This window comes from Pelobates fuscus, chromosome 11 (assembly GCF_036172605.1).
Source record: "Pelobates fuscus isolate aPelFus1 chromosome 11, aPelFus1.pri, whole genome shotgun sequence".
NCBI lineage: Eukaryota > Metazoa > Chordata > Amphibia > Anura > Pelobatidae > Pelobates > Pelobates fuscus.
Genome location: NC_086327.1, coordinates 85,677,605 through 85,806,724, shown reverse-complemented (window position 1 = coordinate 85,806,724; position 129,120 = coordinate 85,677,605). Strand labels below are relative to the sequence as shown.

Sequence of the window (129,120 nt, the reverse complement as noted above, 5' to 3'; positions counted from 1 at the left end):
TGCTGTGCAATTTTGGGCACCTGTTCTAAAGAAAGATATCATGGCACTAGAAAAAGTGCAGAGACAAGCTACAAAATTGTTAAAAGGAATTGAGCATTTTAGTTATGAAGAAAGGTTAGAAAAATTAAATCTCTTTAGTTTGGAAAAACAGCACCTGAGAGGGGATATGATAACATTATACATATATATTCGGGGCCATTACAAACCATTATCTGGAAATCTGTTCATAAACAGGGCTATACATAGGACACGAGGTCACGCATTTAGGCTTGAAGAAAGGAGATTTCATCTAAGGCAAAGAAAAGGTTTTTTTACAGTAAGAGCAATAAGGATATGGAATTCTTTGCCTGAAGAGGTGGTTTTGTCAGAGTCTATACAGATGTTTAAACTGCAATTGGATAAATACTTGCAAAAACATAACATACAGGGATATAATTTCGAATTAGTGGGGTAATAGCTGCTTGATCTAAGGAGAAATCGGACTGCTATTTTGGGGTCAAGAAGGAATTTTTTCCTAGTTTGTTGCAAAATTGGAGGCGCTTCAGACTGGGTTTTTTGCCTTCTTTTGGATCAACAGCAAAAGCATATGTGAGGAAGGCTGAACTTGATGGACGCAAGTCTCTTTTCAGCTATGTAACTAGCAGGCGCACACACACAGAAGCTCCCGCACAAGCACATACACACACACATAGCTCACTCAACAGCAGATGACACACACACAGAAGCTCACTCACTAGCAGGCACACACACTCACAGAAGCTCACTCACTAGCAGGCACACACACAAACTCAAAATAAAAACACTAGGGGTCAGCACTAGTAAACCAAGACAGAACAACATGAGTAAGGCAGCAACCCTTTACAAGGATTCCCTCAAAAACCACTGAAAAGAATCAAAGACAGGTAGCACAAAGGTAGGAATATAGGAATATATGTGTATAGTTCCAAAAGTCTTGTATAAGGTACAATAGGGTCTTTGGAGCCAGAGGATGGTGGTACTTGCACTTCGCCGATGTATATACAGAGAGGGGCGGTAAAGTGAAGAGGTTAATAGTGCATTAAGTCTTAATGGGTACAAATAAGACAGTAAAATAATAGGGTTACACATTTGGTAGAACTTAAGCCAGCTCTGGTGTGTATAACGTACAGCAGTATAATCCCCACTTAAAGGATATGGCGTGAGTGTTCGTGATGATGAAGGTGTCGGTAACCCAAAATGACATAATAAAAGGCAACAATAGTGCTCTCAATAAAATATAAATAGTCAGTAAGATATATTAAAAATTTTACTCACAAAGATAGAGCAGGCCAACTGCTCTATAACAACAGTATCGGTGGTATGATCCCCACCTGGGATTAGTTGTTTTGAACCTCCCAGCTTGTCTGCAGAGCTCTCTTTAAAAAAAAAACACACACACACACACACACACACACAAACTCACTCCCTAGCAGACACCAGGGCCTGGACTGGGGATACAAAGCAGCCCTGGAAAAAAAAAAAATCTATGCCAGCCCCATAAGTCATTGCGCCATATATTGCCGTATGTAATATGTAAGGCAATGTCTTGCCACCCCAGATGGTTGAGTAATCTATATATATATTGTTTTTTCTAATATATAATATTGGTCCTTTCAGAGTAAAACATTTAATTATACATTAAGCATACTCACATGCAGACACAGACAGACAGACAGACAGACAGACAGACAGACAGACAGACAGACAATCTCACTGACACACACAAGCTCATTGATACACAGCCTCATAGACAAACAATGTCACTGATATACATAAGCTCATTGGCATAAAAACACAAACTCACTCACTCACTAGCAGGCACACACACACAGCTTAATGTAGTGGTTCTGGTGTCTATAGTCTGTCCCTGTAGGCTTTTCAATGTAAACACTGACTTTTCCGAGAAATAGCAGTGTTTACATTGCTTCCTAGTGACACCTCTAGTGACAGTCACTCAGACAGTCACTAGAGGTGCTTCCTGTGTCAGTGCTGCACAGTGTGATTGCACAGTGTGCAGCACCTACATTCAGGGCCTTTGCAGCCAATCCTATGGCAGAGCATTGGATTGGCTGAGATCATCAAGCTTGATGATGTCAGCCATAGAGGCAGGGCCAGTCGAGGGGAGACCAGCACGGCGTAAAAAAAAAAAAAAAAAAGTAAAAAACACTTTTTAAATACACACACACACACACACACACCATGACACAGACACACCATGACAGACAGACACACACACACTCACACTGACAGAATGACACATATTACCTGTGGGTGACCGGCTGGGTGTGCTAGTGGCCGCAGGGGGAGCTCTAATGGCCGCAGAGGGAGGTCTGCTGGCGGCAGCAGGGGGAGCTGTTTTGTCTCTGCTCCCCCACCCTCGCGCGCAGCCGGTCTCGGTCTCATTAAGCTGCACGCTGGGTAGCAGAGACAGAACAGCTCCCCCTGCGGCCGCCAGCAGACCTCCCCCTGCAGCCGCCAGCAGACCCAGATCCGGCCCTGGCAGACACACACACACACACACACACAAGCTCACTAACTAGCAGGCACACACACACACACAGAATCTCACTCACTAGCAGGTACACACACACACACAAACTCCCTCACTAGCAGATGCACACACACACATAAGCTCACTCACTAGCAGACACACACACACACACACACAGCTCACTCACTAGCCGATGCAGACACACACGCACACACAAAAGCTCACTCACAAGCAGATGCACACACACACCGAAGCTCACTCACTAGCAGGCACACACACACATACCGAAGCTCACTCACTAGAAGGCACATACACACACAAAAGCTCACGCACTAGCAGATGCACACACACACACACACACACACATAGAAGCTCACTCACTGACTAGCAGATGCAAACACACACACACAGAAGCTCACTCACTAGCACACACACATAGAAGCTCACTCAGTAGTACACACACACAAAGCTTACCTGGCACTGGTAGGAAGGTGTTAATGTCTGGCCTCTTCATTCCAACGAGATCAGCAGCTTCCGTCAGGGGGAGTGGCTTGTGTTCGGGAGGTGGGGCTTAAGTGCAGGGGCTGGGCATGCAGTAGTAATTGCTGTACACTGTGCAGGGAGACTGACAGGTCTCCCTCCGGCCATAAGCAGAGTAATTGCGGCCGCACCAGCCCCTAGCTCCTCCCTCAGTACTACCCTCAGACTGACACAGTCCGAGGGGAGAATCATTTAAATTACATGTGCCTGATGAGTGATGATTAAGACGGTCAGCCCAGCCCCAGGTGCCGCTGCCCACCAGGAAATTTTCTGGTATCTCGTTGGGCCAGTCCGCCCCTGATAATAAGTAAACATAATACTTAAAATACCAGAAAGTGAATGTTCTCCTTTAAAGGGGCTCTATAGGCACCAAGACCACTTTATTTTAGTTAAGTGGTTTTGGGGCCAGGTGCATGTCATTTTAACCCTTCAGCTAAAAACATTGCGGTTTTGCAGGAACGGGAAGACAGCCACTAGAGGTGCGGTGTCAAACTCAGTTATAACTTAAATAACTCATTGAAAACCTATGACTGGCTCCCTGCTGCATTTCACAGTGCATGTGCACTTGCCTCCCAATGCTTCTCTATGGGGAAGCATCGGATCATCAATGCACCGGCACAGAGGCAGATCGGCAGGCTGCATGATATAAGGTTAGTAAAACTTGCCTTTTAAACTCCTGCAAGGGTGGTGGACACCTAGATCGGTAAGGGAACACTATAGCATTCAGAATAAATGCTCTGTATTTTTAAGCTATAGTGTTCCTTTAAATCATTGAAAACTAAAGTCATACATAGTTTAGAGTAAGGGGGATAATTCAGCTTGAAGGGACCCTGAAATAGCAGTTTATGCTCTAACCATAGGCTTATGTAGCAGGTTGAATTTACCCAATGGATTGAATCCTTCCGGTCTTTAATTACAGGCTGCGTTTATTTGAAAATTCATAATAAATAAAGAACATTAATGGGAAAACAAGCTTACAACCTTCACCTTGGTCATTTTAATAATAACGTTTTTGTTTTTTTATCGTCTGTAGATGTTTTTTTTGTCTTGGATTGAATCCAAACTAGAGCATGGAAATTTCCATTCTATAAAATGCTGGATGATTACCCAGGCTAAATAAGTCAGATTTATAACATTGCTCTGATCACTCTGCCGCTGTCAAACAACCAGGAACACAGGAATTTGCATGTTGCATTAGTTAAAATGTAATTTGAATGCCAAAAGCAATAATTAAATAAGACTATTTTTGGAAACAAAGACAAAGAACTGCCAACTATTGCCCACGCATGCACCTTAAGGGCAGGGATAATATCCAAAATACAGAAACAAGAAAAAATTAGCGATAACTTGTGAAGTATGTGAGACATTGTGCAACAGTATCCAAGAACTACAGGATTTGTTGACGACCAGTGACATATAAATCTTCAAATCTACAACTGTAATCACTACTCAATCACTGACTGAAATTGAAAAGACAGGTTTGAAATTATCATTTAGTTGAACAGAGATTAAGTCTATATTTATGAAGAATGTACGCACGTAGGGGACCAAGAAACTGCAGTCAGTTCCCATTTACTAACAAGTGTGAGTGACTTACACAATTTGGTAAATGAATGCATATTCCAGTGGAAATCCTATGCCTTCTCTGACTGTGACTAGAATTCAGAGTGTGCAGAAACTCCAGTGTAGGCTTCTGCGCATTTTCCTTAAAAGCCTACCCAAATCATGATAACCTACAAATACCCTTAACCCCTTAAGGACACATGACGGAAATATTCCGTCATGATTCCCTTTTATTCCAGAAGTCGTGTCCTTAAAGGATTAAAAGACTTATTGACATGGATCAGATGATTGTCCACTATGTTCCCTACTGACTACATTAGATGGTAAGGTTTCTACAATGAAAACATAGTACCAAGGAGTACTGTTGTACCTACACCTGCACACTTCATCAGAAGAAGAGGAGATGGCCTATGTCTAGATCTCTGACATTTCAGATGAGTAGGTAATCAACCACCTCAAACACCATCCATCTCTATGGTCTCATCAAGGAAGATATTGACCCTTTCAGGATGTCTCACATTATACTCACGTGTAAATCTGTGTTTGTCAATTCCTGTGATCCAGATGCTTTCAGCAACCAGTAGATTTTCCTTTGGAGTATCACAGCCCATACGTTTGTGACTGAGGAGCTGTATGTCTTATGGAAACACATCTAAAGATTTATACAGAACCCCTACATATAGAAGGTAAGTCTGAATTCTATGCAAGGGAAAGCATGACACAAAATGTGCTGTAGCTGTATCCAAACCTCCATGTTCCACAGTCCAGATTCTATAGGAGTTTTGTAAAGGTGATGGGTAAAATATTAGATTATCCCATCCACAGAAACAAACTAGGTCATTTCATAAAGAATATTATCTACATAAAATCCTACCTTATGAGTTCTAAGCTTATCCGCAAAGTGTTCTTAGTCCAGTTAATTAGTTATTTAAAGCAGTCAAGTGCATTGGGGCCATTTCAAGGATTTTTCTCTACACAGCTGAAGAGGCATTTTGCTGGCCACAAATTTTGTCAACACCTGTGTCTATTAACCCCCCTTTTGCCCATCTTATCCATCCTTTTGCTCCTTTTGTTTCTATTCCACTTTTTGAAAATTGTATCCCGCTTGTCATTCCTTTTATGTTTTTGTGTCTTTTTTCCCCACTTTTTTGACCTCCTAACACCCTTGTGTCTATTACTCTGTTCTGAATGTCTTTTCCCCCCTTTAATGTATATTGGCTCTTTTGACTCCTGTCTCCACCCCCTCAGATTTTCTTACTCCTCCCTGTTGCGTGTCATTATATATATATATATTTATATATAGTGACAAAAGTACTCCTTACCTTTGGTACCTTGTCCTGGGATTAGGGGGTTACACACAGTCTTTTCAGGCTTCAGAGACACTTCACACGTTGGTTGAGGTAAAATTACTTGCTCGTTTAATATGGTTCTAAAATGTAACAATGTACAATAAGGTACAGCAAAAGTGTAACATAATATAGAAAACAAAATCCTTGCTCTTCTGAGCACTAACTTAACAAAATAATAAAGTAACTGGGTTGGATGGCTTGTCCATTTCCCAACATAAATAAACATACATTTTCACCTTACTGTTTTAGGTTCTTTTTCAGTTCTCTCTTTTCACTCACAGGAATCAAAATACAATCTCTACTCCTCCTTTGGCAAGGGAGTACTTAAAGGACCACTCTAGTGCCAGGAAAACATACTCGTTTTCCTGGCACTAGAGTGCCCTGAGGGTGCCCCCACCCTCAGGGACCCACTCCCGCCGGGCTCTGGGGGGAGGAAGGGGTTAAACTTCCCTCTTTCTCCAGCGCCGGGCGGGGAGCTCTACTCCTCCTCCTCTTCTTCCTCGCGACGTCATCGGCTGAATGCGCATGCGCGGCAGGAGCCGCGCTCGCATTCAGCCGGTCGCATAGGAAAGCATTCATAATGCTTTCCTATGGACGCTTGCGTGCTCTCACTGTGATTTTCACAGTGAGAAGCACGCAAGCGCCTCTAGCGGCTGTCAGTGAGACAGCCACTAGAGGCTCTGGAGGCTGGCTTAACCCTCAGAATAAACATAGCAGTTTCTCTGAAACTGCTATGTTTATAAAAAAAAGGGTAAAAGCTAGCTGGACCTGGCACCCAGACCACTTCATTAAGCTGAAGTGGTCTGGGTGCCTAGAGTGGTCCTTTAATAGCACCTGCAATTAACAATCTTTTTTCAGGTGAGGTAAATCAGAGGGTTGAAATTCTGGTACAGGACTCCTCACCTGAAGTTTCCAAGTAACCTCCAAAATGTGGAGTGGAGCACTGGGCCATCCCACTCTCCAAGTACTCCACCCCAGGGCCTAAACATACAATTTATTTTGCACTTTATAAAAGTGTAATACAACACATTGCCCTGGGGCTAATTACACAAAGTAGGAACCTTGCAGAATCTGAGGAGATATATTGACTCCATCTAGCACAATTCCTTGCTTTTTGGTCAAATAAATATATATATATATATATATATCTATATCTCTCTCTTTTTTAAATGGAAAAACTTTTAATTTTTTTTAATCCTGTAGGAATGGAAAAACTCTCTGACACACACACACACACACACACTCACTGATCCATACTCATTCTCAATGACAAAGTTTTACTAATCTATACACACACACACACACACATATGCACTCACTAGCTCATACATAGGCATATACAAACATACTGGGTCAATTATGCTAATTATGTATACACTGCTGCAGGGTTTGGTTACACAGCCTGGCAGTCTTGTGAACATTAGCACCGGTGTGTGTATTTCTGAGTGTGCAAGTGTATGTGCCTGAATGTGTGTCTGACAGAGTATCCTTGTGTGTGAATGTATGTCTTTATGAGCATGTGTCTGGCACCGTATGTGTGTGGGGTAGCTGCTTGCGTTGTGTTTATGGGGGCTGCCTGTGCATGTGTGTATGATGAATGTCTTCAGTTTGTGACTGTGACAGAGTGAGTAAAGGGGTAACTGTGGAAGGGTGAGAAGGAGTATATAAGACAGGCTTGGAGGAGTGAGTGTGACAGAATGAAGGAGGGTGAGAATGATAGGAGAGCGATTGTGACATGGTTGGAGGAGGGAGTGTGACAGGGCATGGGGAAGTAAGTGTGACAGGCTGCGTGTGGCATAGTTGGGGGGTGTATCACAGGGAATTGCCATGTTTGGAGGAGGCAGTGTAACAGAATGAAAGGAGGTGACTGTGACAGCAGTGGCGTCTCCAGGATTCATACTTTGGGGGGGCACATAAGGGGCCAGGGACAAAAGAAGGGGGGCAGTTATAAAAAAGTGTGTGTGTGTGTGTGTATATATATATATATATATATATATATATATATATATATATATATATATATATATATATATATATATATATATATATATATATGACATTTTGTGCTTTTGTCAGCTCTTTGCTAAGCCGCGCAGGAAACATTAGAGCCCGCGAGCATGCGGGGAGCATGGAGACGGCGTGTGAGGGAGAGGGAGATATTACATACACACAAAGAGAAATAAACCAAGCCTTACAACCATTCCACTACAAGGTTACAGGATGCTGTAAAAGAAACAAATAAAAAAAAAAATTTAATTCAAAACATACAGCAGGAGTCCACATTTCAATGGAAGAAATTTAGATTTATTTTGTGATATGGCATTACATACGTAAATAAAAAAAAGTTGAGAAGCCAAGAGATAAAGGCCAGAAAGGAGTTTGCTGTGTTCCCAGGGACATTCAGATTCAACAAAACCAGCAATCTGGGTGAACAACTATAGATTTATTTAAAAAAAAAAGAAAAAAATCCTTCCATTATTCTGCGGATGAATTCTCATACTATGGATCACCACAGTCTACCTTCTTCACCTCGTACAAACATCTTCATTACACTGAAATAAGGGAAGAAAGATAAAATTTAAGATTTTACACCTTAAATATTCAGATATTGAAAATACTTTTGCTACAAAATAAGTGAATGTCCACTAGTCTAATTTTTTAGTTTGTAAATAAGTTTCTAGTTTTATAGTGTACATCAATCTCCTAAGCCACTGAGCATGCATGACTGAAGCAGCAGTATGTGGGCTCTCTCGAGGAAGAGAAATTCCCCAGCCATTTCCGTGGCAGCTCTACAAATGGGTAGTACTTACAAATGCTCCTACTGGGCACCAGTCACCCCCCATTTAGAAAAGAGACTTTTTGTGACTGTCTGCGAAGGACAGTGTTAATCTTCTTTTCTAGAAATAAATTATCTGTTATAGGACTACAAAGTAAATCCCTATATTTAAAGTCCCTCTACTTTTGAGTGGCAGCAATGGCTATAGTATGTGTCAGCTCAAATACAAAGTATGAAACATAAAAAATAATATGGCTGACCATGTATTTATGGCTCATCCCAGCGGGATTTCAGCCTCTCTCCTCCTGTTAGTGGAGCTGCTATGTGACGCGAGTGTGTGTTAGAGAAAAACAGCCATAACGATAGATAACCACCTAAAGATACCCATCGTGACTGAGAGTCTTCATGGTAGCAAAGATTTGAAAAAAATCTGGTGAGACTAATGCTTTGGTGCCTATTAGAGATGATTTGAGCAGTAGAGAGAAACTGTAGACATCGGCGTATGTGCAGTTGGATTCCTAACTAAGGGTTCAGTATCCATGGAACTTCCATGTATGTGTGTTTGATGCAAACCAGGAGTCTTGTGGTGGGTGCCAGATCTAGAGGTCTGCTTGAGATCTGTGAACTGCTACACTATTTTCTATTGTTGCTCTATACATTTTTCTGGCCTGAGGTTTTCATTTTGCTTGTATCAGTTTGTATCTCAGATCTATATCCTTTCGAGAAGCAGCACTCCCTTATCTGGCTATTAGTCCCAAAAGCAGATGCTGCAACACACTTAGCCACAACATAAACTACTGACAGGTAAAGTGAATAACATTGATTATATCGTTACAATGGCACCTGCCAAGGGGTGGGATATATCAGGCAGCATGCCATTGCCATGTGTTGGAAGCAGGACAAATGGGCAAGTGAAAAATCTGATTGACTTTGACAAGAGCCCAATAGTGATGGCTAGGCAGACTAGGTCAGAGCATCTCCAAAACAGCAAGTCTTTTGGGGTGTTCCCGGTATGCAGGGGTTAGTACATACCAAAAGGAGGTGCAATAAATGACAACCAGTAAGGCAGCATCAGAGCCATGAGCGCCCAAGACTCATTCATTGATGCACGTGGGAAGCAAAAGCTAGCCGGTCTGGTCACACAGAAGAGCTACTGTAGCTTAAATTGCTGAAAAACTTAATGCTAGTCATGATAGAAAGGTGCCAGAACAAACAGTGCATTGCAGTTTGAGCAGTCTGCAGTTATGCAGTCCCATACACAACAGAGTGCCCATGATGACCGCTGTCCACAGATGAAAGTGCTTTCAGTGGGGAGTATCAGAACTAAACAATGAAACAATGGAATATGGTTGCCTTTTCTGATGAATCACGCTTTCTTTTAGGTCAGATGGATGGCCGGGTGCGTGGTTTACCCGCGGAAAAGATGGCAGCAGGATACACTATGGGAAGAAGGAAGGCCAGTGTTATGTTCTGGGCAATGTTCTGCTGGGAAACCTTGTGCCCGGGCATTCATGTGAATGTTACCTTGATATGTACCGCCTAACTAGAAAATGTTGCAGGCCACATACACCCTTCATGACGATGGTGTCCCTTGATGGCTGTGGGCTCTAGTAGCAGGATAATGCACCCTGACACACTGTAAAAATTGTTAAGGAATGATTTAAGGAACATGACAAATTCCCCAGATCTCAACCCGATTGAGCATCTGTGGGATGTCCTGGAATAAATGTGATCCATGTCTCAATGCATCATATCCGTTTTGGCAGCACGAGGGGGACCGGTTTGATATTAGGCCAGTGTTTTCAATGTTATGGCTTAACAGTGTAGTCAGGATGGCAAAATGCACCACACTCCAACGAAGCTTACATCCACAGCCCCATGTCATCAGAAATGTTTTTTCCTGGGCAGGGACCACTTCTAGTGCCACGCTTTTGGCCTTTTGGCCACAGCACAGCCCCAAGAGAGAGTTTTCAGGCTTCTAAATACTCTGCAGTTTTATTGCTGGATATTTAACTTGGAAAGGAGTCAGCTATGGTCATCCATAAATATGATCAGCATTGGACTGGCCAAGATCATCAAGTTTGTAGGACACTATAATTTCCCTTAGAGCACTTAAAAGAGTGCCTTTGTTCCTCAGGCAACTGGGCAGATATAACCCAAGAATATATTCACCAAATAGCTGGCTGGCAGAGAATTTGGAAACTAGAGCCACCCACGACCACAAAAAAAAAAAAAAAAATTGCACCCTTAACAACTCCTTCACTTGCCACAAATCTGCCATTTACACCGTATGTACCAAGCTCAGCCAACAAGAGCTGTTGACATTACTCTGGCACGTAGCCAAATCACTGTTCTCTCATCAGTACATTATTTGAAAAGTAATTTCAGAGGGCCAAGGGTACCATGGACATTTATAAAGTGTACCCAGGGGTACTGCCTGAGCCATGTATTTACGAAGTTATGGCCAATCAGGAAGAGGTGTTGTTGTGAGAAACAGCGGAGTGGCTAAAAGGGGCAAGGTTATGCTGCAAACAAACTATTTTGTTTTTTAAACCAAAACCAAAATGAGTTCAACATGAATAAGGTGAAAAAATGCACTTAAATCAGCACTCAAGACATGCAGGTGCCCTGACAGTCACTTTGATAGCAGTACCCCAGCTGTCAAGACATCCTGTGAAATTAACACCTACCTGTGGGCGTTGGCCTTCTGTGACACCAGCAGTGATACCCAACGTTTTAACAATGGTCTCCAATGGCAAGTGGTCACCAGGTGAATCCTGTATAAAATGTAATAGCACCTTTTCTCCCCCTAAAATACAAAAACAATCAAGATTACACAGATTACATACATAATGTACACTGTTATTTTATGTATAATACATTAGTTATATACAAATATGCCAAAACTCAGATCATTAGTAAAAATTAAACACTCTTCCCCCTTAGGTTTAACCCTTCACTACGGAGTATTATAAGATAGCTAACAAAACCAATACGAATCAGCAATGCTGGGTCTAGAATTATGTTCAGGGATAACAAAAAATGTTTTGTTTTTTTTAAATTTAAAAAAAAAAAAATAGTCCAGGTATTCGTTAATGCTTTACAGGTGTATTGGAGGGGAATATAGTAGCCATATACCGAACCAGTGGCGTATTAGCCCAAGGCAAACTAGTAATTTGCCTTGGGCGGCACTAACAGGGCGGCAAAAAATGCAGCCCTCAGACGCCCACTTGGGCATCCCCGGTGTTTTCCCTGTCATGGGCCGTACGGCTGTGTGAGAATCACAGGTGGCAGGAGCTGTCATCTCCCTGCTCTTCTCCCTTGCGCGCCGTTTGCTTAAGCCGCAGGAGCTGGAATATTACGGCTCCAGTAGACAGACCGGGAGGTGCGAGGGAGCAGAGCAGGGAGATCACAGCTCCCTCGCCGCCTCAGATGACAATATAGCCACCCACCTCACAGCAGTCCCCCTGGGCCCCCAACGACAGGTAGAAAGGCTGGGTTAAAAAAAAAAATAGTATTACAATATTAGTGAGTGTGTGTTTCTGTGAGTGTCCGAGTATATATGTGTGTGCGCATTGGATTGTGCCAAATCAGCGAGATTGTTTGTCATGGAGTCTGTTTGACTATCAGTGTGTCTCTTTCAATGAGTGTGAGTGTGCAATGAATGAGTGTCAGATCAGTGAGTCTGTGTGTTTGTCATTGAATGTGTGTGTGACTGTCAGTGTGCATCTGCCAGTCTGTGTCTGTTGGGGAATGTGTGTGTGTCAAATCAGCGATTTGTGTCAGTCAGTGACGTTTGTCATGGAGTGTGTGTGTATGCCTGTCAGAATGTGTGCTTAAAGGGACACAATAGACACCCAGACCACTTAAGCTCATTGAAGTGGTCTGGGTGCAATGTCCCACTTCCCTTTAACCCTGCAAGTTTAATTATTGCAGTTTCTCAGAAACTGCAATAATTACCTTGACGGGTTAACTCCTTCCAGGTGGTTAGGCAACCACTCTGTGTATGAGGACATCCAGTGCCTGCTAAATCCGCATAGGAAAGAATTGATACAATGCTTTCCTATGGGGAAGCGTAATGCAAGTGCGGAGTAGGAGGCTGACGCAGCGCTGAGTGACATAGTCGCTGGATTCAGGTAAGTGACTGAAGGAGTTTTACCCTTCAGTGCCAAGGTGGGAGAGCAAGAGGGAGGGGGACAGTATAGGGAACTATAGTGCCAGGAAAACTTTCCTGGCACTATAGTATTGCTTTAAAAAGGAGTAGAAAAGGGTAGTGTCTAAAGAGGAAGGGGTGGGGCAAAATTAGATTAGGGGGTGCCCAGGTTTAGTCATACCTAAGGCATCACCAAACCAAAATACACCACTGTACAGAAATGGCTACTATAATGTATCCCTTTTCATGAAGAACGTATTTTGTAATACAAATGAAAAATCTTGTCTGTGTAGATGTAAGATTGAGATAGAAAAGGTAACATACCAGGGCATTCAACAACTAAAACATATCAAACATGCACAACACAATTCATTCTACATAACATTCCTCTTTGTTAAAATGTTGTTCTCAATGAGAAAATGGCATTATTATTTTTATTTTATTTAAAAAAAAAAAAAACAAACACCACACAGCCACATAGATCCCCTCAATAATGTGACTCATGCAAAGTCATGTCTTTTGAAGATTTGTGCTAGAATAGTAGTGTGTTTATAAACAGGACATGATATTGTAGTAAAAAAAAAAAAAAAAAAAAAAAATCAATCAGTTGGGTTACAAAAATCCAAAGAATGGAAAGAATTTGAATTGCATTTTTCTACAACGCCTACAGAAGAAGAAAGAAGCCTTGTGTTCACAAGGACATAAATACAATTCAGAAAACTCAAAGAAGGACTACTAATGAAATGCATATCTATATATATATATATATATATATATATATATATATAAAAAAAAATATAAAAGCTATATTAACAGATAAAGGGCTTTTTCAGTAGTACAATAAGGGGGTACACGCTCAAACTTTTCCTTTCTCCAACATCAATGTACAGGAAAATTGTAGGCACTATAACTGCTTCACTTAATTGCACTGGTTATACTGTCCAGAGCCCCCTGATGCTGACCTTCCATTCAGCATTAAACCATTTTTAATTGTAAACAAGAATCTCCAGCAGTCAATCCCCTCTTTGCTGTTTGGGCTAATGAGGAAACATTATACTGAGCAGCAATGGGTGGCTTTGATTGGCTGAGTGTCAACTGACTGCTTTCAGCCTATCCCAGTGCAGGTAAGAATTGGTATGGCCATAAGGAAGTGTGAAATCTCTGCCTTAGCCATGTCTCTATTGAGGACCCAGATGTGGGCAGCTAGGGACCTTCATTCAGTGCTAAACGGTATGAAAATGGTTTAAACACCTGAATGGAGGGACAGCTCCAGAGAACTCCCAGCACTATAACCAATTCAAGGTGATGAAATTGTTATATTGCCTGCAGTGTCCCTTTTAAAGGGACAGTAAAGGCACCTCGATCACATCATCTCAAGTGGTCGGTGTGTAATGCCCCTGATGTTTTAGTAGATATGGCAATGTTATGATTCCATGGGTAAAACACCTCTAGTGGCCGTCTTCCTGACAGTCACTAGAGGCGCAAATAGTGAAAGACACATGCAACACTCCAAGGTTTTTGATGGTGTGTTTATTAGAGGGTAAGTCTCCTCAGAAATAATTGTGACGTTTCGGCTCTACGGAGCCTTAATCATGCATGTTTAAGGCTCCATAGTGCCGAAATGTCGCACTTATTTGAGAGTAGACTTTCTCGCTAATAAACACACCATCAAAAACCTTGGAGTGTAAACTTAAACACAGTTACCCGGACACCTCAGACACATGCTGGAGATGTACTGCTCACAGAGGCACCATGATACATATCTGGTGGCACTGCCCGTCACTTGGGAGTTTCTGGCCCAGAATCACAAGCCTCATACAACACTGTACCGGAATACGCCTCAATGCCTCGCCAGAAATATTTCTACTCCTCCTGCTACCGCAAACGCCTCACCTGCACCTTCGATACTTAATGTACCACATCATAATTGCTGCTCTTACACTCATCAGCCGCCAATGGAAAAAAACATCCGCTCCGACGATAAATCAATGTATTACAGTGATAAACTCCACCAAAACATATGAAACCCTGGCAAGAAAAGGAAAACAAGGAAACGACTACTGGAAAAGAGCATGGGAACTATGGGACAAAACCCAACCAGACTTCTCCACAATATGAAACTAGCACATACAAGAACCAAGCACAAACTTTCCTTGATTGGAAATTACACCATCATACCCTAGGGAAACACGAAACACACACCCAGCATACAGCCACTCACAAGCACAACACACCACGTAGCCAGCAAAGCACTGTCAAATTCCACTGCTACCCTCCCACCCCCACCCCCCCTTCCTCTCTTGCCTCACCCACATCCCTCCCCCTCTTCCCACCCCACAACAACTGGACTCGCAACGGCATACGATAATAACCGAGGCACAGGCTACCTCCTGGCCCTCCTTAACCAGGACCCACTACCACGTACCATACCCTACCCAAGCCTGACAGACCCACTCGATATGTGGAAACAACATAGCCGACCATTAACATAACCTCTCTACTCCATACAGCTGCTGTATGGCAGACGTTAAACTTAACAAATGACAAGGGTCAATGTTGTCTCACAATATGTCTAACCTTTTCCCTTTCTGCACCCCCCCCCCCCCCATCCACTGTTAAAAAAAAAAAAAAAAAAAAAAAATAATAAAACTTATCAGCCCGTACCTACAAAAGCATCACTCATTAAGTGACATCAAAGGGTTAGAAGAACCAGGCCAAGACCACAATTGTTGAATGGTTTAGCATATAAGTCATAGCCTGCATAGTTATGTTAATGAGATTCCTAATGTATGTCAACTGAACTCACTGTATAATATTGCTCCATAATGTATCAGGCAATGTTTTTTCCCCTTTTCCCTTCTGTACCCCACCCCCCGTCTTTTTTTTCTCCTGAAAAGTGAATAAAAATTGTCAAATTCAAAAAAAAAAAAAAAAACCTTGGAGTGTTGCCTGTGTCTTTCACTATTTGCTAGATTCTACCAGATTGCAGAGTCTGCGGTTTCCGCGGAGCAACTATCAGGTGGATGGTCTGATTACCAAGCGGAACCCGAGTGCGGGGTGAATTGTGTCTGGTCAGCCACTAGAGGTGCTTCCATGTTGAGAACTGAATCGGACAACAACGTTTTGAGCCAGGAACAGTACATTCAGATTACTCTGGTTTCCAAGCACGTCCTGGGTGTTACTTTTGCCCAACATCCATGGGATGTTATGGTTTCAATGCTTTCCTAGGGGAAGAATCATTTGATTGGACAAGAAGCCAGGAAGTTGTTGCAGTAGGAGGAACAGGTGGCAGCGCTGGAAACAAGTAAACCTTTTTTCCATCTCAATAAGTTTGAATTGGCGAGGGAGGACTGCATCAAACTAATGAGGCACTAAAATGTCCTTTTATTCCTCCTCCTTCAGAACAAAATACCAGCATCAAGCTATATGCTAGTCACTTGCCCAAAAGTCAAACAAAAAGAAACCTACAGGTTAAATAAAAAAAATAAAAAAAACGAATAAAAATTTCCATATTGAAAATCATTGCGTGCTCAAATGTTAGAATTATTTTTTTTTTAAGGCTAAGAGTGCCACCTGGTGGCAATAACAACACATTGCACTGTATGTTAAACCAACAGCAATAAAATAAGATTTAATTAAAGGGAATCTCCAGTGCCAGGAAAACACCTTCCTCCGTCGGCCAGTGGGCGAGACTGATCCCGCCCACCGGCCGAGGAGTCCCAATGCGCATGCGCAGCAATGCCGCACCCCATAGGAAAGCATTGAAAATTAATTTCAATGCTTCCCTATGGGGAATAGAGCGACGCTGGAGGTCCTCACACAGCGTGAGGACGTCCAGCGACGCTCTAGCACAGATAATCTGTGCTATGATGCAGAAAGTGACCTCTAGTGGCTGTCTAGTAGACAGCCACTAGGGGAGGACTTAACCCTGCAAGGTAATTATTGCAGTTTATAAAAAAACTGCAATAATTACACTTGCAGGGTTAAGGGTAGTGGGAGTTGGCACCCAGACCACTCCAATGGGCAGAAGTGGTCTGGGTGCCTGGAGTGTCCCTTTAAACCAAGAAGGCAACCTCTGTCAATAAAATGAATTGCTTAAAACTTTGGTCTAACTTGACTACACTAACCTGCAGTGCCAATGCTGGAACAAAGCTCTGTAAACTTAAACTCTTCTTGATAGTAACTTGTTTAACCCCTTAAGGACACATGACATGTCTGACATGTCATGATTCCATTTTATTCCAGAAGTTTGGTCCTTAAAGGGGTTAATCTGCACAAAGTTTCAGACATGGTGGACGGGGCTGTTTCAGCAAAGAAAGGATGTGTTTTGCATCTAATCTAAACCTCAATTTAATTAGAGCTGTTACAAATTAGTTTATCAGCTCAATATACCTTTTATCAGTTTGTTCAATTATTGTAGAAATTATAGAAACCCCCCCCCCCCCCCCCCAAAAAAAAAGAGGGAATACAAATGCAAGTTTACATCCAATAATATGTCATTAGAAAAGAAAGTGTGTATAAGTGTATATGAATGCAAAGAAATTATGTCTAAAATTAAAGTGATAGAGATCTATATCTATGTATCTCTCTCAACAAATTCTTCTTCCCATGGTGATTGAGGTAATAACTAAATTACATATTTAATAGATGTCCATTCACCTTTTATTTCAAATACTGAAGACAGATCTCCATATTCTACAATAAAAATGTCAGATTAAGGGATTCCATTTTATGTATCCAGCACATAATGCTTGATAAATGGCCTCGGATTTTACAACTAAAAGTTGTAGTTAAATAGACATGTGCTATTAGTTTCGGTCCGAGCGCAATTTCGGAAGTGGCGAACCGAATTGCCAAAGTGCCGAATTTCGGAAGTGCCGAAGTGAAAAGTGGCAAAACAGGAGAGGGAGGGGAAATTACGTGACTGATAACAGGAATCTAGAAAATTCGAATTCCTGGCACTGGGAGTCCTATAGATTTACAGGTGGTTGTGGTGGCAGTCCGGGCACCTAACCCTACCCCTGTACCTGTAAGCGGTTGTGGTGGTTAGGTAGCCATACAGATGTGTAAGTGGTTGTGGTGGCAAGAGAGGGATGCTTACATATGTCCAAAGTCCAGAATTTCATAAGTGCCGAATGAGCATCACATGAAACATACACTGTTAACCGTGGGTACATATACAGTGAATGCTATATACCCCTCGTTATGAAGTACCTCGTCTCCTGTTTGGGTAAACTTGCGTGTTTGCGACTCCTTTTTTAAAAAATACAACAACATTTAACATAGTGGAACCATCTGCCATGGACCTTGTCCTCTCGTGGTTGGAGTTGCACAACTGTGGTCACTCTCTCCAGCAATGGTGAAAGAAAAGTAGGAGAAGAGAGAAAAAAAGAAAAGGGGGGAGGGGGGATGGGGGTGGGAGGATATCCCCCTCATGGCTAAGTCCGGAGTATCTTAGGTGGTCCAGTCGGGCTCAGTTTGGGGCTTGGGTGCAGGGGTTGCCCCCTCTCGGCTCGCGTCTTAGTTCCCCCAGTCCCCAGCCTTCCATAGCGCCCAGACTTTCTCGTATGACTTTGTTGTACCTCTAACTAGTGCCGTGAGATGGTCCATGACGTGGGTATCTTTTACTTTGTGTATAACTGCGTTAATCTGAGGGATTTTAGGTTTGAGCCATGCTTGTGCCATGGTGAGCCTGGCTGCCAAGGTGATTTTGTGTAGGAGTTTTTGTTCCCTCCTTGGCCAACCGTCTAACGTTCTGGATAATAGGAACACCCAAGGGTCTATTTTCACCCATCTTTGGAATACCTTATCTAGTAGGCTCCCCACCTCCCTCCAGAAAACCTGTGCTTTCGGGCAGTCCCACCACATGTGTTTGTACGTCCCTTTGTGCCCGCAGCCCCTCCAGAACAAGTCATCTGGGGTTTTGTGCATGTGGTACAGTTTTACCGGGGTGGTATACCATCTAAGCATGGCTTTATATGCCTGTTCTTGCGGTGTGGCGCATATTGAGATGGCTTTGCATCCCAGATTTCCCTCCATTCTGTGCCCTCTAGGACCTCTCCTAGGTCTGATTCCCACTGCGTTGTGTAGTGCAGGTCACCCCAGTCAGTGCTGTTGGAGCTTAGGTGTGCGTATAGGTAGGTGAGGAGTCCCTTCAGGGGGTTTTCCCTGAGACACATTCATTCAAAGCCAGTTAGTGTAGTTTGTGCCAGATTGTGTTGTGCAAAGTCTCTGAATTGGATTAATCTAAAGAAATCTGAGGGTGTTTAGTCGGGTCCTTTCTGTCAGTGCTTCGAATGTCACTACTTTGTTGCCTTCGTACAGGTGGACCGCTCTCTGTAGGCCCGACCCCTCTATGTTTTTGAAGTCTCGGGCTCGCATTCCAGGGGGAATGCTCTGTTCCTCAGAATGGGCATCATTGGGGAGGGTGAAGTTGTCAATTTGTATTTTAGGGCTACAGCGTCCCAGACCCAAAGGGAGTTTAAGATTGCGGGGCACTGAGTGCGTAGGAAGGCCCTGTGATCTCTTGGTAGCCATATATAAAATTGGGGAAGGTCCGCTCCCGTCATGTCGGACTCCAGATTTGTGCTTTGACGTCTGTGTACATGGCCTGGACAGTCGTAATGTAGGTCTCGGGGAACCGGAGGTGTCGTAGGAGTTCGAATAGATATGTCCACCTAACCCTGTCAAACGCCTTTTCGGCATCTAGGGAAAGTATGAGCGTTGGGGTGCAGGAGGCTGCTTGTGTCCATATTAAGTCTATGTTGCGTCTGGTGTTTTCGAACAGCTGTCGTCCGGGGATGAAGCCCACCTGGTCTGCATGGATTAGGTTCGTCAGTTGTGGGGACAGTCTGTCAGCTAGGATCTTTGCTAGTATTTTGACGTCATGGTTTATTGGTGATATGGGTCTGTAGTGTTCTGGGTACATTGTGTCTTTCCCTGGTTTTGGTATTAAGACTATGTGGGCCATGGACATTTCTGGGTCGGGGCATCCCGCACCTATCAAAGTGGTTGAACCACTTTGATAGGTGCGGTACCAGCTCTTTTCGGTATGTTTTGTAGTAGCTACCCTCAAATCCGTCAGGGCCAGGGGCCCTCCATCCTTTGAGGTGGGAGATGGCCTTATCTATTTTGTCGGTTCATTTCTTCACCCAGAGTCTCTATTGCTGTCGGGTTCAGTTTCGGGAGGTCTACTCTGTTGAGGTGGAGCCGTATGGCTTCCATAAAGTCTGGTATGTTGTTGGCGTCTGTGGGGGTATGATTGTACATGGATTTATAAAAGTCGGTGAAGATTTTTGCTATGTCTGCTGGTGTGGTTTTGGTTTGGCCTCTGATCGCAGTGAAGTGTGTTTGTCTGGGTTGTGGGCGTATTGTGCAGGCATTTTGTTTTACTGTTCATAGAATGTTCTCTTGGACCAAGTCATGGCCCTGGCTACGTCGTCTAGTAGTGTCTCCCTGATGCGGCGTCAGGTGGTCTGTAGTGCCAGGAGTCCATCAGGTGTGGGGTTGGATTTGTGTCTCTGTTCAAGCTTATGTAGGTTGAGTAGGAGGGTTTTCTTTTGTGTTTTCTGTTTCTTTTTCTGGGTGGCTTCCCTTATGAGTGCCCCTCGGATGACTGTTTTGTGTGCGGCCCAGATGGTTGTGGGTGTCAGGTCCTGGGTTGTATTAAGTTGAAAGTACTCCTCTATTTATTTACGTATAGTCTCTTTGATGTCTGGTCTTGAAGTAGGGAGGTGTTCAGTTTCCAGGTCCATGGGGTCGTGGTGCAGAGGTTGTCTAATTCTATGCCAATGTCCGCATGGCCTGACCACGTAATGGATCCCACTGAGGATTTAGTGATCTTTTGGATGGCTTGGTCGTTAACTAGGAAGTAGTCGATTCGCAAGTATGAATCGTGTGGTGCAGAGTAGAACGTGTAGTCCATACATACATCTATCCATACATCTATCAGTCCCGTTGTGCGAATGAAGTCACGTGCTAGTCTGTCCTGTTTGCCCCTGCCATGTGAACGTGGTAGGCCCCATATTGACCCCCGCTCTGTTGCCAGGCACGGCGCTGCTTTGAAGTTGCCTCCCATTATGGTCATACCGTGCGGTAGGGCTGTCAGTTTGTCTTCAATGTGTCTCCAAAAGTCTCTGGATGGGTCATTAGGTGCGTATATATTTATTAGATGTATGGTGTGGGCGAACAGTGTTCCGGATATTATCAGGTATCGTCCATCCGGGTCTGGGTTCACCCCCGTGACCCGAAACAGGCAACGCTTGTGTATCAATATAGCTACCCCATTGCGCTTGGATTGAGATCTTCAAACTTTACGTTTAATGAGGTGATGCTTCTGGGCATGGTGGTGTCTGGGGTGGGTGCATTTGGGCTGACTTACGGGAGTAGGTCTCTGCCCCTGTCCTCTCACCAGGCCCCGCGAATTTCCACCGGGGGACGTCTCCTGTCCTCACCCTTGTGGTCCACAGGTCCAAGCCGCTCCGATATCCAAGAGGGGGAGAGGGAAGGAAGAAAAAACAAGGATAAACAGAACATATAAATTGAAACAGAACGTCTGGTCTTTTCTCTTGCCAGACTTGTGTGGAGCGCATGCATCAGCGCTTCCCACCCATCATCAGTGGGTTTGGCGCACGGAAGCATGGACCCTTGTCCGTGCAGACTTGCCTCTAGGCCCGTTCCCTGTGTGTATGAGCACGTCTGTGGGGTCTCCAATGAAACCCGCCTGTGGTGTGAGATCGCCCGTTTTCCCCATTGAATGTGGGTGGTATTTTGTAAGAGTCACCCTGGAGGGTTGAGGTCGGCTTTGTATTATACCATACCTATGGTGTGGACCGTGTCTATTCACTATAACTTTCCTAGGTTTTGGAACAGATCAATAAATCATAGCGATTCCTTATGTTATGGTTTTCTTAGACAATTTAACATTCCTATGTTTAACAGTTCTAAGCGAAATAGCTTTTCTGTGCGTTATGACATATCTAGAGAATTTTGACATTTCTATGCGATTTGGTATTGTTATGTGATACAGCGTGTCTATATGTTATGGCATTTCTAGGCAAGTAATATCTCCATGTTTTTGAGCTTTCTATACGATATAGTACTGCTAGGCAATATGACATTTTTATGCGGATTGGCAGCTTCTATACTTTTCAACATTTCTAAATATTATAGTTTTTCTGTGCCTGATTGCATTTCGTTAACCCCCAACCCCACCAGCGCCACATCCGGGAACGAGACCTCCGTGTTGTTCAACCCGAAGGAGTCTGCAGTTCTGGCCCTCCGACCTCCTGTTATCCCCTTGACCCCCTCCCAATATATCCCTTCCCCACATGCCATATTGGCACCCAGTTCCTCCTGGATGGTGGAAAAACAGTTCATATCTATAGGTCTGGTCGTGTGGTTAACCATTTTTTTTTTTACTTATTTTTCCTCTTTCCTCAGTGGGGGGGAGGGGGAGAGGGGAGAGTCATACTTGCCGGTTTTGACCGGTGGTGTCTGAGCGTCATCCTCCCTGGCAGGCCTCAGGACCTGCAACGGGACCGTGGGGAGGGGGGAGGCCAAGTTTTTAGTGTGTGAGATTCTCTGTGCTGTGGCCGTTGCCGTCACACGCCCACTGTGTACCATTCGTTGGGAAGAAGCTGCAGGTCCATTGGAGTTGCTGTCTGCCACTGGAACCCTGTTGGAGCTTGGACTTCCAGTGCTTGGAGGAAGGCCTCAGCGTCTCCGTCTGGTAGTAGAATCTTTGGTCTGCCATTCTTAAACGCCATGAGCTTGAAGGGGTGTCCCCAGGCATATTTGAAGTTATGTCTTCTCAGGATGTCCATGACTGGACGCCATTCTCTGAGCCTCTGGAGCGTCGCAGGGGAGAGGTCTTGGTATAAAGATATTGTAGCTCCTTTATAAGTAATGGGGCCTTCTCTGCTGCGCTTCATAATTGCTCCCTTGGTCTGGTAATGTTGGAAGCGCATGATGACGTCCAGCGGTTGTTTCGCTTCCAGGTTGCGTATGCCAAGGGCTCGGTGTACGCGGTCCAAGTGCCAGTGGTGCGAGGGGTTGTAGAATCGCCATGACAGTGTCAGTCAGGCTGCCCTCTCCCTCCGGGAGGCCTCTCAGCCTGATATTATTATGGCGGGAGCGGTTGGCTAAGTCCTCTGAGGCGGCCTCTGCCACTGCTAGCCTTGTTGTGAGGCTGTTTACATGTTTGGCTACCTCATTGTGGGCTATAGTCTCCAGCCTTTGTTCTAAGATGGCCGTGCGGTGTCCCAATGCCGCGATCTCCGCCTTCACCGTCGTGGATCTGCTGATCTCCCCAGCCAGGTAAGCTTTTGCCTCCATGAGTTTGGCCAGGATTTGAGAGGTATCTCCCCCCTGATGAGCTAGGGTGTGCTGGTGTCGTTGTGGTTCTCGGGCTGTGCCAGTCACCATCTTGGTGGTCTGGCTGGGCCACGCGGGGGCCGCGAACAGGTCGGTCACGGAGGTTCCCGTGTTGGACGGTTTCTTATGGGGTTTCCTCCGTGTGCGTTTGTCCATGCTACTGCTGGGGGTGCTGTCAAAGGTATTTTCGTGCTCGTTTGGTGGCTTGTGTGCTTTAGGGCCTGTTTTCGGCGGGAGCTCAGCTCACGTGTCCGCTCGGCTTCGCGGTCAGGCCACGCCCCCATATAGTATACTCATGAGGGAGGTTTCACTACATTCTTTATGCCCACACCTGCCAAGCTGTGGGTGGGAGCAGGTCTACTAAGCAGTGAGACTTCCCACACAAGCCTTGATAGAAGTGAGACTTGCCTGTCAGAGTTCTGATTGGTTGGCTTTCAAGCCAACCAGTGTACTCCAACTGAGCATTGCAAAGCCCTTAAAGACTTTTTACACCTTGCAAGCTCATTCTACATGGGCCCTACATAGGTGAAGATACATTCCTTTTACCTGCATCGTGATTTTTTTTTTCTCTGTTGCATTCCTTTAGATTTAAATTTTGAATAGTGTTTGTAATTAATGGACTTTTATTTGTTCTTTTGTGGGGCTTAACAAATAAAAAAGCCTGATGGCATGTTATAAAATGTTATTTTACAGGTATCTGATTTATTGAACTTCCGTTGCGATAATTTGGGTGAGGGTGTAGTCAGTATTTATTTTGTTTAATTTTATTTATTTATTTTTTTATTTTGGGGAGGTGTCTACCTGGAAACAAACTTTGGTGGGTGGACCCAGTTATGCGCAAATTGTTAAAAAACAAACAAAAAAACATAATGCTGGCCATGATAGAAAAGGTGTAAGAACAAACAGTGCATCGCAGTTTGATCGGTCTATGGCTATGCAGCCCCATACACAGCAGAGTGCCCATGATGACCTCTGTCCACTGCCGAAAGTGCCTTCAATGAGGATGTGAGTATCAGAACTGGACCATGGAGCAAGGAAACAAGATTGCCTGGTCTGATGAATCATGCTCTTTTAGGTCGGGTGCATCGTTCAACTGGTAAAGAGATGGCAGCAAGATGCACTATGTCCTGTCATTGATGTGGATGCTACTTTGACATATACCACCTACATAGAGATTGTTGCAGAACACATCCATGGTATTTAAGCTGCTTACAGTGACTCTTAAAGGGATACCACTGTAGACTAGTAGGTTTCCATCCTTTCAACATCACAAAAAGTCAAACAATTAATAAAATCTGCTTGAATACTGATAAAAAGATAGAAGGAAATACTGTAGCAAAAAATAAAGTAGACTAGTGGAAGTATTCATTATTCTTATTAATACTCCAAATAAAATAAGATTCCTTGCAATATTTGTTTATTTTAAAAAACAGAAAAATTCATTCGTAAGTGCCCAAATTTGTTCATAGATTAACTAAATTCCTTTATTTACGAGCAAATTTTGGTTATAAAATGAACGAATAATCAAAATTGATAAGCTCAACAACTGCCAGGAATTGAATATTAAATGGTCAATTCAATATTTGCACAAGTATTTAAGTTGGGGTGGGGGAGAAACCCAATAGAAAAAAAAGTTATCCATCTGGATTTTCTTGCAGGAAAAACCAAATATATATATATATATATATATATATATATATATATATATATATATATATATATATATATATATATATATATATATATTTATTTAAATAAACCACGCCGCAGTGAGGGTTAATATTCAGAACATTCCACAGGAATATGGAATCAGGGTTAAACTGAGATTGCGAGCTCTGTGTTCAATACTGACCTGCAATATATTGGTTGAGGGAAAAGAGGGCAATAAAGAATATCTTCCCCTCGGGTATATAAGGATTCTATACACCTCCAGAGTAATTAGTTAAAGTCCCATCCAACCAAAGCAGCTCTATTAGACCTGCAACCCATGACAGGACAAGTAAAACCCTAAAAAAATATTTGTGGTCCACATATTATACATGTATACCAAATAACCAGTGGAACGGTAAGAAGAAAATATGAGTAATAAGAGCCTATGATTTTTACAATTTAGTCACACAATTGTAAACTCCAAGGAGGTAGAATTTGTACATGTGAGAGCTCTGATCATAGGCTTTGTTAGAGTCATTTCCTTGCGTTTTGTCCCCAGCTGTGGCTTACCCCAGATGAGATGTTAGAATGCAGAGACAAGCATGCTCACAGTTGCATTAGTTTACCTTTGCTCACAATTAGCATCCCACCGCTCTGTAGGAGATCTCCACTAAAATTTCCTTGAACACCGTCAGCATTCGCCTGTAATACATCAAATAAATACTTAAAGGAACACAATAGTCACCATAACAACTTTAGCTTAATTGAATGGTTTTAATGTAAAGATCATGACACTGCAGTCACTGCTTAATGCTCTACCATTTAAGAGTTGAATCACTAGGTTTGTGCAGCCCTAGTTACACCTCCCTGCATGTGACTTACACAGCCTTCCTAAACACTTCCTGTAAAGAGTCACCTAGTATTTACACTTCCTGTATAGCACAGTCTGTTTAATTTTAAATTGCTTATCTCCTGTTTTGTTCATAACTTCATAGACCCTACAGGAGCCTCCTGTAATTAAAGTTGGTAGATTGAGCAAAGCCATATTTGTGCTCTCTGTTTTCCACTGGCACATATCATCCTGAGCTAATCTGCCTACCTGAGGTCACTACATACCTAAACACCTTATTGAAGAAGAGACCAGCAATCCTTAGGCAGGGATTACACCACCCAGGCGCTACATAGTAGAAAAAGCTTTAAATGGTGAGAGCACTCTTAATAAAAATTGCACATTACCCTTATTGCACACTTAGGTATACAAATGCTTTAAAAAATCCTGTGAATTAAAACAGAGAAAACTGCAGCATAGGGTAATAACGTACAAATTTACAGTGTAACTAATTAAATAGCTGGTTACACTCACATGGTCTTGAGCCACTTTATAAAGGATGCAGGAAAATATTGCAAACAATTTATTGGACACACTTTCTAAAGCAGCTTAATAAAAACAAATAAAATACAATTTTGTCTCTAAAGTCCACTTGTGCAAATCAGACTTAACGCGTTTCGGCAAAGCCTTTATCAAAAGTCCTTCGCAAGCTCTACACTCTGTAAGTGGACTTCTTATTCTGAACCATTTTATACAGAATATACAACACTTTATTTTGTTTTATTCTCTCATATATTCAGCTACCACTGAGACTACTTCTACCAAGGTGCTACCCCCTACTTTTACCATAGCCAATTATACAGTGTCTGCAGTTTGAGGTGCAAAAGGGTGAAAATACATTTAAAAAAAAAAAAAAAAAGGGAGAAAGATCTGCTTTGGCTGGTTAGTTTATAAAGAAACATACTGAAAAACAGGATTATTGCTAGATTAACTGGTTTCCATGTATGTTTAGTTTGCATTTTCTGACCTTTGTTACTACATCTCGAACCTTCTTCCCAAGTGCTGCAGGAACTACAGAAAGTGGATTATACCTAGAAAGTCAAAACAATGAATCAAGAAGTAACATTACCATTAAAAATAAATACAAAAAATAAAAAAGATGCAACATATGCATTGTCCAACACATATATATAGTGAGGCATTGAAAGTGGATTGGTTAGTCAGAAAAATATGTGGATGGCAAGTTCATCTTGGAGTACATATTACAATTTAATCTATTTACTGTGCTTTCAATGGACAGCATTAACCTAGATTAGCCAAGGTTTGTGCCTTCCGCTACAAATATGGCAGCCAAGTCCTCTGCATGGGATTTGTGAAGTTTCCTTCTTATGCATCAGCTTTGCTACTCCTATCAATTTCAGCTCCTAAGGTCACCCTGCCAGATAACATCTCTTCCATAATTTATCTGCTTTGGACTGTCACAAGTATCATCATCATCATTATATTGCCAGATATAAGATATTCTGTGGAGCAGGCCCCTAACAGGAGAGCACTGACAGGTCCCCTTGCATTCAATGGAAGCCCTAGAAGGATGTGATGTCAAATCACCTCCTACCAGTGTTTACAAAGTCGTGCCAGAGGACAGCAGGACTTCAGCTAAGTCACCCTCCTGCAGTAAATAGATCGGAAATCAGGTTGGAGTTTAACCCCTTAAGGACCAAACTTCTGGAATAAAAGGGAATCATGACATGTCATGTGTCCTTAAGGGGTTACAACATGGATAATATATATTTTGTGTGTGTATGCGCAAGTATATATTTTTATTCGTGTATGATGACTGCAGTGGCCAAATATTGATATATATTTATTTATTTTTATGAGTAAAGCTGAAAGTAGCCACCAGCTTCCCTCTATCATCTTCAGCTCCTGGTGTTTCCTCTGCCAGGAACGGCACCAAGTTAGTACAACGCAGAGGACAACAAAAGGATCCTGCAAGATCACAGCTTTCTCTATAGATTAACTCTATCTACGCACAAGAAAAAGCCTCTCACATCTGCTGCTAGTGATGACTTTGAATTGAAAGAGGGAAAAAAAAAAAAAAAAAAGAAAAGAGAAAAAAAAAAACAGAGCGGTCTGTAAATTAATTATTCGGTTTTATTTTCGTATTTCTGGTGCTTTAAAATATTCAAGTTTTAATGAAAACCTGTGGGCAGATCCAACTCTTACAGGGTGTTCCCCTTAATTCTTTCACATAGGGGCTCTGATTTCAGAGATTATCTTTGTATTATGGTACAAGATCGAAAAAAAAAAAAAAAAAAAAAAGGAACACACACACACGTCAGGGTGGGGGCCCATCTTTGTTTGCACCACAGTGGGTTCATACTTGTAATAACTTAATGTTCCATATGCAGCTCTCATTCCATCATACACTTGTGCATTTCCAAATTTACGACAGGTTTTGTTTCATTTAGCATCCAAAGTGGTGTTATGCCATATTGTTATTTCGTACAATTCAATATTTATTTACTCGGAAAAAATTACGCATTGAAAAGCTGTAAATCTGTTCTGACAAACTCAGATTCAGAAAGCACAAGATTCCTTCCCTGCACACCAAACAGCTGCTACATTACCAGCTCAAGTCAAAATCCCAGACTCCAATTGGGAAATTTTTAACTAAATTATGTAAAATATTTTCAGATCAGAAAGCCACTTGCATTATAAAACTGAGCTCCTCGATCTAACATCTCAGTGATAATCTCTAGAAGTACTGACCTTTTGAAGCCAAGCTCTCTGTAACTCTGCTTTGCTTCATCAAGATAGATCTCTGAAACAACATGGGAAAATATTTGATTAGTTTTATGTAACAACCAATCTATAACATGCTTACCAATGAGTTATTAATTAACACAGGATTACAACACTTCAAGGTGGCAAAAGGAATGATGAAAGTGTGCTTTTAGCCCGTTCGGTAACTGCAGGTTACACAAAATGCAATAAAACTAGCTCTGTCAAAATGGACTAGCATATTTACCTTCCATAAATTGAGTAAATGATTTATCTACAGGGCAAAAAGCAGATGACCTATGAACCATGACTAATTACATAAAATAAGGGGAAATGATGCTAAGCAATGGCCTGTAATTGCACTGGACTTCTGGATGCACAAACAAGTAGCAGGAAACCATTTACTTGGTACTAAAGAAATACTGTAAGGTGGAACAATAAAATTCACTGCCACGGCAAATGATTACTTGACTCACATATTGGTAAATCAGACATTGCGCTTAGGGGTGAAATTTCAACACTCTACCAGTCACATGTATGTATACAGAAAATAGCGTATACTGCGCCCAAAAATAATACGTACATACACCTCAGGAAGGGAGAGTTGGTAAATAACTCAAAGTAAGAAAACAGAAAAAACAATGATAGTGCAATACAGTATTATAAAGTGCAAAGTCTTTGCTAAATAGCTGTAGGAAAACCACTCACATAGGGTACAGCTATGTAAGAGCTCTGCTTTATTCCGCGTGGACGGTACAATCCCCGTCTAAGGATACAGGATGGTAAAGATGGTACTGATCCTCCAGATGTGAGTGTAAATATAAAAGTGAGAGAGAAAAACACTCTGATAGTGTAGTAAGTACTATAAACTAGGATGATTAAAGAAAGTATTGTACTTACAATTGGAGAGCAAAACCTGCTCTAGTAATCACAGCATGGGTGGCACTATCCCCACCTAAGGATATGGTGGCACCAGGTAGCAAACAGGATGTAGAGTGTAGGGTAAAATAATAATTTTTTTTATATTATTATTTGTGTACGGCACATTATGAGGATGTTAGGCAATGATAATAAAAAGAAGCAGTATTAGTAATAGCAAGTCAGTTGAGGTGTGCCGAAACTGACGTGAGGTTAGGCCTGTAAAAGAGGGCCCACCTAGGAGAAATAATAAATTGAGGGTGCGGTGGGAGGGGTACTTCCGGGATCGTCGCTGACAGGTAGCTGGATTGTAGTGCGTTATATAGGGCAAGTTGTACCTCCCATAATTCCAGGCGACGCATTCTATTTGTGTACGGCACATTACGAGGACGTTAGGCAATGATAATAAAAAGAAGCAGTATTAGTAATAGCAAGTCAGTTGAGGTGTGCCGAAACTGACGTGAGGTTAGGCCTGTAAAAGAGGGCAAAAATGATTAGAAGCGATTTCTGATAATACATATAAGTTTATTTAAATACAAACATTATTTAGACATATTATGGAAAGACGTTCTTATTTCATTTTCAGGGTTAGGAATGTACCTATTGTATGCAGATGATTTCCATCTTCCCATGTTTTTAATGATGTGTGTCAGTACGTGGTTACCTGAGGCAGCTGAAGCTGCACCAATGCGAAAGGAATGACCCGTGAATGCGTGTGGGTTATGTCCAAGCCTGAGTAATAGAGTACGAATGTAATACATAATTTGTTTAGTTGTTAGGGGCTTCCCTTGAATGGCCAACAGTGGACTGGCTGGTTGGAAGTGATTTGGGACATCACTAGCCTATCTGAAAGTGGTACAGGACACCATTTGGTAAAGGTAGGATAGAATTTAATTTCTACCGGAGGACCTGTTTGGCTTGTTTTGGTATGGGAAATGGATAAGATACAGTGGTCTTGTTCTTAGTGTAGATGTTTATTTTGGAGGCAAAGCTTAGAATTGGTTGCTTTTCCAGAACTCTTTAGGACTCAAAAACCCGTAGAAAGCCAAGTAAGCTGTTGATTTTAAAATAAGGTTTGTGGTGTGTTCAAAAAGGGGTTGTGTCGAGAATATCGGAGATACTTTTAAATAGTTTACTGTCTATGGGAAGTCTTTTGATGGGATTGTGTGCTGATAATCTGTGAACACCTCTTAACATGCTTTTAAGTGTGTAAGACGTTGGAAATGGAGTTTTGTTGGGATGGCTGGTTAACACGTAGTGTTGTATGCCTGTTAAGTAGAGTTTGATAGTGTTGTATGCTAATTTAAGGGAAATATGGCAAAAGATGTGAATGCAACAACAGTTTCAACAGAAAACATTTATTATGTGCTAATCACGAACAAAATCTTTAAACAATTTGTAAGCTCTAGAGTAGGCTTTCCTTGTGTTAGTTGACAGGCCTGCCTGAGCGAGAAATCTACTATGCTGTAAAAAGAACTTATATAATAATTAGTTCTGAGAAGCTTTGTGATGCCCTGGGTTGCGGGTTTGCTGTAGGGTGATACTTGAAAAATTCCTGCAAATTTAAGCGTAAAAGAGCATCAGCAGCGTTATTTTGGTTTTTTTAGACCCGAAAAAATGCGCTAGAACAGTTGTGTGTAACTGACCCCAAACGGTGTTTGTATTGTATTCTCTCCGAGCCTGACCTGAGAGGGGTGCTAGTAACTGACAGAACATCTCCTAGTATAGAAGCATTAGACATGCTAAGGAAGTGAAGCAGATGCTTGGTTAGTATAGTTCCATATAGACCTGCAGTGACCCAGCTTACTAGAGTAGTGCCTACAGGCGAAATTGTATTAACTAGCTTATGTTGGTGACAGGTGACGCCCTGACTACTTGCCAAGTGGCTATGAGAGGCTCTACCTATGATTTGGCTCGTGGGGCCTTTGTGCCACTGAGGTGGGTGGCGGGGTGTTGGCCTCTCAGTGACCGTAACAGAATGTAATATCGATTGGCCGTGACGGGTGAGGCCCTAACTATGATTTGAAGCAAGGCTATAACTATGCGTTGGGCCGATTGGGCACGAACCTCTGAACGGAAGGGCTGATTGTATGCCTTGCGGGACCACTTTGACTAATAGGCGGAGAGGCCTACGGGACCATACCTAATTTGGCGAGAGTTTAAACTTACTCCTGATCCCACCTGGTTTTATTCGTTACCGCACCTGCTGATTGTCCTGAGCAACGTATACTGTAGTTAAAAATGAACCTACATGGCCCGTATATGTAGACTAATGTTGAGAAGATTTGACTTGTCCTGGTAGGGTGATAACTAGAACTCTTTAACTGCTGCATTTGCGTTTTAACCAAGAAGGAAGGAAGATCTTATAACTGGAGAAAATAAAACAATTAATTGTCATCTTAATTGTATAGCGTAGCTTAGTTAGCAATAAGTAATGCCCCATAAAGAAGCTGAGCATGATATTACCCATAGTTTAACATGCTTATATACTCAAAAACACACAATTGCTTTAAGGAAAAATACTTTAGTAAATTAATGACCCTGTCATTGTACACGTTAAATTTGTGTATGTATAAGGACAAAAGTACAGGAAAAGAACATAATAATGAAGGATTATATCAGCTCTGTTTAAACGGAATAAACTACTACTGCTATGACAGAGCGAAAACCAGCGTGGTACTACTTGATAGTTTATAAGATACCACAAGAAACATAACGATGAAGGTTCATTTGAAAATAAACGACAGTTTGCATAAAATAAACTAAAAAGATTGTATGAGAGCGTCTCCATTACCGGCTGCTGTAAGCATACAAATGGTTAAATATGACTTTCGGTGAACGGACACTAGACGTTGAAAGAATGTAACTGCCGGTACTCCCTGTAACTAGTAATGTGCGCTGGGGTAACCACATTAGTGCTTAATCAGAAATGTTCATGAAAATGTATAACGACACGCTATAACGGCCAACGATAGACTGGCTGCCCGGCAAATGCTAAAAATGGGAATACGGCAAGCTTAATTGGCACCCTAATCATTACGGCGTTTAGAAGAAGCCAACTATAACTGAGCGCATAATGTAGTATAATAGATAAACTGAGACCTCTTTAAATGAAGTGGCGTATTTAACCAAGAAGGCACTGTTTCAATCAGTGACAGTAATTGTATGAACTTTAACCAGAGGGAAGATAAATTGACATCTAATTTAAAACCAGCCTAGTGTAACTAGGAACATGAGATGCAGGAGCCAGAAGTGGGCGTAAAATAATCTTATTTAACATGCTTACATATACCAAAAACACCTTAGCTATGGTTTAAGAAAGTAATACACCGTGAATGTATGACCTTAATTGCCCTAAAACATCCTGATTAGGATATTGCTGTTCGTTTTTTTAATTTAGACATAAATACAATGGAAAGGCTGATTTTAAAGAAAGACTCATATGTATAGGAATAGTAAGCATAGAAATTTAGGCAAACGGACAACTAAACATTCATAAATGGTACTGTGCTGACGACAGTTAACCGAAAGCCAGACCACACGAATTTGCAGTGGTACATAACAACCGATTAACGTGAGTGTCATAGCATTGAATGAAAGTTTAGACGACGATGTGAATGATGATAAATACAGGGAAACGTGCGAATGACAGAGTATAACTAATGGTGTAGGCCGTACGATTGCTGGCTGTTTAGTCATACTCCCCAGACAGATTAGTGTATATTAAAAGGCGTATACTTATAACTGTACTAAGAAAAAACACAGTAGATGACAATAGTACAAAACCTTATTGACGGCCAAATGAAGAACCTTTGACAATTATATACTATAAGATAATATCAACAGCAGACAGCTGCTGCTGTATAAATGTACATAAGAGCATGGAGAGCGTGTGTGCATGCTTTCATTACCACAATTAAATTTGTCAGGCGGATACAGTTGCCAATAATTGCCACACCATAAAAAAGACTAAATTTAACCAGAACCGTATAAATACCATGAAACTTAACTTTTAATGTATACGGAGTGCAACGAATGTGCCTGAATGTGTTTACTCACCAACGGCTGTCATGTAAAGGAGTAATAATCAAAGGAATTTAAAAGTAATAACCTGTATAACATATTAATAATCAAAGTAAAAGCACGCAATTAAGTTTTAACCATATGAAAGTAACGAACAGAGCAATGAAGGTACCTTTGCAAACAAACGCAAGTTTGCCATACATTTATATGAAAGTTACCAACAATATTGTAAAACCGCAAGGTGGCAATATTAGCCAAAACAATCTATCTGGTATACGAAAAGTGGAACCAAGCCTAAATGAGGGGAATATCATTGCTATGAAGGAATTTGCTGAATGCAGTACGAAATAGGGAGATGTCCACAAAATGGCCCGCGCGTAAGTAGCGGAGTTAATCTAAAGAATCGTATGATCGGCTAAGCGAGGCCAGTAGGTGGCATTTATCAAAGAGGAACCTTTACACGCTGCGTACCCTGTGAGTACGTGGGGGGCTAATATGCTTGTAACGCGTTGCTGGGGACCCCGGAGAGTCGTAAGGTTCCCCAGTTATTGGAACCCATGGCGTGTTTGAAGCACCCGACTATCAACTCACAGTTTACTCGGGGAGATAGCCTTGTAGAGCCGCTAGGCACCCAACACCAGCAGTACCTTGTGCAGTGAACTTCTCATTCTGTATTAACCCTGAAACGAAAACACAATGCACTGCCGGCGGATGGGAAAATGACGTCAGGAACACGTGACCGAAGTAAACCGCATTACTTGCGAGATCGAGCAGGCGGGAACAAAAGATAAGACAGAGTTGAACATAATATAAGCTATATAACGATTAATAGATTAAACTACAGAATTTTAATAGTGACGTGTCTAATACTGGCGTGCGAGTGAAAAGAGGAGCAGGTTAAAATGATAGTCAGTTTATAACCCATGTGATAATTAAATTCAGTTTTGACACAGTGTACAATTTGAAAAGGTACAATGAAAGTTATACAAACATTTAAATGAATGAAACCAATATATATTGACCAAAGCCACAAGGTGGCGATATTTAACCCCACATACTGAGTAAATGACATTCTGACAGTTAAAACCAGCCTATATGCAGGGAAAAGCTATGAAAGAGAATAGCCGACAGCAGCCCCGACTAGGAAGATGTTACCTCGAACAAGGAGCGCACGCAAGTATACAAGCTGGGACGCATTGAAGAAACTGGCCTTAGGGCAACAGAGAGGGTAAATTCGCCCCTGGTAGTACAAATATGTTATCGAAAATCTTTTGTGTCTGCAAAGCTAGGAGTGCTGCAGCGTCTGAATGGTAAAACGAAGCCGGTATGCGGGATGAAAGCAATTATGCACCCTTTATATGCCGTGCCCCCTGTGAGTACGTGGGGGGTCCCTTTGAGCCTAGCACGTTGCCGGGGAGCCTGAGGGACGAAGGGGTTCCCTAACTAATGCTGCTCGTGGCATTGGATGCGCCCGTGCAGTAACTCACTGTTTACCCGTGGGACAGCCTTGTACAGCGGTTAGGCTTCCGTTTACCGTCCCGAACTCGATATGCTGACCCTATCTCGCTTGCCGCCGCGTCTGGATTACGTGAACCGGAAGTAGAACGAAGTACTTCTGGGATCGTCGCTGACAGGTAGCTGGATTGTAGTGCGTTATATAGGGCAAGTTGTACCTCCCACAATTCCAGGCCAAGCCATATAATATATATATATATATATATATATATATATATATATATATATATATATATATATATATATATATAATAAAATTGACTATTTATTATTACAAATATAGCATAAATATATGTAGGTACAAATGTCCCAAAAATTTCCCACTTAACGCGTTTCGCCTCTCACTATATAGATTACAATGCTTGGAACACAACGCACGCCATTTTTGACGATGCGTGCGTTCCAAGCAAAAGACATATGACCGCCGAGATTCGGGCCATGCCGCGTCACTTCCGGGTATGACACGTGCGACCCTCGGTGGAACGCAGATCGCGGCCGGAACTTGCCGACCGTTATTTTTGCCGCATCATTTCCGGTATGCGCTACGGAACCGGAAGGATCACCCACCAGGTAGCGTTCTGCAATCAACTTTCTCATATTTATACAGGACACTGAGGAAACCACCCCACACTTTTGATAAAGCCTCTGGAGAGGCGAAACGCGTTAAGTCAGACATTTTTTGGACATTTGTACCTACATATATTTATATGCTATATTTGTAATAATAAATAGTCAATTTTATTCTACTTATATATTTTTTTTTTATTATTTTACCCTACACTCTACACCCTGTTTGCTACCTGTTGCCACCATATCCTTAGGTGGGGATAGTGCCACCCATGCTGTGATTACTAGAGCAGGTTTTGCTCTCCAATTGTAAGTACAATACTTTCTTTAATCATCCTAGTTTATAGTACTTACTACACTATCAGAGTGTTTTTCTCTCTCACTTTTATATTTACACTCACATCTGGAGGATCAGTACCATCTTTACCATCCTGTATCCTTAGACGGGGATTGTACCGTCCACGCGGAATAAAGCAGAGCTCTTACATAGCTGTACCCTATGTGAGTGGTTTTCCTACAGCTATTTAGCAAAGACTTTGCACTTTATAATACTGTATTGCACTATCATTGTTTTTTCTGTTTTCTTACTTTGAGTTATTTACCAACTCTCCCTTCCTGAGGTGTATGTACGTATTATTTTTGGGCGCAGTATACGCTATATTCTATTTTCTGTTTCACTAATACACAAGGTTTGAAAATCCTTGTATTGTATACAGCAGCCCCCACTGATTTATCACGTTATAGTGAGCGCCTATAAATTTCTGTTTTTACATGTATGTATGTATACAGATGACCATAAACTCTAATCTGACCTCCTGAATCAATGATACTGGGTCAACAAAAATCAGCCAAAGAATATTCTTAAACAATGGTGTTTGATCAAAACCTGCTGTAGTGTAAACATACCAGTCGATGAGACCTCACACTAAATAAAATCAAAGGAAGAAAGGAATGTAAGTCAATAATACATGAAAAATTACAATGGATAAAACCAGTCTAATCAGAGGCAAACACAGATAAGGTGAGTGGTGTCATCTACAGGAATTCACGCTCCTGGATCTACAAACATTACAATAACTGTATATTATGCCAGGATGTGACTGACTAGAATTTCTGTCAAAGTATAGGCTCAACAAGAATAGAAAATTAAAGGGACATTATTGGCATCCATATCACTTCATCTTAAGTAGTCTGGGTGCATAGTTTTAGAGAAACCACAAGGTTTGCATTACAGAGTCAAGATTGTCTATTGGTTGTCTACCAGACAGACACTAGAGGATCTTCCTGCGGTTTCTTGGACTTTGATTCCGTGAAACAAAGCCCGCTCTGTGCATCCAGCATCTTCAAATCCTCCATAGGAAAGCTTGCTGCGCCATTGCAATAAACATATGCATCTCTTTATTGGGTGTATTGGTATTCTACACAGCGCAGTGTTTGTGTCTGTATATGCAGCTGTGGGTTAAGAGAGGGAAAGGGACGGGGCGGAGCCTGACCGCAGACGAAGATGGCCGCACACTAGAGAGTCTCCGAGACGGCAGAAAATATAAAAGCTAATAACAGCGGCGGATCAGCTCACCACCACGCCACAGACCTCGTACCATACCCCCGAACCCCACTACAACTAACCGGGATGGGTGGAGGTAGAAAATCCAAATTGGGCGCGGCCGTGGCCCCGATCTTTAAAGTCAGGGCGGACAAAGATACCACGCAGGCTGCAGAGGAGCAACAGGCCTCGGACTCAGATTCAGACGCCAGCACAACCACCCACAGAAAAGACCCTGCACCCCTAACCAAAAAAGACCTTCAAGAACTCCTGCTAGAAATGAAATCACTGGTAGCATCTGAACTTACCAAACATCTAGCCCCACTTAAAGAGGGCCTGTCGGACCTCGGCAAGCGCACACGCGAGCTAGAAAACAAAATGGACGACATGGCTACCACTACCTCAACCCACGACATGGAGCTGAAAGAAATTAAAGAACAGCTAGCATCTCTTGAAGAAACGCAGGAGGACCTAAATAACAGGTCCAGACGGAACAATATCCGCATCAGGGGACTGCCGGAATCCTCCAACCCGGAGACACTCACCACCATCCTCCATGAAGCGCTCAGCAGCCTGCTTCCAGACGCCCCGCCAGCCGACCTCCTCCTGGACAGGGCCCACAGAGCCCTCCGCCCACCATCCACAAACCCCGCACAACCCCGAGACATCATTATACGCTGCCACTACTTCCACGTCAAGGAAGCAATCATGCGAGCGACAAGAGAGACGCCGTTGCAAATTGAAGGCCACGCGGTCCAATTATACCACGACCTCGCACGAACAACCCTTCGCAAACGGCGCGAACTGCGGCCCCTAACCCAAGCTCTACAAACCAGACGGATTAGATACTCATGGGGCCATCCTTTCAAATTAATGGTACGCCACGATAACCGCACCTATATACTGCGCAAACCATCCGAGGCCCAAGACCTGGCGGAGCAGCTGGGCATCCGAGACGTCAACATGGATGTCACCGCAGCAGATCAGCACCCGGCTCCATCATGGAGACCCGAGCACCAACCACCCCAAAGAAATCGCGACCTTCAACGAAGACAGCACCCGTCCCGGTCCCCATATGTTTAAATGGCCGAGACGTTCGGGCCTGGGAATCACCTAAACCCTGCCCGCACTGCACCCCCCCTAAAGACTTGGGGACCGGGCTGCCCGGGAACTGAACAGGCCTGCACACCTTGCCCGCCCCGTGCTTACAACATTGGACTCGCAACACAAACCCAAAGCAACAGAACAAACGACCAGCCCAACCTGCTGAACAGACACTCGAACTGAGAGCATCCCTACGACCCGACATCCCGGCGCCCAAGACAGCTCAGAGCAAACAACACATCTATCTGACGGCAAGCAAGGCCGTACCACCTGAACTGTTTAAGAGCAACGAAATGGTACTTCACTACAAGAACACTGACACTAGCACTTCTTACGATCGAAAATGCCCACAGCCAAGCAGAGAACGCCGACTCCCACACTGAGAATCTACAATCACCGTGGACTTGTCGTAAGACTTTTGAGAGTTACCCCACTATAGCAACAAAAGCCCTATGGGCAACGCTAGGGGCCCTTGGGATGGGGGGGCTGTCTGGGGCCCTTGCGGCCTTCCCTCTCCACTTATCGGCAGGGCCGGGGGGACGGGAGACCGTGACGGCCCTACTGGGTAAATGCCTGAAAGGGGGTGCGGGGGGGGAAATTTCGGGCAAATGTGTGCAATAGAAATGCTTGGGGCCCTGGCTTGGGGGGGCGGGGGTTGGGGGGGCGGGGGGCCGCGACGGCCACTCAGGAAAACACTGGGGCGGCACCTAGATTGGACTTGACGGGCTTGGGTCAACATAAATGTCGACTAAAGAGAAAGGTTAAAGCAAATATGAGATAAAGGGAGGACCATTGTTGGGCGGGGGAGGGACTGTTGCTGGACCCTCGTGCTCCCCCCCCCCCCCTCATTGAGGTCGGGGGGGGGCGGTGGGAAGCGACAGGCCAGGAAGCGGGAGGGAAGAACGGGAATGTCACGCTGACCTGTAATGCAATGTCATGTACCAACTGCAAACTCCACACAACCAATGAACCTAAACACAATGCCCTCCTGGGTCCCAAAGGCCACAATACCCACATGCAACAGTCCGCGAGGACCCCGCCGTGGAAAACATGCCACCCCCCAGCCTGTGAGGGGCAGGCGCGGGCCCCCCCGCCCCACTGGACGAGCCCATGACAAAGATATCCAGCACGAACTCACACCCGAAAAGCACCCACATTAAGTGGACATAACCCATTGAAATGGCCTGAAGCCCGGCGCGACCCGCCACACCTAACCATGTACATAAGTTACCAGTTCTCACTGTTCCGCTAAAGATACCCTCCCAGGGCCCGAACCGTGGCTGCCCTCTCCACCCACCCTATTACCAAACCAAAAACGAATAGTATGGTGACCAGTTCATCCCACACACTCCTCTTCATCCTAGGTCTGATTCTTAGCGACTCCCGCCAAAACACATCACATACCTGCCTCCCTCTCTCTGGCAAAAAGGCCACTTCTCCCCACACACCCTGATACCTGCCACCCTTGCCTGGTGACACAGGCTAGAGAGGCTACCGGTAACTCAGAACACCCTTGCTGGCACTAGATATAAGCCCAGCACCTACCTCCCCTACCCACTCCAAGACTACCCCCCTGCTGCCCTCTGGGACCCCCCCCCCCAGAGTCCAGATCACGACCCCAGAGTCTACACCACTAAACAAACAAAACTCCACCAAGCCCCCCACGCCCAGGGATGCCCCTCAAACTACACTGCGTATCCATTAATGCAAAAGGCTTAAACAACCCAAAAAAACGACACTCCCTATTAAGATGGGCTCATGCACAGCACGCAGATGTCCTCTTAATCCAAGAAACCCACTTCACCCCCCACAAACACTTTCCCCTCAAAAACAAACACTACAACCGAACCTTCCTGGCCAACTCGCCAGAAGCAAAAACCAAAGGCATAGCAATAGTACTCAAAACTTCCTGCCCCCTCTCAGACATACAAGCCTTCGATACCTGACGATCACGGGTAAAATCGGCCCTACTACTTACACTATCACCTCCGTATATGCCCCCACATCCCCAGATCCAGCGTTCTGGCCCTCATTCTCAGCGCACATAGCGACGCACAAATCCACATTCACCATCATTGGAGGAGACTGCAATGCAGCCCACACACCAGCCTTAGATCGGACCACCAAACACCAGAGTGAACCGAGAACCTCCCCCAACGACACACTCTTCTCACATTTTCTAAACACGAACAACCTCCTTGACATATGGAGAGCCCAACACCCCTCGGACCGTGATTACACATTCTACTCCCACCCCCACCACACCTACTCCCGCATAGATTATTTCTTAATCTCTCCAGGCCTCACCCCTCGAATCACACAAACCTCTATAGGTAATATCACATGGTCAGACCATGCGGACATATCACTAACACTCACAATCCCCCATATGACCAGACCTTGGACATGGAAACTAAACCCACAACTTCTCCACGACAAACAACCGCAACTCTCGCCAAAGAAATCGCAGAATACTTCACCCTCAACGACCAGTCAGTTTCATCCCCGATCACGCTATGGGCAGCACATAAACCCGTCATAAGAGGCAAACTAATAGCCATAGCAACAGCACGCAAAAAACAATATAACCAACAAATAATAGACACCCTGACCGACCTAGACCGCCTAGAAACACTACACAAACAAGACCCGAACCCCTCTTACCTCGAGCAACTCACAACAACTAGAGCCCTACTCAAGAGTCTCTCCCTAACAGCCACTACCAAAGCACTAGCTTGGACGAAACAAAAATATTACGAGAAAGGAAACAAGGCAGACTCCATGCTAGCCAAAAGACTCAGGACTCTCACAGAGACGAAACGAATCACTAAAATACGCACCCCCGACGGAACACTCACTGACATTCCACACGAGATTGGCGAAACCTTTCAAAAGTACTTCACAACCCTTTACAACCACTCCCCGGACCCTCCCTCTAACCTCACCCTCTCCCGGACAGACACCTTCCTCCAAAGGCTCTCCCTGCCATCCCTTACCGACGAAGCCAGAACCCACATAGCAGCAGACATCACACCAGAAGAACTACTAGCAGCAATCAAGACCCTAAAACCTAATAAAAGCACAGGCCCAGACGGCCTAACAGCCCTATACTACAAAACCTTTAGTGACCTCCTAATCCCCAAGCTCTGCAAGGTCTTTAACGCTATGCTCAAAGGAGACCCTTTACCCCAAGACATGACACAAGCAAACATAACCCTGATACCTAAACCAGGCAAACCACACGATGAACCGGGACACTTCCGCCCCATTTCCCTTCTAAACCAAGACCTCAAAATACTGACTAAAGTAATGACAAACAGAATAAATCCCCTCCTAAACAAACTAATCAACCCAGATCAGGTCAGCTTCATACCACTGAGACAAGCACAGGACAACACGAGACGAATCATAGACCTGATATGGTTAGCCAACCACAGGCAGACGACGTCCTTCTGACACTGACCAACCCCTGCTCATCCCTACCCGCACTACTATCGACACTACAAACATATTCCGAAATCTCGGGCTATCAACTCAATGCCACCAAATCCGAACTACTTCCACTCAACCTTACGGACGACACACTCCAGACCCTAAAAAGCAAATTCCCATTCCGTATCTGCCCAACAGCAATCTCCTACTTAGGGATACAACTCACCAACGACACCACCACTCTATACACCACTAACTACTCCCCTCTCTTCCGCAAAGCGCAGGCGGACCTTCAACGCTGGAAACCCATGAACATCTCATGGCTAGGTAGAATCACCTCTATAAAAATGAACCTCTTACCCAAATTCCTCTACGCGTTCCAAGCACTACCCATCCCATGTAAAAAAAAAAAAACTATCTCAAACACCTACAAACAGCAATAGACCACTTTATATGGAATGGAAGGAAACCTAGGGTCCGCCGAACTACCTAATATGTCCCCACACCATCGGGTGGGCTAGGCCTTCCCAACTTAACACACTACCTACATGCAGCACACCTGACACAAATACAGCACTGGCACCTCCCACCAACCCACAAACGATGGGTAGACCTCGAACACCTAATCTTTGGACACGACCACCCTTCCCAATACATGTGGCTCCCAAGACAACACAGACCGATACCCCCCCCCCCACTTCCCCAGCAATCACCTACTCGCTTGACCTCTGGGACCGCCTCAGAGAAAAATTTGACCTATCCGCTGGCATATCACCCCTCACTCCAATACTACGCAACAAGATGTTCCCACCAGGCCTAACACCACAACACTACGCCCACTTTGAAGAAAGAGACATCAGCAGAATAAGACATCTCTACCCCGACGGCAAACTCCTACAATTCACAGACATACCCAACTCCGACACCCTGACAACGTTCGATCACTTCCGATTTCTACAACTCCGCAGCTTTGCAACCACAGACGAAATCAGACTTGCCGCCACGTCAACCCTTACCGAATTCGAAAAAAAAAGCCTTCACTCACCATCCCGAAAAAGCCAAATATCAGACCTGTACCTCACGCTAACAACCCACCACTCACAGGTAACACTACCATACATCGCAGCATGGGAAAAAGATCTAGGCCCCCTAAAAGACCCCACAGAATGGGCAGACATATGGGCGGCCACTAAATCAATCACAATCTGCGTCACCCACAAAGAGCAGGCCTAGAAAATGCTCTTCAGGTGGTACCTCACACCCCAACGCTTGATGGCCATGAAACGGTCCACAACAAACCTCTGCTGGAAAATGTGCGGAGGCACCGGCACCTTCCTTCACTGCTGGTGGACATGTCCCAAGCTCGTCCCCCTATGGAAATCCATCGCAAACCTCTTAACAAAAATCCTCAGTAGACCAATGCCCCTTGACCCGTGGGCACTCCTACTATCCAAACCTATAGACCCCTTCACCCGCAGCGAAAACAAACTAATAGCCAGAATAACTCTAGCCACTCGAAGAGCAATAGCCGAAACGTGGCTCACCCCCCACATACCATCCCACAATCCCATCCTCCACAAAATAACAGACAGCATAGACATGGACAGAATAACGGCACTGATACATGACTCCCCAAAATCCTTTCACAAAATCTGGGACCCATGGCTGGAGAACCATATCCCCACACCATGGTAAACCCATCCTCAATACACCCACACCGACAAACCCCAACACGTGCAACAACAACACCAACATACAACCCACTACCCACTCAACACATCCAACGGGGTCCGGGGGGGACCCCGGGAGGGCAGCAATAAACCCCCATACCCCGCCACCCACACACCACCCCCCCCCTCCCTCCCCAACCCTCCAACGGCTGACAGCCAATGATAACAAACCACCACCTAACCCCCCCAGGCACAAGACCACCGCCACTACTATCACGACCAATGGCCACCAAACAAGCACAACCATCTGCTCACATGACCAAAAAAAAGTACCTTACCCAGGCAACAACCCAACCAATCGCACCCATAACAAAAGAACGACCCGAGAGGCTTCACTAGCGACCAGGTCATAACCCAAGAGCACAACCCAAATAACCACCTTCATACTCGAATGTGCCACGCCCACACCTAACTGAACTATTGTAATGCCATATTGTTGTAACCATACCCCTAACCTTACTTTTTTCTCTTCTGTGAAAATGTTTCTTTTTCTCACTTTGAAAAATGAAAAATAAAGAATCTTTAAGAAAAAAAAAAAAGAGAGGGAAAGGGACAGCAGCTCTCTATGCAGGCATGAAGTCCTTGGTTTCCTTACTGTTCTCGATCTATACTGCCTCCCCTGATAAACTCATCAGCTCCTTTGGCTTCCAAGTTCATACCGATGTGGATGTCACGCAAATCTGTCTACTGATTTCTCACCGCTCCTCTTGACTCGTGTCTCTGACTGCCTCTCAGCTATTGCTAACTGGATGGCTGCTCACTTCCTTAAACTCAACCTGTCCAAAACAGAACTTCTGGTTCCCTCAAGTTTTGCTACTCCCATTTCTGTTAACCGCGCTACCATCAGCTCCATCTCTCAGCCTAGGTGTTTTCTTTCACTCCGACCTCTCCTTCACGCCTCATGTCCTGTCAAATCGCCAAATCCTACAGCTTCCATCTCAAAAACAAAGCGTGCATCTTCCCCTATTTAACATCAGATGCAGCCAAGGTGCTGGTCCATGCCGCTATCCTCTCTAACCTTTCCTACTGCAATCTGCACCTCAGTGGTCTTACATGCTCCCAACGAGCCCAGTTACAGTTTATAATGAACGCAGCACAGAGGCCCATCTTCCGGTTCACCAACCACCCTCTTCTTTCAGTCCCCGCATTGGTTTCCAGTACGATATAGGGCCAAATTTAAAATTCTGGTTCTTGCTTACAAATTTCTACACAATACTGCTCCAACCTATCTGTCCTTCCCAATACACAAGTATGTCCCGTATATGCCCCTACACTCTGCTGCAGAACTAAGTCTATCCTCTGTTCGTACTCCCACCTATGATGCACGCCTTCAAGATGAGAGGGGGAAGATGAGAGACCTAGTGTAATGAATCACTAGGAAGTCAGTGTTGCCAAAACTTTTTTGATCTAATTTTCAGTGAATATTTTTGGCAAAATAAATGACAATGCTTTTTTTTTGCACCTGAACCATAACTTGTTTAAAAATGCACCACTTTTTCGCAGACGAGAGGATTGTTACTATGAAGAAAACTGATTATTATTTTTTTAATAGATCTCTTTGATAAATATGCTCAAACATGTTGTCCTAGGTGAAGTCTCAGCAGACCTAAAGCAAATGTCAGATCAACAGATACATGCAGAGGAAACTTACCACATCCCATGACTTTGTTTCTTCTAAAATGCATATGCTACAGCTGCATACAGTGAATATTGCTAAATTGGAATTTTAACCATAGAATTATCCAATTGTGTATAAAAGGGTGAAATGTATGAGAACACATCTATTACTTCTCTCTCTGGAGTCTTTTATACTGCTTTGTATAAAGCATTGAATAGCATTTTGTTTTTGTGAATAGAGCCTTTTTAATTCAGCAGGCACAGGAGCTATTAAACTCATATAAGAGAACTTTCCTTTTAAGTATGTACTCACCACCACTAAAAAAATTTCCATCCAAGAACTCCTTCAACCCAACATCTTCTGGTCCAACTCCAATAAGACGGATCTGGTGGGATGTGAATGATTCATTCAGCTTGGAAACCTCTTTGGCAATCCAGCGGCAAATCTGGCAACCAAACCGTCGCAGGAAAAACACCACACTGGTCTGATCCTTCCACAAAGATCTCAATTCCACCATCTAAAAAAAAAAAAAAAAAAAAAAAAAATAATAATTGCACACCACACACATTAATAGGAGTAATTCTTTAAAGAATGTATTTCCATATTCTGAGAAAAGTGGCTTTAGTGAGACAGGCTATAAGGGAAAACTTTATCACAATTGGAAAAGTTTCAAAAACATTTTGACAGCAGAATTTTGCAGTTTGGATCATATTTTGTTAAAAAAAAAAAAAAAAAAAAACATTTTGGAAAACAAAGTCAGACAAACTAAAAGGCAGTGAAAACACAGACATCAGTGTACTGAAAAATATACAAATGTATATTTTATGAGGAGCTGCTCCCTCTCTCACCCTAGCCATCAATCATCTTTTTTCATATGAATCATCTATTTTTTTTTTTATTTATTTTTTTTTTTATTTTTTTTGGTGCAGAGATGGCAAAATTATGCATCAATTCAACATGCTCATCCATTGCACAATTCAGTTGGGTCACGATTCGGTTACATTATTGCTCAGAATTCGTAGAATATCCCAATCCCAAAACAAATCTCCAGTTTATGAAACACAAAAGTGCATAGTAAAATAATGCAGGGTAATGAAAGTAACAATCTCTAGTAATCGGCCAAATTCCTTATTTGAAGCGGATTGAAATAAAAATAAAAATTTAAAAAATAAATAAGCTCCGAAACATTACTTCCCCATATGATATTTTTCGGAATTTCTCGGGAAATCCAAAACTCCAATTACTGCATTTCATGGGAATACAGACGACAAACAGAGGAGCATTGGGGGACCCAAATGCACGTGCACAGTGAGTGCATTATTTAAACTTGCCCTGAGAATATTATTAAAGCAATGCTTTCCTATAGAGCTTCCGCATCACGTGACAAAAAAAAAAAAAAAAAAAAAAAAAAGTTTGTCAGAAGTGGGATTCGAACCCACGCCTCCAGAGGAGACTGCGACCTGAACGCAGCGCCTTAGACCGCTCGGCCATCCTGACTTAGATGTCACATTATTGTAAGCAATTGCTAATCTGCCATGTTTCTTCTTGATGATACATTAAATAATGCACAATTTTACCAACAGAAAACATTTGTTAGCTGGGGACAGAATAAGTGGTCCATCTCTAAATTAGCCATTGTAAAGGCTGCAATACAGTGGTTAGTGAATAACTGTGTAGGCTACAGGCATCTTGCTGTTCCATGATGCAAAAAGTGCTGTGTGAAGTTGGCACCCCATGCTTCAGCACAAATGCAATAAAAACTAATCTTTTTTTATTCACTTTATAAAAACCACGGGGACCAAACTGTACAAAACTGTAACAAGGGATAATTTATATGGAATTACGTAAGCAGTTTTGGTATATAAATCATGCTCCTGCAGTCTTGCTGCTCAATTCTCTGATAATTAGGAGTTAAATCACTTTTGTTTCTGTTAATGCATTTCTAGCAACACCTCTCTTGGCGGTCACTCACACAGCCAACATTACAAAAATAGTTTCCTTTTCAAGCAGTTGTGACAGCACAATGTCTTTATTTTAGAAGTGCTCATCTCCTGATCTGCTAATTGAACTTTAATTACATATAGAATGCCCCTACAGGCTCTAGCAGGCTACAAACAGAGCATGAGCTAAGAATTTCTAAGTTAAACAGACTGTGCAATAAAATGAGAAAGGGACACTAGTGTCACCAAAACAACTTTAGCTTAATGAAGCAGTTTGTGTGTGCAGAGCATGCCCCTGAGGTTTCACTGTTCAGTTCATTGCCATTTAAGGGTTAAATCACATTTGTTATGTCCATCTGGCCCTAGCTACATCTCCCCTGGCTGTGACGGACACAAAACAGTTTCATTTTCAACCAGATGTACTTTAAGTATCTCCTGCTCTCTAAATTGAACTTTAATTACACACAGGAATATGGTGCAGAGTCTAGCAAGCTATTAAAGAGCAGAAGATAAGAAATTCTAAACTAAATAGAGTTTGCAATAAACGGAAGTGTAAACGTTAGATGACTTTTTACAGGTAGAGTTAGGAAGGCAGTGTAAGTCACATGCAAGGAGGTGTGGTTAGGGCTTCATAAACAAAGTGATATAACTCTTAAATGGCAGAGAATTGAGCAGTTAGATTGCAGGAGCATGATTAATACACCACAACCATTTAAAGGAATCCTATAGTGCCAGGAAAACAGACGTTAAAACCCAGCACCGATGTCCCTCGGCGCTGGGTCAGGCCCCGCCCATGCTCGCATTAGGGTTTCCCCATAGGAAGGCATTCAATGGTTTCCTGTGGAGAAAAAAAAAATCTGATGCTGGAGGTCCTCATGCAGAGCGTGAGGACGTCCAGCATCAGATAACAGATCTAAAGTCCGTTTGAATTCCGGAAGCCCTCTAGTGGCTGTCTGGTAGACACAGAGGGTAGACTTAGAGCTGCAATGTAAACATTGCAATGTTTTACATTGCAGCACTAAGTGCAAAAGGCATACAGCACCCAGACCACTTCAATGAGCTCAGTAGTCTGAGTACCTACAGTGTCCCTTTAAGCTAAAGTTGCTTATCAAGTCCCTTAGAGCATGGTGATTGTATAGTACAGTGACTAGCCAGTAGTACATTACGAGGAGGAGCAGTCCACCCCGGATGACAGAGGTCACTGCACACAGCACTCATCATCCAATTTAATGGCAAGACATGGAGGATCCTATTGCATATCCTTTCTTTACTGTGCACCAATAGCAGCAAAGAATACAAGACAATTTTTTTTTTTTTTTTTAAATGTAGTCATCGTAACATAGGCCACTCCCAGCAATAGCAGGTACCACCCTAAGACCTTCCTCTTTCTTTGCTGCTCCACAGTCAGATAGGTACCCAATTTTCTCTGGTCTGTGGGTTTGTCAATTTATTGTGGTTATTACCATTTTGCTATGATTCTGCATGTATTTTCAGTTATGTTTATGGTGATGCAGTGTCCCAGACCAGCTAAAGGCTCCCCCCCCCCCCCCCCCCAGTACTGTTGGGGAGGTCCTTTGTTACCCTCCTATCCTGACTTTCATTTTCTCTATGCCCTTAACCCCTGCTTAAAAAAAGGGACACTAAATAGTCACCCAGACCACTTCAGCTCAATGAAGTGGTCTGGGTGCCAGGTCCCTCAGGTTTTAACCCTTCAGTTAACATCTTCCGGACAGTGAATTTCGCATCCATCGCGCAGATGTCCATAGGAAAGCATTGAGAAATGCTTTCCTATAACCATTTGAATGCGCACGCGGCACTTGCCCCGCATGTGCATTCCGCTCCACTGGGAACTGACGTCGGCAGGGGAGGAGAGGCGCTGGATAAAGGTAAGGGGCTGAAGGGTTTTAACCCCTTCAGCACCAAGGGAGGAGGACCCTGAGGGTGAGGGTCCCCCAAGGATTACATAGGGTCAGGAAAACTGCTTTGTTTTCCTGACACTATAGTGATCCTTTAAGGCTTCTGGTTGATTTCTAATTTTACCCGTTTTCTCTGTGTTCTCCTTGTTTACCCTCTATTTTGGGGCTCCCTGGGGTCCCGGGCCGTTTTGACACCATTTCCCGCATCCCTGTGCGGCCCAGTTCGTCCAGTGTGGGGCTGGCGTTTGCCAGTTTCTTCTTATACAAACGTAAGGCCCTTGGTCTGTGGCCGCATTAGAGAGTTAGCATTCAACTGTTTTGACTTTACTGGACTTTTCGTCCCGCACATTGTTCGCAAGCCAAACACGCCTGTTCGGTAGTTTTTCTGCCGCCCGCGAGTCTCGCGAGCTTTGGGGACTGTTTTTCCTTCCGGCTCTTCTCTCCTCCCCCTCCTTTGTTTCGCCTCGCTGGTCTCGGCCCTGGTGAGATCTTTCCCATTTACCTTTCCCTGGTTTGCTTAGTTTGGGTGATTTACCCTTACTGTGCCAATTACTTTGCAGCTATTTAGTGCCTTTATTATTAAATATTTATTACTTTATTGTGTGGGTTATTGAATGATGCCCAAGCCTAGGGTGCCTACCAGTTCACCTATCCCTGGACAGATGGATACCCCACCCACCAGGGGAGAGACACCCGCTATCTTGGGCTCCACTATTGGTGGACCAGACGTGGGAGAGCAGGTTTCAGCGCTCAGTTACGGCAGCCATGTCATCAGCCCAATCTCAAACTCCCAGGCCGCACAATTTACTGGCCCCACGACCATGTACACCCAACGATGGAGCATACCTCCCCCTCTGCCGCCAGAACCCCTATATCTGGCGTAACTTCAGTCGCCCCAGAAAGTGTGTCTCTAACACGCAAGAGCCTTTCCGCGCTGAGTGGCTCCCAGCGGACTATGTGGCCCGATACCTTGAGAACAGGGTACATCTGTCTGGTTAGTTCGCGATCCGGAGCTTTGCGAGGGACTGGGTCTATGCGTGCATTCATCTCCCCATAGACAACAATCTCCGCTGTGAGATCGGTCAACCACATGGGCGGCACCCAGTTGGCATTCCTGGCCAGATCGGCGAAATTATTTTGGTTGTTCTGTCTGGCTCAGAACTTGGTGGTCCAAGCAGAATATTTACCAGGCCTACACAATGTCCAGGCTGATTGGAATTCACGCTATCTTTCGGACAAAAGCGACTGGAAACTTGATGCAGAGGTGTTCTCAACTGTATTATTTTTCTGGGGTCCTTTCGTTATGGACCTCTTCGTCTCCTTGCCCAACTACCACAGTTTTTCAGTTAGAGACCAGATCCAATGGCAGAGGCCGTGAACGCTTTCCTACAGGACTGGCATGGGGGATCTTCTGTTCGCGTTCTCCACCCCCCCGTTCTCCATGATTCCATGCCCACTCATTCAAGTTCACTGCCAACAAGCCGAACTGGTGCTGGTGACTCCTTTTTTGGGGGATGCAGTCATGGTTCCCTCAATTTATGGAGAGGTCGGTGGACTGCCCCAGGTTGTTGCCATTTTTCCCTGGCCTGTTTCATGACCTGGTGGGAGGTTGTCACCCTCTATTGGTGGAAGGATCCCTCCTTATTGCATGGGGGATTTCAGGGGACCCTGGGAAGTCCATGGAGTTTCGGAGACTACTTGACAATTGTTGGCAGATGCATGGGCTCCCGGAACTAGACAATCATATGGGTCAACTTGGCCAACTTGGGCTGGTTGGTGCCTGGCAAGGGACATGGATCCTGTTTCAGCTCCTGTGACAGCAGAATTCCGGACTTCTCTATTTGAAGCTGGCAGGGCTTACCAGACGATCAATTTATACAGGTCGGCTATATCTTCAACCCACTGTGGTTTGAGGGAAGTCCCGCAGGCCAACATCCTTTAGTATGTCGACTTCTACGCAGTTCCTGTCTTTCTCGTTTGCCTACACAACGTTAGTCATCTACTTGGGATGTGTCTGTTGCCCTTGTTTTTATCATGGCCTGGCATCCTAATCAAGATCTCTTGTTATGCCAAGTCTCGGCAAAATTGGTTTGTCTCTTGTGCCTCATTTCTTGTAAAAAAGAGTGTTGAATGTTCATGCTTTGGATTTCGATGCTAAATAATACACCCCGGAGGGTGTGACTTTCAATATTCCCAGGCATACTAAGAGTTCTATTAAAAACAGTGTCGTACCCAGCTTTCCCTTCAACATCGGCCTTATGTCCAGTAGCGTGTTTACGCTAATATGAGGATTGCACCTGGCCACAGCGCTCCGCATCTACACCCCGACTTTAGTCTTTTTAACCTCCTTTGCTCCAGTAGCAAGCGCTATATTATCTTGCTGGTTGAAATGGGTTTTAAATCAAGCTGGTATCTATATTTCTATTTGTTGACCGCATTCTGTTTGGGGTGCCTCTGCCTCCACGATTATGGCATTGGGCGCACATTTGGAAGATCTTATGAGGATGGCCAACTGGTCACGGGAATCGACGTTTCATGAATTTTATTTTTGACCTATTCCTCATGTGTTTTCTGCAGTGGGTGATCAGCTTTAAACTTGCAATAGGAGCCTCCGTGTCTTGCAATAAAATTACATGATTTTGCTATTGCATAACGAAAGGTCGTGATTTTATTAAAGACACGGAGGTGAGTATTGTCCCACCCGATAGGAAACAGGTTATCAGCCAATATAATTTTATGTTTTCCCACCCAGGTTGCTCGTTATTGGTGATTGGGTTTGTTTGTATGGTAAGTGGGGCATTGTATTGATGAAATGTTGGTTGGATTATACCCGTTTAGAGTTTTTGGGATGGGCTGTTGTGCATTTTGGGAAGGTAAATTAAGGGCTATATGTTTTCTGGCCTGATGTTTGTCTATAGTACCGATTTAGCCCTTAGGCTCCTGTTCTTTATGTTTTTACAGCCTGATACGTACCTGTTGGATGTTCTTTTCATCTACCTAGGAGGGACATTTCTTGGCTGGAGCTGTTCCTTGGATGTTCCGGATTGGTCTCCTGTTGTTGATTCCTATGTTTACAGTTATGGACTTCTATGTTTTCGATTGGTCTGCTGGTTTTCCTGATGCGGACATTGTTCTGTTTGGTGTGTCGAAACTTCAAGAAAGAGGAAGGTCTTAGGGTGGTACCTGCGGGACTTGGCTGGGAGTAGCCTATGTTACTGTGACTACATTTTTTTAATGATGTTTTGTATTCTTTGCTGCTATTGGTGGACAGTAATGAAATGGATATGCAATACTCACCTCCGTGTCTTTGATAAAATCATGACTTTTCATCATGCAATAGCAAAATCATGTAATTTCCCCATAAAGCGCATGCAAATAGGATCTAAAGCACTGGCAAACTTCTAAGAATGTGCTGTGAGAGTTCTCAGCGTTGTGCAGTGATTTGAGGGTCAGGAATATGATTGCTAACAGCATATCCTGTCTCTGGCCAATCACACTGCATGATACTCCGATATCACTGCCAGACTGCGCATGCAGATCTTCTGGCCATAGAACAATATTGCTGGTCGTTGACAATTGATATCATGAGGCCGGTTAAAAACGTGGTAGTGATACAATTTAGGAGAGGTTTTGAGACACACACACACACACACAAAGATCTGTGCGATGAGAGACACAAAAAGGGAGATGCACCAGGAGTCAAGACGGTCAATAGACACACACACACACATACATAAATTCAGAGGGTGCAAACTGTCAATTCCATGCCTAATAAGCAACCCCTCAGCACGAGATTGTTTATTCCCCCATAAGTAAAATACAATAATCCAAATAGCTAAATCACTGTTCAACATTTCTAGGGTTAGTCACTAAGCTGTGAATTGATCATAAATATCCACATTCTATACATAACCAAACTAAACACATTCCACAGATCAGGTATTATTCATATTGTGGAATATTGATCACTTTCCTGACTATTCGCAGTTTAGTAAATATTCATTTTCATGTTTCCAATCAGTCAGTGACAGTCTATCACTCACTGCATATTAATAAACTCTCAGCATGTCCAGTAACACTGTGAATAACAATATCAGTGAGTAATCTAAATCAATGCAAAAATACACAGCTTCCAGCCCTGCAGGTACTTCCTGGTTTGCAGGGAGCAGATACCATGTGTCCCTCTTACCTCTCCAGAGACAGCATTTTTCACCAGGATTGCCCCAACTTTAGCCAGATCTACGGAGCTCATCTTGTACCACAATAGGTTGACCTGCAAGCTGTCAGGAAGGATTGTATGTGATCACATAACGGGGACTCACAATATATGACTATGCATGACACTAGAACCAATAGCAATTCAGCTATCTGGAGGGCGGGGCTATGTATGTTAATGTAGGTGGGGCAGTGTTGTATAAGCTGATACAATGTATATTTCATAACAGAGAGAGGGCTGGGGCTGTTTCTCTTAGAAAATACATTGTCATTGGGCAATGCATGGTCTTTGTCACGCTGGTTGCCTGGTCTAGACTCTAGTCTAGGGCATAGGGAAACAAGAAGAAAAATGATTAGGGTGTGTTAGAACTTTTCTACATTTAATGTTCCCATTATACAAATTGTGGAAGTGCTGTAATCTACACAGGACTAATTCCATTTCTTATTCCAGTGTTATCTATAGGTAGTATTTTACACACTTTGCATTCTACTGTTAAATACTGGATTATCAGTGTCCCACTCATACATTATTGTTAACATTTATATAGCATTAACATATTCTGCTGCGCCTTTACAATTATAGTAAAATATTTAGAAATTAAGAAAGCCCTGCTCGAGTAGGGAGATATGCAATATGCATGCTGTATATTTAGGGGTACACACACACACACACACGTCAATTCCATGCAACCCCTCAACACGAATAATCCAAATAGCTAATCACTGTTCAACATTCCAATCAGTCAGTGACAATCTATCAATCACTGCATATTAATAAACTGTCAGCATGTCCAGTAACACTGTGAATAACAATATCAGTGAGTAATCTAAATCAATGCAAAATTACACAGCTTCCAGCCCTGCAGATACTTCCTGGTTTGCAGGGAGCAGATACCATGTGTCCCTCTTACCTCTCCAGAGACAGCATTTTTCACCAGGATTGCCCCAACTATAGCCAGATCTACGGAGCTCATCTTGTACTACAATAGGTACATATATCCAAATAAAAAAAAATATATACTGTCAGAAGTGGGATTCGAACCCACGCCTCCAGAGGAGACTGCGACCTGAACGCAGCGCCTTAGACCGCTCGGCCATCCTGACTTAAGTGTCCTAATGCTTATGGACAGTTAAATTGTGATGCAATCCGTGTCTTATTTGCTGAAATTTTTTAATTTCTTTGTGACCAGTGACAGAAATATTCCGTCATGTGTTTCCTATCCTAAAAGACCCAAGACAGAATAATGCACAGTTTTGCCAACAGAAAACATTTCTTAGCTGGGCACAGAATAAGTGGCATATAAAATTATAGTGAGCTCTCAAACCAAATATGGGTAATAGTATAATGGAGGAGTGTAAGGTGCTCTAAGGGAAAATCTGACCCCCCACCAGATCCATAGGCTCAGTAGAAAATAACCCCAAGCACACCAGAATAACTTTGCATATAAAAAAGGTTTTATAAACAGTGCATAAGTATAGATTGTATAAATAAAGTCCAGATAACAGTACAGGTATGTAAACATCAAAACAGCATACCAATAACCGCTATACATGCAATAGTTAGTGCTCAAAAGAGAACCCCAAAACAAAGCAGGCATTAGTGGCGGATCCAGAGACTGATCTCGGGAAGGGCACTTGTAGATTATTTAAAGAAATAATCCAGGCACAATAACCACTACAGCTCAGTGTAGTAGTTATGGTGCCAGTAGTGCCAGTATCCCATGGGTCTGCTGGGATATAGGGCTTAGGAGCAGTGGTATGTGTGAGGGGTGAAGTGTGTGTGAAAGGTGCAGTGTGTGTGTGTGTGTGTTTTTCACAAAAGAGGGGCTATACTGCTATACTACTAAACCCTTTAACTACTACACGTGCCGAAATAGCTCAGTTGGGAGAGCATTAGACTGAAGAATAAGGTACGTTTTTAACCTTCTTCGCAAAAGAGGGGCTATACTGCTATGTACTAAACCTATAACTCGTGCCGAAATAGCTCAGTTGGGAGAGCGTTAGACTGAAGATCTAAAGGTCCCTGGTTCGATCCCGGGTTTCGGCAGTTATTTTACAAGATTAAGAAGCAATGACAAATGCAGAGATTACACATTACAAAATTCTTTTTAAGAGAATGTATGAAATTAAGTGGTTTGTCAATTCCATGTATGAAATATTACACTGTAAATTATGGTGAAACTCAGATTTTTATAATGTTCTATAAAAGTAAAATACATATGCATATACTTTTCTCAGCACCACATATTTTTGCTGACTCGGGACGCCGAGCATTTGAATAAGGTCTGGACTTTTTTCATGGCTTTCACTTAACTATTCAAATAGACATATTTTATACATAAGTGATTGTTTTCTTTTATATTTTGTCTGCATTTTTATAATAAATTGTTTTTTACTGAGCCTTGAGTATACAAGTAAGGTCAGTTTTATTGATCTATTAGGAGAGAAGGGGAAATCTATTTATGTATCTGCATTATATTCTATAGGTTGTTAGGTTTCCTATTTGTTAACCCCTCTCACATTTATTTTATCAGCGCTCCACTACACATATTTTTCAATAATTTAATCTGTCAGATTTATAATGCTTTTTTTATTTGTGCACTACATAGTAATATAAATATGCCTGCAGGACCTATATGTGTAAATACAGACTGCCAGTAGGTGGCACCACAGTCCATTTAACTTTATAGGAGAACAGGCTCAAGGGTGATCAGACAAACACGCATGATAAACTTCTATTAGCCTACATGTTTTTGTAGTCTGATGGGAGCTATTTGACAATTTTATGAAACTCTAAGCAAAAATTAATTTGCTAATATGTTCAGGAGACGAACTAAGGTCTCCACATGTTTGTATGTCTAAAATTCACTGTGCATTACGATTGAGTTACGTGGAGGCCGAAATAGCTCAGTTGGGAGAGCGTTAGACTGAAGATCTAAAGGTCCCTGGTTCGATCCCGGGTTTCGGCAGTCTTTTTTTTCTGTTTTTTAAATGACCAGATTAATAAACGAGTTTTTGACTAATACAGAACTGCCCACATTACTATATTTTCATTAAAGTAACACTAGACTACTTATTTAGATTGAGGTTAAAAAAAAAAAAAGTGAGTTTTACTTAACATGAATATTTCTGCTTTAAGAAATGCTCTTTGTCATAGGAGTTTGTACGTGCTGCGTTTTACATACAGAGACATTTTGATAATTGAAGATTATGCTAGCGCTAGTGTACTTATAATCTTAATTTTAATAATGACAGGAGGCGAGTATTTTGCATTACTCTCTTTACTAAACTCCACAGCAGTAAAGAAAGTGAAACATTTAAACCAATCAAAATGCAAAACAGTGAGCATATAGTCCCAGTGAACAGGAACCTCCCCCTCTTTCGGAGCGACATCGGAACAGGGAAGAAGGTTGATGATAAAGTCTGTAATGAACATCAGTAGTGGTCTCTAACGGGAGTGATGAACTTCTTGGCTTGAGTAGAAACAGGCACCAACGGGTGAAGCGTCCAATAGGGTCTTTGGTCTTTATATTATGAACCGTAATCCTATGGATATGTCGTAGATGTTCCAAATCTTTGCGAAATTAACGGACCACTCTAGGCACCCAGACCACTTCAGCTTAATGAAGTGGTCTGGGTGCCAGGTCCAGCTAGGGTTAACTAATTGTTTTATAAACATAGCAGTTTCAGAGAAACTGCTATGTTTATCAATTAGTTAAGCCTTCCCCTTTTTCCTCTAGTGGCTGTCTCACTGACAGCCACTAGAGGCGCTTGCGTGATTCTCACTGTGAAAATCACAGTGAGAGCACGCAAGCGTCCATAGGAAAGCATTATGAATGCTTTCCTATGTGACCAGCTGAATGCGCGCGCAGCTCTTGCCGCGCGTGCGCATTCAGCCGACGGGGAGGAGAAGAGGCGGATCGGAGGAGGAGAGCAGGAGGAGAGCTCTCCGCCCAGCGCTGGAAAAAGGTAAGATTTAACCCCTTTCCCCTTTCCAGATCCAGGCGGGAGGGGGTCCCTGAGGGTGGGGGCACCCTCAGGGCACTCTAGTGCCAGGAAAACGAGTATGCTTTCCTGGCACTAGAGTGGTCCTTTAAACTGAAAAGAGAATATGAGAAGGTTAGGCACCAGTCTTGAAACTGTTTGTAGTCATGACAGTGATCCATCGGATAACATTGCATTAATATAATTTGCAAATTCAGTGTGTAATCTACTAGTAGTTAAATAGGCTGATGATAACAGTGGATATATTAAGCCTTAACGTATTGATTCAAGAAGACAGTTAGACAACAGGAAAGGAAAGATGTAGACAAAACTATGAATAGAGTAGTTCCCCTCCTCCGGGTGGGAAGGGTGGGAAAATACTCGCCTCCTGTCATTATTAAAATTAAGATTATAAGTACACTAGCGCTAGCATAATCTTCAATTTTATCACATGACAGGAGGCTTCCTATTTTGCATTTTTAACGCTGTAGAATAAGAGACATAGCCGCACCGGAGTTCGGTCGGAAATAGAAGGTGCGGAATGTAGATTCTCTAGACCAGTCTGCGGAGCGTAGGATATCCGTTAGGGAAGCACCCGCCATGAAGGCTGAGGATGCTGCTGCTCCGCGCACCGAGTGGGCTCCAAACGTAGTGTCAACGCCGGCTAGCGATAGTAGCCTGCGAACCAATCTTGCTAGGGTGGTGGTAGTGATGGGGACATGTGGTCTAACATCTGATACTAGGAGTTGACCTGATGGTGAGGATCGGAGTGGTAGGGTAGTTTCCACGTATTGTTGTAGAGTGGAGACAACGCAGAGTTGTGGATCTGTGGGGAAGAAAGGATAAAACACAGATGTGGAGTCCGTCTTAGTGCGACGAGATATCCGGAATGTAACTCCTTCAGGGGAGATTGAGAAAGCGTCTATGTCCAGAGCTCGAATGTCTGACACCCTGCAGAAGGAGACCAGGCAAAGCAAGACTGTGAGTTTTGCTGATAGCTGACGGAGGGAGAGTCTGTCGTTAGTTGGCCAATCCCTCAGGAATCGGAGGATTACGTCGACGTCCCAGAATTGAGAATATTTCGGCCCTGGGGGGCGTTGTAATCGAATGCCTCTCAGGAGTCGACATACGAGTGGGTCCTTACCAACCGAGATCCCTTGAATGGGGACATGGGCCGCTGAAATAGCTGAACGGATTACGTTTAGTGATCTGTAGGATCGGCCTAATGAGAATAGGTGAGATAGGAAGTTCAAGATGGTTGGAATAGGGGCCGTAAATGGATCGAAGTTTCGTTCCAGACACCAAGGGGACCAGGAATTCCAAGCGGATAGGTAGCATCTTCTGGTTCCGGGGGCCCATGAGTCCCATAGTAGTTCCTTAGCTCGGCCGTTCCACGCCTCCATGCTGTCCAGCCACCATCTGAGTTCGTCTCTGACTTCCTCTGTCATCGGGACCAGCTGGTCGTAAGAGGGGTTTTCCCTGAGGAAGGAAGCTTTGAGCCGTTGCATCGCCGGTAGTGAAGTGGACCGGGGAATATAGCTTGAATGGAAGCAGAGAGAAGTCCCACTATGCGTGCGAGGGCGCGGAGTGGAATGGTGTGGCAGCGGATGGCCCTGCCTAATTCCTTGCGAATGGCTGAGATTTTTGCTGTTGGCAGCCGTAGGGTGCTGGAGATGGATCTCGAATCCCAGAAATTGTACCGTTTGTGACGGGGAGATAGCCGATTTCTGAAAGTTCACTATGAAGCCCAGGGATGACAGGAGATCCGTGGTATACCGTGTGTGATGTATCAGTCTGAGTCTGTCTGAGCAGAACAGTAGGAGGTCGTCCAGGTATATGATGCAGCGAATTCCTTGCGCTCGAAGGTGTGCGACCACGGGCTTCATCAGTTTGGTGAAACACCATGGGGCCGAACTGAGGCCGAAGGGGAGGCACGTGAATTGCCTGGGAAGGCCTTGCCAATGGAAACGAAGGTATTGTCTGCAGGATTGGTGGACGGGAACTGATAGGTAAGCGTCCTTGAGGTCTAATCTCGTGAACCAATCCTTGTCTTGTAGCAGGTCTCGTAGAAGATGTATGCCTTCCATCTTGAAGTGGTTGTAAGAGACGTATTCGTTGAGTTGTCGTAGGTTTATGACGGGCCGTAGATCTCCCGTTTTCTTCTTTACCAAGAAGATGTTGCTGAAGAAACCTTGAGGGTCGGAGGCGGGTTCTATCGCGCCTTTCGAGTATAGGGTTTGAAGTTTGTCGTCGATGAGAGAGGTGTCTATCCTTGAGCCGTGGGTGGGACGTGGTAGTTCCGTCTGTCGTGGTTGGTCTACGAAGACTATGACGTAGCCTTGTACTGTCTGAAGGACCCATGCGTCCGTGGAGATGGAGGTCCATTCCTAAAAGAAAAGGGATATGCGACCTGCTGTATGCATGGGAAGAGAAGAATGAGTGAAATGGTTGCTTACCTGAGGAAAAACGAGCTCTGCCTCGGGTGCGTGGTCCTCGACCCCTGTCTGCGCCTCGAGTTTAGGAGTATGGGCGATATCCCACCTCTGGGTAAAAAGGTTGGGGTCTCGTAGAGCGGGGGCCTGATGGTTAGAAGCGGCTGGCAGCACGGCCCCTTTGGCGGCCAGCCCCATAATTAATATACACCCCCCCATAATTAATACACCCCCTTTTATTAATTAAATAACATTACATAAATTACAAAAACACATAAATTACTACTCACGTTTTGATGATGCCTTCCCTCCGAGACCGACCACTGTATCCTTGCGCTGAAGATCCGTGAAGGCGGATTGACGGCGGCGCTGCGTACGGCGTCATCACGCCGCGTCCCAAAGACTCCTCCCCCTTCTCAAAGGTGCGGCTGAGCGCAGCGTGATGATTGGGGCCGGGGGGGGCGACACATGACACGTGAAGTCATGGCACCCCCCTGGACAGTGGCACCCGGGGCGGGCAGCCCCCCCTGCCCCCCCCCCGTCCTCCTTAGTACGCCACTGACGAGAAAGGAGTGCTGCAGCCACCTGAGGCTCTCTATAGAGCGCTCAGGCGGCTGCAGCCTTATAGGAAGCACCGGCTCTGCTTGGGGCCCCAGGCCAGCTCGGGGCCCCAAGCAGTTGCTTGGTTTGCCTGTCGGGTAGCGACGGGCCTGTGCATGCATACAGACATACACAAACATACATAGACAGACATACATGCATGCATGCATGCAGTCAGACAGACATAGACATACACACAGACATACATACAGACATGCATCCAGACATACATACATAGACATACATGCATACAGACATACATGCATACAGACATACATGCATACAGACAGACATACATACATACATAGACATACGGACAGACAGACATGCATAGACATACAGACAGACATGCATGCAGACAGACAGACATGCATGCAGACAGACATACATAGACATACATGCATCCAGACAGACATACATAGACATACATGCATCCAGACAGACATACATAGACATACATGCAAACAGACAGACACATACAGACAGACATACATACACATACATGCATACAGACACAGACATGCATACAGACATACAGACAGACATACATACATAGACATACATGCATTCAGACATACATATACAGACAGACATACATACATAGACATACATGCAGACACACACATACATAGCTAAGAACCGTTCAGTAAGAAATCTAGCAAACATCTTAAAAGCACATGGCACAGTTTTTGCCCCTCAAAAAATCACAAAACAATATTGAATTCACTAGTTAGATTCAAAATTGAGCAGTAAAGAAAAGCAAGCAATGTTTCATTTACATCTTTACATTTTTCTTTTTTTTTTTTTAAAGGGCTCCGGTCGCGCTATACAACGGCCACAGCGCTGACCGGGCCCCTGAAGGAGGGGGCTCATCGGGTGGCCCTAAGTGTGTGGGCCACCCGATGGGCCCCACACGTGGGGCCCGGGCGGCCGGGCCCCCCAGGGCCGCCGGGCCCGTGACAACTGTTATGGTTGTCACCCCCTGATGGCGGCCCTGTGCGGGATTAAAGATGGCCGCTGCGGCTGGAGCCGAGCCGCGGGAACTGAGTGAGAATGAGCCGATAGAAGGTAAAGCAGTAGGCAAAGTAAAAAACTCTGGGGCCGCCGGAGGGCGGAATAAAATTGACAGGGAAAAGGAAAAAACGGAAGCGAGGTTGCTGGGAATAGCAACCAGTCCCCGCAAGGAGAATAGGAATTAAAATACAGATAGAAGTAGAAATAGGTAAATATAGATAATAGGAATAGGTAATAAGATAATAAGAAAAGTATATAAATAAGTATATAAGCAATAACAATGAGAAAACATATATATAAATTATGAAGTAATAAGGGAAGAGCCAAAAACTCTGACCTGTCTGCGATGGAGCAGTAAAGAAAGAGGGGGAGGAGCCTGTTCACTGGGACTATATGCTCACTGTTTTGCATTTTGATTGGTTTAAATGTTTCACTTTCTTTACTGCTGTGGAGTTTAGTAAAGAGAGTAATGCAAAATAGGAAGCCTCCTGTCATGTGATAAAATTACATCCCCATTACATGTGACATAGGCAGCTAGAACTCTGCCTAATGTCAATTCTTTTTTTTTTACCCTTTTTTTTTTTATTTATTTTGGTTTTATTGCATTTTTACAATGTAACATTGCATTATAAAATTTCCTCAAACGTGATTACAGACATGAGTATATCAGTGCTTACAGTACTGTATTACCAAATAAGTCTGGGTGCTCTACCTACAAAGTCTTGTAAGGAGGCGTAAAATGTGGTAGCATCAGTCATCAGTTGTATATCAGTTAGGATTACTGTGATTGATATATTGTCTATATTGAGCATTCACATGTAATTTGACATATCTGCATATTATACATGTATAACAGTAACAATGAGAACATTTATAACCACTGGTTGTCATAACATCAACGTGTGTAGGTAGGGTGAGTTAGAACGAGGTTTTACCCTCTTTGTCGGTTAGGTGTGTGTAAGTATCTTTTTGTGTATCTATGTTACAGCACCTATCACGGTGCCGGTCAGATTTTTCCATACGTCCCTTTGGTGGGGGCCCATCGGGTGTTGTGTCCATGAAAGGGTGCTCTGTGCCTAGCTTATTGCTGGTCCACCCTGTTTCGTACTTGATCTGTCATTGTCGGAGGTCAGGGTTGTGCCTAGGTCCCGACCAGGGCAGGTTGTGTTCTATAGTGATTAGATAGTTGGATCCATGGATCCCATGTGTTAGGGTATCTCGTAACATGACTGATAAGGGAGTATCTGATCTCTATAGTTCTGACACGTTCCATTCTAGAGAACCATTCCTCTATTGGGGTGGGATTTGTTGTTTCCAGTATTTGGTAATAAGGGCCTTGGCTGCTGTCCATAGGTAGAATTCTAGTGAGTTGCTGTAGACCTTTAGAGGCCTAGGGGATAAGTGTAGCAATATCTCAGAAAAGGAGTTGGGTTTCGGTATTATGGCCAGGGCGGATGTTACCTCTATTATGGTGATCCAGTATGGGCGCAGTACTGGACATTCCCACCAGATGTGTTGGTATGTGCCCCTGTTCCCTCCGCATCTCCAGTACACATCTGGAACCTGCGGGTACATGCGGTGTAGCTGCGTGGGTGTCCTGTACCATCTCCTAATTAGTTTGTAGTTGGCTTCAACTAATGGGATGTTTACTGTGTTTTTAAATATTTTGTACCCGTCAGATGTTGCAAGTGTGATTCCCAGTTCTTGGGACCAGTCCTCCATGAATTTGGGCATGATTTTGCGGGCTGTGTCCTGTAGTAGTGAGTGAAGTAAGGAGAATGTTCTTTTATGGTGCGGGGCTCTGAGCTCTGGGTCTCGAATGAGGTGGGGGTATTGATACAGGTTTGTTCCGAATTGTTGAGATGAATTGGGTAAGTCCATTAATGTTGGCTGCCCTCGGGGGCATAGTTCCGTGATTGGTCTGATTTTCCCCCTGTCAGTCACATCCATTATGGTTACATAGGGGAATTGTGTGGGATCGGCCCATAGAGCACCTTGCATGCTGGGTTGTGGGATATAGGTAGTAGCGAAGATGTAGTTATAGTAACAAGAAACAGTATAGATGTGGCGCTCAAGGGTCAAATAGGTGGATGGTGCAGCCAAAACCAAGTATATCACCACTATATATACTTAAAGAAACATGCACAAAAAAAAGGGAAGGTAAAAGCGCACACACACACCAAACAGGAGTGATTACCTTAAATCGGACAGATAGGTATCTCCTCCTTTATATACAACAATAAGTATCTCTATTGGAAAATCCCTATACAAAAAATATAAACACAGAGAAGAACATAGTGCAACCTGTATATTATATATAAAACAAAGGGAAATTCTGAGATGAAATCACTCACACTTTTTTGAGCCGTTTAGAAGTAGGCTCAGGACTTATGCAACTTTCATGTCACTTAAATGGGACATGTGCATTTCCTTGAATCCTCAGGCCAGTTCCCCTTAGGTCTCAATGATCATCTAGTTTGGAGTCAGGAGTCAGGAGCCAGGAGCCAGGAGCCAGGAGTATCAGGATAAGTAGTTTTTATTTTAACAAAATTGTTAAAAAGATAAATAATAAAAAGCAGTATTGCAACACAACGCGTTTCAACCAACTGTTTGTGGTCTTCCTCAGGTGCTCTTCCAAATCACAATGGATGTATCACAGTTTATATAGGGGGTAATATTACATGCTTAATTGTTAAATCAAAAACATATGTACAGGTAATTACCCATATATGGTCCGGACCGGATGTGGTCTGCCACCTCCAATATGGCTGCACATCCGGTTCGGAGGAACACACAAAATCAAATACAATAATGCATAAATAGCAATAAGGCACAGTATTCATAGTAAAAGCCATCTCCCATCGTAATCAACATTCATGATATAGTAAAAATCATGTGTGACTACGAAAAGGGAGGTATTGGGAGTCATATCAATATTTCGTTGCCCCACTTCCGGTCACGTGTCCAAAGATGGAGTCCGTCCGTCGCGTCACTTCCGGTGACGTGTATAACAGCTAAGACCGTCCGTGTCACTTCCGGTTTCGCAATTCAATAGCGAAAGGAGCTCTCTTTCTTCCTCTAAGTGCATGGTCATGTCCATTCTTAAATTGAGGATAAGGTAGCCATCTTAGGAGTGGGCAAACAGTCCTCATGCAAATATATGCATTGCAAATGGCAAGTATTGCATACAAAGAGAAAGCAAAATAAAAAACATATATTAGTTACATAATTAAACATAAATAGCTGTATCCCTAATGATACTCATTAATGTAGATAATAGGGAAACTCCAATATAAACTCAAAAATAGTACATAGACCCAATGCAAAATCACTATGCAAGGGCAGCTACAATCCTGTTTTTATATATATATATAGGATTGTAGCTGCCCTTGCATAGTGATTTTGCATTGGGTCTATGTACTATTTTTGAGTTTATATTGGAGTTTCCCTATTATCTACATTAATGAGTATCATTAGGGATACAGCTATTTATGTTTAATTATGTAACTAATATATGTTTTTTATTTTGCTTTCTCTTTGTATGCAATACTTGCCATTTGCAATGCATATATTTGCATGAGGACTGTTTGCCCACTCCTAAGATGGCTACCTTATCCTCAATTTAAGAATGGACATGACCATGCACTTAGAGGAAGAAAGAGAGCTCCTTTCGCTATTGAATTGCGAAACCGGAAGTGACACGGACGGTCTTAGCTGTTATACACGTCACCGGAAGTGACGCGACGGACGGACTCCATCTTTGGACACGTGACCGGAAGTGGGGCAACGAAATATTGATATGACTCCCAATACCTCCCTTTTCGTAGTCACACATGATTTTTACTATATCATGAATGTTGATTACGATGGGAGATGGCTTTTACTATGAATACTGTGCCTTATTGCTATTTATGCATTATTGTATTTGATTTTGTGTGTTCCTCCGAACCGGATGTGCAGCCATATTGGAGGTGGCAGACCACATCCGGTCCGGACCATATATGGGTAATTACCTGTACATATGTTTTTGATTTAACAATTAAGCATGTAATATTACCCCCTATATAAACTGTGATACATCCATTGTGATTTGGAAGAGCACCTGAGGAAGACCACAAACAGTTGGTTGAAACGCGTTGTGTTGCAATACTGCTTTTTATTATTTATCTTTTTAACAATTTTGTTAAAATAAAAACTACTTATCCTGATACTCCTGGCTCCTGGCTCCTGGCTCCTGACTCCTGACTCCAAACTAGATGATCATTGAGACCTAAGGGGAACTGGCCTGAGGATTCAAGGAAATGCACATGTCCCATTTAAGTGACATGAAAGTTGCATAAGTCCTGAGCCTACTTCTAAACGGCTCAAAAAAGTGTGAGTGATTTCATCTCAGAATTTCCCTTTGTTTTATATATAATATACAGGTTGCACTATGTTCTTCTCTGTGTTTATATTTTTTGTATAGGGATTTTCCAATAGAGATACTTATTGTTGTATATAAAGGAGGAGATACCTATCTGTCCGATTTAAGGTAATCACTCCTGTTTGGTGTGTGTGTGCGCTTTTACCTTCTCTTTTTTTTAGCGAAGATGTAGTGCCTATCAGGTTGTATTTGTGGGCAAATTTCTTCCAACATGAGCAGTGTTGGGTTTTTTTGGGCTGTTGATTTATGTATGATGTTGATTATTTTTATGCCTCTGCGTTATTATAAGGTGTGTTAAGTAGTACTATTCCTTTTAGGCACCAGATATAAGTTGCACTGGTGTGACACTGTGCCCTGGCAGACCCTAAAACGCACACTCGTGAAGGAAACTGACTGCTATTATATTACAGTCCAAAAAGTGTTGTTGTTTTTAAATGCAAGCTATTGGGACACCAGTGAGTGAGTGAGTGCACTGGGCAGGCCCTGAAACGCACACTCGTGAAGGAAACTGACTGCTATCATATTACAGTCAAAAAAGTGTTGTTGTTTTTAAATGCAAGCTATTGGGACACCAGTGAGTGAGTGGCGGCACTGGGCAGGCCCTGAAACGCACACTAGTGAAGGAAACTGACTGCTATTATATTACAGTCCAAAAAGTTTTTTTTGTTAAATGCAAGCTATTGTGACACCAGATATGAGTGGTGGCACTGGGCAAGTGGGCACAGTATACGCTGTGAGCCTGACACACACGCTGGCAGCAACTAACTGCTATTCAATCTATTACAGTCAAAACATTTTTTTTTAAATGTACACTTCTGTTACACCAGATATGAGTTGCACTGGTGTGACACTGTGCCCTGGCAGGCCCTGAAACGCACACGAGTAAAGGAAACTGACTGCTATTATATTAGAGTCAAAAAAGTTTTTTTTTGTTTTTTTTAAATGCAAGCTATTGTGACACCAGTGAGTGAGTGGCGGCACTGGGCAGGCCCTGAAACACACACTAGTGAAGGAAACTGACTGCTATTATATTACAGTCAAAAAAGTTTTTTGTTTTTTTTTTAAATGCAAGCTATTGTGACACCAGTGAGTGAGTGGTGGCACTGGGCAGGCCCTGAAACGCACACGCGTGAAGGAAACTGACTGCTATTATATTACAGTCAAAAAAGTTTGTTTTTTTTTAAATGAAAGCTATTGTGACACCAGTGAGTGAGTGGTGGCACTGGGCAAGTGGGCACAGTATATGCAGTGAGCCTGACACACAGGCTGGCAGGCAGGCAGGCAACTGCAATTACATTACACAGAAAAAAAAAAGCAGACTGATGTTCTAGCCCTAAAAAGGGCTTTTGGGGGTGCTGTCCTTACAGCAGAGATCAGATGAGTCCTTCAGGACTGTAGTGGACACTGAATACACTAGCCTAGCTATCAATTTCCCTATCAAATCAGCAGCAGCAACACTGTCCCTCCTCTCACTAAGAATGCAGCTTCACAATGAATGTAAAATGGATGCTGTCCAGGAGGTGGGAGGGCCTGGGAGGGAGGGTCTGCTGCTGATTGACTGGAATGTGTCTGCTGACTGTGAGGTACAGGGTCAAAGTTTACTCAATGATGACGAATAGGGGGCGGACCAAACAGCGCATATGTTCGCCATCTGTGGCGAACGCGAACAAGCGCGATGTTCGCCGGGAACTATTCGCCAGCGAACAGTTCGGGACATCACTAGTCCTGGTATGTGAAGTTGTTGTTATTAGTAAGCTCCAACAGGAATCATTAATATCATTGAGCAATTGGCAAACTATATTTCAAATAGATATAGCAAGTAGAATCTCAGAGGCAGACTTTGGATATCACTTATCTTTTCCTAGAAACTTGAGACTAGAACCAATTAGTAATTACAATCTTTTCTTAAAGGGACACTCCAGGCACCAAGACCACTTCTGCCCATTGGAGTGGTCTGGGTGCCAACTCCCACTACCCTTAACCTTGCAAGTGTAATTATTGCAGTTTTCATAAACTGCAATAATTACCTTGCAGGGTTAACTCCCCTCTAGTGGACAGCCACTAGAGGGCACTTCCGTGTTTATAGCACACATGTGCTACAACCTCGCTGGACATCCTCACGCTATGTGAGGACCTCCAGCGTCGCTAAAATCCCCATAGGAAAGCATTGGAAGCAATTTTTTTTGGAGAGTCCCTTTAATGAATGAAGGGAGTTGAAGTCCTTCCAGTGTAGATTGATTTATGATTCCTTGAAGTAACTGAAGAGATGCAGGAATCTAAAGTTAGGTCTGTTTCTTGCCTGGCAGAGTAGAATGAAGCATAGCTAGGAAGAAAGCCAGAGGTTCAGTACAAAAGAAGTCAAATGAGCAGAGTTCTGCAGCGAAACTGCAACAATGTAGTAAGAAGCAAGAGAACATCAAACACAGGAGATTGATTGAGCACCTGAGATCAGGTGCAGCTTCCTTTTAACTCAGGATGGGATGACATCAGAAGCATATGGGGCTTGATCGCTAAATGTCGATCTGGCTGGAAACAAATATGGAGGAATTCCCAAACTACGTGGTGGAATACTGACAATAAGGGAGAGAAAGACGGAGGTGTCAAGTCACCAGAAGCTGGGAATGTATTTTGCCCGCACCATAATGGCCAAACATAAATCCCAAAAATCCAATGCCAATTTAGCTAACACTTCTGAATGGGTCCCACCCAGGTGATTGATGTATCGTACAGCCGATACTTTGTCCATGCGGAGTTGGACACAGATAATGGCACAACCGTATGAAAATCTCCAAAAAGCGAAAGAGCCTGTCAGCAGTTCCAAGCAGTTGATGTGCAAACGGGACTCTCCGAGAGACCAGCAACCACCCGTGGAGACCGGGCTGCAACAGGTTCCCCAGCCATGAAGACGCGTCCGACCCTATGGACACCTCCGGTTGCAGGCCAAAGATGGCCCTGCCATTCCAGACATCCAGATTGAGCATCCACCAACTGAGATCGTCCCTTGTCTCCATGTTTAGGGAGATGTGATCTCCATAAGAGAGGCCCCTGCGCCAGTGAAAAATCTTGAGGCGCTGAAGAGCACTGTAGTGCAGGGATCTGGGGAATATCGCTAGGACTGAGCAGCCAGGAGGCCAATCACATGAGCCAACTGTCTCAGGGTAATCTGATGGTGAGACAGGGTGCCACAGATCTCCCTCCTGATGAAGCGAACTTTGGAGGCAGGCGGATTCAAGGTCTCGTCAATCGAGTCGATCAAGAATCTTAGAAATTCCATCTTCCTTGCGGGGGGTCATCTGTGATCTTCTATGCCCAACAGCAGATGGAGCCGAAGAGTGTCCAGATCCTGGGACTGTATGAGTATGTTGGCCAAGTACACTATCAGTCAGACACCACGGGCCCGCAGCATGGCCATAACAGGTCGTAACAGCTTGATGAGAGAGCCATCTCTCTCCCCGCCAAAGGAATTTCAGGAAGTCCCTGGAGTCTGCAGCAATGGGAACCATGAGGTATGCATCTGTGAACGATTCTCCTATATTCATTCGGCTGTTTTCCCTCCTTGCTATTTAAGTGCCTTGAAAGCATTCGTTTTGTTTGTTCATTCGGTAAATCATTCGTTTTAACGAACAGAGACCACCCTAGGTAGCAATTAGAGCATGGAACACGATGTAACCACACAAAACCGCAAAGTAATTGAATGCTTCCAGGTGGCCGCCATTTCGTGCATACAAACGCACATGGTGAGAACAATGGATGGTGGCCATCTTAAACTCCCGAGCGCGGCCAGCGGGACTTGGTCGTCGATTTCCTGGAACTGTTTTCGTCATAGCACTTCCCATGGAAGTCCCTTCTGACCTATTTCCACTTATACTATACGAACGGCGTTCAGGAGTTTCAAACAACCGAACGAAGGGAGCATTCTCCATGAACCATCTGCTTTCTAACTATAGTGGTTTTTAATGTAATTTTATCCGAACAGAGACCGGCTCTTACTACCAATTCCGTGGAACTCTGGATCGGATACAACCGCATGGCGAACCTGCCAAACTTTCAAACGATGCGACACAAAAAGTACCGAACGGATTTTCGTGCAAATTGAATATGTTGCTCACAGTATCCTCAGCTACCTAGGGCTGTTATGATGTGCATAAAGTATAGTTTTAAAAATTGTGAAAAATAGTAATTTTTCTGACCAGCAGATAATTGAGTTTAGTATGTTGCTGAAACTCAATTATCTAGCCTGGCCCAGAGGAGGAGCTTCTACTGTATAAATTGAAAGCCTGTTGCTTCGAATATATCAGTCTAGTTCCAGCAATAAGCTTTGGCTCATGTGTGGATTATTTGGCGATACCTATGTGTCGTCTGGTTACTGTCATATCCCAGTCTTAGCAGACCCCCCACCTAACAGGGATACTAACTCATGTTCTTCCCCTGATCATGAGGCCTTCTTCCACTGCTGAACGCAGGGATGAGACCCCTACTGCCCCAGGGGATGTTGCCATTGTATTTCAGCTTTCCCTGTCTGATGCCATCTTCCCCTCAAATGCAAATATAAGGTCACATCGTCGACAGGAGTCCACTCTGCCGACCTGGGGTGATGCAGTTTATCCGGGTCAAATAGCGGATCACCCAAGGGATCAAGAAAAGTGCCGGGGTGGGACCAGGGTTTAGAGTCGCCTTTGGGAGTCTGAAATAGGGCAGGCCTGGGTTAGGAGACTTGGCTATATACTCGGCAGTGGGGGAGCTGTCGTCAGACTCCAAGGCAGACTCCATGGAAGCCTCCTCTTGAAACCCGAATTCAGATTTGGAGTCGTTTTCAGATATTGCTCTGGCATTTTTACATTTATGCATCCGTTCTGCCTGTGCAGTAAGGTTTTTTTACGTGATAAATCAATGGGATGGCTTTATGATCATCAATCAAAAAAGTTCTGGAGGCAGGCACCGTCAAATGGCATGATTTAACATTCACCTTTTTGCCCATAGCTTTAGGGGACCTGAGGCAATTTGCTGAAGGGCCCGCCTTAGTTGGGGTGAGTAGGTCCCTAATGGAGGCAGGCTGAGTCTGTATTAGTGCCGGGGCAATTGACTGAGAAATAGAGGAAGACATATTCTCCATGGCAGATAAAATGGCATCAGACAGAGAGAGCTGAAATGCCATGGCAACATCCCATGGGGTAATAGGGCTCTTCTCCCTGGGTTCAGGGGTGGAAGAAGGCCTTGTGATCAGGGGAAAGACTATAGTTAGTACAGTACAGCCACCAAGGAGCGCACACAGGGGCAAAGAAGCCGGCCCGATGCCACGGAAAACGGGTGTCGGACCGTGAACAAAACAGCAGAAAAAGAGTATAGAGGTTGAGCCTTGGCCAAGGGTGACCAGAATAAGGATTCTGTGGCGTGCAGGAACTGCTATAACACGAGACCCAGCAAGGCCAAAATCCAAGATGGCCACCAGGTGGAAACTAGGCGCGGAACACATGTGGGAGGGGGGCAATGAGAGGGCTAGAAGGCCAAGAAACCAGACAGAGAAATCAGGCAAACAGTCTGAAAGCTGAATGCAACTGACTTCAGTCAATGGGGAGGACCTAATATGCATACCCTGCGAGCGTCGTGTGTATTAGGTCTTCCTATGGCTTTTTCATATGGGTTTTTCAACATGCTGGATGTCCTACGTGCAGGAAGTGCCTCTAGTGGCTGTCAGGTAGCCACTTGAGACAGTCTTAACACTGCAATGTAAACATTGCAGTTTCTCAAAAACTGCCATGTTTTACATTGCGAGGTTAAGGGGATGGGGACACTGCAGTGCAATGAGATGAAGTGATCTGTGTGCCTTTAGTGTCCCTTTAAAAGTAAAGATTTCTTTTTAACCCTAGAGCACCCTTTCATGGCCGCATCCATTTTTTTAAACCCCCCTCCCCCCGACATGTCTTCATTTGATTGTCCCCCTAGTCACCCCCAAAGGTCCCCCTACGTGACACGTCATCTTCCCAGACTAGCTCGCACTGTGAAATTTGCTTGCATGTCCAGTTCTGGCTATTCATCCCTTTATCAGAAAGACGAATTAACGAATAGAAATTAGAAAGAATGAATTTACTCTTCATTTGTTCGCTTATTACAAGGAGGGAACTACCGGCTCTTGACTCCCTCCTTGTAATATGTGAAAATTGAAGCGCCACTTCTAAAAAATAAATCCCATGCCCCTCACTCTATGGTGGTCAGTGAGCAGAAAGAGAAGAGGAAGCGATTGGGAAAAGGTAAGTTTGGTGTGACAGTGTTATTTTAAAATATTCCTTTCATCAGGAATACTTTCCACATCTATCTATTTGCTATATGTTATCACCTAGGTAATCAGAAAGCCCCAGTGGCCTAATGGATAAGGCACTGGCCTCCTAAGCCAGGGATTGTGGGTTCGAGTCCCATCTGGGGTGGTATATATTTATTGCATTTTATTTGAAAAATTTGCTTTATTTGACTGCAATAAATGTTTTAATTTGACTCTGACTTTAAAAATTTGATTAGGCAACATTTATGTAATTTATGTAACTTTATTTCTGAATCACTTACCATTAAGTAGTTCCAGGGCATTCGCGGCTGAGTCCCCCTGAAGTCTACTCGAGGTTTTGGTCCATGCGAATAAGATGGCCGCCACCTCGTGGTCGAATGACACTTCAAATGGCTTTGGGAGTTCGGGAGTTTGAAGTGCCGCTTCGAAAGTTCGAATTGTGGCCATACAAGTACAAAAAGGCACAGACAGTGGTTTTAACCAGGATTTAACACAGGGGTCATTGTCACAGGGCAAGAGGCTGGCAAGTATGCCCTTCCACAGCTACCATTCAAACTGGTTTTGCGCCCTTTCTCCCGATTGGCTGGTGAAACACCTCTGTAATGGAGCTCCCTGTACCCTGGCTGGGTACATCCGCCAAAGGACCGCTTCCTAGTTGGAAAAGAGGAAAAAAAATCAGCGCTTCTGCCCCCAGTTGCCATGGCTTGACTGAGGTCCTGGAACCTCTCCATCCTGGAGCCGAATAGGGGACGCGACAACACACAGACCTGGAAGCTGGACGACACAGAGTCCTGGGAGCTGTAGTCCTTACAAGGACTTTCCCTGTTGAATCCTCGACACTGGAACAAGCTGGAGTAGTGATTAGCCCTTTCCCCTCCCAGTTACCAGACGACACAAATGTCTGGGAGTCCCCTTTAATCTGGCCAGATGGCCTGCTTTTATATATTTCAGAGTAATAGCAAACACGCCCAGGACACTCCCACATAAAACACAGTAATCCCTCCCCTGTGCCTGAGAGATAATTGAGTCAGGAACTGAATACAGGCGAATACAGGCAATGATAGAAGTCCAGCGGTGTTCGTGAGTTTCTGTGTCTGATTTTAGTTCCATGAATTCGACGACCAAACACCACTACCTGCGTTCATGCGAACAAGATGGCCACCACCTCGTGGTCATTCATCCGAATTGCGGCCACCCAGACGACCAAACACTGAGGTGAGAACCATTCCAAAGTGTTAATAGGGGTTAACAATCTGCCGGATGGTCCCTGGTTCGTGCGGTTGTTCAATTCCTGAGTGGTATAGGGAAATTACACAAACTAAGCCAGTTAAACAGTCTTTTACAGGTTTCCCTGCAGGGCCCATAGTCTGTGGGCATACAGACCTCATACCTCATACCTAAAGTAATAGACTATACACATTACTTTAGGAATTATGTGGATGTTAAAAATTTACCTTTGTCTGGGATGAATTGTTTTATTTTCCTATAGAAAGCACTGCTGTCAGTTTTATAGCTTTATATAGCATACACTGCAATAAATGTATTATTTATCCTATAAAGTGTAACTGCAAAGGCAATGCAAAGAACTGCTATAGGGAACTAGTTGTATTGTGCTTCATGAATCTACAAACTCAACCTATTATTCGTATCCTTTAGCACGTTATGAATATATTCATTCATTAAATAAATGTGGCATTATACATGGCATTACTTCCATATGAATTCATTACATCCCTAGCTTTGAAACAAACTATAAGTAATTTTTATTTTATTTTACAATCTTTACATAACATTTTTTTTAATGAAAAATATGATGAGTAATTTTGATGCATTTGTATTCTGTTTGCATGCTGGGAAAATAGAAGATACCTAACAGATTAGAAGTGCCGGTATATTCATTTTTACTTCTCTGAATAAAAAGGTTGTCAGAAGTGGGATTCGAACCCACGCCTCCAGAGGAGACTGCGACCTGAACGCAGCGCCTTAGACCGCTCGGCCATCCTGACTTTTGTTGGTGCTACGAAGCTAGAGATTGTACAGGTTAATGAGACTCAGTCTCAGTATTTATATGCTCTAATTACATAGGTATATTAAAAGAGAGTGAAAAAGAATAATGCATCGTGTATATTACAGATCTACAACACTCACTGCCTTAAACATTTTCTAAACATTTACTACATCCACAATCACCCAGCTGTCCTAGAACATCCTGAACTGCATTTCACACAGCAACAGCTTTCAAATGAGATTTATATGGATTCACTGTAATGAAATCACTGCAGTCACATTTACAAAGAATATACTGTAATAAAAGAATTGCAATCACATTTACATAGAATGCACTGTAATAAAAGCTCTGCAGTCACATTTACATAGAATGCACTGTAATAAAAGCTCTGCAGTCACATTTACATAGAATGCACTGTAATAAAAGCTCTGCAGTCACATTTACATAGAATGCACTGTAATAAAAGCTCTGCAGTCACATTTACATGGAATACACTGTAATAAAAGCATTGCAGTCACATTTACATGGAATGCACTGTAATAAAAGCTCTGCAGTCACATTTACATGGAATACACTGTAATAAAAGCTCTGCAGTCACATTGACATGGAATACACTGTAATAAAAGCTCTGCAGTCACATTTACATATAATACACTGTAATAAAAGCTCTGCAGTCACATTTACATGGAATACACTGTAATAAAAGCATTGCAGTCACATTTACATGGAATACACTGTAATAAAAGCTCTGCAGTCACATTTACATGGAATGCACTGTAATAAAAGCTCTGCAGTCACATTTACATGGAATGCACTGTAATAAAAGCTCTGCAGTCACATTTACATAGAATGCACTGTAATAAAAGCTCTGCAGTCACATTTACATAGAATGCACTGTAATAAAAGCTCTGCAGTCACATTTACATGGAATACACTGTAATAAAAGCTCTGCAGTCACATTTACATATAATACACTGTAATAAAAGCTCTGCAGTCACATTTACATGGAATACACTGTAATAAAAGCATTGCAGTCACATTTACATGGAATACACTGTAATAAAAGCTCTGCAGTCACATTTACATGGAATGCACTGTAATAAAAGCTCTGCAGTCACATTTACATGGAATGCACTGTAATAAAAGCTCTGCAGTCACATTTACATAGAATGCACTGTAATAAAAGCTCTGCAGTCACATTTACATAGAATGCACTGTAATAAAAGCTCTGCAGTCACATTTACATGAAATACACTGTAATAAAAGCTCTGCAGTCACATTTACATGGAATACACTGTAATAAAAGCTCTGCAGTCACATTTACATGGAATACACTGTAATAAAAGCTCTGCAGTCACATTTACATATAATACACTGTAATAAAAGCATTGCAGTCACATTTACATGGAATACACTGTAATAAAAGCATTGCAGTCACATTTACATAGAATGCACTGTAATAAAAGCATTGCAGTCACATTTACATAGAATGCACTGTAATAAAAGCATTGCAGTCACATTTACATGGAATACACTGTAATAAAAGCTCTGCAGTCACATTTACATGGAATACACTGTAATAAAAGCTCTGCAGTCACATTGACATGGAATACACTGTAATAAAAGCTCTGCAGTCACATTTACATGGAATACACTGTAATAAAAGCTCTGCAGTCACATTTACATGGAATGCACTGTAATAAAAGCTCTGCAGTCACATTTACATAGAATGCACTGTAATAAAAGCATTGCAGTCACATTTACATAGAATGCACTGTAATAAAAGCATTGCAGTCACATTTACATAGAATGCACTGTAATAAAAGCATTGCAGTCACATTTACATGGAATACACTGTAATAAAAGCTCTGCAGTCACATTTACATGGAATGCACTGTAATAAAAGCTCTGCAGTTACATTTACATGGAATGCACTGTAATAAAAGCTCTGCAGTCACATTTACAGAGAATGCACTGTAATAAAAGCATTGCAGTCACATTTACATAGAATGCACTGTAATAAAAGCATTGCAGTCACATTTACATGGAATACACTGTAATAAAAACACTGCAGTCATATTTACATGTAATACACTGTAATCAAAGCTCTGCAGTTGGTTAAATCCATGAGTCACTGGAAACACTGCCGTTATCTTTATATGGAATGCATTGTAATAAAAACACAGTTTTAATATTTGGGAATTTGTGATTTCTAAAATTACTTTATACTTATTTATTGGGTTACTTGTATCATCAGTGCTATGACATAGTAAATATTTACGGTCAAAGTCATACTTTCTATGGTTATAATGTTATTTGTTTTAACCTCTTCAGGTCGGACAAATGGGTATCCACTAGTAGTAAACTGGGTGCTAACTGTTTTTTTTTAATTTTCCGCCTTTTTGTATATCACTATAGGTTTTTCGGGGATAACCTTTCCGAATACATCATCTTTCTTCAGTATATCAAATCGAAATAATCCGTCAATTGTTTTATTGCTTCCTTCTCTTTCTTAGAAAGATTTGGAGTATACTTGTTATGGGTGATTTTTTTCTAAATCGTCTTGGACAAGTTCATTGAACAATTCTAGATATTTATTTTTTTTCCATACAGGGATAGAAATTGGATTTATTTTTTTATTTGGAATGTACTATCGGGATCAAAGATAATTCACAATTTACAGGGATATCCTTCTCGTTAGGTGTTGATTCTACGATTTTTTCTTTCTGACGTTTTTCAAAAAATCTTTTTCTGGTTAATTTCTTTAGAAATATTTGGTTATCCAGAAAAAGAGAAAAGGGTTGTGGGTTAGTAGCTGGAGCGGTCTGGAACTATGGCGACGCTACATAGACGATGTCCTGATTTTATGGGAAGGTCAGACAGAGGGACTTGTATCCTTCATAAATAATATCAATTGTAACGATTATAATTTACATTTTACATCAGTTATACATTCTACACATATTGACTTTTTGGATCTCACCCTTTATGTTGAAGGAGGACAATTAAAAAGCAAAACCTTTTTTAAAAGCACAGACTATAACACAGCGATTAACAAATCTAGCTTACATCACGGTCCGTGGCTCACGAACGTCAAATGATGCGCCTAAGACGTAATTGTACAGACTTGTCAACATTTGAGGAACAAAATCAGATTATTAAAAAAAGATATTATGAAAAGGGTTATGATTTGAAAAAAATGAATCAGGATGAGAAACAAATAAAAAGTCTAGAAAGACAATCGTTACTAAAAAACCAAGGTGGCACTCAAAAAAATAAAACTAATAATAGATTTGAATATGCCTTTATCACCAGGTTTAATTCCCAGGCCAAAAAAATGGAAAAAATTTGAAAAAACACTGGCATATACTGAAGAAAGATGATGTATTAGGAAAGGTTATCCCAGAAAAACCTATAGTTATATACAAAAAGGCGGAAAATTTAAAAAACAGTTAGCACCCAGCTTACTACGTACCAAAAAAGTGGATACCCATTTGTTTGAACTAAAAGGTTTTTACAGTTGTGTCAAAAAAGAACCACAGATGATTTTACAGGCACCTATACCAAGAAAAAGTATGAAATAAAAAAGTAAATTCAATGTTCCACCATGTTTATCATTTACCTTTTACAATGTGGTTGTGGCGCCCAATATGTGGGGCGAACAACACGAAAATTACATACTAGGCTGGCAGAGCATTTTTATTATATCCATACTAACAAAACGGAACACAGTGTTCCCAAACACTGTAATACATGTCCGTCTTTCTCGTGGGATAATTTTATGGCGATCGGGATAGATAGAACGGATAGAAATTGGAGAGGAGGAAATAGATCTACACTACTGAATAAAAAAGAAGCACAGGGGATCTATAACTTAGGTACCCTTAAACACGGCCTAAATATGGACATAGATCTCACAGGACTAATTTGATTTTTTAGGCATGTAGATATAAATAGGCTCTTTTTCACCCCCTCCATTCTTTGGAGTTTTTTCCTCTCTGGTCTTTCCAAGTTCTTTTTCTTCATGAATCTTTATGATATTGCGTTTATTCTTGATTTTAATTTTTGTTTTTAAGTTTCAGAATTTTTTGGAGCAAGAATCATTACATTAATTTTTTACAATTTCTGCCGTATAATAAATATATTATATTATTATGTACATTATATACATTTCTTATTTTTATGCCTGTCTGTTAAACAATATTGTAAGAGCATTGACTAAGGCATTTAGAATATTGTTAGAGATTATATTCATATGTAATATCTGTGGAAGAGGTGTCCCATGATGATTGTGGTTTATATATTCTTATTTTATTTTTATATTTATTTTTATTTTTATTTTTATATTTGTAACGGATCGCCTGGCACCCCAACTGGGTACCTCCGTTAAAGGATGCACCTAGCGTTTCCTGAGGACTCCAAGCACTCTGGCAGACAACACTATCACCGTATCGGAGAAGCATATGAATCCTCTCAAGCCTCTGAATGCAGTAGACAGTTGAATAGGAACCATACGAATAGGTTTGCACTCCTAACAGTCAAACTGGAACAGCATGCAATAAATCCTCCCCCAATAATGAGACGACACTTCACTTTTTATACATTTTTATAACTTTCTGAGTTAACATCGTACATACATAAAACTTATATTATTTTAACCAGTATAACTTGGGGACAAACATGTCCAAAATTCACTTGAATAGGTTCAGGGGTTTAACAGTTAGGTCGAAGTCCTTTGTTTTCACTTGCAAGCATGGCTTTTCCTGCTCAGACCAGTTCCCACTGGTCTGGCAGTGTCCCTGGGACAACACCCTGCTGGAGAACAATGGATCCGGGGGAGGGGAAGAGGAAGTGTCCAAAAAGTTTCAGTAAGTCCATTCACTGTGCTTAAAGGGCCAGTAGCCGCACAATAAAATACAATATGCCCAAATACTGTATTTAAAGGGCCAAATCTCCCAGGGGCCATAGTCAGCAGGCAGGAGGCAGGCAAGCAGCCCCCTCCAAGGACACGTGGCAAGGTCGGTTTCGCCACACTTCTCCCCTTTACCCCCCAGACTAACAGGGTATCTGACCTTCTGTCGGTCAGTGCCCTGGTTAGTCCAGCAACCCACCCACGAAGCACAAACAGTAGTACAGCCCACCCGCAATAAATGGTTACTACACCTGAGTAAGAGATAAACTTGTCCCGGTCCAGGTGCCTCACCACGGCTGTGCGGGAAACTGGTAGGCTGCCTTGGTGGGTTGCTGAGTGGGCAGAGACCAGCTGTACTCTGCCCTGGTGCCAGCGCTACCACGGAAGTAGCCTGGTTTGAGCCTGGCTGTGGAAGGGGGAGACCGATTGTCTCCCCTCTGGATACACCGCTCTGTGGCTGGGGGACAGGACCGACCGTCCCCACCCCTTGCGCTGCAAGTGCAGAGACCACGGTCCCATCTGCACAGTTGTGGGGCCTAACATCTCCCCTTGGTGGGTTAGGCTGCCGCTGGGGAGAGGGGGTAACAAGCTCCTCTCCCTTACACACTTCCAGCCACTGGGGAGCAGGGCTGACCATCTGTACTCCCTGTAGTTTAGGTGCAGAGACCACGGTCCCATCTGTGCTGGTGTGGGGCTTACTGTCTCCCCTTGGTGGGCTAGGCTGCCGCTGGGGAGAGGGGGTAACAAGCTCCTCTCCCTTACACACTTCCAGCCGCTGGGGAGCAGGGCTGACCATCTGTACTCCCTGTAGTTTAGGCGCAGAGACCACGGTCCCATCTGTGCTGGTGTGGGGCTTACTGTCTCCCCTTGGTGGGCTACGCTGCCGCTGGGGAGAGGGAACGCGACTCTCCCCTCCCGGTAAAATATTCTGCCGCTGGGGAGCAGGGCTGACCCTCCGTACTCCCTGTAGCTTGGGCGCAGAGACCACGGTCCCATCTGCGCGGGTGAGGGGCTTAGTGTCTCCCCTTGGTGGGCTAGGCTGCCGCTGGGGAGGGGGAACGAGACTCTCCCCTCCCGGTAAAATATTCTGCCGCTGGGGAGCAGGGCTGACCCTCCGTACTCCCTGTAGCTTGGGCGCAGAGACCACGGTCCCATCTGCGCGGGTGAGGGGCTTAGTGTCTCCCCTTGGTGGGTTATGCTCCTGAACTGTAGACTGCCGCTGGGGAGAGGGGGTAACAAGCTCCTCTCCCTGACGCTTTCCCTCTTTCGCCCGCTGGAATTCTCGGCCAAGCCTTGTTTTTCGCTCGGCCATGACCTGGTTCCAGATCACCCGGCGTGTCTCCATGGGTAAATCATCCCCATACTGGGCCACTCGCTGCCTTACTTCGGCCAGCCAATTACCTCCTAAACCTTCCATACTTGTCTGCTGGTGAAGAGGGGGACCAACTGTCTCATCTTTCCATATATTGTCCTGCCGCTGGGGAGCAAGGATGGCACCTTCAGCTCCCTGTAACACACACTGCCGCTGGGGAGGAAGGACGGCACCTTCAGCTCCCTGTAACATACACTGCCGCTGGGACGGAAGGACGGCACCTTCAGCTCCCTGTAACACACACTGCCGCTGGGAGGAAAGACGGCACCTTCCGCTCCCTGGAGTACACACTGCCGCTGAGGAGGAAGGACGGCACCTTCAGCTCCCTGGGATACACACTGCCGCTGGGGAGGAAGGACGACCCCTTCAGCTCCCTGGGGTACACACTGGCGCTGGGGAGGAAGGACGGCACCTTCAGCTCCCTGGGGTACACACCGCCACTGGGGAGGAAGGACGACCCCTTCAACTCCCTGTAACACACACTGCCGCTGGGGAGCAAGGACGGCACCTTCAGCTCCCTGTAACACACACTGCCGCTGGGGAGGAAGGACGACCCCTTCAGCTCCCTGGGGTACACACTGCCGCTGGGGAGGAAGGATGGCACCTTCAGCTCCCTGGGGTACACACCGCCGCTGGGGAGGAAGGACGACCCCTTCAACTCCCTGTAACGCACACTGCCGCTGGGGAGCAAGAACGGCACCTTCAGCTCCCTGTAGCACACACCACCGCTGGGGAGGAAGGACGACCCCTTCAACTCCCTGTAACACACACTGCTGCTGGGGAGCAAGGACGGCACCTTCAGCTCCCTGTAACACACACTGCCGCTGGGAGGAAGGACGACCCCTTCAGCTCCCTGGGCTACACACTGCCGCTGGGGAGGAAGGACGACCCCTTCAACTCCCTGTAACACACACTGCCACTGGGGAGCAAGGACGGCACCTTCAGCTCCCTGTAACACACACTGCCGCTGGGCAGAGAGACCAATTGGCCACAGCCCCAATCTCCGCAATCGGCACTCGCATTCCCATGCCGCTCGATTCTCCACATCCAACTTGCGCACGGTTGCCATAAGCGCCTCTGTTGAAGGATTCGGGCCGGACGTTGGTATTGCGTTCCAGCTTGACACGCACGCGACGGAATTTCAACACAGGTGGATCATATTTCGTTCTTCTGGCGGCATATTCAAATGAAGACTCCTGGAACAGTGAAACCATAATCCCTGAAGAAGTCCTGCGGACGAAACGCGTTGGATTATACCACTGGAGGACTTGCTGTTGATGATTTTAATACCACCTTGTAGTGGATCATATGCTGTTTTACCTGGACCTTTTTGTAAGTGCATTATATAATAAATTCTTTGAAGTTTTATTTCAATCTGCACTAATATTTGGTTTCTTTACCTTACAAGTGTGAAAGAAGATTCTTCCTAATTTACCCTGAAGACCACTTCTGATTAAGGATGATGGGCCTGATATTCACTGATATTTTGTGAGTTTTATATAGTCATCCTGCGTGTCTTTACATTCATACTTTTATCACACGATGTGTGATTTAGATATTTTTCTGTAGATATCGTCCACCACGCTATTATAAGGTTGTATATATATAATTTTTATTTACACCTTAGAAGTGTTCATTTCACCTGCTTTGCATTCCTACTTATTTCTTTTTGTTGTACTATGGGGGGCAGAGCCTAACTGCTGAGCCAAGCGGACGCGTCTCGCTAGAACTCTGGCTGAACCGCGACAATATCAGTGCTTATAAGCTATAAGCTATCCTACAATCGTATCACACACCAGAGGTTGGGGAGCTATCCAGAGACCACCCCGATCTGTAACAAAAGTGCAGACTCAGGCACCTACGGTCACAGTACGAGCCGCGGTCTACCACACGCGGGCAGACGGGAGGCGGACGATCCCTCTGCTCAGGGGCTTAACATCCTGTGTAGACCCCACCAGAGAATATTCCCCCCTCCCCCGGTGAGGGTGATCCCGGCACCCCTAACAACCCACAGACGACATGGGGCACAAACACAAAAGTCAATACCAGACGGAGAGGCCTACACTACCGGACATAAGGCTGTCCTCTGAGAGAACACCTCCGCCATTACCCACAAAGGCAGCAACTGAACACCACAGTGAACAAGATGCCTCAGATGACTCCCCTGAAGAGAAGGAACCATGTATCTCACCTAACCCAGCTGGAGTATATCTTAGAGCTGACTCAGATGAGGACTCATCCCCATCCACAAAGGGAGATCTAAAAAGATTGTTGGTAGATCTGAGAAAAGTGTGGAAGTCAGACCTCCAGGAAACACAAGCTGACATAAAGGTCCTGCAACAAAAAGTGTCAGCGGTGGAGGGCAGAGAACAGTCACAGGACACTCAACTTCAGGCTACTAAGCAACATGTGGAGGGTCTCACCACACAAGTTCAACAATTACACAAGATGGTGCTCACACTGGAGTCCTGACACCGGTGACAGAATGTACGCCTGAGAGGCCTACCTGAACAGGTAGAGCGGGTGGACATATTGCCATACGTTCGGAGGCTGTTTGCCTCAATGGGTATTCAAAGTGCTACAGACACCCCATACATTCTGACCGCTTTTTGAGTATGTATATGTATATATTTATCAGTATGTATCTATCGATCTATGTATGTATGTGTATGTATGTCTGTCAGTATGTATGTATGTATGATTCTATGTATGTATGTATGTGTGTATGTATGTCAGTATGCATGTATGTATGTCTGTTTGTCAGAATGTATGTGTGTATGTGTGTGTGTCAGTATGCAAGTATGTATGTACTTCAGTGTGAGTGTGTGTGTGTGTATCTGTATCTCCTTATGCATGTGTGTGTCTGTATATGTGTGTGTCTGTTTCAGTATATGTGTGTCAGTATGCCTGTATGTGTGTATGTCTGTTTCAATATTTGTGTATCTTTCTCTGTGTGTGTCTGTGTCCTTTTGTGTCTGTGTGTGTGTATTCCTGTGGGCGAGATTTGGAGGCTGGGCTTGGAGGCGGGCACCCGGGGGCCCAGACCTTGAGCTGTGTTAGGGGCCCCAGAATTTCTGATGGCGGCCCTGGATATACCCCATTTGCAATATCTTGGGTTGTCTACTTTTGCAAATGGTATGCCATCATCAGGGCCGGATTAAGAGCACACTGGGCCTGGTGCTGACAATTATGATGGGCCTAATTACGGAATCTTATTGACCAAAAACACTAAAACAGTCATACCTCCCAAGCGTCATGTATCTGATAGAGATGGTGCTGGAGGGAAACTCATAGGATGCGGCTATAAGAAAACACATACTCTAATCTCTCTCTAATTTTTGATTTCATCTTTCAAGTAAATCCATAACCCCTAACAGCAGTGTCCAGTGAAGCAGGAAGTCAATGGGCGGGGTAAAAGGTGGGCCACTGGTGCGAATCACGTGACCAGACCTGCCAAAAGGGGAGAACATGCCCAAAAAGGGGGCATGTCTGTCCAAAGAATTTGAAGGACAGCCTGGCATGAATGCATGTCAGGCTGCCCGCCAATCCTGCAGGCTGTCCAACTAAGGGCATACTATGCAGGCAGCACCCTAAGCTTGACATAAATGCGTCTAATGTTGCGCTCACTCCATGCTTTCTAAGGACTGTCCCCTAGCACTCACATGTCCACTTTTCTCATTATTGTCTTATTAGCAGGCAGAAGTCCCTGGTATATAGTCTGAGACAGAGAAAAGGTGTATGTAGTGAGTGTAGAAGAAAGGGGACATGCCACAGTGTTAGAGACACCAACGTCTGCATTACCTAAATTAATTTTATTGTCAGCCAGTCCACAAAAGTTTTGTTCCCATACATCCCTCTTAAGCTTTCAAACTTAAAGGAACACTATAGTCACCATTACAACTACAGCTTATTGTATTTGTTCTGGTAAGTAGAATCATTCCATTCAGGCCTTTTGCAGTAAACACTGTCTTTTCAGAGAAAATAACTCCACTGGCCACTCCTTAGATGGTTGCTAGAGGTGCTTCCTGGGGCAGTACTGCCTAGTGTGCAGCACTGCTATTCAGTGTCTCCACCCTCTGCATGCAGACACTGAACTTTCCTCAAACAGATGCATTGATTCAATTTATCTTTTCGAGGAGATGCTGATTGGAATTGTGCTGGCTCTGCCCCTGATCTGCTTAGTTGACAGTCTCAGCCAATCCTATGGGGAAGTATGGTAATTTGCTCAGACCACCACTTCTGATGATGTCAGCAGACAGTCAGTTCAGAGGCAGAGCCAGCAGCTGCAAGTTATATTTTACTATACTTAGGGAGGCAAGAAGGGGCCAACGTGGTGGTTTTAACATAATAGGGTCAGAATTACATGATTGTGTTCCTGACCCTATAGTGCTCCTTTAAGCAAGAGTATGTGAAGAGTAGTTAGGGTTGCCACCTTTCTTGGAAAATACCAGTCTTAATAATTTGTTTAATCACAAGGAGTGACATCAGAGAAAATTCTGTAAAATCACCAATAAACTACTCACAGATTGATTCTGCTGTATAGATGGATTGCTCCCAGTGTCTCAGTCTCGCAAGTCACCCAGTGTCTCAGTGTCCCTATGTATAACAGTGTCAGTGTCCCCATGTCGCCCAGTCCCCTAGTCTCTCAGTGTCCCCATTTCTCCCAGTGTCCCAATGTCTCAGTGTGTCCCCATGTCACTAGGATACTGGGGACACTGAGAGACATGGGGACACTGAGAGACATGGGGACACTGAGAGACCCGGGGACACAGAGACATGGGGACACTGAAACATTTAAGGAAACTGGGAGAAATGGGGACACTGAGACACTAGGGACACAGACACTGGGAGACATGGGGACACTGAAACATTTGGGTCACTAAGACACTAGGGACACAGAGACATGGGAACACAGACACTGGGAGACTAGGGGACACTGGGGACACTGGGAGACATGGGGACACATAGGGACACTGGGAGACATGGGGACACTAGGCACACTGAGACACTAGGAACACAGACACTGGGAGACATGGGGACACTGAAACATTTAGGGACACTAAGACACTAGGGACACAGAGACATGGGAACACAGACACTGGGGACACTAGGAGACATGGGGACACTGGGACACATAGGGACACTGGGAGACATGGGGACACTAGGCACACTGAGACACTAGGAACACAGACACTGGGAGACATGGGGACACTGAAACATTTAGGGACACTAAGACACTAGGGACAAAGTGACATAGGGACACTGGGAGACTATAGGACACTGGGAGACTAGGGGGACACTGGCTGGGAGACAGACACTTGGGGACACTGGGAGACATGGGGACAGTTGTGGACATAGACATGGGGACACTGGGACATAAAGGGACACTGGGACACATGGGGACACTAGGCACACTGAGAGACATTGGACACTGGATGGGAGACATGGGGACACTGGGAGAAATGGGGACATAGTGTCTCCGTGTCCCAATGTCTCAGTGTCTCCCAATGTCCCTATGTTTCACAGCATCCCCATGTGTCCCCTAGTGTCTCAGTGTCCCCATGTTTTCCAGTGTCCCCAAGTGTCTCAGTGTTTCCAGGTCTCCCAGTGTCTGTGTCCCCATGTGTCCTAGTGTCAGTGTCCCCTAGTGTCTGTGTCCCCATTTGTCCCCTAGTGTCTCAGTGTCCATATATGTCCCCTAGTGTCTCAGTGTCCCATAGTGTCTCAGTGTCCCCATGTGTCCCTGCTGCCTTTCCCCCCATCCCTCACTTACCTGAGCTGTAGAGCTGCTGTCTGGACTCTGCTGTGTTGCTGCTCCCTCACGGATCAGTAAGTAGTAGAGAGAGGCAGGGATATGCTGTAACTTCCTATCCCTGCCTCTCTACACACACAGTGACCCCTACTGGTCGGTGCTGGTATTGCAGAGTGATCTCCATTTATTCTGAGAAAATTACCTGCATTTGTATTGCCGGTATTACTGCAATAGTGGCACAGCCAGGCAGCCTCAAATACCAGTAAAATACCAGTCAGGTGGCAAACCTAAGAGTAGTGTGTGTAAAAAACAAAAACATTTTTTTTTTTTTTAAATGGGCCTATTCTATGGGCCTGGGCCTGGAGCTGCAGCTCCATCAGCCCCTATGTTAATCCGGCCCTGGCCATCATGGGGGTAATTCTCCTTCCTGGGCTACCATACGGTCTCAAAGGCGACGTAACCAAACTGGCAAATTTCAATGTGAAAAAATTGAAATGCAAGCCTTATATTTGACTCTCTAACTTTCCAAAACACCATAAAATCTGTACATGGGGGGTACTGTTAAATTTGGGAGACTTTACTGAACACAAGCATAAGTGTTTCAAAACAGTAACACATATTATTATTATTATTTTATTATTTATATAGCGCCAGCAAATTCCGTAAAGCTGTATAAGGGTGGACTAACAGACACGTAATTGTAACCAGCCAAATGGAGGCACAGGAACAGAGGGGTTGAGGGCCCTGCTCAATGAGCTTACATGGTAGAGGTAAAAGCACTGCAGTCACATTTCCATAGAATGCACTGTAATAAAAGCACTGCAATCACATTTACATAGAATGCACTGTAATAAAAACACTGCAGTCACATTTACATGGAATACACTGTAATAAAAGCACTACAATCACATTTACATAGAATGCACTGTAATAAAAACACTGCAGTCACATTTACATGGAATACACTGTAATAAAAGCACTGCAGTCATATTTACATAGAATGCAATGTAATAAAAGCACTGCATTCATAGTTACATAGAATATACTTAAAGGACCACTATAGTGCAAGGCAGTGGCATACACATGACCCATGGGGCCCCGGTGCAAAAATTGATCCGTGGGCCCCCCCCCTCGCGCTTACTCTGAGCGGGCCGGAACAGCAACACATGGCGGCGGGCACCTGGTCGCAGGGGTTGCAGGGCTGCGACCGCGGTATGTACGCCACTGCATGCAGATGCACACACACTTAAAGGACCACTACAGACACCCAGATCACATCAGCTCAATGAAGTGGTCTGGGTGTCAGGTCCCTCTAGATTTAACCCTGCAGCTGAAAGCATAGCAGTTTCAGAGAATCTGCTATGTTTCACTGAGGGTTAATCCAGCCTCTAGTGGCTGTCTCACTGACAGCCGCTAGAGGCGCTTCCGCCATTTTATGACACTGAACGTCCATAGGAAAGCATTGAGTTCCTATGGGCGGTTTGAATGCGTGCGCGGCTCTTGCCGTGCATGCGCATTCGGAGCTGAGAGGCGGAGGGATCCCCAGCGCCATGGGAGTCCGGCGCTGGAGAAAGGTAAGTGCTGAAGACACACACACACTAGCTAACAGACACACACATTTACTGACAAAGACACACTCAGCGGCAGACATACATACACACTCACTTACAAAACATACACTCTCACTGACAAACACACACTCACTAACAGACATCAAACAGACTCACTAACACACACACACAAACACACTCAGTAACAGACACACACAGTAACCGGCGCCGGAAGATGACATCATCTTCCGGCTCCGGTATCAGTGCGGTGCGCGAGGGAGCTGAAGAGGAAGCACTCAGGGGAGAGTGCTCCCTCGCGCACCAGCCAGCCTGACCGGCCGCCAGGTGTAAGCAGGGCCAGCCTCGGGGGGCCCGGAGGTGGCCGGCTCCTGGGCCCCCCAGGAGAAGAGGCTGGCCCATTGCGTACATACCGGGTCGCAGGTATGCGACCCTGGTATGTACGCCACTGGTGCCAGGAAAACATACTCATTTTCCTGGCACTATAGTGCCCTGAGGATCCCCCACCTTTAGGGTCCCCCTCCCGCCGGGCTGGATGAAGAGGAAGGGGTTAAACTTACCTCATTCTCCATCACCGGGCGGGGAGCTCTCCTCCTCCTCTCTGCCTCTTCGGCTGAATGCGCATGGGCGGCAAGAGCCGCGCGCGCATTCAGCCAGTCCATAGGAAAGCATTATAAATGCTTTCCTATGGACGCTGGCGTCTTCTCATTGTGATTTTCACAGTAAGAATCGCAGAAGCCCTCTAGCATTCAGATACAGTGTGTGTCTTATGGGTAACTTGAAAGAGAGTCGTAACGCTTGATAGCATGATACATTACATGTGGTGGACTTTAACATAAAAAAATAAAAATTGTCAGAAGTGGGATTCGAACCCACGCCTCCAGAGGAGACTGCGACCTGAACGCAGCGCCTTAGACCGCTCGGCCATCCTGACTTTTGCAAGATATATTGAACAGACCATGGAACAATCTTTCCTCACAGGTACTATCTTTATTTGTGTGTTTATTAAATTGTATTTTAAAAATGTAAACAAGAAACATGTAAACAACAATAATGAAACAATATTTACAAAGCAATCAGTATGTCTAAAATGCCGAGATTAATGCAATAGGATTAAGGTTATCAAGTACTGCAGTTGCATTTCATTGTTCTATGTATCCATGGTTTGAATTTTGACTTAACTATTCACCTAAATATTAATGAGCTTGACCCGAAACGCTACAGAACAGATTCCCAGAGCATTACTACTAGGTTACATGGTGGCCGAAATAGCTCAGTTGGGAGAGCGTTAGACTGAAGATCTAAAGGTCCCTGGTTCGATCCCGGGTTTCGGCAAAATTTTGAAAAGCTCGTGCAGATTTAACCAAATTTTTTCTGTAACTGGCAAATTCCACTGGTGATGTTATTGCATGTTTTTGTAATAGCAAATTTCTGTTTTTAGGGAGCAATACTTTATATAAAATCTGTATTGTACTCTCTGTTATGTTTGAATTGTCACATTTGTTATTCATATATGTGTCCTGAAAAATACTCATTCTTGTAGTTTCTATTCCTTTATTTGAGAAAGCTAACTATGGGATACGTTCCATAACAGGAAGGTATTACAGATGATAAATATAAAAGAGAAAAATGGTGGCAAAAACAGAAGGGGCAGGTTTAGATGAATGTTAGTAGCTTCTTTCAATAGGATTAAGGTTATCAAGTACTGCAGTTGCATTTCATTGTTCTTTGTATCCATGATTTGAATTCAACGAATGAATATACATAACTATTCACCTAAATAATAATGGGCTTCAGAACAGAATTCACAGAGTATTGATATACAGTTACATGGTGGCCGAAATAGCTCAGTTGGGAGAGCGTTAGACTGAAGATCTAAAGGTCCCTGGTTCGATCCCGGGTTTCGGCAAATATTTTACATTCACTGAATCATACTCTTTGACAGCCTATTTTCAAAAAAATTAATTGAATCTCATTTAGTTACACATTTCTTTTTTCCAAAGCAGAATTGATATCATTATTATTATTAATATTATTAAATTCTAATTGGTATTGAATGTATTTCAAATCCTTGCCTTATCTTTCCAGATAAATAAATAAATAAAGCATGAATATGCCTCCTCTGCAGATAATGGTTTTTGCATTTTGAATTATTAAAAAATGATTATTTAAGATTTCTTACTGCCACCCATGGATGAAGGCGTGGAGATGTCCACAATCTATATTTCAGTCCCACCCACCTCCCATAGGTGGCATGTTCCAACGTAGATTATCATAGAGACCTTGCCCACTAACGACATTTCCACCCCTCCTTTATTAAATTTAGTCTCCACAGTCCACCCGATGTCCTTCCCACCAATAATCCTCTTTCACACCAACCCCCCAACTACCTACCATATTTCGCTCTCTCCTCTAATCCTCATGGCAATCCCTGTAATCGCCCAGGTACACCTTGATAGTCTACAGTACACCCTGATAATCTACAGTAACACCAACATAAAAACTGACAGCCAGCGGAACCGGGGGAGGGGGCAACGGTGCAATCCCCCCCAAGAAAATAGTACTGAGCTCCCTCTCCTTTGCCCCCCCTCCGGTTATCCAAGCGCCAGCCCTTCTATGTGCCTTCGCAAACTGAGATCTCCCCTCCAGCCCACAGGCACATTGTCAACAGCCGGCATGGGAGGGAGAGAAGATCCGAGGGAGCTCTCAGCCTGCAGCTCCACCAGGTCTCCTCTCGTGAGGTCGGAGTGTTGCTGCGGTTACCAGAGCAACGCTCCGAATGTCACGAGAGGAGACCCGGCGGAGCTGCAGGCTAGAGTTCACTCCCACCTGACTACCAGGGCTTCTCCACTGGACCACCAGGATTTGCAGGAAATGTCCCCCCTCCCTAAACAAAGGTAAGGAATAATAAAAAATAAAAAAAAATCATTTACTCCCACCAGCCCCCCAAAACACAATACCCACTCACACACACTGCACTCCTTATTGCACCCCCTCAAAACACACACACACACACACTGCATATCTCACTCACACTCACTGCACCCCCATATATTCACTGCACCCTCATACACATACAGCACCCCTCACTCACACACACTGCCCCTCACACACACTGCACCCCCGACATACACTGCACCCCTCACTCACTACACCTCTCACTCACACACACTGCCCCCCTTCACTCACTGCACTCTTCCCACAAACACACACTGCACCCTTAACACTGCACCCCTCACTCACACACACTGCCCACCATACACTCACTGGACCCCTCACACGCACTGCACCCCTCACACACACACTGCCCCAAACATACATACACTGCACATCGCACACACTACACCACTCACACACACTATATCCCTCTCACACACTACATCCTTATACACACACACACACACACTACACCCCTCACACGTTGCACCACACATACTACTACCCCTGACGCCTACTACAGACCCTAACACATACCCCAACAGACCCCATGTAAGTTGTCAAACTGTTCTTAAGCAGTTTGACTACTTACTCTGGGAAGGGTGCCACAACACTCTTGGCACCATAACCACTACAGTACCCCCTGTCCCCCCAACACTCACAGATAATTTTTTAATTTCAATTTAAATCCACCCAGCCTTCCTACCTTTGGGAGAGCATTTGAGGGCAGCGTTTTTTGCCACCCCATGGAAAGTGCAGCCCAAGGCAAATGCCTTGTTTTCCTCGCGGTAAATACAGCGCTAAGTATTCCCCCAGTGCACCTACTTTTCTCCACATTCCTACCCATACTGAAATGTCTCCCCACCCTTAAGACAACTCCCTCTCTCCTAATCGCCATCCTATTCCCTAGTGCTACTCACCCTGTCCTCTTGCCAAACCAATTAAACGTCCAGTCTCCTCTCTCCATCCTCTATGTTACCACCTCTTATCATCCCCAATGCAACTCCTCCTCTTCTCTCCTCTTCCAAATCCAATTTAACTTCCCCTCTCTTTTCCCCTGACCAAAACAACTCAGCCTCTCTTCTTTACATCAGTAACTATTCCACTCCTCATTGCAACGATCCCTCCTCTCCATATCAACAGTGCAACTCCCCCATCCTCTTCAAAGCCCGAGCTATATCTATCCCTATTGCAACTGACCCTCCTCTCTCCAAAGCCCGAGCTATATCTATCCCTATTGCAACTGACCCATCCTCAATGCAACCTCTTTATCTTTAGTTTTAGGGCTTCTCTGCTCCAAAACAGCTTTAGGTCAATTAAACGGCTTTAGTGTATAGATCACTCACTGATCTCACTGCTAAATTCTGTACCATTTAGGAGTTTTTGTGCAGCCTTAACCTCCAATCCCCTAGCTGTCACATGTGCAGCCTTCTTGAATATTTCTTGAAAAGACTTCATATTTTTTTAGCTTTCCTTTTTTCACAGGTGTTTAATTTAGAATTTCATAACTCTGTTAACTGCCCGCTAGAGCATGAAATGGCATCCTCCTGTATAATTAAGGTTTAATTAGCAGAGCAGGAAATAAGAACTTCTAAAGTAAACACAATGTGCAGTAAGTTCTGATTGAAAATAAAATCTTTTTTCATGGAGTCACAGCTAGGCAAGATGTGTCTAGAACTGCATAAACAAAGTGATTTTAACAGTAACACTGCAGTGGCATAATTTATACTATAAACCTGCTACATTAAGGGAAAGTGGCTTTGGTGGTTAGAAATCATTTTAAGTAAGGACCTGCCTAACAAAACGCGGACAGTTTGGTGCAGTGGCAGGATTATGCAATGTATGATCATAACCTGTAACAAAATCACAATTATTCTACCTAGGACAGGTGTTTTTATAAATTTGACAAGCTTTGACGTTAGTTCAGTTTGGAGTATATATATGTTGTATAATTAATGGACTGGTCTTGATGTATATGTGTTCAGGTGACTATTTCCTTTTGGCCTATATGATGATTGATAGGCAGGCAAACAGATGCATAGCTTAACGTTTCATCCTCAAAAAGTGTTTTTTTTTTTTTTTATCCAGACCCCAGTACAATTCTTAACTTTTATAGAATCTTCTCTTGACAAATGTTTTTTTCAATGCACCTTTCACTTCTTTATTTCTCAAAGTATAGATAAATGGGTTTAGCATTGGAGCAACAATTGTGTATACAACACTCACAATTCTGTCGTAGTTCACAGTGAAGCTAGAAGATGGCCTCATGTACATAAAAAATATGGTTCCGTAAAATAAAATGACCACAATGAGGTGAGAGGAACAAGTAGAAAAGGCTTTTGATCTGCCATCCCTAGAACGGATTTTGACAATGGTGGAGATAATTCGCACATATGAGGTCAGCACAATTATGAATGGTATTAAAACCGGTAACCCTCCTTCAGTGTAGATCAATAGCTTGTTGAGTGATGTATCGGAACATGTTAGATGCAAAAGAGGAGTCATGTCACAGAAGAAGTGATGGATTGTATTTATTCCGCAAAACTTCAAAGTAGATGCCATCAGGCTGTGCAATAATGAATGTAATGCAGAAGACAACCATGAAACTATGATAAGCATTGCACACAATCTGTTACTGATCATCATAGAGTAATGCAGTGGGCTACAGATGGCCACAAACCGATCGTAAGCCATAATAGCCAGAATGAAGCATTCAGTGCACGCAAAGACAAGGAAAAAATACAACTGTACAATACATTCAGCCAGATAAAGCGATGATGTTAAGATGATGTTGGCCAACATTTTTGGTACAATTGTTGATGTAGAACACATATCAACAAAGGATAAATTGCCTAGGAAAAAATACATGGGTGTGCGAAGATTAGAGTTTGATCTTACCAGGAATATAATTGTAGAATTCCCAAGTAGGTTCAGAAGATACATTATTAAAAAACACATAAACAAAAGAATCCGGTGGTCTGAAATGTCTGAAAGTCCAAGCAGTAGGAATTCAGGGTTTTTACTGTAATTCTTCATGGTGTTCTGTTGGGAACCCTGAATGGGACACAATTGTATATTATCAATATTCAACTTTACTCAGAAAAAAAACAAAACAAAAAAAACAGCCCAGAACGTACACAATCAAATAGCTACCTTGGGAACATGTGTTTCTCATAAATACACAACATAATTAACCCCTTAAGGACACAGCTTCAGAAGCTTGTCTTACGCTTAATGACACAAGCAATTTTAGCATTTTCTTGCTGTATGCGTTCAACTTCAATTTGCATCTCTCTCGTTTATTGCACCGACGCATATTACATACTGTTTTTTAGAGGACAGAAAGGGCTTTAATTTGATGTAACATATATATATATGTATATATATAAATGCTTATTTATTATTAAAAAATACAGAAAAATGCAAAAAAAAAATTAGTTTTTTGTACAGTTTTTGCAATAATAATGTGTGCCTAATTAGTGCAGGTTAAAGAAAGTAATTAAAAATAAATTAATTTAGTTGTTCTGATTTACAGAATATATAATGTGTCTGGGATTTTCAGTTTTTTTTGGTAGTTACAGGTCACAAAGCACAAGGAGTAAAATAAACTTTTAATATGGAGCAATTTTAGAATTTGGTATGTTTGTCTTGTAAGCTTAATAGCCATAAAAGAAAACAAAATTGCCACACAAAAGTATATATTTATATAAAGTAGACATCACAGGCTATTGTCCTAAGGTTGTTTTGACACTTTCTAAGTAGCCATTTCACCGCTAATCTCTGCTAAATATTGGAGTAAAATTTAGTATTTTGGGGTTTTTGGCACACAAACTTATAACAAAGAACTTCTCATGTGTAGGTTTTAGCTCTGAAAAATGTGAGTAAGACTACTTTTGTTCTATTTTATATACCATTTTATTCATCTATATACTGTGCCATTGGAGTTCCTCTTGTCTTTTTCTCCACATATTACTTCACTGGATTGCAAGTACACAATTGTGAAGACACACCTCATTTTACGCCTCAGGATCCCTGTTTTTATACATGGCATCTACCATTACGGACTTATGATAAGTGTTTTGGACTATTGCCAATTATCCATTTAGATTTCATTTAATATTTGATATTAAATTGTATTATTTTATATTACTTTTTAGATACACTCTTATATGTTTTACTGTATATTTTAGGCGCAACCTTATTTTGTTCTATTTTGTATCATTTCTTACCATTAGGGGATTATAGGGGACTCCCATTTAAGGATTGCAGCCTTACTATTATTTTCTTGTGTGGCAACCTAGCGCTGATTTTTCTCTTTCCATTTTTCTTATTCTTTTCCCTTTAAATTAGCTGCTACACCTTAAGACCACAGTTTTAAATAACCAATAATGTCTATCTTTGATTTTAGAAATAATTGTGTTATAGATATCAATCATGCTTTTAATACAGAAGAAAATCTTCCCTCATATACAATATCAGATAACTATAATCAAAAAGATCTTTTTGTGAAACTAGAAAAAGCACTCACTATGGAAATCAAACTCAAATGGGAATTAGCCACCTTAAAGAAATATTTAGAAGAAAGAATAACCCCTAGAGGGTTACGACTTTTTAAAGAACCTACATCAGATAGAGAAGATGAGGAATTTATGAGAGACTGGTATAACAAATTAGAAGTATGCACTTTTGGACTTATGGATACACTAATCATCAAAAAAACTAAAAATAAACTATTCTTGATATGGAAATAAACGATTTAAAAGATAAGATGTCGAGATTCACAGAAACACAAGTTTTTAAACAAAACTCCATTCTCATCCAAAACAAAATAGAAAAAGTGGAAATGGACACTAAACACATTAAAGTAAAGAAATATATTCATGACAAACAAGATTATTCCAATAACCAGGTCCATTCTTACCACAAGAGGAATATTTCAAATAACAGTACTCACTTACGTCCTAACACTTATCAAAATGATTATATACCCAAAACACACCACAATCACCTACCCAGAAGAGAACCACTACACCAACCTCATTTCTCTAGAAAGCAGTCCTTCACTTCTTCACGGAATCACCACCCCATTCGGTCACATATCACTCATAAACAACACTACCAAACTCGATCTAGGCACTTAACTCATCAACATCACAACTCCAATCTCACTAACCACACTAGTAACACTCACCCATCTCCTGGTATGTACCAAAATGAAAGAAACATAACACCCAAAATCCAAAGACAAAGATATGCACAAAGACACGTTGAAGGCCAACGATCCCCTCCGAATTATTCTCATAATAATAGATATCAATTGTTGTCTGTAGATTCAGAAACAGATAATGATGACTATTTTTTAGAGCTTTGTCCACAAAACAATGCACACGCACTAATGCCACACCCTATAAAAAACAGAAAGCGAAGTCTCAATTTAGATGAAGGAGAAGTGGAAGAAGAATCCAAAAGAGAAAGGCTAGAAAGATAATAAATCAGCCTAATGAAAAAGACCTTGGTATTTTTAATTTATCTCAAAAGATATTAACATCTACTCAAATATCAGTTTTAACTAAAGGCCTTAAATTCGCTCCCACAAATCCTTTTAAACCCTTCCAAGCTTTCATAGACATCAATAAATTTGTGAGAAAAGTCAAAAATACAAACATTTCTACCTCACAACCTATAGCTACCTCATCATCAGAATCACCTGAAATTATCTCTATCTCTTTAAAGAAAAACTCGACATTCTTTCCCTCTAGCTTTAAATCAGACCCCTTAGAAGTCTTTGAAAAACTAGTCACAAAAGATCTAGAAAAAATTCATAAAAACAAATATGACCGAGATAACCTTACACAATCAGAGCGTAAAGCTCTGCAACAATTACAAAAAGACAACGATATCATTATAAAACCTGCAGATAAGGGGGGAGGTATAGTTATTTTAACCAAAGAGATGTATATAAAAGAAGCTATGCGACAACTTAATGACACTATAGTCTACGAAAAATTAACACAAGACCCTACATCTACAATACAACAGACTTTAAATTCATTTTTAACTAGTGGTCTCAAACAGAATGTTTTAAGTAAACAGGAATTTGAATACCTAAAAGTATCTCACCCTATTATCCCTGTTATTTACTTCTTACCGAAAATTCATAATCCCCCAGGTAGGCCTATTGTTTCAGGGATCAACTCGATTTTATCCAATTTATCCGAATACCTTGATATTCTTTTACAGCCATCAGTAAAACGTATGAAGTCATACTTAAAAGATTCCATGACTTTACTTTGTTTTTTAAATAATTTTACATGGAAAGACACATATTGTGGCAAATCTAACCACTTCTGGACTACATTCAGTACAGGTTGTCCGTAGGCTGAAGATATACTGTGTAATGTTAAATATGTATGTATTGTCTTATGGCCGTTCGCATGCTGGCAGCCGTATGCTGCCAGCATACAAAGCATTCATACGACGAAACACGGCTATCCTGGCCGTTCGCCGTACGAATGTGGACTCCCCAGGTAGACCACACACTCACAGGTCGTGTGGCACCAATTAACCGGTTGCAACATTGTTGCAATCGGTAATTAAGGGCTCTCCTAGGTGGCCGTCGTTCGACTACCGACCATGCGGCGGTCAGCCATCTTGGATCCTTTGTCCCTGGAGCGGTGTTCGGTCGTCGAGAGCCTGGAACTGAAAACGGCTACTCAATGATCCGAACACCGCTGGACTTCTAGAGCGTTCGGGAGTTCCGCGTTCGGTACATTATATGTCCCGTACTTATTCGGTACTTTTAAACCCACTTTAATGTTTAACTGTATTATGTGCGGCGTTCAGTCAATTCAGCTGGGATCAGAGCGGTATTCTCACAAAGTGTGCGCTCCGACCCCAGCTATCTACCGAACGTTCAGTTATTCCGAAGTACCGAATATTGTGTGAATTATGGATTTTAATGTCAATTGTCAGTTCTGCTGCACGAGGGGATAATCCACTTAATCGTCCATTTTAGTGGGAGTATCCTTCTCGTGCAGCAGTGCCTGTTGGGAAAGTCACAATGCATGTTGGGAGAAATCCCCTGGAATTACTGTATGGAAACCCCTTGCATGGGGAACTGTATAAATATGCTGCCTGTGAATAAACCGAGTTAGTTGACTCCCAAACTGTGTTTCGTCCGGTTATTGGGAGGATTGGGAATATTGCCGTGCTTTCTATTCTGACTGTGGATTTCCTGAATGTATCAACGGATATCGTATGCTGTTACACTGCATTCTGTTACAATTGGTGGCAAGCGACGGGATCCGAACCTTACAGCCGAAAAAGCAGCGTTCGTGTAAACTGGAACTACCGAACAAGGAAAGCAAGGGCAATTCGTATGGAGATTGATTATACCATACTAAAACGACAGACTTTAAAAGAGCTACTGGAAGCCAGGGGTAAGATAGCCAGCAACAAATCTAAGGCTGTGCTGATCGCTGAACTGATGGAGGGAGACAGAGCCCGCAGCGCTACACCCCCACCAGCCATGGAAGAGACCCCATTCCAAAAAGAGCTACGAACCAGGTTGGCGTTCCTACCGCAACCAGTACCGCTGGAAATATTGACCGTGATGGTATCGGATGTACAGGATTATCTGATGGCAACCAGCACACCAGCGACACAGCCTAGGGCAGAGTCTGTTACTGCCTCCACCTACGGACAGGTAAAGCCCAAAGTCCCACATCACGCATTTAAAGCGTTTTGTGAAGAAAAGGACGAAATTGATGGGTATTTGCAGGACTTTGAGCGGCTGTGCGATTTGCACGATTTGGAACCCGCAACATGGGTGCCGCTGCTGGCAGGCAAATTATCGGGTAGGGCGGCTGAAGCCTACCGTGCTGTACCCCGAGAGGACAGCAAGGATTACCCTAAAGTAAAGAGGGCGATCTTGGAGAGGTATGCTATTACCCCAGAGGCATACCGGCGGAAATTCCGGGGCTTGCGCAAGCCTGAGAAAGATTCTCATGCAGAATGGGCGCACAAGCTGGACCAAGCATCACTAGGCTGGATACAGGCCAGCAACGCTACTAACATGGAGGAGTTGAGGCAGTTAATGCTGCTGGAACAGTTTTTTAATGGTGTGTCCCCAGAAGCACAAGAATGGGTGAGAGACCGTAAACCACTCACCCTACCCGAAGCCGCTAAATTGACGGATCAGCATTTTGATGCCAGGAGGCATCACGGTGCCCAAAATAAGACTCTCCCTCGGATTACAGGGCCCCCCAGTAATTTTATCCCTACCGGCCCCACCACACTCCTGCACAGGCCGGCACTGAATACACCACCACCACCCTCCCGATACAACGGCCAGGCTAACATTAAGTGTCACACCGGCAAGCAGTGGGGACACATTTCTCGAGAGTGCACCCAAAACCGGAGCCGACAAGCTTGGAATCAGGTGCGACAAAATTTGGCACCCAGGGCTGCTGCACACCATTACCAGGTAGCGCCCGCCACCCAAGAGTTGATGAGCGCTCAAATTGAGGAGCCTCTAGGGGTGCTGCACGAAGTAATGTCAGTCCGAGCCACCGACAACCGACAACATCATCGGCAGTTAGTAACCCTGGAGGGGAAGGAGGTACAAGGGCTCCGGGATTCGGGAGCCACTTTAACTTTGGTTGCTCCACATTTGGTACCGGGCGCAACCCACACTGGCGGCTCCGTGGCAGTACGGGTGGCCGGGGGAGCAGTATACCGGCTACCTACTGCCAAAGTTCATTTGGATTGGGGTGTGGGAGAGGGGACTGTAGAAGTGGGGCTGATGCAGAATTTACCTGCCGATGTTGTACTGGGGAATGACTTGGGCCAAATGACTTCCGCTTTTATCCCCCAGGCTCCGTACCAGGAGGCCCTCCCAGTAACCACCCGGCAACAGGCTCGCACCACGGCTGCACCGATACACTCTGAGGCTCAGGTAAGAGACCATGTTCCCCAACTGACCACCATGTCCTGGGATACCCCGACTACCTTCACGACCGAAGTCCAGACCGATCCCACTCTCCAAGTATATAGGGACCGGGCACAAACAGACCAAGCAGGGTTAGAGGGGGAGCGGTTCATCTGGGAGAAAGAGTTGCTATACCGTGTCACGGCAAAAGATGTGGGGGGGTCTGTCACCTTAACTAATAAACAGCTAGTGGTACCCCAAAAGTATAGACAAGAGCTGCTAAGAATTGCTCATGACATCCCCTTGTCAGGACACCTAGGGATGACCCGTACCCGATACCGTTTGACACATGCCTTCTTCTGGCCCGGGATCTCTCAGGATGTGCGCCAATATTGCACCTCCTGCGACGTCTGCCAGCGTGTAGGCAAACGAGGGGATCGCCACAAGGCCAGGCTATGTCCCCTACCCATCATAGCAGAACCCTTCAGCCGAGTAGCGGTGGATATCGTAGGGCCCCTGCCAAAACCCAGTCCCTCTGGCAAAAGGTATATCTTAACTATAGTGGACTACGCCACCAGGTATCCCGAAGCTGTGGCCCTCTCTAATATCCACGCTGAGACCGTAGCGGAAGCATTACTGAAGGTATTTTCCCGAGTAGGGTTTCCCCAAGAGATAATCTCAGACCGAGGGACCCAATTTACGGCCGAAGTTACCCAACATATGTGGAAGGTGTGTGGCATTAAGCCAATAGTTAATTCCGCCTACCACCCCCAGTCCAATGGGCTATGTGAGAGATTCAACGGGACGCTGAAGCAGATGCTTCGGACGTTCGGGGAAACCCACAAAGACTGGGAGAGGTTTCTGCCTCGCCTACTCTTTGCCTATAGAGAGGTCCCCCAGGAGTCGACAGGATTCTCCCCGTTTGAACTACTATTTGGGAGGAGGGTGCGGGGGCCCTTGAACTTAATTAGGGAACACTGGGAGGGGGAGAGTACCTCTAACGAAACCCCTATCATATCATACGTCCTGGAGTTCAGGGACCGTCTGGAGGCGCTAACTCAGGCCGTACACACCAACCTCCAGGCGGCCCAGCAACGCCAGCGACGCTGGTACGATAGAGGAGCCAGGGACCGCAGCTTTCAGGTGGGACAGAAGGTTTTGATCTTAAAACCCGTCCGCACAGATAAGCTGCAGGCCATCTGGCAAGGCCCATATCAGGTAGTGGAGCAGCGATGCGACACTACCTATGTGATCGGCCCCTGCTCAGGGGTAGGGAAGAGGCGCATGCTCCACGTGAACATGCTCAAGCCCTACCATGAGAGGATTGAGGATGTGACGGCAATCTGTGCCTCCTCCTTGGAGGACCAAGAAAACTTGCCCTTACCCGACCTACTAGAACCCGAGGAACAGATAGAGCCCTCCCGGGGAGTTCAGCTGGGGGAGCGGCTAAGCCCCCAGGAGCGTGCCCAGGTACAGGAGCTGATTGTAGCCAAGGGGACTACCTTCTCCAATTTACCTGGATACACTCCGCTAGCCACCCACCGAGTGGAGACCCCGGGACAGCTACCTATGCGCCAGGCTCCATATAGGGTTCCGGAATCCGTCCGTACCCATATGAAAGCCGAACTAGACGAAATGTTGCAGCTAGGGGTTATCGAACCCTCCGATAGCCCCTGGGCATCGCCGGTAGTCCTGGTACCTAAAAAGGATGGCACCACCCGATTCTGTGTTGACTACCGGAGGCTAAATGACAAAACGGTGTCTGATGCCTACCCGATGCCCCGAATAGACGAGCTGTTAGATAAGATGGCACGGGGCCAGTATCTCACTACCATTGATTTGTGTAAGGGGTACTGGCAGATCCCACTAGCCGATGATGCCATTCCCAAGTCGGCGTTTGTCACTCCGTTTGGCCTGTACCAGTTCAAGGTCATGCCTTTCGGGATGAAAAACGCTCCGGCTACTTTTCAGCGGATGGTAGATCGGCTACTGGACGGTTTTCAAGAGTATGCCTGTGCCTATCTGGATGATATAGCCATCTTTAGCCAGACCTGGGAAGACCACCTACACCACATAGGGGCGATCCTAGATCGCATTGGGGAAGCTGGGTTAACGCTAAAACCTAGCAAGTGCCACATAGGTATGGCCGAGGTGCAGTATCTAGGCCACCGTGTAGGGTGTGGGCAGCAAAGGCCCGAACCAGCCAAGATTGAGGCCGTAGCCAAGTGGCCTACCCCCAGGACTAAGACCCAGGTGCTGGCGTTCTTAGGGACGGCCGGCTATTACAGAAAGTTTGTTCCCGACTATAGCACCCTGGCCAAACCCCTAACCGACCTGACGAAAAAGAACCTTCCCCGACTGGTTGTCTGGGCCCCAGAGTGTGAGCAGGCATTCCAACGACTCAAGACAGCTCTCACTAATGCTCCTGTGTTAACTGCTCCTGATCCAACTAAAAGATTTCTTGTTCACACAGACGCTTCAATGTTTGGATTGGGGGCAGTACTGAGCCAAGTGGGAGCCGATGGCGGAGAACACCCCGTAGCCTATTTAAGCCGCAAGTTGCTGCCTCATGAAGTGAGCTACGCCGCCATCGAGAAAGAATGCCTGGCCGTGGTGTGGGCCCTTAAAAAATTACAGCCATATTTGTACGGACAACCTTTTTCCTTACTCACAGATCACAACCCGTTAGTGTGGCTAAACCGTGTGTCGGGAGACAATGCCAGGCTGCTGCGCTGGAGCTTGGCGCTGCAGCCCTTTGACTTTACTATCCATTACCGGCCAGGAAAACAAAACGGTAACGCTGACGGGTTATCCAGACAGACGGAACTCGAGAAGTGATCTGTGAGTACTCTCCCGGACATCCCCAAGCCGATCCGTTGGGATCAGACTGTGTATGCCGGCTTGGTTCTGGGGGAGCATTGTGGCAAATCTAACCACTTCTGGACTACATTCAGTACAGGTTGTCCGTAGGCTGAAGATATACTGTGTAATGTTAAATATGTATGTATTGTCTTATGGCCGTTCGCATGCTGGCAGCCGTATGCTGCCAGCATACAAAGCATTCATACGACGAAACACGGCTATCCTGGCCGTTCGCCGTACGAATGTGGACTCCCCAGGTAGACCACACACTCACAGGTCGTGTGGCACCAATTAACCGGTTGCAACATTGTTGCAATCGGTAATTAAGGGCTCTCCTAGGTGGCCGTCGTTCGACTACCGACCATGCGGCGGTCGGCCATCTTGGATCCTTTGTCCCTGGAGCGGTGTTCGGTCGTCGAGAGCCTGGAACTGAAAACGGCTACTCAATGATCCGAACACCGCTGGACTTCTAGAGCGTTCGGGAGTTCCGCGTTCGGTACATTATATGTCCCGTACTTATTCGGTACTTTTAAACCCACTTTAATGTTTAACTGTATTATGTGCGGCGTTCAGTCAATTCAGCTGGGATCAGAGCGGTATTCTCACAAAGTGTGCGCTCCGACCCCAGCTATCTACCGAACGTTCAGTTATTCCGAAGTACCGAATATTGTGTGAATTATGGATTTTAATGTCAATTGTCAGTTCTGCTGCACGAGGGGATAATCCACTTAATCGTCCATTTTAGTGGGAGTATCCTTCTCGTGCAGCAGTGCCTGTTGGGAAAGTCACAATGCATGTTGGGAGAAATCCCCTGGAATTACTGTATGGAAACCCCTTGCATGGGGAACTGTATAAATATGCTGCCTGTGAATAAACCGAGTTAGTTGACTCCCAAACTGTGTTTCGTCCGGTTATTGGGAGGATTGGGAATATTGCCGTGCTTTCTATTCTGACTGTGGATTTCCTGAATGTATCAACGGATATCGTATGCTGTTACACTGCATTCTGTTACACATATGTCTTAGTTACTTGTGATGTACAATCTTTATATACCATCATCTCTCACGATCAAGGCTGTTTAGCGGTTGAAAGAATTTTAAAAGACGAAAATAATTTTTTAGACCTACAAATAGATTTTATCATTCAGGGCATTAATATTTTTTTTAAAAATAATTACTTTTGGTTTTTAGATTCTTTTTATTTACAAAAACAAGGTACAGCTATGGGGACCAGGTTTGCACCCAGCTATGCCAATCTTGTTATGGCAGATTGGGAAACCACTGCCATTCTGGGGGGGCATGGCTGGCAGGCAAACCTGGTCACCTATTTTAGATACATAGATGATTTGGTTTTTATCTGGGATGGCCCACAAGAGTCTCTTAATCAGTTTTTACAATATTTAAATCAAAATGATAAAGGTATTATTTTAACTTGGGATTATAGCAAATCCTCTATTCATTTTTTAGATTTAGAAATTTTTATCCAAAATGAAAGAATTCAAACTAAAACCTTTTTTAAAAAGTGTGTACTAACAATGTTATAGATGTGTCCAGCTGCCACCATAAGCCTTGGCTTCAAGGGATACCAAAAAGGCAGTTTCTCCGTTTACGCAGAAACTGTTCCCTTACACAAGATTTTGAGGAACAGTCCCAATTATTGTCTAATAAATTTTCTCAAAAGAATTACCCCAAAAATAATCTAGACAAAACACTAAAAGACATTAGCACAGTAAATAGATCTGATCTATTAGAGTATAAGACTACAAAAGACACTAAAACTGCTCCAGTATTGCCAATTATTTTTAACTTCAATAACAGAAGCAATGTTATGAAGAAGATAATAAAAAAACATTGGCATATATTAAAACAAGATGACACTTTGGCTGGAATTATTCCCGATAATCCACACGTGATATTTAGAGGAGCACCCAGCTTTAAGTCTATTCTTACAAGTAATTACACTAAATATAAGCACTTTATCCCTAGTCCATCTATTTTTTTAAATAAACCAAACGTTTTTTTTAAATGTAACAGATGCATTGTATGCAAACGTACTAGTGATACCGTTAAATCTAAAACTACATCATTTACATCAGCAATCACACAGAAAACGTACCAAATAAAACATTTTATTCATTGTAATAAAAAAAAATGTAATTTATCTTTTGGAATGTCCTTGTGGGCTCCAATATGTGGGTATGACCACGAGGGATTTAAAAACGAGATTAGCCGAACATTGTAGAAATATTCTAAAAGGCTACGAGAACCCTTCAGTCTCAAAACATTTTCTACAACATGGAAAGAATCCAAAATATCTTAAATGTATCGGTATAGACACTTGCAATATTCCATGGAGAGGAGGAGACATTAAAAAAGTTTTAGGTAAAAAAGAAATGGAATGGGCATACAACCTAAAAACCCTTGCTCCCACAGGGTTAAACATTGACTTTGATCTTTTTAATTTCTTATAACAGATTATCATTATTTTTTCATTTTCCATATTTCTATATAATTTTTTTTATTATTCTATATATATATAAAAAAAATATATTTCATTCTTCCATCCTTTTTTAATTTTTAACTCAGCTTATATACACCTATTATGCTTATATACCTCTTATGTGCTCTCTTTATTTTTTATTACTATATCACTTTAAATAATTTCACTTTATATGCAGTCTTTTTTATTCTCTCCAAAATAACCTTGTTTTCACCTTTTAAGTAAAAATAACTTAATTTCATTCAAACATCTAAATTAAAAATAAATTAAAAAGTTCAAGCTTTCACAGGCACCCATGTTGGGGTTCAAACTTGTGCACTGTTCATCTGGCTATCTGCTTGCTTATGCAGGCAAACAACATATTGCCTAAACCATTCTTCCTGCTGTCTGCTTAGTTGTGCAGACAGCTAGTCTTATCTTTTCCGATCAGACTCAATAGCCCCTCCACCTTCACTGTGCGATCACATGACGCGGAAGTGCTTTTTAGCCGCGTGTCACGTGATCATTTTAAAATAGTTATTTTAAGTCTTTTTAACCCTCGTTTTAGTATTTAAATGAATGTATTTACATTATATGCTTTATATGTATAATATTATATGTTTTATTCTGCTATTCGATTTGTATTTTTATACTATGCTACTGATGATGTCATTTTGGCGGGATTTTCAAAATTCCAAATATTACTGTATCTTTTTTTTTTTTGTAGTCCTTTTTATTGAATTTTTTTTCAAAACATTATATTTCTACATTTATACTTAATCCATAAAACATGATTCTGTTGTGAATCCAACACACAAAACAATAGCATACATTTATATCCAAACCATAGAGTGTTATTATTCCTTTTAACAATAAAAAAGAAAATTATTATTAATTACATATATTATCCCTTCGACAGGGTCAGCTGGGATTTCCTAAAACAAACCATGCTAAAAATGAGTTTTGAAGGTTGGTTTACGGGGGCAGTACCGTCAGCCAGAATCATAGGCAGAGACTTAAGATCCGAATGGTTTAAAATCCTTAACGGCACGAGACAGGGCTGTCCACTCTCTCCTCTGTTATATGTCATTTCAGTGGAACCCTTGGCATGCAGTATTAGACAAAATATAGGTATAAAAGGAATTAATATTCCAAATGAACAACTTAAAATCTGTCTCTATGCAGATGACGTTATATTGACCATTACAGACCCAGAAAACTCGCTACCACAGTTATTACAAGAGATAGCACAATATGGTGAGGTCTCCAATTTTAAAATGAATATCAATAAAACTTCAGCCCTAACTACAAATATAGACAAACTACAGTTACATAGGTTAAGACAAAATTACTAATTTAACTGGTCAATTACACAGCTACCATACTTAGGCATTTTGTTAACATCCGATGTTGACCGTTTAATGGAAATTAATTTTTTGAACCAACTAAAAGAAATGAATAGACTACTTAAGGAATGGAGGCTCTATGAAATTTCATGGTGGGGCCGAATAAACACAATTAGGGCCTATATAGTCCCAAAATGGATCTATCTGTTCCGCATGATCCCTCTTAAGATCTCAATCCACTGGTTAAATCTAATACAGAAAAGTTTTACAGATTTCATATGGAGGGGCAAGAAACCCAGAATCAATTCATTAACATTAACGAATAAAACTCACCGGGGAGGCTTGGGATACGCATTAATAATAAATACCTATCAAGCAATTATGATGTCACATGCCCTAAATATACAAGCTATAGATTGCAAAGAACAAGCCTGGTATAAATTAGAACTATATAGAGAGGAGTTGACAAATTTAGAAATATTACTCTGGGCCAATATAAATAAAAGGGCTTGCTTACCAGAACCCAAAAGTAAGATTATTTCACAAACAATAAATGAATGGTATATTATAAAAAAAAAAAATGGGAATAGCGGATTTAATCCCAGACACTATATCTTTAAAATTGGTAGAAAATATTATGGAGGATATTAACATGGAAAACTGGTATAACAAATTCGATACCTGTATTAAAGATTTATATAGAAATGATCAGATAGAAGACTACCCGACCTTAAGAACAAAATTAGCCTTACCCTCTAGAGAAATTTTTAGTTATTTACGCATTAAAAGCTTCCTAAAGATGCATCTTATAAAATATAATGGGGATAAAGGAAAGTTACTTAGAAAGATCCTATCCAAAGAAACTATGAATAAAAAATACTCCACAATACTAGAACTACTTAACCTCACAAACCAACCAAACACTCCCGTGATTTTTAAAAAATGGGAAAGAGATTTGGATAGCAAAGTCGACTTTAATTCTTGGTGCCTTGCTTTTCAAAAAATTAAAAAACACCTCCATTCCCTAAATATATTGGAAAACTTTATTAACCCCTTAACACCGCAGCCAAATGTACAAGTTGTGAACGAAACAAAATGTAAACAAAACCTGGCATTTGCGCTATATGTCTGTCCAACCGTAATTCACCTCTTTCATATTAAATGCACCCCCCCTTATTATATATCATTTTATTCAGGGGAAACAGGGCTTTCATTTAATATCAAATATTTAGCTATGAAACATAATTTAATATGAAAAACATGGGAGAAAATAAGATTTTTTTAGTTCTACATGACATTTTAACTGTCAATGTCATAATACTGTTTGCTTTAACTGCAATAAAATACACATATTTGTATTCAGCAAAGTCTCACGTGTAAAACAGTACCCCCTATGTACAGGTTTTATGGTGTTTTGGGAAGTTACAGGGTCAAATATAGCGTGTTACATTTGAAATTGAAATTTGTCAGATTGGTTACGTTGCCTTTGAGACTGTATAGTAGCCCAGGAAATAAATTTACACCCATAATGGCATACCATTTGCAATAGTAGACGACCCAAGGTATTGCAAATGCGGTATGTCCAGTCTTTTTTAGTAGCCATTTGGTCACAAACACTGGCCAAAGTTAGCGTTAGTATTTGTTTGTGTGTGAAAAATGCAAAAAACGCAAATTTTGGCCAGTGTTTGTGACTAAGTGGCTACTAAAAAAGACTGGACATACCCCATTTGCAATACCTTGGGTTGTCTACTATTGCAAATAGTATGTCATCATAGGGGTAATCTTCATTCTTGGGTTACCATAGGGTCATAAAGGCAACGTAAGCAATCTGGCGAATTTTAATGTGAGAAAAATGAAACACAAGCCCTATATTTGACGCTGTAATTTTTGAAAACACCCTAAAACCTGTACATGAGGGGTACTGTTGTACTCGGGAGACTTCGCTGAACATAAATATTTGTGTTTCAAAACAGTAAAAAGTATTGCAGCAGTAAAATCGTCCGTGTAAGTGCTGTTTGTGCGTGAAAAATGCAAAAAACGTCACTTTTACTGGCGATATCATCGTTGTAATACATTTATATATATACATATACATTTATGTATATATATATATATACATTATTTCGTTCTACGTGTATTTTGATATAAATATATATATATTAATATCACAATACAGTTAGAACGAAATAAAACACATCTATATATTTTTTAATATTTTATTTTTAATTATTTTTTTTATTTAATTTTTTTACGTATTTACATATTTTTTTTATATTATTTATAAATATATATATAACAATAATTATATATATATTTAATCAGTATCAGTCTACGTGTAATTTGATATTAATATATATATATATATAATTATATATATATTAATATTAAAATACACCTAGACGGTGTATGTGTATGTGTGTATATGTGTATATATATACTTAGATCATATATATATAATATATATATATGATCTAAGTATATATATATATTTTTTTTTTACACTTTTAACTTTATTTTATTTTATTTTCAGCCAGCAGGGGGACCAACTGTCATTACAGTTGGTCCCCCTGCTGGCAATGCCTGAGCCAGCTATCCCGGCCATGTGATTGTGAGGTCCTCGCAAGGACCTCACTCTCACATGACCGGGAGGGACCGGAGGAGGCAGATCTGCCGCGGGGGGGCTCCCGGGGAGTCCCCCCAACCGCGATCGCCGGCGTGGGACCACCGGCGACCGGGTAAGTTAAAAAAAAACGGCGGCCATATATTTACGTCCTGCGGCGTTTAGAGCCGCTTTTAAAAGGACGTAAATATACGTCCGCCGGACTTAAGGGGTTAAAGTCAGTTACAGATGGTACATGGTTCCAAAGAGACTAAATAAAATTTGTCAAACTAACCCTCCAAACTGTTGGAGATGCTTTAACCTAGACGGCTCCATGTTACATATATGGTGGAGCTGCCCAAGAATTCAACCAATATGGGAACTTATATATAAAATAATAGCTGAGATAAGTAATATCCAGTTAAACTTTACACCAGAAACTGCTTTATTGCATATTTATAATAATAAATTAAACAAAAAAAATGAAATATTAGTTATTCATTGTTTTATGGCCTTAAAGATGTTGATAGCAACATTATGGAAAAAAACAGAAATTCCTAATATACAACAAATAAAAGAACAAATTCTGAATCAATTAGAGATGGAAAAAGGAATGACCTGGTATAACGATAATACAAATCAAAACTTACTAAGAGAGATATACAACTCTCTTATAATAGACATAAACCATACAGAATAGAACTTGTTTAACAAATACAAAGACTAAGAGATAACCCATTATATTTTGTCTGTTTTATCACATGTTGGAAAGTATGAATGTATATAAACTAACCATAGATAAGGGATAATATATGTAACATTACTGTATCTTATATAAACCATTGTATGTCAGGTGTGTCCCTCTTTTCCTTTACTATCTACTTGAAGAAGCCCTTGCGGCGAAACGCGTTTAGATATTTTATTACTTTACAATAAAGAAATTATTTTGGCATAAAACACTTTATAGCCATTTTCTTTCCTTTTTAACCCTGACTATACATATATTGTCCACCTGACGAGAAGCCTGAAGAATCCTTAGGTGGGGATGATACCACCCGAGCGCCTACATTGAGCAGTACAAGTCTGCTCTGTATATTGTGAGTAGTATATTTATTCTCTTTTTATACCTTTCAACTATTATACAGAGAGCACTATATACTTTATTTTTCTTCCCTGGGTCGAATAATACCAACTTGGACGTCGCATTTGAGCCAGATACTCGCCAACTAACATTACTCCGCATATACTTGAGTGAGGATTATTCCACTTCACGTGCGTTATATCAGAGCTAGGTTTTAGCTCTGAAAAATGTGAGTAAGACTACTTTTATTCTATTTTATATACCATTTTATTCATCTATATACTGTGCCATTGGAGTTCCTCTTGTCTTTTTCTAAACATATTACTTCACTGGATTGCAAGTACACAATTGTGAAGACACGCCTCAGGATCCCTGTTTTTTATACATGGCATCTACCATTACGGACTTATGATAAGTGTTTTGGACTATTGCCAATTATCCATTTATATTTCATTTAATATTTGATATTAAATTGTATTATTTTATATTACTTTTTATATACACTCTTATATGTTTTACTGTATATTTTAGGTGCAACCTTATTTTGTTCTATTTTGTATCATTTCTTACCATTAGGGGATTATAGGGGACTCCCCTTTAAGGATTGCAGCCTTACTATTATTTTCTTGTGTGGCAACCTAGCGCTGATTTTTCTCTTTCCATTTAATTTATTTTTATTATAGCAGTTTGACTGTTTAAAAAAAACCTCACAAAGGCCTACCATTTGTAAAAGTAGACACCTCAGGGTATCTCATATGGTGCATATTGTGCTTTAACATGCCCCCATTGTTTCACCAATATATGCCAAAGTATGTGGTAAAATATAATTTTGGGCATTTTTTACATATGGATTAAATTTTTGCTGGGCATTTTGTACATTTCATATGTGCCACTAAGTTCAAACCCCCCAAATTATGCTCAGCTAAGCCTTCTGAGTAAAACAATATGCCCAATGTATGACCTAGACACTATTTTGTGAAGTAACACTGCTGTAAAAGAGACATAACAAGTTAAGTTTTTTAAGTGTAAATTTTCATGGAGGATTTTCATGCGTCCGTGTCCCACTTTGGAGCACTTGAGCAGGCTACATATTACAACTACACTATAAAGGCATACCATTTCTTAAAGAAGACATCCCAGGGCAATTCAAAAGGCATTTTTTGAACCTTAGCATGGGATCATTTTTCCGCTAGCTTGTACCAAGTGTAGTGGTAATACGCATTTTTTCTGCCTTTTTGACACACAAAGTGAGTTTGCGCAGTATATTTTTCAAACCTTATGTGTACTACGACTGTATAATACTTCATATGTTGCTCAACTATGTCGGCTGAGTACAGCAATACCCCCGTATGTACCTTTGCCAGGTATATGTGGACATTGAAGGGGCACATTTGAGACACAGCCATTCCAGTTTTTTTCAAACTTTGAATTTTTACGCTGTGTCCATGTCCCATTTTAGAGTATTTTACAAGGCTATATAATCCAATTACCCCATAAAGGCTTACCATTTCTTAAAGAAGACATCCCTGGGCAATTCAAAAGGCATATTTTGAACCTTAGCTTGGGATCATTTTTCCGCTAGCTTGTACCAAGTGTAGTGGTAAAAAGCATTTTTTCTGCCTTTTTGACACACAAAGTGAGTTTGCGCAGTATATTTTGCAAACCTTATGTGTACTACGACTGTATAATACTTAATATGTTGCTCAGCTATGTCGGCTGAGTACAGCAATATCCCCGTATGTACCTTTGCCAGGTATATGTGGACATTGAAGGGGCACATTTGAGACACAGCCATTCCAGTTTTTTTCAAACTTTGAATTTTTACGCTGTGTCCATGTCCCATTTTACAGTATTTTACAAGGCCATATAATCCAATTACTCCATAAAGGCATATCATTTCTTAAAGAAGACATCCCAGGGTAATTCAAAAGGCCTATTTTGAACCTTAGCGTGGGATCATTTTTCCGCTAGCTTGTACCAAGTGTAGTGGTAATGAGCATTTTTTAATGTATTTTTTTACTTTGTAAATCTTTTTTTACTTTGTAAAACTTTTTTTACTTTGTAAAACCCGTTTTTAAACTTTTTTTTTTACTTATTAAATGTTTTACATTTTCTTAACTTTTTTTACACTTTTACATTTTTTTCTAAACTTTTCTTTTACCGTTAACCCCTAACTAGCAGTAAGCAGCACTAACAGTAAATTCCCCATTTTCCCATAACTCCCACCCACCCCAGCTAGCAAAATATATAATTATAAAATATTTAAATTATTAATGAATTAATTGAACCCCTGAGGGTTAAAAAAAATAAATAAAAGTTAATCCTCAGGGGTTAAAAAAAATTCGATCACAGTATAATACTGCGATCTGTATGTTGATCATTGTAGGCAGTGATCAACTGGCAGGGAAGGGGTTAATTTTTATTTAGACTGGGTAAAGGGGGGTGGTATTTTTTTTTTTTTACTTAAACGTTACTAAAACAGTTAAACATTTTTTTTTTTACCTTTTTAAAGCTTATTTTAAAAAATTTTTAACGTTAACCCCTAGTTAGCCTAACACCAAATTCCCCAATTCCCCACTAACTTCCACCCATCCCAGCTAGCTAAATATATAATTTTTAAATATTTAAATTAATTAATACAATAAATTTAACCCCTGAGGGTTAAAAAAAATAAAATAAGTAACCCTCAGGGGTTAAAAAAAAAAAAAATCAGATGACATTAAAATGTATACCCTGCCAATTGATCACTGTAGTCAGTGATCAATTGGCAGGGAAGGGGTTAATTTTATTAAAACAGGGGAAAGGGGGGGTGGGATTTAACTTAAATTTTTTTTTTTTACACCAGGGGGTGTAAAGATCAGTGAAGATCCGTCTCCCTGCACTTCACACAGAACCTGGAAGTGCAGGGAGGCGGAAGGTGAGTATTTGGAGCACATGTGTTCGCTCTGACATGCTGTCAGAGCGAGCACCGGTGCTGGGGCAGCCCGATCGGGTGCTCCCGTTCTGCCTCTAATACAGAGGCAGACCGGAGCACCGTTAACCCCGCGATCGCCGCGATTGCGGCGATCTGGGGTTAACTTTAGTAAATGACGGAAATTTTCCGTCAACGGCCCTTAACTGAAGAACAAGGTTGATGGAAAATTTCCGTCACCGGTCGGGAAGGGGTTAATATTAACATGTTATTTGTATTATTTGTATTTGGTTATTAAAATGTGCAATTCTTCACATGCATAATAGAATAGAACAGTTTATTAAAATACAGACTATCTCAATTTATTGGCTAAGCATGAAACAGCCTGATTTAGTAATACTAAATTTAAAATAATTCACTTACACCTTGTGGTATTGATACTTTGCCAGAGGTGTGAAAAGTGCCTTGTGTGGGCTGTGAATCTCCAATGAAACATGCATGTCCTGTGTTACGGCGAACGCAAACTTCCGCAAATGTTCGCGAACTGGCGAACCGGGCGAACTGCCATAGACTTCAATGGGCAGGCGAATTTTAAAACCCACAGGGACTCTTTCTGGCCACAATAGTGATGGAAAAGTTGTTTCAAGGGGACTAACACCTGGACTGTGGCATGCCGGAGGGGAATCCATGGCAAAACTCCCATGGAAAATTACACAGTTGATGCAGAGTCTGGTTTTAATCCATAAAGGGCATAAATCACCTAACATTCCTAAATCACAATGGATATGGATTAACACCTGACATATGACATATTGACACCTTGACATATGGATTGACACCTGTCCTCAGAGACCCTGATACACACTGACACAGTGCAGAATAGGGACTGTTCCCCCTACATAGGGTCACTTGGCAGATATGGATTGACACCTCTCCTCAGGGACCCTGATACACACTGACACAGAGCAGAATAGGGACTGTTCCCCCTACATAGGATCACTTGGCAGATATGGATTGACACCTATCCTAAGGATCCCTGATACACACTGACACAGAGCAGAATAGGGACTGTTCCCCCTACATAGGGTCACTTGGCAGATATGGATTGACACCTGTCCTCAGGGACCCTGATACACACTGACACAGAGCAGATTAGGGACTGTTCCCCCTACATAGTGTCACTTGGCAGATATGTATTGACACCTGTCCTCAGAGACCCTGATACACACTGACACAGAGCAGAATTGGGACTGTTCCCCCTACATAGGGCCACTAGGCAGATATGTATTGACACCTGTCCTCAGAGACCCTGATACACACTGACACAGAGCAGAATAGGGACTGTTCCCCCTACATAGGGTCACTTGGCAGATATGTATTGACACTTGTCCTCAGAGACCCTGATACACACTGACACAGAGCAGAATAGGGACTGTTCCCCCTACATAGGGCCACTAGGCAGATATGTATTGACACCTGTCCTCAGAGACCCTGATACACACTGACACAGAGCAGAATAGGGACTGTTCCCCCTACATAGGGTCACTTGGCAGATATGTATTGACACCTGTCCTCAGAGACCCTGATACACACTGATAGAGCAGAATAGGGACTGTTCCCCCTACATAGGGTCACTTGGCAGATATGGATTGACACCTGTCCTCAGGGACCCTGATACACACTGACACAGAGCAGAATAGGGACTGTTCCTCCTACATAGGGTCACTTGGCAGATATGGATTGACACCTGTCCTCAGAGACCCTGATACACACTGACACAGAGCAGAATAGGGAATATTCACTAAATGCAAAACATTGTAATACAGGGGAATATTCAGTAAATAAGGATAAGGGGGGGGAACCTACTGTCCTCCCCCCGGCCCCCACCCCTGCGTGGTGGGTGGGGGCCATAAATCACAATGGGGGGACCTACTGTCTTCCCGCCCGCCCCCACCCATGAGCGGTGGGGGGGCATAAAAATAATGAGGGGGGGACCTACTGTATGATGTTGTATCGATCAGGTAGTGTAAGGGTTACGCCCGCTTCACAGTGGCAGACCAAACTCCCCGTTTAACGCACCGCAAACAACCGCAAACAGTCCATTTGCACAACCGCAAACTCCCCATTTGCACAAGGTTGGATACCAAGCTAGCCATATCCGTTCCTTGTCCTCACTGATGTCATTGAAGGTCTCTTCCTCCACCCAGCCACGTACAACACCAAGGGTCCCCGAAAGGTGACAACAAGCCCCCTGGGACGCCTGCTGTGTTTGGTCTTCCACCTCCTCAAAGCCACCTTCCTCCTCTGACTCCTCTTCTTCAGACTCCTCTCTCTGCGTTGTCTCTCTCTGCGTTATTATAAGGTGTGTTAAGTAGTACTATTCTTATCAGTTTAATCCCTGTTACGAGTAGAGGACTGTTTCCTTGTTTCGCCAAACCTCTTCAAAGATGGAAAAAGCGGTATGAGTGTAAGAAATTAGGAAATGTGGTCAGGTGGTGGTGCCAGCCCCACCGAGGGGGCTTGTACCCAGGTATGCTAATAAACTGAAAAAAAGAAAAAAATCTCCCAAGAAGGAGATCTAAAACTGGCATAGGAAAAGGTTAGACAACTATAATAAAGTGATACCTACAAATCCTAGTGAGCATAGGTGTATAATAGAGGGAGAAAGGAAAAGCAGAGTAATGCTTCCTAATACCGTGGTTAGTACCCTTTGTTAAAGTAAATTGAGTAATGGACAAAAGTCTTTATTGTATCATTTATAAATAACAAGGGGATACTATACTCATTCCCCTACAGTGGCTAATTGTGTAATAATGGTAATACTATTACCTATTATATAATATTGCCAGGGGCAAGGAAATTCCCTCTAAATAGATAGGTATAGGCAGAGAGTATGGAGACCGGAGTGATGATGTCATAAAAAGTGCCAATAAGGTGATATAAAGTTAAATGTATCACAGACACACAGACACCCTTTCTCTTAGCTAGTTTCCAGAAATACTGGATAGGTAGAAGGGCTATAAAGACTCAGAGAGGTCTAAGAAGAATCCTCTAAACTATCCCTAATCTCTTTAAACACCTTCAAGGGTGTTCTAAGCTAAAGCTCAATCTAAACATTTAGATGACTGCCTGATTTCCCATCACAGTTGCTGGCTAGGAATAACACTGTGCAAGACAAAGAGTGGGTCTAAGTGCCCATAGTGCAGTAAAGTGTCCCTAGTCAAGTGAAAAAGAGAATAACGAGCTGGCGCCCAAGAGAATAACGAGCTGGCGCACTATCAGGGGACGTGTATATGGCATCGATTTTAGGAACAGGGAGATGGAAAAAGATGCTTGGTCGGTCCTCCTACTTTAAATTTGGGGCACTGCGCGTGCAATCTAATGTGCCACCAGTGTGTGGTGTGTTAAGTAGTACTATTCCTATCAGTTTAATCCCTGTTATGTGCCTTTTTTTTGGTTTGGTTTTTGAGGCCAGAAAAATTAGGCATGTACACATGCCTGAAAAATTAGGTATTGTTGCAGCCGCTGCTGTAGCAGCGGCCAGAAAAATTGATATTTGTTTCCCAGGCAGAAAGTGCCCTAAAACATTGCGGCTTGAACCCTAGTTGGTGGCGGATAAGTCACGCAAGTCAACTGGCATTCAGAGCTAAAATACAGCAGCGTGTGGACCATTTTTAGCCCAAGGCAGCTCATCTCATCAGGCCTTTTTTAGTCGAATGTATCGCCCACTGTCAGTCCCTTCGGGATCCATCCCTCATTCATCTTAATAAAGGTGAGGTAATCTAGACTTTTTTGACCTAGGCAACTTCTCTTCTCAGTCACAATACCTCCTGCTGCACTGAAGGTCCTTTCTGAAAGGACACTTAAAGCAGGGCAGGCCAGAAGTTCTATCGCAAATTGGGATAGCTCAGGCCACAGGTCAGGCCTGCACACCCAGTAGTGAAGGTGTTCATCGCTCCTCAGAGTGTCGATATCTGCAGTTAAGGCGAGGTAGTCTGCTAGCTGTCGGTCGAGTCGTTCTCTGAGGGTGGATCCCGAAGGGCTGTGGTGATGCGTAGGACTTAAAAAGCTCCGCATGTCCTCCATCAACAACACGTCTTTAAAGCGTCCTGTCCTTGCCAGCGTGGTCGTGGGAGGAGGAGGATTACTTTCACCTCTTCCCCTGTCAGATTCCCGCTGTGCTGTGACCCTTATACGCTGTGTAAAGCATACTTTTTAATTTATTTAGCAAATGCTGCATCCTTTCCGACTTGTTGTAATTTGGTAACATTTCAGCCACTTTCTGCTTATACCGGGGGTCTAGTAGCGTGGACACCCAGTACAGGTCGTTCTCCTTCAGCCTTTTTATACGAGGGTCCCTCAACAGGCACAACAGCATGAAAGACCCCATTTGCACAAGGTTGGATGCCGAGCTACTCATTTCCCGTTCCTCCTCCTCAGTGATCTCAATGAAGGTATGTTCTTCCCCCCAGCCACGTACAACACCACGGGTACCAGATAGGTGACAACGAGCACCCTGGGATGCCTGTTGCGGTTGGTCTTCCTCCTCCTCCTCAAAGCCACATTCCTCCTCTGACTCCTCTTCCTCACAATCCACTTCCAGCGTTGCCGCAGGTCCAGCAAGCGATGCTGATAAGGCTGTTTCTGGTGGTGATGGTGACCACAACTCTTCCTCTTCCTCTTCACGCTCATCTACGGCCTGATCCAGCACTCTTCGCAGGGCACGCTCCAGGAAGAAAACAAATGGTATGATGTCGCTGATGGTGCCTTCGGTGCGACTGACTAGGTTTGTCACCTCCACAAAAGGACGCATGAGCCTACAGGCATTGCGCATGAGCATCCAGTAACGTGGCAAAAAAATTCCCAGCTCCCCAGAGGCTGTCCTAGCACCCCGGTCATACAAATATTCATTAACGGCTTTTTCTTGTTGGAGCAGGCGGTCGAACATTAGGAGTGTTGAATGCCAACGTGTCGGGCTGTCGCAAATCAAGCGCCTCACTGGCATGTTGTTTCGCCGCTGGATATCTGCAAAGTGCGCTGTGACCATGTAGGAACGCCTGAAATGGCCACACACCTTCCTGGCCTGCTTCAAGACGTCCTGTAAGCCTGTGTACTTATGCACAAAGCGTTGTACGATCAGATTACACACATGTGCCATGCACGGCACATGTGTCAACTTGCCGCCAACAAATTTGTTCCGTTGTCACAAACCACTTTGCGATCTCCAGTTGCTGCGGAGTCAGCCACTTTTCCACCTGTGCGTTCAGGGCAGACAGGAGTGCTTGTCCGGTGTGACTCTCTGCTTTCAAGCAAGTCAAACCCAAGACGGCGTGACACTGCCGTATCCGGGATGTGGAATAGTACCTGGGAGCTGGGGGATGCCGTTGATGTGGAGCAAGACGCAGCAGCAGAAGAGGACTCAGCCGAGGAGGTTATGGAAGAGGATGGAGTAGGAGGAGTAGAGGAGGTGGCAGCAGGCCTGCCTGCAAGTCGTGGCGGTGTCACCAACTCCTCTGCAGAGCCACGCATTCCATGCTTGGCAGCCGTCAGCAGGTTTACCCAATGCGCAGTGTAGGTGATATACCTGCCCTGACCATGCTTTGCAGACCAGGTATCAGTGGTCAGATGGACCCTTGCCCCAACACTGTGTGCCAGACATGCCATTACTTCCTTTTGCACAGTCGAGTACAGGTTGGGGATTGCCTTTTGTGCAAATAAATTTTTCCACTGCGGTGTCTCAATAGCTACCAATTTTTTGAACGCCTCAGACTCCATCAGCTTGTATGGTAAAAGCTGGCGGGCTAATAGTTCAGACAAGCCAGGTGTCAGACGCCGGGCAAGGGGGTGACTTTCTGACGCTTGCAGACAACTAACTGCTATTCAATATATAACAGTGAAAAAAGTTTTTGGGTTTTTAAATGCAATCTATTGTGACACCAGATAAGCGTGGCACTGCAGTGGCAGAGGTTGGCAGAGTAGACGCTGTAGGCCTGACACACCCGCTTAACCCCTTAAGGACACATGACGTGTGTGACATGTCATGATTCCCTTTTATTCCAGAAGCTTGGTCCTTAAGGGGTTAAAGACAACTAACTGCTATTCAATCTATAACAGTGAAAATACTTTTTTTTCTTTTTAAAGGCACGCTATTGTCACACCTGATATGAGTGGCAAAGTGGACTGGCATATGTTGGCAGAGTACACGCTGAAGGCCTGACATATGTAAGAAATGATGACTTAAATGTAAGAAATAGTAAAATATAAATCAAATTAGAAGGTAAATCAAGTTTAGGAAATATTATGTAGATCTGTATGATTGACCTTTGGACCTTTAATATCAAAAGGAGATGTTAGAAGTGCCATGTAAATCAGAAAAAAGAAGGTGGTGTAATTTCCAGGACAAACAGTCTTTGATCTAATTGTTAATGTAGATGGGACAGTTGGGGTTATCAATTCCAAAATCAAAGGCCTTTTGTCTTACTGTTAACAAAGCATACCTTGGAACAGGATATTGGACCAGTTTGTTCATCCTGAGTTTTGTGTTATCAATAGGGTGTTAATGAGTTTTCCCAAATTATATTTAAAATAGCTGTTTACGTCTATGGTGAACCACCTACATCAAACAAGAAATAAGGAATTTATTGTGGAGCTTTTTGATCCTCCCATCACATGCCCCCAAGATAATTTAGGTAGATGGAGGGAAGATATGGGTAAATGGAAGGAACAACTTCAAAGAGAAAAAGCTGTATAAATGTAGGCACATATTAATGCATTTACTGATATATGATGCAAAATAGAACAAAAAAAGGTTGCGCCTAAAATATACAGTAAAACATATAAGAGTGTATAATAAATAATATAAAATAATACAATTTAATATTAAATATTAAATGAAATATAAATGGATAATTGGCAATAGTCCAAAGCACTTATCATAAGTCCATAATGGTAGATGCCGTGTATAAGAACAGGGATCCTGAGGCGTAAAATGGGGTGTGTCTTCACAAAGGTGTCCTTGAAATCCAGTGAAGTAATATGTGAAGAAAAAAGCAAGAGGAACTCCAATGGCACAGTATATAGATGAATAAAATGGTAAATAAAATAAAAATAAAAGTAGTCTTACTCACACTTTTCAGAGCTAGAACCTAGCTCTGATATAACGCACGTGAAGTGGAATAATCCCCACTCAAGGATATGCGGAGTAATATTGATTGGCGAGTATCTGGCTCAGATTCAACGTCCAAGTTGGTATTATTCGACCCAGGGAGATAAAATAAAGTATATAGTGCTCTCTGTATAGTAATTAAAATGTATAAAAAGAGAATAAATATACTACTCACAGTATATAGAGCAGGCTTGTACTGCTCAATGTAGGCGCTTGGGTGGTATCATCCCCACCTAAGGATTCTTTAGGCTTCTCGTCAGGTAGATAGTATATGTATAGTCCGGTGAAAAAGAAATCAAAATGGCTATAAAATGTTTTATGCCAAAGTATTTTCTTTATTGTAAAATAATAAAATGAATATCTAAACGCGTTTCGCCGCAAGGGCTTCTTCAAGTAGAAACGCGTTTAGATATTCATTTTATTATTTTACAATAAAGAAAATACTTTGGCATAAAACATTTTATAGCCATTTTAATTTCTTTTTCACCGGACTATACATATACTATCTACCTGACGAGAAGCCTAAAGAATCCTTAGGTGGGGATGATACCACCCAAGCGCCTACATTGAGCAGTACAAGCCTGCTCTATATACTGTGAGTAGTATATTTATTCTCTTTTTATACATTTTAATTACTATACAGAGAGCACTATATACTTTATTTTATCTCCCTGGGTCGAATAATACCAACTTGGACGTTGAATCTGAGCCAGATACTCGCCAATCAATATTACTCCGCATATCCTTGAGTGGGGATTATTCCACTTCACGTGCGTTATATCAGAGCTAGGTTCTAGCTCTGAAAAGTGTGAGCAAGACTACTTTTATTTTTATTTTATTTACCATTTTATTCATCTATATACTGTGCCATTGGAGTTCCTCTTGCTTTTTTCTTCACATATTACTTCACTGGATTTCAAGGACACCTTTGTGAAGACACACCCCATTTTACGCCTCAGGATCCCTGTTCCTATACACGGCATCTACCATTATGGACTTATGATAAGTGCTTTGGACTATTGCCAATTATCCATTTATATTTCATTTAATATTTAATATTAAATTGTATTATTTTATATTATTTATTATACACTCTTATATGTTTTACTGTATATTTTAGGCGCAACCTTTTTTTGTTCTATTTTGCATAATTTCTTATCATTAGGGGATTATAGGGGACTCCCCTTTAAGGATTGCAGCCTTACTATTATTATTTTCTTGTGTGGCAATCTAGCGCTGATTTTTTCTCTTTCCATTTACTGATATATATATATATATATATATATATATATATATATATATATATGAGTGGTCTTTGTTTTGTAGCTTGAACTGTTTATTATTCTGATGCACGTTATTAATCAATATATGCATTGTGGTTGCTTTTATTGATTATTTGAATATATTTTAGATATTGTATTTGTGGCAAGTGTTGTGATTATTCCATCCTTCTGTGATACACCGGGATTTGTATGTTATCAGTTGTTGATTTTCTATGTTTGATACCCTTTTATTAAACCTGATGTATTACTAGTGAATCTAATCTTTCCACCTAATACATTTCTTTTATTAGACTTGTCCATGTGTTTTATTTGTTGCACCTTCCTCAAAGAACAGGGACCCTGTGTGGAAGGGTAAACTGTAATTTCTTACATTAGCTTACAGTGAAAAACGTTTTTTCTTTTTAAAGGCACGCTATTGTCACACCAGATATGAGTGGCAAAGTGTACTGGCTGAGTTTGGCAGAGTACATGCTGAAGGCCTGTCACCCACTTTAAGGACACTGACTGCTATTAGCTTACACTTGTTTTTAAAGGCACGCTATAGTCACACCAGATATGAGTGGTGGCACTGGGCAAATGGGCACAGTATCCACTGAGCCTGACACAGAAGCTGGCAGACAACTAACTGCTCTTCAATCTATTACAGTGAAAAAAGATTTTTGGTTTTAAATGCACGCTATAGAGACACCAGATATGAGTGGCAAAGTACACTTGCTGAGGTTGGCAGAGCACATGCTGAAGGCCTGACACCCAGACGCTTGCAGACAACTAACTGCTATTAGCTTACAGTGAAACACTTTTTTTTGTTTTTAAAGGCACGCTATAGTCACACCAGATATGAGTGGTGGCACTGGGCAAATGGGCACAGTATCCACTGAGCCTGACACAGAAGCTGGCAGACAACTAACTGCTCTTCAATCTATTACAGTGAAAAAAATGTTTTTTCTTTTTAAATGTCAAGCTTAAGCTATTGTGACACCAGATATGAGTGGTGGCACTGGGCAAATGGGCACAGTATCCACTGAGCCTGACACAGAAGCTGGCAGACAACTAAATGCTCTTCAATCTATTACAGTGAAAAAAAAAATTTCTTTTTAAATGTCAAGCTTAAGCTATTGTGACACCAGATATAAGTGGTGGCACTGGGCAAATGGGCACAGTATGCACTGTGAGCCTGACACCGAAGCTGGCAGGCAGGCAACTGCAATTACATTACACCGAAAAAATAAAAGCAGACTGATGTTCTAGCCCTAAAAAGAGCTTTTTGGGATGCTGTCCTTACAGCAGAGATCAGATGAGTCTTTCAGGACTGTAGTGGACACTGAATACCCTAGCCTAGCTATCAATTTCCCTATCTAATGAACAGCAGCTACACTTTCCCTCCTCTCACTAAGCATGCAGCTTCAGAATGAATCTAAAATGGATACTGGGAGGGAGGTGGGAGGGTGTGGAAGGGAGGGTCTGCTGCTAATTTGCTGGAATGTGTCTGCTGACCGTGAGGCACAGGGTCAAAGTTTGCTCAATGATGACGAATAGGGGGTGGATCGAACTGCCCATGTGTTCGCCCACGGTGGCGAACGCGAACACGCTATGTTAGCCAGGAACTATTCGCCAGCGAACAGTTAGGTACATCACTACTAATGACAGTCTAGCTGAGCACGACCCCAGAATATATAGAAAAGGTAGGTATATAGAGGAAAAAACACTCATTGGGCTACACCCCTTAGCAAACACAAAACAAAGTGTGTCTCTATGTCTTCCCTTGTAATACCTTGGCACCGTCGACTAACCACTAGTGCCTACCTGAACCAGTCTCCCTATTAATGACTTAAAAATAAAGCTAGTGCATACTAAATTAAAATGCTAACAATTGTAGTAAAAAAACAACAACAAAAAAGCTTGATGCGTGTTTGTCTCAGTATATCTTTTGACTGGGCTGGAATTTCAGTGATTTTATCTTTAGAAAATACTGATTTTGTAGGGAGGTGACAGTGCCGCTTTAATTCAATCTCTCTTCTATTACTGAGGGGGAAAGATAGGCAGTAGCGTGAATCTCTCTCTCCCCAGCTCCTCTCCTGATATAAAAAGGAAGAGGAAGCAGAATTATAGACAGCAGATGAACTGTAACACCCAACAATCAATGGCAGATCTTAAGACCTATCTCCCAGTGCTGCCCTATGTTTAACGGACCCCTAATTCTATCCTTACCCCTAAATTGTGCATTGTAACAAAAAATACATGTATTGGAGAAAATAATGCCTTTGATTCTGGAGACAAGGCCACCACCAGAAATTTTGGGGCCCCCTAACTCAGCTCAGGGTCTGGGCCCCCTGGGGCCCGCCTCCAAATACCGCCCACTGGGTCCACACACAGACACAAACGCACACACTGATACAAAAGGACACAGATACATACTAACAGGCACACATACTGAAACAGACATACACGCATGCAGGCATACATACTGACACACACATACTGAGACATACACACAGGCATACATAGTGACAGACAGACACATACTAACATACATACACACACATGCAAGAGGACATAAAGACACATACATACATACAGACACCGACATACATACATACACACACACACTCATACATACAGACACTGACATCCATACACACATACATTCATAATGGCATACAGACATACACAGACATACATACATGCATATATACAGACATACTGACAGACATACATGCATACAGACATCCATACACACATACACACAAACATACGTTCATAATGATATGCAGACATACATTCATACTGACATACAGACATACATATATACATACATAGACATACAGACAGACATACATGCATACAGACATACATGTATGCATACAGACATACACAAACATACATAGACAGACATACAAACGTAGACATACATGCATGCAGTCAGACAGACATAGACATACACACAGACATGCATCCAGACATACATGCATACAGACAGACATACATACATACATAGACATACATGCATACAGACATACATACATACATACATAGACATACGGACAGACATACATAGACAGACAGACATACATACACATACATGCATCCAGACACACAGACATACATGCATACAGACAGACATACACACATACAGACAGACATAGACATACAGACAGACATGCATGCATCCAGACAGACATACATACATAGACATACATGCATACAGACATACAGACAGACATACATGCATGCAGACAGACATACATACACAGACAGACATACATACACATACATGCATCCAGACACACAGACATACATGCATACAGACAGACAGACATAGACATACATGCATGCATCCAGACAGACATATATACATAGACATACATGCATACAGACATACACATACATACAGACAGACAGACAGACACATACATGCATCCAGACACACAGACATACATACAGACAGACAGACATAGGCATACACACAGACATACAGACAGACATAGACATACACACAGACATACAGACAGACATGGATGCATCCAGACAGACATACATACATGCATACAGACATACACATACAGACAGACAGACATAAAGACAGACAGACAGACAGACATACATGCACACACACAGCTCATTTTCCAGTCACCCTCCTGTCTCTTACCTTTTCTTTGCAGGAGGGTGGCTGGGGATGATGGGAGTTGGCGCGGCTCCTTCTTCACTGCCTAACTCTCCCTCTTTACGGCTGGGCGCGCGCTCCTCCCGCGCGGAGTGAGCTGGGAGGAAGTGACCACTTCCTCCCAGCAGCACTTGCGGCTGCTTTATTTTAATTTTTTTAAAGGGGCCCGGTCGCGCTATACAACGGCCACAGCGCTGACGGGGCCCCTGAAGGAGGGGGCTCATCGGGTGGCCCTAAGTGTGTGGGCCACACGTGGGGCCCAGGCCGCCGGGCCCCCCAGGGCCGCCGGGCCCGTGACAACTGTTATGGTTGTCACCCCCTGATGGCGGCCCTGTCTGGAGATATTAAAGGATCACTATAGGGTCAGGAACACAAACATGTATTCCTGACCCTATAGTGTTAACACCACCATCTAGCCCCCCTGGGCCCCTCATGCCTCCATAAATATAATAAAACTCTTACTGTATTCAAGCCAGAAGCTGTAACTCTGCATGCTTTGCCTAAAGAAAAAAAAAAAAACAAGCAGTCTGCTGACATCATCAGAAGTGGTGGACTGATCCAATCATAATGCTTCCCCATAGGATTGTCTGAGACTGACAAAGAGGCAGATCAGGGGCAGAGCCAGCATGATTCAAACACAGCCCTGGCTAATCCGCATCTCCTCATCGAGTCTGCATGCAGAGGGAGGAGATACTGAATGTTTGGATGCATTTTAGGCAACCATGACCTAGGAAGGATCTCGAACAGCCATCTGAGGAGTGACCAGTGAAGTTATCACTAGGCTGTAATGTAAACACTGCATTTTCTCTGACAAGAAACAGCAAAAAGCTGTAGGTAATGATTCTCCACACCAGAACAAATTCAATAAGCTGTAGTTGTTCTGATGACTATAGTGTCCCTTTAACCCCTTAAGGACACATGACATGTGTGACATGTCATGATTCCCTTTTATTCCAGAAGTTTGGTCCTTAAGGGGTTAAAGTTGTGCACTCAATGCACAATACTATAAAGTGAGGTAATATATAATGAATGGGGGGCGGAGTCTGACCGCCAAGCTGCACGGACGTGGGGGAGAGGAGCTCCGGTCGGGCAGGCAACAAAATTGGCAAAAACGAAGCCCAAAGACCACACAGGGGGCACCACCCACGTCGGGGGTGCACTCCGGTGTCGGGCGATACATTTTTAGAGCCAAACAAAAGAAACGCCGACTGCGGCCTGCTGGAGTGAAACCCGGGGAGAGGCGGCCGCTCTCTCCGACACCGGACCCCCCAGGAAAATCTGCTGACAACTTACCCCTCCCCCCCCCCCTCTGGACCGGGGGGACATCCCGGTCCCCATTAGACAAGCGGACCAAGACAAGCGGACCAAGACAGCAAACGAGTAATCTCGACCACACAGCCTGCTAGTGCAAGAAACAACCGAGGCACATCCAAGATGGCCGCCCAGCGTGGTACAAGGAAGAAGAATACGGGCAGTTACCTACCCTTTCATTCCCTAGAAGCTTCTGTATGACACTATGTAGCAGGGGAGTACCCTACCAACGAGCGGCCCACACAGTGGCCTTGTGGATTCGACCTATTACCCGTAGGCGCCACTATGGACTGCCAACTCAGACCTTCCAAGCGGCTAACAGGCGCCGAAAGTCGACAAGGTGGGAGGCAGAGCCTCACCACATGGGCCCACGTACCCACTCCCACTCTCAACAGAGGGAGACCGCAGGGCAAACCCTATGCTCCAGCAACTCACCCGAGCACAACATCTCGAACCAGCGAGACGCCAGACAGCACCACAGGGACATAGTCGCACGCCATGCCAGCATGCAAACAAAATCCCTGCAGAACACAGCTGAAGCTGGACTGAGGCCCAGAGACTCATGTTACCCGGGCGCACCCACTGGCCCCCTAGCACACAAGAGTGGGAAAGTCAAACTGGAATCCCACGCATACAACTCCCCTGAGCGCACGCTTTTCGGGGAATGTACCCTGCCATCAGCAGGCATCAGGTGAACTGATCTCATGAACTGGGACTTAATAAAGGCAAATGACCACCTACCTGCTATCTCCACACGGTATCTGCGGACATAACACTCTAACAGTAACTCCCCCCTGTGCCAGTAACTTCAAATAGGCATGATTGATTTACGTTGCACATGTAATGTTTCTAAAGCTCACAGTGTTAGGAACTGAGAATGAATGGCCAGACCACTGAGTAACTCAACTGTATATTGTTTGAATTTATCCCTGTGATCGTGTCTAACTCAAATGCCAGCTAACTTAGCATGCTTCACTAGCACTTAATGTTGTAGTTGCTTATAATATGTACCTCTTGTTCTATTATTTTATCACTGTCTACCCTAGCTAGTCTAATCTGGGCGTATACAGCCCTTAAAATGCTTGTCTCAAAGTTTACCTTACTCAGCGCTTCAATTTAAACATTTTACTATTCTTTTATAGCTGTACAAAATGTATGCCCCCCACTTAAGCATAGTCAAGCATAACCTTGTCAATGTATAGATATTGAATCGACGACACTCGACATAAATATTAACTCTAAGCTACTGTTTCTAATTGACAATGCAATTGAACAAGATGTTTTCGTTAACCGACATAAAAATAAAAATTAGGCATTGCTACCCCCTCTCATAATATTGTAAAGCGCTACGGAATCTGTTGGCGCTATATAAATTGCAATAATAATAATACTTAATAATAATAATAATACTTATACCACACGTGCATTTCCCTCTCTTTATTCTGTACCCCATTGCACATGCCTTAATAAAAGAAAGATTGACAAAAAAAAATATATATATATATATATATATATATATATAATGAATGATAATTTTATGTGCTTTATGTCATTGTGTAAATAAAAATGTTGTGTCTTATGGTATTCTCCTCCTGGCTGCAGGAAGAATGACAATTTTCAACCCTTGCTTCATAATTTTATTCAAGGACAATGCAAGTAAAGACTGAATGTGCAGATAAGAATGATACATTGAATTGAGACATAAGAACTGGAAGCTAATTACTGTTCTGATGCTCTGATGCAGTCACTTATTACAATAGGGAAGATAAGTCCATACGATTAACTTTTATACAATGGTATATTTATATAGAAACAATAATATTAAACTCTGCTTTTTCCTTTTGCAGCATTATTTAAAAAAAAAAAGTAATTTTCAATATAAGTAGGAAAAAACTTGATATTTGCTATATCAATGATAGTTCAAGTTTGCATTATAAACACAAAAATATTTTGAGATCCCTGTAGGATCATAGGCATAAACGGACATGGTTTTAATAGGGTGCTGTTTGGCTTTGCAGCATTATTAATACAACACCGCAGTATCAGTGAACCTAATAATATCAGGGTCTAGTGGAGCTTAGTTCCTAATATAATAAAAAAACTATATTGTCTAAAACACTTTCATTAATGTGATTGCACACACTGACAGTTTGTTCTAGCATAATTTGAAAATGATTTCATTTTTCCAGTTAATGGAAAAAATAAATATTTTTTTCAGAATTGCAAATATTTATTCTTTTTTTTTAATGTGTTACGTTTTTAAGTCATTCTTATATAAAGGTAGGAGTAATTTGCCTTTTGGGGTTCTCTTCCTGATTACAGGAAGAATGTTATTTAATTTTCCTTGCTGATTTAGGAGATTAGCCAACATGCAATTCACTGGTAGGAATGACAACAACTGTTATGTTGCCACTGATTTCAATAAATCTGCCCAAACTGCTTAATCTACCCATTAGCACATTATGCTTGTTTTAGTGAACAATGTGCGTATTTTAAATGCAATTCGTAGTAATGCTTATTTCTATAGTTATATTGGAAAAATAAAATACCTATTTTTGCTAAGCAATATTATTTTGCTGACGTATCAATACGTTTAGCAATATTTTAGATTATTATAATTAATTTGCATTTTCAATAATAGCCAGACAGATTATTAATGGTTTACTAAATTCATTGGTCTAATAAAATCAGACAGGCTTATCTGGCAAACACTGAATTTTAGCTAAATAAATCCAAATGGCACAAGTGAGGCTAAATATAGAAACATAGAATGTGAGGGCAGATAAAAACCATTTGGCCCATCTAGTCTGCCCAAAATACATTGTAACTAAAGTGAGATGGAGAATTTTTCCAAATCAGCTCTTTTAGCCTCGATTTTGCCATTAGGATTAAATACCCTAAATTTGTTATTTAGTAAATAACCCTGTGTCATTTTTATTTTACTGAATAATAGTAAGTCCCATCAAGGTACATGATAATGCTAGGACAATAACTTTTTTTTTTTTACAGAACACAGATTTATTTTACAAAATTGTTAAGGAGTAATAGAGGTCTGACACTGAATGGACATAGAAAATAAAACCTTACCTGAAACTGGATAATAAAGCTCTCAAAAATGACGAACGGTCATGTTTAAGTGTGTAGTACACACAACATAGAAGGCCCTT

At 43.0% G+C, this 129,120-nt stretch overlaps 2 protein-coding genes and 9 non-coding genes across 11 annotated transcripts; 5 read left to right on the top strand and 6 right to left on the bottom strand.

The window, feature by feature from the left end:
• Positions 1 to 8,243: 8,243 nt before the first annotated feature.
• On the bottom strand, positions 8,244 to 53,175 carry PRXL2B (peroxiredoxin like 2B). The gene is made up of 7 exons (XM_063437220.1): positions 53,023 to 53,175; positions 45,290 to 45,494; positions 28,516 to 28,567; positions 26,771 to 26,834; positions 25,541 to 25,616; positions 11,428 to 11,546; positions 8,244 to 8,513 (listed from the first exon to the last, which is right to left on the bottom strand). The coding sequence occupies exons 1-7, from the start codon at positions 53,083 to 53,085 to the stop codon at positions 8,487 to 8,489; spliced, it is 606 nt and encodes a 201-aa protein (XP_063293290.1). The 5' UTR covers positions 53,086 to 53,175; the 3' UTR covers positions 8,244 to 8,486.
• On the bottom strand, positions 46,392 to 46,474 carry TRNAL-CAG (transfer RNA leucine (anticodon CAG)). The gene has a single exon. It is a non-coding gene; the product is annotated as a tRNA-Leu (tRNA).
• An 894-nt stretch (positions 53,176 to 54,069) lies between the features above and the next one.
• TRNAL-CAG (transfer RNA leucine (anticodon CAG)) lies at positions 54,070 to 54,152 on the bottom strand. Its single transcript has one exon. It is a non-coding gene; the product is annotated as a tRNA-Leu (tRNA).
• Positions 54,153 to 55,022: 870 nt separating this feature from the next.
• Positions 55,023 to 55,095, top strand: TRNAF-GAA (transfer RNA phenylalanine (anticodon GAA)). Its single transcript has one exon. It is a non-coding gene; the product is annotated as a tRNA-Phe (tRNA).
• Positions 55,096 to 55,944: 849 nt separating this feature from the next.
• On the top strand, positions 55,945 to 56,017 carry TRNAF-GAA (transfer RNA phenylalanine (anticodon GAA)). Its single transcript has one exon. It is a non-coding gene; the product is annotated as a tRNA-Phe (tRNA).
• Positions 56,018 to 71,850: 15,833 nt separating this feature from the next.
• On the top strand, positions 71,851 to 71,923 carry TRNAR-CCU (transfer RNA arginine (anticodon CCU)). Its single transcript has one exon. It is a non-coding gene; the product is annotated as a tRNA-Arg (tRNA).
• A 1,778-nt stretch (positions 71,924 to 73,701) lies between these two features.
• TRNAL-CAG (transfer RNA leucine (anticodon CAG)) lies at positions 73,702 to 73,784 on the bottom strand. The gene has a single exon. It is a non-coding gene; the product is annotated as a tRNA-Leu (tRNA).
• A 14,457-nt stretch (positions 73,785 to 88,241) lies between these two features.
• On the bottom strand, positions 88,242 to 88,324 carry TRNAL-CAG (transfer RNA leucine (anticodon CAG)). The gene has a single exon. It is a non-coding gene; the product is annotated as a tRNA-Leu (tRNA).
• A 328-nt stretch (positions 88,325 to 88,652) lies between these two features.
• Positions 88,653 to 88,725, top strand: TRNAF-GAA (transfer RNA phenylalanine (anticodon GAA)). The gene has a single exon. It is a non-coding gene; the product is annotated as a tRNA-Phe (tRNA).
• A 501-nt stretch (positions 88,726 to 89,226) lies between these two features.
• TRNAF-GAA (transfer RNA phenylalanine (anticodon GAA)) lies at positions 89,227 to 89,299 on the top strand. The gene has a single exon. It is a non-coding gene; the product is annotated as a tRNA-Phe (tRNA).
• Positions 89,300 to 92,430: 3,131 nt separating this feature from the next.
• Positions 92,431 to 93,363, bottom strand: LOC134576913 (olfactory receptor 1F1-like). Its single transcript, XM_063435585.1, has one exon. It carries the CDS (start codon positions 93,361 to 93,363, stop codon positions 92,431 to 92,433), a length of 933 nt encoding a protein of 310 aa, XP_063291655.1.
• Positions 93,364 to 129,120: the final 35,757 nt, after the last annotated feature.

Excerpts from the sequence above, each read along its gene's own strand:
- PRXL2B (XM_063437220.1), bottom strand. The coding sequence starts at position 53,085 with ATGAGCTCCGTAGATCTGGCTAAAGTTGGGGCAATCCTGGTGAAAAAT. Across the intron at positions 28,568-45,289 it reads TGGAAATTTTTTTAGTGGTG|AGATCTATCTTGATGAAGCA; the intron begins GTGAGTACATAC and ends ATGTTGTTTCAG. Across the intron at positions 8,514-11,427 it reads CAGAAGGCCAACGCCCACAG|TGTAATGAAGATGTTTGTAC; the intron begins GTAGGTGTTAAT and ends CCCTTATTTCAG.
- LOC134576913 (XM_063435585.1), bottom strand. The coding sequence starts at position 93,363 with ATGAAGAATTACAGTAAAAACCCTGAATTCCTACTGCTTGGACTTTCA.